We start from the raw sequence: 144,179 nt of genomic DNA, 5'->3' as shown, positions 1-144,179 counted from the left end.
CCGCTTCACATGTAGATCCCGCTACAACGCTTTTTTAGAACTGCACCAACTGACAGCTCCACCGTTTAATGTAAACACGTATCAGGTTTGCGATTTAGAATCGTCCGGATCAGTGTCAAAGCTTGCATCAACGTAACCTTTTACGATGAGCTCTTTGTCACCTCCATATATGAGAAACATATCCTTAGTCCTTTTCAGGTATTTCAGGATGTTCTTGACCGCTGTCCAGTGATCCACTCCTGGATTACTTTGGTACCTCCCTGCTAGACTTATAGCAAGGCACACATCAGGTCTGGTACACAGCATTGCATACATGATAGAGCCTATGGCTGAAGCATAGGGAACGTCTTTCATTTTCTCTCTATCTTCTACAGTGGTCGGGCATTGAGTCTTACTCAACTTCACACCTTGTAACACAGGCAAGAACCCTTTCTTTGCTTGATCCATTTTGAACTTCTTCAAAACTTTGTCAAGGTATGTGCTTTGTGAAAGTCCAATTAAGCGTCTTGATCTATCTCTATAGATCTTAATGCCTAATATGTAAGCAGCTTCACCGAGGTCTTTCATTGAAAAACTCTTATTCAAGTATCCCTTTATGCTATCCAGAAATTCTACATCATTTCCAATTAGTAATATGTCATCTACATATAATATCAGAAATGCTACAGAGCTCCCACTCACTTTCTTGTAAATACAGGCTTCTCCAAAAGTCTGTATAAAACCAAATGCTTTGATCACACTATCAAAACGTTTATTCCAAATCCAAGAGGCTTGCACCAGTCTATAAATGGATCGCTGGAGCTTGCACACTTTGTTAGCTCCCTTTGGATCGACAAAACCTTCTGGTTGCATCATATACAACTCTTCTTCCAGAAATCCATTCAGGAATGCAGTTTTGACATCCATCTGCCAAATTTCATAATCATAAAACGCGGCAATTGCTAACATGATTCGGACAGACTTAAGCATCGCTACGGGTGAGAAGGTCTCATCGTAGTCAATCCCTTGAACTTGCCGAAAACCTTTTGCGACAAGTCGAGCTTTGTAGACAGTAATATTACCGTCAGCGTCAGTCTTCTTCTTGAAGATCCATTTATTCTCAATTGCTTGCCGATCATCGGGCAAGTCAACCAAAGTCCATACTTTGTTCTCATACATGGATCCCATCTCAGATTTCATGGCTTCAAGCCACTTTGCGGAATCTGGGCTCACCATCGCTTCTTCAGAGTTCGTAGGTTCATCATGATCTAGTAGCATGACTTCCAGAACGGGATTATCGTACCACTCTGGCACGGATCTTACTCTGGTTGATCTACGAGGTTCAGTAGTATCTTGTTCTGAAGTTTCATGATCATCATCATTAGCTTCCTCACTAACTGGTGTAGGTGTCACAGAAATAGTTTTCTGTGATGTACTACTATCCAATAAGGGAGCAGGTACAGTTACCTCGTCAAGTTCTACTTTCCTCCCACTCACTTCTTTCGAGAGAAACTCCTTCTCCAGAAAGTTTCCGAATTTAGCAACAAAAGTTTTGCCTTCGGATCTGTGATAGAAGGTGTATCCAATAGTCTCCTTTGGATATCCTATGAAGACACATTTCTCCGATTTGGGTTCGAGCTTATCAGGTTGAAGTTTTTTCACATAAGCATCGCAGCCCCAAACTTTCAGAAACGACAACTTTGGTTTCTTGCCAAACCACAGTTCATAAGGCGTCGTCTCAACGGATTTTGATGGTGCCCTATTTAACGTGAATGCGGCCGTCTCTAGGGCGTATCCCCAAAACGATAGCGGTAAATCAGTAAGAGACATCATAGATCGCACCATATCTAGTAAAGTACGATTACGACGTTCGGACACACCATTACGCTGTGGTGTTCTGGGTGGCGTGAGTTGCGAAACTATTCCACAATTTTTCAAATGTACACCAAACTCATAACTCAAATATTCTCCTCCACGATCAGATCGTAGAAACTTTATTTTCTTGTTACGATGATTTTCAACTTCACTCTGAAATTCTTTGAACTTTTCAAACGTTTCAGACTTATGTTTCATTAAGTAGATATACCCATATCTGCTTAAGTCATCTGTGAAGGTGAGAAAATAACGATATCCGCCACGAGCCTCAATATTCATCGGACCACATACATCTGTATGTATGATTTCCAACAAATCTGTTGCTCTCTCCATAGTACCGGAGAACGGTGTTTTGGTCATCTTGCCCATGAGGCACGGTTCGCAAGTACCAAGTGATTCATAATCAAGTGGTTCCAAAAGTCCATCAGTATGGAGTTTCTTCATGCGCTTTACACCGATATGACCTAAACAGCAGTGCCACAAATATGTTGCACTATCATTATCAACTATGCATCTTTTGGCTTCAACATTATGAATATGTGTGTTACTACTATCGAGATTCAACAAGAATAGACCACTCTTCTAGGGTGCATGACAATAAAAGATATTACTCATATAAATAGAACAACCATTATTCTCTGATTTAAATGAATAACCGTCTCGCATCAAACAAGATCCAGATATAATGTTCATGCTTAACGCTGGCACCAAATAACAATTTTTAGGTCTAATATTAATCCCGAAGGTAGATGTAGAGGTAGCGTGCCGACTGCGATCACATTGACTTTGGAACCGTTTCCCACGCGCATCGTCACCTCGTCCTTAGCCAATCTTCGCTTAATCCGTAGTCCCTGTTTCGAGTTGCAAATATTAGCAACAGAACCAGTATCAAATACCCAGGTGCTACTGCGAGCATTAGTAAGGTACACATCAATAACATGTATATCACATATACCTTTGTTCACCTTGCCATCCTTCTTATCCGCCAAATACTTGGGGCAGTTCCGCTTCCAGTGACCAGTCTTCTTGCAATAGAAGCACTCAGTTTCAGGCTTAGGTCCAGGTTTGGGTTTCTTCTCTTGAGTAGCAACTTGCTTGCCGTTCTTTTTGAAGTTCCCCTTCTTCTTCCCTTTGCCCTTTTTCTTGAAACTAGTGGTCTTGTTGACCATCAACACTTGATTCTCCTTCTTGATTTCTACCTCCGCAGCTTTCAGCATTGCGAAGAGCTCGGGAATAGTCTTATTCATCCCTTGCATATTATAGTTCATCACGAAGCTCTTGTAGCTTGGTGGCAGTGATTGGAGAATTCTGTCAATGACGCAATCATCTGGAAGATTAACTCCCAATTGAATCAAGTGATTACTATACCCAGACATTTTGAGTATATGCTCACTGACAGAACTATTCTCCTCCATCTTGCAGCTATAGAACTTATTGGAGACTTCATATCTCTCAATCCGGGCATTTGCTTGAAATATTAACTTCAACTCCTGGAACATCTCATATGCTCCATGATGTTCAAAACGTCGTTGAAGTCCCGATTCTAAGCCGTAAAGCATGGCACACTGAACTATTGAGTAGTCATCAGCTTTGCTCTGCCAGACGTTCATAACATCCGGCGTCGCTCCTGCAGCAGGCCTGGCACTCAGTGGTGCTTCCAGGACGTAATTCTTCTGTGCAGCAATGAGGATAATCCTCAAGTTACGGACCCAGTCCGTGTAATTGCTACCATCATCTTTCAACTTTGCTTTCTCAAGGAACGCATTAAAATTTAACGGAACAACAGCACGAGCCATCTATCTACAATCAAACATAAACAAGCAAGATACTTATCATGTACTAAGTTTCATGATAAATTTAAGTTCAGTTAATTTTCTTAAAGAACTCCCACTTAGATAGATATCCCTCTAATCCTCTAAGTGATTACGTGATCCAAATCAACTAAACCATGTTCGATCATCACGTGAGATGGAGTAGTTTCATTGGTGAACATCACTATGTTGATCATATTTGCTATATGATTCACGCTCGACCTTTCGGTCTCCGTGTTCTGAGGCCATATCTGTATATGCTTGGCTCGTCAAGTATAACCTGAGTATTCCGCGTGTGCAACTGTTTTGCACCCATTGTATTGGAACATAGAGCCTATCACACCCGATCATCACGTGGTGTCTCAGCACGAAGAACTTTCACAACGGTGCATACTCAGGGAGAACACTACTTGATAATTAGTGAGAGATCATCTTATAATGCTACCGTCAATCAAAGCAAGATAAGATGCATAAAGATAAACATCACATGCAATCAATATAAGTGATATGATATGGCCATCATCATCTTGTGCTTGTGATCTCCATCTTCGAAGCACCGTCGTGATCACCATCGTCACCGGCGCGACACCTTGATCTCCATCGTAGCATCGTCGTCGTCTCGCCAAGCTTGTGCTTCCACGACTATCGCTACCTTTTAGTGATAAAGTAAAGCATTACAGCGCGATTGCATTGCATACAATAAAGCGACAACCATATGGCTCCTGCCAGTTGCCGATAACTCGGTTACAAAACATGATCATCTCATACAATAAAATTTAGCATCATATCTTGACCATATCACATCACAACATGCCCTGCAAAAACAAGTTAGACGTCCTCTACTTTGTTGTTGCAAGTTTTACGTGGCTGCTACGGGCTTAAGCAAGAACCAATCTTACCTACGCATCAAAACCACAACGATAGTTTGTCAAGTTGGTGCTGTTTTAACCTTCGCAAGGACCGGGCGTAGCCACACTCGATTCAACTAAAGTTGGAGAAACTGTCACCCGCAAGCCACCTATGTGCAAAGCACGTCGGGAGAACCGGTCTCGCGTAAGCGTACGCGTAATGTCGGTCCGGGCCGCTTCGTCCAACAATACCTCCGAACCAAAGTATGACATGCTGGTAAGCAGTATGACTTATATCACCCACAACTCACTTGTGTTCTACTCGTGCATATAACATCAACATATAAAACCTAGGCTCGGATGCCACTGAAGGGGAACGTAGTAATTTCAAAAAAAATTCCTACGCACACGCAAGATCATGATGATGCATAGCAACGAGGGGAGAGTGTGATCTACGTACCCTTGTAGATCGACAACAGAAGTGTTTGGTTGATGTAGTCGTACGTCTTCACGGCCCGACCGATCAAGCACCGAAACTACGGCACCTCCGAGTTTTAGCACACGTTCAGCTCGATGATGATCCCCGGACTCTGATCCAGCAAAGTGTCGGGGAATAGTTCTGTCAGCACGATGGCGTGGTGACGATCTTGATGTACTACTGCCGCAGGGCTTCGCCTAAGCACCGCTACAATATTATCGAGGACTATGGTGGCTGGGGGCGCCGCACACGGCGAAGAGTAAGATCACGTGGATCAACTTGTGTGTTTCTGGGGTGCCCCTGCCTCCGTATATAAAGGACTAGAGGGGGGTGTGGCCGGCCTAGGAGAGGCGCGCCAGGAGAGTCCTACTCCCTCTGGGAGTAGGATTCCCCCCCCCCAATCCTAGTTGGAATAGGATTCGCGGAGGGGGGAAAAGAGAGAGGGTGGCCGGCCCCCTCTCCTTGTCCTATTCGGACCAAGGGAGGGGAGGGGCGCGCGGCCCATCTTGGGCTGCCTCTTCTCTTTTCAACTAAGGCCCACTATGGCCCATATAGCTCCCGGGGGGTTCCGGTAACCTCCCGGTACTCCGGTAAAATCCCGAATTCATCCGGAACACTTCTGATATCCAAACATAGGCTTCCAATATATCAATCTTTACGTCTCGACCATTTCGAGACTCCTCGTCATGTCCGTGATCACATCCGGGACTCCGAACAAACTTCGGTACATCAAAATGCATAAACTCATAATATAACTGTCATCGTAACCTTAAGCGTGCGGACCCTACGGGTTCGAGAACAATGTAGACATGACCGAGACATGTCTCCGGTCAATAACCAATAGCGGAATCTGGATGCTCATATTGGCTCCTACATATTCTACGAAGATCTTTATCGGTCAAACCGCATAACATTATTATGTTTCCGGTTAATACAATTCTAGCATGAATAATAAACATTTATCATGATATAAGGAAATAAATAATAACTTTATTATTGCCTCTAGGGCATATTTCCTTCAGTCCTCTAGTTTCTCGCTCACGCTTTGCCTCCTCTTCTCGCTCTCTCTTGCGAACGGGATAGCCACCATATTTGCTAGTCGCTTGCTGCAGCTCCACATATTTACCTTGCCTTACCTATAAGCTTAAATAGTCTTGATCGTGAGAGTACGAGATTGCTGAGTCCCTATGGCTCACAGATTACTATTACACCAGATGCAGGGCCCGATGATTCCACTCCAGGTGACGTGATTGAGCTCAAGTGGGAGTCCAACGAAGACTCTCAACGTTACTATGTTTCCTTTCCTGATGATCAGTAGTGGTGCCCAGTTGGAGGTGATCGGGACCGTGTCGCATGTTGGGTTCTCTTTTATTTTGGCGCCGTAGTCAGGCCATGAGTGTTTGGTTGATGTAATGTGGTTTATGTACTTGATTGACGTGGCGAGTGTAAGCCAACTATGTTATCTCCCCTTTTATTATCATATTACATGGGATGTTGTGAAGATTGCCTAACTTGCGATATATACCTTCAATGCGATTATGCCTATAAGTCGTGCCTCGACACGTGGGAGATATAGTCGCATCGAGGGTGTTACATATCACGTGGTGAATGAAAATATAGCCTGAAGTAAAGTTACCGATAGACGAAGACGAAAGAGGAAATGCCTTCCGGGGCATCCCCAAGCTTAGGCTTTTGGTTGTCCTTGAATTTTACCTTGGGGTACCTTGGGCATTCACAATCTTAGGCTCTTTCCACTCCTTTTTCCAAAATCCATCAAATCTTTACCCAAAAACTTGAAAAATTCACAACACAAAACTTCAACAGAAAATCTCATGAGCTCTGTTAGTATAAAAAAATAAACCACCACTTTAAGGTACTGTGATGAACTCATTATTTATTTATAATGGTGTTAAACATACTGTAATACAACTTCTCTATGGTTCATACCCCCCCCCCCCCCGATACTACTCATAGATCCAGCAAAATAAGCAAACAACACAGGAAAAACAGAATCTGTCAAAAACAGAACAGTCTGTAGCAATCTGGAGGTTTCGAATACTTCTATAACTCCAAAAATTCTGAAAAATTAGGAAGACCAGGATAAAAAGTATATTGATCTACTGCAGTTGGAATTGGTATTTTATCGCTCTCCGGTAAAAAATTATAATTATTTTCGTGAGCGCATACTTTCTGTTTTTATCAGCAAGATCAAACAACAATCACCCAAGAAGATCCTAAAGGCTTTACTTGGCACAAGCACTAATTAAAACATAAAAAACACAATCATAACATAAGATATATGAATTATTTATTACTAAACAGGAACAAAAAGCAAAGAACAAAAATAAAATTGGGTTGCCTCCCAACAAGCGCTATCGTTTAACGCCCCTAGCTAGGCATCTATAATTTTAATGATGCTCACATGAAAGATAGCAATTGAAACACGAAGGGAGCATCATAAAACACGTGACAAACACATCTAAGTCTAACATACTTCCTATTCATAGGCATTTTATAAGCAAAAAAATTATCAAGACAAGCAAAAACTAGCATATGCATGGAAGAAGAAACAATGGCAATCTCAACATGACGAGAGGTAATTTAGTAACATGAAAATTTCTACAACCATATCTCCTCTCTCATAATAATTGCATGTAGGATCGTATTCAAATTCAACAATATAGCTATCACATAAAATTTTCTCTACATGATCCACATGTATGCAAAGTTGACACTCTTCCAAAATAGTGGGAATATCATTAACTAAAGTCATGACCTCTCCAAACCCACTTTTATCAAAAACTGCATAAGATTGAACATTATCCAAATATGTGGGATCTAAAATTGAAACTCTTCCAAACCAACTTTCAGTATTATTGCAAACATTATTATCAACCTCATATTCATCATGGGGCTTAAATAAATTTTCGAGATCATAAGAAGAATCACCCCAATCATGATCATTGCAACAAGTAGTGGACATAGCAAAACTAGCATCCCCAAGCTTAGGGTTTTTCATATCATTAACACAATTGACATTAATATAATTTATAATAACATCATTGCAATCATGATTTTCATTCAAGGGGCTATCACGAATCAGTTTATAATTTTCTTCTTTCAACACTTCATCAAAGTTCTCAGATTCACGAATTTGAAGCAAAACCTCATAAAGATAATCTAGTGCACTCAACTCACTACAAATTGGTTCATCATAATTTGATCTTTTAAAAAGATTAGCAAGTGGGTGAGGATCCATATCAATAGATTTTAGCAAGTGAGGATGCAAGAAAATATAAGGCACATGGTAATTCCAGCAAACAGAAGGACGAACGGAACAAGGGCGAAGAAAAGGGCAAATATTTTTGAAAATTGTTTTAGAAGTGGGGGAGAGGAAAACGAGAGGCGAATGGAAAATAATGTAATGCGAGGGAGAAGAGTTTATGATGGGTACTTGGTATGTATTGACTTTGCGTAGATCTCCCCGGCAACGGCGCCAGAAATCCTTCTTGCTACCTCTTGAGCATGCGTTGGTTTTCCCTTGAAGAGGAAAGGGTGATGCAGCAAAGTAGAGTAAGTATTTCCCTCAGTTTTGAGAACCAAGGTATCAATCAAGTAGGAGATAATGCACAAGTAACCTAGTGCCTGCACAAATAATCAAGAACCTTGCAACCAACGTGATAAAGGGGTTGTCAATCCCTTCACGGTCACTCGCAAAAGTGAGATCTAATAAAGATAGTAAAGTAAACATTTTTGGTATTTTTTTGATTAGATTGGAAAGTAAAGATTGCAAAATAGTAAACAAGATGTGATGTAAATAAAAGAGATGCAATATAATAAGAAAGAGACCCGGGGGCCATAGGTTTCACTAGTGGCTTCTCTCAAGATAGCATGTATTACGGTGGGTGAACAAATTACTGCCGACCAATTGATAGAAAAGCGCATAGTTATGAAGATATCTAAGGCAATGATCATGAATATAGGCATCACGTCCGTATCACATAGATCGAAACGATTTTGCATCTACTACTATTACTCCACACATTGACCGCTATCCAGAATGCATCTAGAGTATTAAGTTCATAAGAACATAGTAACACATTAAGCAAGATGACATGATGTAGAGGGATAAAATCAAACAATATGATATAACCCCCATCTTTTTATCCTTGATGTCAACAATTCAATACGTGCCTTGCTACCCCTACTGTCACTAGGAAAGGACACTGCAAGATTGAACCCAAAGCTAAACACTGCAAGATTGAACCCAAAGCTAAGCACTTCTCCCATTGCAAGAAAGATCAATCTAGTAGGCCAAACTAAACCAATAATTCGAAGAGACTTGCAAAGATATCAAATCATGCATATAAGAATTCAGAGAAGAAGCAAATAATATTCATAGATAATCTTGTTCATAAACCCATGATTCATCGAATCTCGGCAAACACACGTCAAGAGAGTATTACATCGAATAGATCTCCAAGAACATCGAGGAGAACTTTGTATTGAGAATCAAAGAGAGAGAAGAAGCCATCTAGCTAATAACTATGGACCCGAAGGTCTGTGGTAAACTACTCATGCTTTATCGGAGAGGCCATGGTGTTGATGTAGAAGCCCTCCATGATTGATTCCCCCTCCGGCAGATCGCCGGAAGAGGCCCCAAGATGGGATCCCACGGGTACAGAAGGTTGCGGCAGTGGAAAAGTGGTTTCGTGGATCTCTATGATCGGTCTAGGGTATAAGAGTATATATAGGCAAAAGAAGTACGTCGGTGGAGCTACGAGGGGCCCACGAGGGTGGGGCCACGCCTATCCCCCTAGGCGCACCCTCCTGCCTTGTGGCCGCCTCGTGGAGTTCCAGACTTTGACTCCAAGTCTTCTGGATTGGTTTCGGTCCAAGAAAGATCATCACAAAGGTTTCATTCTGTTTGGACTCCGTATGGTATTCCTTTTCTACGAAATTCTAAAATAGACAAAAAAACAAAAACTGGCACTAGGCCTTTGGTTAATAGGTTAGTCCCAAAGATAATATAAAAGAGCATACTAAAGCCCATTAAACATCCAAAACAGATAATATAATAGCATGAAAAAATAAAAAATTATAGATACGTTGGAGACGTATCACAAAGCACGGGCCAAAATGGTCTCTTATAATAAGCAAAGCGTTCTTGAGGGTACACGGGAATTTCATCGAGTCACTTTCATCATGTTGGTTTGATTCGTGTTCGCTACTTTGATAATTTGATATGTGGTTGGACCAGTGCTTAGGTGATGTTCTTACTTGAACAAACCTCCTACTTATGATTACCCCCCTCGCAAGCATCCACAACTATGAGAAAATTATTAAGATAAAATCTAACCATAGCATTAAACTTTTGGATCCAAATCAGTCCCTTACAAAGTAGCGCATAAACTAGGGTTTAAGCTTTTGTCACTCTAGCAACCCATCATCTAATAACTACTCCACAACGCATTCCCTTAGGCCCAAATATGGTGAAGTGCCATGTAGCTAAAGTTCACATGACACCACTAAGGGAATCAGAACATACATATCATCAATGTATCAAACACATATAAAGTTCACATGGTTACTTGCAACAAGATTTCTCCCGTGGCCTCAAGAACAAAAGTAACTACTCACAAATGATAATCATGCTCAAGATAGAGGGGTATTAAATAGCATAATTGATCTGAACATATAATCTTCCACCAAATAAACCATATAGTAATCAACTACAGGATGTAATCAACACTACTAGTCACCCACAGGTACCAATCTGACATTCCAGTACAAAGATTGAACACAAGAGATGAACTAGGGTTTGAGAGGAGATGGTGTTGTCGAAGATGTTGATGAATATTGGCCTCCCAAAGATGAGAGGGTGGTTGGTGATGACGATGGCGATGATTTCCCCCTCTGGGAGGGAAGTTCCCCCGACGGAATCACTCCGCCGGAGGGCAAAAGTGTTCATGCCCAAGTTCTGCCTCGAGACAGCGGTGCTCCATCCCGAAAGTCCTCTCGTGATTTTTTTCTAGGTCAAAATAACTTATATACTAGAGCACAACCCACCAGGGCGTGCCTGGGGCCCTGGCACGCCCTGGTGTCTTGTGCTCCCCAGTTGGGCCCCCTCCGGTAGTTATTTGCTCCAGTATTGTTTATATATTCCAAAAAAAATCTCCGTAAATTTTTTGCTCATTTGGAGATGTGCAGAATAGGTAAATCTGGCATAGCTTTTTTAGGTCTAGTATTCCAGCTGCCTGCATTCTCCCTCTTTGTGTAAACCTTGCATATTATGAGAGAAAAGGCATTAGAATTATTCCATATATCATTATTATGCATTAAAACATTATAAATATCAGTAAGAAAACATGATGCAAAATGGACGTATCATTATGGACAACAAGATGGGATCTATTCCTAGATGCATAGATCGTGTCTACATCATGTCATCATCTATTCCTAAACTTTGAAGACTTTACAAAGCGGTTCCTTTTGGAGAACTTCTAGAACTTCCTCACGAGCATGGCCAGTTCTCTGCCAATTTTCTCAGCATCATCTGTACTGCATTCAGATACTTCTTCTGACGAAGAAATTGAAGGAAATATTCCCTAGAGGCAATAATAAAGTTATTATTTATTTCCTTATATCATGAAAAATGTTTATTATTCATGCTAGAATTGTATTAACTGGAAACATGATACATGTGTGAATACATAGACAAACAGAGTGTCACTAGTATGCCTCTACTTGACTAGCTCATTAATCAAAGATTGTTATGTTTCCTAGCCATAGACAAAGAGCTGTCATTTGATTAACGGGATCACATCATTAGGAGAATGATGTGATTGACTTGACCCATTCCGTTAGCATAGCACTTGATCGTTTAGTTTATTGCTATTGCTTTCTTCATGACTTATACATGTTCCTATGACTATGAGATTATGCAACTCTCGTTTACCGGAGGAACACTTTGTGTGCCACCAAACGTCACAATGTAACTGGGTGATTATAAAGGTGCTCTACAGGTGTCTCCAAAGGTATTTGTTGGGTTGGCGTATTTCGAGATTAGGATTTGTCACTCCGATTGTCGGAGAGGTATCTCTGGGCCCACTCAGTAATGCACATCACTATAAGCCTTGCAAGCATTGCAACTAATGAGTTAGTTGCGGGATGATGTATTACGGAACGAGTAAAGAGACTTGCCGGTAACGAGATTGAACTAGGTATTGAGATACCGACGATCGAATCTCGGGCAAGTAACATACCGATGACAAAGGGAACAATGTATGTTGTTATGCGGTCTGACTGATAAAGATCTTCGTAGAATATGTAGGAGCCAATATGAGCATCCAGGTTCCGCTGTTGGTTATTGACCGGAGACGTGTCTCAGTCATGTCTACATAGTTCTCGAACCCGTAGGGTCCGCACGCTTAACGCTACGATGACAGTTATATTATGAGTTTATATGTTTTGATGTACCGAAGGAGTTCGGAGTCTCGGATGAGATCGGGGACATGACGAGGAGTCTCGAAATGGTCGAGACATAAAGATCGATATATTGGACGACTATATTCGGACTTCGGAAAGGTTCTGAGTGATTCGGGTATTTTTCGGAGTACCGAAGAGTTACCGGAATTCGCCGGGGAGTATATGGGCCTTATTGGGCCATACGGGAATAGAGGAGAGAGACCAAAAGGAAGGAGGCATGTGCCCCCCCTCTGGTCCGAATTGGACAAGGGGTGCAGCCCCCTTTTCCTTCTCCCTCTCCTCCTATTTCCTTCTCTCCTACTCCAACAAGGAAAGGAGGAGTCCTACTCCCGGTAGGAGTAGGACTCCCCCCTTGGCGCACCCTCCTCCTAGGCCGGCCGCCTCCCCCCTTGCTCCTTTATATACAGGGGCAGGGGGGCACCTCTAGACACACAAGTTGATCAAGTTGATCGTCTCTTAGCCATGTGCGGTGCCCCCCTCCACCATAGTCCACCTCGATAATACTGTAGCGGTGCTTAGGCGAAGCCCTGCGTCGGTAGAACATCAACATCGTCACCATGCCGTCGTGCTGACGAAACTCTCCCTCAACACTCGGCTGGATCGGAGTTCGAGGGACATCATCGGGCTGAACGTGTGCTGAACTCGGAGGTGCCGTACGTTCGGTACTTGATCGGTTGGATCGTGAAGACGTACGACTACATCAACCGCGTTGTGCTAATGCTTCCGCTTACGGTCTACGAGGGTACGTGGACAACACTCTCCCCTCTCGTTGCTATGCATCACCATGATCTTGCGTGTGCGTAGGAAATTTTTAAAATTACTACGTTCCCCAATAGTGGTATCAGAGCCTAGGTTTTATGCGTTGATATTGTGCACGAGTAGAACACAAGTGAGTTGTGGGTGATATAAGTCATACTTCTTACCAGCATGTCATACATTGGTTCGGCGGTATTGTTGGATGAAGCGGCCCGGACCGACATTACGCGTACGCTTACGCGAGGCTGGTTCTACTGACGTGCTTTGCACACAGGTGGCTGGCGAGTGTCAGTTTCTCCAACTTTAGTTCAACCAAGTGTGGCTACGCCCGGTCCTTGCGAAGGTTAAAATAGCACCAACTTGACAAACTATCATTGTGGTTTTGATGCGTAGGTAAGAACGGTTCTTGCTAAAGCCCGTAGCAGCCACGTAAAACTTGCAACAACAAAGTAGAGGACGTCTAACTTGTTTTTGCAGGGCATGTTGTGATGTGATATGGTCAAGACGTGATGAGATATAAGTTGTTGTATAAGATGATCATGTTTTGTTAAAGTTATCGGCAACTGGCAGAAGCCTTATGGTTGTCTCTTTATTGCATAAGATGCAAGCGCCAAATAATTGCTTTACTTTATCGCTATGCGATAGCAATAGTTGCAAGAGCAATAGTTGGCGAGACGACCATGTGACGACACATTGATATAGATCAAGATGATGGAGATCATGGTGTCATGCCGGTGATGATGGAAATCATGACGATGTTTTGGAGATGGAGATCAAAGGCACAAGATGATGATGGCCATATCATGTCACATATTTTTTGATTGCATGTGATGTTTATCTTTTATACATCTTATTTTGCTTAGTTCGACGGTAGCTTCATAAGATGATCTCTCACTAATTATCATGGTACAAGTGTTCTCCCTGAGTATGCACCATTGCGAAAGTTCTTCGTGCTGAGACACCACGTGATGATCGGGTGTGATAGGCTCTACGTTCAAATACAACGGGTGCAAAACAGTTGCACACACGGAATACTCAGGTTAAACTTGACGAGCCTAGCATATAACAGATATGGCCTCGGAACACGGAGACCTAAAGGTCGAGCGTGAATCATATAGTAGATATGATCAACATAGTGATGTTCACCATTGAAACTACTCAATCTCACGTGATGATCAGACATGGTTTAGTTGATTTGGATCACGTGATCACTTAGAGGATTAGAGGGATGTCTATCTAAGTGGGAGTTCTTAAGTAATATGATTAATTGAAATTTAATTTATCATGAACTTAGTCCTGGTAGTATTAGCATATCTATGTTATAGATCAATAGCTCGGGTTGTTGCTTCCCTATGTTTTATATATGTTCCTAGAGAAAACTAAGTTGAAAGATGTCAGTAGCAAAGATGCGGATTGGATCCGTGATCTGAGGTTTATCCTCATTGCTGCACAGAAGAATTATGTCCTTGATGCACCGCTAGGTGACAGACCTAATGCAGGAGCAAATGCAGGCGTTATGAACGTTTGGCTAGCTCAATATGATGACTACTTGATAGTTTAGTGCACCATGCTTAATGGCTTAGAATCGGGACTTCAAAGACGTTTTGAACGTCATGGACCATATGAGATGTTCCAGGAGTTGAAGTTAATATTTCAAGCAAATACCCGAGTTGAGAGATATGAAGTCTCCAACAAGTTCTATAGCTAAAAGATGGAGGAGAATTGCTCAAGCAGTAAGCATGTGCTTAGATTGTCTGGGTACTACAATCGCTTGAATCAAGTGGGAGTTAATCTTCCAGATAAGATAGTGATTGACAGAATTCTCTAGTCACCATCACCAAGTTAGTAGAACTTCGTGATGAACTATAATATGCAAGGGATAACGGATACAATTCCCAAGATCTTTGTGATGCTAAAATCGACGAAGGTAGAAATCAAGAAAAACATCAAGTGTTGATGGTTGACGAGACCACTAGTTTCAAGAAAATGGCAAAGGGAAGAAGGGGAACTTCAAGAAGAACGGCAAGCAAGTTGCTGCTCAAGTGAAGAAGCCCAAGTCTGGTCCTAAGCCTGAGACTAAGTGCCTCTACTACAAAGGGACTGGTCACTGGAAGCGGAACTACCCCAAGTAATTGGCGGATAAGAAGGATGGCAAAGTGAACATAGGTATATTTAATATACATGTTATTGATGTGTACTTTACTAGTGTTTATAGCAACCCCTCAGTATTTGATACTAGTTCAGTTGCTAAGAGTAGTAACTCGAAACGGGAGTTGTAGAATGAACAGAGACTAGTTAAGGGTGAAGTAACGATGTGTGTTGGAAGTGGTTCCAAGATTAATATGATCATCATCGCACACTCCCTATACTTTCGGGATTAGTGTTGAACCTAAATAAGTGTTATTTGGTGTTTGCGTTGAGCATAAATATGATTGGATCATGTTTATTGCAATACAATTATTCATGTAAGTTAGAGAATAATTGCTGTTCTGTTTACATGAATAAAACCTTCTATGGTCATACACCCAATGAAAATGGTTTGTTGGATCTCGATCGTGGTGATACACATATTCACAATATTGAAGTCAAAAGATGCAAAGTTAATAATGATGGTGCAACTTATTTGTGGCACTGTCGTTTATGTCATATTGGTGTAAAGCACATGAAGAAAATCCATGCTGATGGGTTTTTGGAATCACTTGATTATGAATCAGTTGATGCTTGCGAACCATGCCTCATGGGAAAGATGACTAAGACTCCGTTCTCCGGAACAATGGAGCGAGCAACAGATTTGTTAGAAATCATACATACTGATGTATGTGGTCCGATGAATATTGAGGCTTGTGGCAGGTATCATTATTTTCTGATATTCACAGATGATTTGAGCAGATATGAGTATATCTACTTGATGAAACACAAGTCTGAAACATTTGAAAAGTTTGAAGAATTTCAGAGTGATGTGGAGAATCATCGTAACAAAAAATAAAAGTTTCTACGATATGATCACAGAAGTAAAATATTTGAGTTACAAGTTTGGCCTTCAGTTAAAACAATGTAAAATAGTTTCACTACTCATGCCACCTGGAACACCACAGTGTAATGGTGTGTCCGAACGTCATAACCGTACTTTATTAGATATAGTGCGATCTATGATGTCTCTTACCGATCTACCACTATCGTTTGGGGGTTATGCATTAGAGACAGCTACATTCACGTTAAAAAGGGCACCATCTAAATCCGTTGAGACGACACCGTATGAACTATGGTTTGGCAAGAAACCTAAGCTGTCGTTTCTTAAAGTTTGGGACTGCAATGCTTATGTGAAAAAGTTTCAACATGATAAGCTCGAACCCAAATTGGAGAAGTAAATCTTCATAGGATACCCAAAAGAAAATGTTGGGTACACCTTCTATCACAGATCCGAAGGCAAGTTATTCATTGCTGAGAATGGATCCTTTCTAGAGAAGGAGTTTCTCTCGAAAGAAGTGAGTGGGAGGAAAGTAGAACTTGATGAGGTAACTGTACCTGCTCCCTTATTGGAAAGTAGTTCATCACAGAAATCTGTTCCTGTGACTACTACACCAATTAGTGAGGAAGCTAATGATGATGATCATGTAACTTCAGATCAAGTTACTACCGAACCTCGTAGGTAAAGCAAAGTGAGATCCGCACCAAAGTGGTACGGTAATCCTGTTCTAGAGGTCATGTTACTTGACCATGACGAGCCTACAAACTATGAGGAAGCGATGATGAGCCCAGATTCCGCGAAATGGCTTGAGGTCATGAAATCTGAGATGAGATCCATGTATGAGAACAAAGTATGGACTTTGATTGAATTGCCCATTGATCGGTGAGCCATTGAGATTAAATGGATCTTCAAGAGGAAGACGGACGCTGATAGTAGTGTTACTATCTACAAAGCTAGAATTGTCGCAAAAAGGTTTTCGACAAGTTCAAGGTGTTGACTACGATGAGAGTTTCTCACTCATATCTATGTTTAAGTCTGTCCGAATCATGTTAGCAATTGCCGCATTTTATGAAATCTGGCAAATGGATAAACAAAACTGCATTCCTTAATGGATTTATTAAAGAAGAGTTGTATATGATGCAACCAGAAGGTTTTGTCAATCCAAAGGGAGCTAACAAAGTGTGCAAGCTCCAGCGATCCATTTATGGACTGGTGCAAGCCTCTCGGAGTTGGAATAAGCGCTTTGATAGTGTGATCAAAGCATTTGGTTTTGTACAGACTTTTGGAGAAGCCTGTATTTACAAGAAAGTGAGTAGGAGCTTTGTAGCATTTCTGATATTATATGTGGATGACATATTATTGATTGGAAATGATATAGAATTTCTGGATAGCATAAATGGATACTTGAATAAGTGTTTTTCAATGAAAGACCTCGGTGAAGCTGCTTACATATTGAGCATCAAGATCTATAGAGATAGATCAAGACGCTTGATAAGTTTTTTCAATGAGTACATACCTTGACAAGATTTTGATGTAGTTCAAAATGGAACAGTCAAAGAAAGAGTTCTTGCCTGTGTTACAAGGTGTGAAGTTGAGTAAGACTCAAAACCCGACCACGGCAGAAGATAGAGAGAGAATGAAAGTCATTCCATATGCCTTGGCCATAGGTTCTATAAAATATGCCATGTTGTGTACCAGATCTATTATATACCCTACACTGTTTTTGGCAAGGGAGTATCATAGTGATCTAGGAGTAGATCACTAGACAGCGGTCAAATTATCCTTAGTGGAATAAGGATATGTTTCTCGATTATGGAGGTGACAAAAAGGTTCGTCATAAAGGGTTACGTGGATGCAAATTTTGACACTGGTCCAGATGACTCTAAATCTCAATCTGGATACATATTGAAAGTGGGAGCAATTAGCTAGAATAGCATCGTGCAGAGAATTGTTGACATAGAAATTTACAAAATACTTACGGATCTGAATGTGATAGACCCGTTGACTAAACTTCTCTCACAAGCAAAACATGATCACACCTTAGTACTCTTTGGGTGTTAATAACATAGCGATGTGAACTAGATTATTGACTCTAGTAAACCCTTTGAGTGTTGGTCACATGACGATGTGAACTATGGGTGTTAATCACATGGTGATGTGAACTATTGGTGTTAAATCACATGGCGATGTGAACTAGATTATTGACTCTAGTGCAAGTGGGAGACTAAAGGAAATATGCCCTAGAGGCAATAATAAAGTTATTATTTATTTCCTTATATCATGATAAATATTTATTATTCATGCTAGAATTGTATTAACCGAAAACATGATACATGTGTGAATACATAGACAAACAGAGTGTCACTAGTATGCCTCTACTTGACTAGCTCATCGATCAAAGATTGTTATGTTTCCTAGCCATAGACAAAGAGTTGTCATTTGATTAACGGGATCACATCATTAGGAGAATGATGTGATTGACTTTACCCATTCCGTTAGCATAGCACTTGATCGTTTAGTTTATTGCTATTGCTTTCTTCATGAATTATACATGTTCCTATGACTATGAGATTATGCAACTCCCATTTACCAGAGGAACACTTTGTGTGCCACCAAACGTCACAACGTAACTGGGTGATTATAAAGGTGCTCTACAGGTGTCTCCGAAGGTACTTGTTGGGTTGGCGTATTTCGAGATTAGGATTTGTCACTCCGATTGTCGAAGAGGTATCTCTGGGCCCACTCGGTAATGCACATCACTATAAGCCTTGCAAGCATTGCAACTAATGAGTTAGTTGCGGGATGATGTATTACGGAATGAGTAAAGAGGCTTGGCGGTAACGAGATTGAAATAGGTATTGAGATACCGACTATCGAATCTCGGGCAAGTAACATACCGATGACAAAGGGAACAACGTATGTTGTTATGCGGTCTGACCGATAAAGATCTTCGTAGAATATGTAGGAGCCAACATAAGCATCCAGGTTCCGCTATTGGTTATTGACTGGAGACGTGTCTCGGTCATGTCTACATAGTTCTCGAACCCGTAGGGTCCGCACGCTTAACGCTACGATGACAGTTATATTATGAGTTTATATGTTTTGATGTACCGAAGGAGTTCGGAGTCTCGGATGAGATCGGGGACATGACGAGGAGTCTCGAAATGGTCGAGACATAAAGATCGATATATTGGACGACTATATTCGGACTTCGGAAAGGTTCTGAGTGATTCGGGTATTTTTCGGAGTACCGGAGAGTTACCGGAATTCGCCGGGGAGTATATGGGCCTTATTGGGCCATACGGGAATAGAGGAGAGAGACCAAAAGGAAGGAGGCATGTGCCCCCCCTATGGTCCGAATTGGACAAGGGGTGCAGCCCCCTTTTCCTTCTCCCTCTCCTCCTATTTCCTTCTCTCCTACTCCAACAAGGAAAGGAGGAGTCCTACTCCCGGTAGGAGTAGGACTCCCCCCTTGGCGCACCCTCCTCCTAGGCCGGCCGCCTCCCCCCTTGCTCCTTTATATACAGGGGCAGGGGGGCACCTCTAGACACACAAGTTGATCAAGTTGATCGTCTCTTAGCCGTGTGCGGTGCCCCCCTCCACCATAGTCCACCTCGATAATACTGTAGTGGTGCTTAGGCGAAGCCCTGCGTCGGTAGAACATCAACATCGTCACCATGCCGTCGTGCTGACGAAACTCTCCCTTAACACTCGGCTGGATCGGAGTTCGAGGGACGTCATCGGGCTGAACGTGTGCTGAACTCGGAGGTGCCGTACGTTCGGTACTTGATCGGTTGGATCGTGAAGACGTACGACTACATCAACCGTGTTGTGCTAACACTTCCGCTTACGGTCTACGAGGGTACGTGGACAACACTCTCCCCTCTCGTTGCTATGCATCACCATGATCTTGCGTGTGCATAGGAATTTTTTTGAAATTACTACGTTCCCCAACAGAAATTGCCTTTGATTTAGCCTTAGCCTTCAGGGCACAAGGCCGACCATAGCTGGGACCATGCATGTCTCTGTTTTCCGCTTGTAGAAATTCGTGAGTATTGAGCCTCTCAAGAATATCAGCGGGATCAAGTGACTTGTAATCAGGACGCTCTTGTATCATCAGGGCCAAGGTATTAAAGGAGCTATCAAGAGACCTAAGCAATTTCTTGACAACCTCGTGGTCAGTGATGTCACCAGCACCTAGTGCTTGTAGCTTATTGGAAATATCTATGCGCAGATCGAAAGTTTGCTGAACATTTTCATTATCAAGCCTCTTGAAGCAATTGAAGAGATTGCAAAGCACATCAACTCGAGAGTGACGCTATGTTGAAACTCCCACATTGACCTTGGAAAGCCAATCCAAAATCAGCTTTGATGTTTCCAGTGCACTCACACGACCATAATACCATTTGTTGAGATGTCCACATATGATGTTCTTCGCTTGAGAGTCAAGTTGATTGAATATCCTCACATCAGTAACATTGATGCTCAGGGTAACAGTGGGGACACCATTCTCAACGATGAACTAGAGGTCATTGTCAATTGCCTCAAGATGCATGTGTGACACCCTAGATTTTGGCCCTTTCTTTTTCATTTGAATTTCTTTGGGATTTTATTTGAAATTGCTTTTATGTGCCTCTGTGGACTTGAAACCTGAGGAGATCACCTTTGATTCCTCTCCCAAGTGGCTTCTCATCCTCAAAACCATCTCAACATCATGTCATTTCCCATCATGGACCAATCTCAATATTCTTTTATTTGGAATATTCTTTTTTCTATTAAAGGAATAATCCTTTTTGCCCTAGGCTGTGAAGCAACCTACCTTTCTTTCATCCAAAAAATTCCCATATAATTATTATAATTTTTTTGGATCATATATGCCCCAAATATGTCCAAACTCTCCTTGCCTGGCCCAAAAATAATCCACCAATATTCATTCTTCATTTCTATCCAGAGTGGCCTTTTGTGAAGGAAGTGCCACCTATCTTTTCTTGATTGCTTCCAAAAATTTTGGGCACTCTTTCCTATCCATATCATTGACACATGACAAAACTAAACTCGATTTTTCTAGTGAATCTTCCTCAGCAAATTTCCAAAGTTTCTGTCAGATGGAAGCCTTTGTGAAGGAAGTACTAGCTAGGGCAATCCAAATGAGTTGAAATTTTGCATGGTCCTTAGTATACTCATATCATGACTCTCCACCAATTTTCATCTCTATATAATAATCTATGTGAGCACACCATCCAATATTGGTTTCTGGTCAGATTTTTAGGTTGTGACGCAACTATATTTTATATTGTTTCATTTTTTGTAAAACATTATCAGGAAATTATACTATCCATATAAACCTCTCTAAACAATTTGAGCTCATTTCATTCATCCATTATTTTCCTAGAAGTTTTCTTAGTTTCTGTTCAGAAAAGACCACTTTGAAGGAAGTATCATTTTGCCATATCCAAATGGTATGAAATTTTTATGGCACCCTCATATGACCAAATCATCATGCCATGCCAATTTTCAGCCCCAGGCAACACTCTATATGAGTGCCACTTCATGATTCATTTTCTGGACCATATTTCGCAGTTGCAAACCAACTATATTAAATATTGGTCCAAATCACCTCAGAATTAACAGGACGGTAGTACTTCCTACCATAAGAACCATCTTTTATATCTAACGGCCATGTCTTATTGCCCCAGCATCTGTCCCATGTTTGCAACAGCAAACTTAACTTGATCCCTCCTATCAACTCTTGGCTTCTTATGTTGAATCATCACCTCAGACATAACCTATCTTGGATGGACTACACGGATGACAACTTGTGGCATGACAGAGTGCACTGTGTGCATGATTTCACGCGGTGACTGCGTAGCCTGGCATGCCATGGACGCGAGCTGAGTGTTGTTTTGCTTCGGGTCCCTCCTCCCCGGCCGTTTCCCTCGCGCCCTCGACACCTAGCCATGTCTAGAAGCTTCCCCTTGTTGTCGCCTTCGCCCTGAACCCCTCTCCCCCTCCGAATTCTTCCCCAGCGAGTTGTCCCCGTCGATGCACAGTGAGTGCCCGTGACCGCGTTGTCTTCCTTTCCCGTAGCCTCTTCCTCCCGAGCTGTCGCATCCCTCTGCTCCTAGTCGGGTCGGCCGCGTCGCGAAGCCGAGCTAGCTGCCACCCCTTCGAGTCCTTCCCACACTAGAGCTCTAACGACGCATCACTTCGGTCACGCCCAAGCACCGCGTCACCCCGGCTATTTAAGCCGCTCCCGAAGCCTCCCGAGCTCACCACCAGCCTCACCTTCCTCCCAGCTCCCTCCTCAACCACTCCACCGCGCCGGAGAAGCCCTCCCCGCCTTCCTCTGCCTCCATGTTCGGTGCCCTCTCCCGCTCAAATTCGAGCGCCCCGGCTCCTGCCACTCCATCTAACCATCTCCAGTATCCTCCACCACCACCCTAGTCCCTTCCTAGAAGCTCTCCGCCTCCTCCCCGTGGCCGTGGCGTCGTGCCCGGATTTGCCCGTGGTCGCAGTCCGCCGCGGCCGAGGCCCCTCCCTCTCCTGCAGTTTCCGGCCGGTGTGCTACCTCCAGGCGGGTGCGCCACGCAACTCTGGTCATTTCGGTGGCCGGAGCGGCGCCTAGGGTGGACCGAGCCGCCGGGACGGTCGCCGGCGCCGGGCCACGCCTCTGTTCTGCGGGCACGGACGAGGTAGAAGACGGAGGACCAGAGGAGATAGGAGTCAACGCGGGACCCACCGTCAGCCACTCAGCCACCGGGCCCGCGTGAGTAAGTAGAAGCGCATTCGCTGAAATGTGTTTACCCTTCCGGAAAGCGTGTGTCTTCTACTGCTTCGGTCTGGAAGACGTTTTCATATGTAGAAAGCGTACTCTGGTTCTACTACGGCTGAAAGTGCGTTTTATTTTTCAGAAAGCGTGTCTCCAAAGAAGGCGCTCTCTGTTTTAACCACCAGGGACTTGTTTGTGGATATTTATTTTACAGATTAGTCCCTCGCATTCATTCATCTATATCGTCCATAACTTTGAATCAGGTGATTCCAAAGCCCACGTTCTTGCCTCATCGAGCCCATTTTGTTGGTGTCGTTTTCACTATGTGCTCACATACTGTAAATGATGATATTGCCCTTGTCCTTATCTATCCCCTTTTAAGAGAGAACCATTTCGGTCAAATCGTTCCACGACCTCACCGCACTCCTTCTCAGTGTATCTTTCACCTTCAGGCAAGCCACGACAACCACTTGCATGATGGGCCTGTAGTAGCCATGGTTCCCACTTGAATATTAATACTGTTTGCGCATGTTAATATTTTCTGAATGTTATATATATATTTGGCCAATGTTTTCATTATATTTGTGAAATACGTATATATTTGTATATAAAAAGAGTATACTCTACTTAAAAATAGTATATATACTACCTAAACATTCTTATGTACTGCACACTACGGGTACATACTCTCTGATTTGATAGATACTACATACAACATATGAAACTCATGTGGCGGTAACTACCACTGATGGTAGGAAAAAAAATGTCAAATTTTATCTACCACCAGTGATATTTACCATCACCTGAGATTTGTATGTTGTATGTAGTATTTATCAGATCGAAGAGTATGCATGTGTAGTATGTAGTATATAAGAATGTTTAGGTAGTATATGTAGTACTTTTTAGGTACTATGCATTGTATTTTTAGTACGCACCATTTTAGTACAAATATATACGTATTTTCACAAATATAATAAAAACTATCGGCCAACTTGCAATTTTTTTATGTTACTCACCTTGGATTATCTTATATATAATATATAAACATACTTATAATGATAAAGTAGTATATAGAATATCATATGATAGTATATGAGATATGTGGAGTAACTACCCCTGGGTGATAGGATAGATATAGGGAAAATTCATCCTACCATTCAGTGGTAGTTACCCCACATGTCCCATATACTACCATATGATAGTATAAATATTACTTTATCATTGTAAGTATGTTCATATACTATATATAAAATATTCCAAATCTCACATGAAAAAATTACAAGTTGGCGCATGGTTTTCATTATATTTGTGAAATACATATATATTTGTATATAAAAAGAGTATACTCAAAATATGATACACATGTAACGCCCCAAGACCGATGTGCCAGGTGTCCTCCAGTTATTCGTTGTTGTTGTCATGTCATTTGCTTGCGTGTTGCATCTTGCCATGTCATCATCTGCATTGCATCATCATGTTTTAAAACTTGCATTCGTTCGCGTCTCCCAGTTCCGTCGGTTGTCCGTTCAGAGCCCAGACACACTTGCACGCGCCCGCGGCATGTCCGAAATAATATTTTATAAGTGGCCGGAAAATGTTCTCGGAATGGGATGAGAGTTGGTGTGTGGTCTTATTATAGTGTAGGTAGGACGCCTGCCAAGTTTCATCGCATTCGGAGTTTGTTTGATAGCCCAACCGTTAAACTATAGTGGTATTATAGCCGGGCACACGTCGGACGTTTTCGGTCTCCGAAAATTGTGGCCGGGCCTCTCTCTCCCCTCTTCTCAGCCCATCTCTATCTAGCACAGCCCACTAGCCCACCTATCTAACCTTCCTCCGCTCCGGGTCGTCTGATCGAGATCGAACGGCTCCGAAACGGCCTCAAACCCCCTAACCCTAGCCCCCTTGCCTTATATATACCCTCTCCATGCCATTTTTGGCATCCCTAGCCCTCCACCTACCTCTAGCCCCCCTCCCCTCAATTTCAGCGCCGAACCCCTCCCTGGCCTCCACTTGTCACCGCCACCCTTGGCCTCTTCCCGCACCGCCACCTCGCCGGCGCCACATGGCGCGCTCCTAGTGGCCAGCCGCCACCGCGTGGTCATCCGCAGCCAACGGAACGATGCCACGTCGCCCCTGGCCTCCTCCGCTCAGCCGCTGGCCCGCCAGGCCCGAGAGGGGCCCGCGGAGCCCATCTGTTGCCGCCGTCGCAGCCCACGAGCGCCCACGCGAGCCCGGCCTCCCGCTTCCTCCTCGATCCCGACCTGGATCGAGGGACTCTACCCCGCTGCGCCATCTCCTCGCCGCCGACAAGCTCGCCGGAGCTGCTCGTGGCGGTCACCTCGGCAGCAGGCCAGTGTCGCCCTCGCCTCCCTTTTTCCCTTCCCGTTCTCCTTCCTCCCCTCACCGGATCTCTCTCTCCCTCGCAGCTAGCCTCCACCGCCAGGGACGCCGGCCTCGAGCTCGCCTTCGCCGCCAGGAATGGAGAAGGGGCCACCAGTTCGTTCGTTCCCGTTCTAGATCCGGCGCCCCGAGGTTCCCTCGCCAGGATCTGCTCGTTCCCGATCTCGCCGACCGCGCCCATCGTCGTTTTCCCGCGCGCCGCGCTCGCCGTAGTTCGGCCGCCGCCGCCGTGGTTCTTCGCTGACCGCGCCTGCGTCGACCGCACGCACCTGGGCTGCCTCCCTTTCAACCGTTGACCGCGGCCCAGCTCCAACGCCAGCATGCCTCCCCAGATGCGCTCAACTTCTCCACAAGCCGACCCAGGAGGCCCAATGTGAGCAGCCCAGTCCCAGCAGATTCGGCCCGTCTCTATTTTTTTTCCTGTCCAGCGGATTTAGCTATTTTCCCAGAGAGTGCCAGTTTTGCAGAAAAGTCCCTCTAGATCATGCATTTAATATCTCCACAACCGTGCATCGGATTAAAACAAGTTATATATGAAAGTTGCTTAGAATTTTGTGTAGATTAATAATATCGAACTTTCATCTATGTTTAAAATGTTTAAAATGTTGTTTGAGTAAATTTGCTCCTATGTCATGTTAAAATGCTTTAATTCATAACTATTTAACCGTAACTCGGAATTTAATAAACTTTATATGTAAATGGGGTAGAATTTTGCCTAGTTTATCATGGTGACATTGTTTTGCATGTTAAACAACTCTAAAATATGGTTTAGGGCATAACAGGACCTAACCTAATATATGCACATGAGGAGTTTCCGGATTTGTTGTTCGTTGCTTCCGGCCTCATTTAACCTTGACTAGATGTGTAGTTTCTTTATGCTTCATCTCTTGCCATGCTAACAACATTTAATCTTGTTGGGTACATAAACGAGAGAGAACGAAATAAGTCATGTGGTGTTTTCTTCAATATGCAACTCCGTTGCATAATGAGTTCCACTTAATTTGTAGTGTTGTTTGTGCACTTTGCCATGCCATGCTCCATTAAACCGGACATGCATCATAATTGTTTGTGCATCATGCCATGTCTATGTGTTGGTTGTTTACTATGTTGTTTGCTTCTTTCCGGTGTTGCTTCTTTGGGTTGGTTCCGATAACGTCATGTTGTGAGGATTCGTTCGACTTCGTCCGTTTATCTTCTTCATGGACTCGTTCTTCTTCCTTGTGGGATCTCAGGCAAGATGACCATACCCTTGAAATCACTTCTATCTTTGCTTGCTAGTTGCTCACTCTTTCGCTATGCCTATGTTGCGATACCTACCACTTGCTTATCATGCCTCCCATATTGTTGAACCAAGCCTCTAACCCACCTTGTCCTAGCAAACCGTTGTTTGGCTATGTTACTGCTTTGCTCAGCCCCTCTTGTAGCGTTGTTAGTTGCAGGTGAAGATTGAAGTTTGTTCTTTGTTGGAACATGGAGATGTTGTTCCTTTTTGGAACATGTTTACTTGTTGGGATATCACAATATCTCTTATCTAATTAATGCATCTATATACTTGGTAAAGGGTGGAAGGCTCGGCCTTATGCCTGGTGTTTCATTCCACTCTTGCCGCCCTAGTTTCCGTCATATCGGTGTTATGTTCCCGGATTTTGCGTTCCTTATGCGGTTGGGTTATAATGGGAACCCCTTGACAGTTTGCCTTGAATAAAACTCCTCCAGCAAGGCCCAACATTGGTTTTACCATTCGCCATCTAGCCTTTTCTTTCCCTTGGGTTAGGCCAGCCCAAGGGTCATCTTTATTTTAACCCCCCCCCCCCCCCCCGGGCCAGTGCTCCTCTGAGTGTTGGTCCAACTGAGCGATGTCCGGAGCTACCAGGGGCAACTCTGGGCTGGCCCACCCGACGTCTGGCTCATCCGGTGTGCCCTGAGAGCGAGATATGTGCAGCTCCTATCAGGATTTGTCGGCACATCTGGGTGGCTTTGTTAGTCTTGTTTTACCATTGCCGAAATGTCTTGTAACCGGGATTCCGAGTCTGATCGGGTCTTCCCGCTAGAAGGAATATCCTTCGTTGACCGTGGGAGCTTGTGATGGGCTAAGTTGGGACACCCCTGCAGGGATTTGAACTTTCGAAGGCCATGCCCGCGGTTATGGGCAGATGGGAATTTGTTAACGTACGGTTGTAGAAAACCTGAAGTTGACCTTAATTAAAATGCATCAACCGCGTGTGTAACTGTGATGGTCTCTTTCCGGCGGGGTCCGGGAAGTGAACACGGTGTTGGAGTTATGCTTGACGTAGGTTGTTCTAGGATCACTTCTTGATCATAATTTTATCGACCATGCTTTGCCTGCTCTTCTCGCTCTCATTTGCGTAAGTTAGCCACCATATATGATAGTCGCTTGCTGCAGCTCCACCTCATACCTTTTACCTTACCCATAAGCTTAAATAGTCTTGATCGCGAGGGTGTGAGATTGCTGAGTCCCCGTGACTCATAGATACTTCCAAAACCAGTTTGCAGGTGCCGATGTTACCGAGCAGGTGACGCAACTGAGCTCCGGAGGAGCTCGATGAAGACTTTGTCCATTGTGTTGTTTCGTTCCAGTTGCTCAGTAGTGGAGCCTGTAGGATCAGGCCCAGGATCAACAAACACACGCGAGGTGGACACTCACACGATACGAACTGAAGGAGAAAGAAGAACTACACGAACGCAATGAACGGAGAGATTTTTGCGACGCACTTAACCTGCGTCTTTTTGTTTCCTTCCTCTTATTCTCAAGCATAACAAACTCGCAGCATGCATTGCCCATGATCCGTTTTACCCGCGCCATCACACGGACAGAGTCGTGGCCAGTACACCCACGATTACAGCAACAAAGAAAACTATGACAAGTCTGAAGAAAAGACTAGCCTGACACTAACTGTCTAAACTGAACCTGACCATGTACACTGCACGTTTCAGGATTATTCAGAGAACTAACTTATTGAAAATAGAACAGGTGCAACTAGATTACCATAACATTTCACCTCCTTAAGATTGTTGCACCAGCTAAAAATTTTGTAACCCAATCTTCTCCTTCATTTCCTGAAACCGCACCCTTGCTAATGGTTTGGTCAATATGTCAGCAAGTTGCGCCTCTGTTCTGACATGTTCCACTGAGATTTGCTCTTCTTCGACACAAATTCTCACATAATGATATCAAATGTCTATATGCTTGCTTCTCTCATGGAACACTGGGTTTTTGCACAATGCAATTGCTGATTGGTTATCAACCTTCAGCAATACTCTGTCCGGCTCCCTGTTCAACAATTCTCCAAGGAGCCGAGCTAGCCACACTGCTTGGCATGTAGCTGATGCGGCTGCTACATATTCGGCTTCACAAGACGATAGAGCCACAACTCTCTGCTTTTGCGTTGCCCATGTAATTGGACTCCCACCTAGGAAGAAGATCATGCCTGTAGTGCTCTTGCGGTCATCCACATCCCCAGCTAAATCACTGTTACAATATCCGAGAAGTTGTGGATTCTCTCCAGCTCCTTTCTCATAAAAACATCCAAGGTTCAGAGTTCCTTTCACATACCTCGGGATGTGCCTGATTGCTGCCATGTGATCAGTCGTGGGCCTCTCCATAAACCGACTGACATAACCAACAACATAGCATATGTCTGGTCGAGTGTGGACCAAATAGCGAAGGCTCCCAACCACGCTACGGTACTGAGTATGATCAACCTATGGTGCTTTACTGGACTTAGTCAACCTTAACCTCGCCTCCATGGGAGTGTGAATTGGATTGCAGTCCTGCATCCCCATCTTGTTTAGAATTCTATCTGCATATGCTGACTGACATAGGGAAATTCCCCGAGCTGATTGCTTCACTTCTATCCCAAGATAGTAACTAAGAAGCCCGAGATCGCTCATACTGAATCTTGTTTTCATTTGCCTTTTGAAAACTGCTATATCAGTGTCAGTTGCCTCCTGTAATTATCAAGTCGTCAACATACACCCCAACAATCAGAGTGTGCTTGCCATTTGTTCTCTTGTACACCCCTGAATCTGACGGACACTTCTCGAACCCCATCTCTGTTAAAGTGCAGTCTAGTTTGGAATTCCATGCACGCGGTGCTTGACGCAAACCATACAATGCCTTCCGCAGTCTGCACACCTTGCTGTCCTGACCCACAACTTCGAAGCCTGGAGGTTGGCATACATACACCTCCTCAATCAGATCCCCATTAAGAAAGGCTGATTTAACGTCCATATGATGCATCTTCCAACCAAATTGAGCTGCCAGTGCAACTAGAAGTCTGACAGCGCGTGACAGGGGCAAAAACTTCTTCAAAGTCAATTCCCTGTCTCTGTACATAACCCTTTGCAACCAACCTCGCTTTGTGTTTGATTACTGCTCCAGTGGGGTCTTTCTTCAGCTTGTAAACCCACTTCAGCCCAATTGGTTTGTGCCCTTTCGGGAGATCGCACAACTCCCATATGTTGTTCTCATGGATGGAGCTTAGTTCCTATTTCATTGCCTTCTGCCAACAGGTCTCTTTTAGAGCTTCATCATGATTCCTAGGCTCCTCAAGGCCGAACAGGCATAGCTTGGCATCTATTTCTTTGATCTCTGTTTCCTCATAGATCTCATTGAGGAGTCGCTTCCCTTGTGGCCCCTGCGAAGGCTCGGTGTACGGGGTGTTAGGAGAACCAGGAGCATAAGCAGGGGACACCGGAGAGGCTTCTAGGTCCAGCGGGATTGCAGCCCCGTCGTTGGCACGTCTTGTTCTATGACTCTGCCGAGGCGCTGCTATGGTAGGAGTTCTGCTTGGTGAATCTTCTGCCACGGCAACGTCTTCTGCTACCTCTTCTCCATCACAAACTAGCTGTTCTGGGTAGCTGACAACAAATGAACTTCCATCGTTGATCCACTGATCCCGAGAGGCTCCAATCCCAACACCTGTCTTCCTCAAACACTGCATCTCGTGATACAACAAGTTTCTTACTTTCCGGGTCATACATGCGCTAAGCCTTGGAGCCAGTTTCATAACCAATGAAGACCATTTGTGAGCTTCTGTCAGAGAGCTTTGACATGCCGGGCCCAACCTTTTTCACATGAGCAACACAACCAAAAGTGCGAAGATGTTGGACTGACGGCTTTCTCTCATACCATGCCTCATACGGTGTTTTTCCCTTGACACTCTTTGTCAACGATCTGTTCAGCAAATACACGGCAGTGGTCACTGCTTCACCCCAAAACCGAGCTGGCACCCCGATACTTTTCAGCCAACTGCGCGCCATGCCCACGACGGTTTGGTTTCTCCTTTCGACCACACCATTCTGTTGTGGGCTATATGGTGACGTGCAAAAATGCTTGATTCCGTGCTGCTCACAGTGCTCTATAAATTCTCTTGAGGTAAACTCACCCCCTCGGTCTGTTCTAATTGCCTTCAACTGATGCCCACTTTCAACTTCAGCTGCCTTCTGAATTTTCTATAGTACATTGAGAGCCTCATCTTTGCTCCGCAACAGAGTAATCCACATAAACCGAGAGTGGTCATCCACTACCAGAAGAAAGTATCTCTTTCCACCAGGCGTTTCAGGCGTTATAGGCCCACATAAGTCTGCATGAATGAGCTGAAGTTGCTCCGTTGCACGGTAAGTGGCCTGAACCGGGAACGGGAGGCGTCTCTGCTTAGCAATCATACACCCATCACAGATCTTATCTACCTGATCTAGGTACGGCATACCATCTACCATACCCTCTGTTGCAAGTGCTCAGAGTGACCTAAAGTTCACATGTCCATACCTCATATGCCACAGCCATGATTGCTCCTTAGCATGCGCCAACAGACACACAGGTTCAGTTGGTTGGATGTTTAAGATATACATCCGGTTCTTAGTCCTCTTTAATCTAGCTAGGACATTTCTCTAGCGATCCCATACTGTCATCAGCCCATCTTCACTAGAATATTTGCACCCATTTTCATCTAGCTGCCCCAGACTGATGATATTACTCTTGAGCCGAGGAATGAAGTATACATCGGTAAGAACACGATGCTCACCTGTGAGACATTGTATGAGAACCGATCCACGTCCACAAATGTCTACTGCAGAACCATCACCAAATTTCACCTTTCCCTTCACTGTTTCATCCAATTTAGAAAACTTATGTGCATCTCCAGTCATGTGGTTACTTGCCCCTGTATCTAGGTACCAAGCGACGTCGTGGCTACCCGTCAGTTTAGGCGCCACTTTCTCTTCATTCAACAGTACTTGTTCAGAGGTGATGGGGTCTGAAGGCATCATCTCATATGTCTCCAGCATAAGGAGTGCAGCATCTTCAACCTCTTCTGCCTGCGCAAAGTTCGCCTGCTCGCGCTTTGGCTCCGGGCAGTCAGACTGAAAGTGGCCCATTTCATTACAATTGAAACACCTAACCTTTGTGATGTCAAATTTGCGGTGCTTCTTCTGCTTCCCGGCATCCTTTCTCTCACCGCGCCCGGCTTGTCCACGGTCACCACGGCCTCCGCGGCCAGCGCCGCGACCTCGACCTCCTCCACGTCCACGATCGGTGTTACTGCTGCCGGCTCCGGGTGACCCCTTTTTGCCCTTCATCAGCTGTTCAAGTGCCTGTGTCATGAACATCAGTTGGTCCTCCTTCACACCGGAGTGACGCCGCCGCCCGCGTTGGCTCTCTTCGAACGCGGCGAGGCGACCGACTGCCTCCGACACGGTCATGGTAGTGAGGTCACCCCACTGCTCAATGGTGTTCACGATGTCCCCAAACCGGCTCGGGACGGCGTTGAAGAGGACCTCAATGATCGACTCATCTGACACCGTCTCGCCCAGCGATCGGATTTCTCCAACGAGCGTCATCAATTTCTGCGCAAACACACTGACAGACTCACCGTCATCCATCTCCATGCGGTCGAGCTGCCGCTTCAACTGCTTGACCCGCGCCTTCTTGACACGGTCCTCGCCGACGCGCATGCGCCGGATCGCCTCCCAGGCCTCGTGGGCGGTAGTGCATTCAGCCACCGCCATCATCACCGAGTCGGGAACCGACTGAGAGAGTGCGGCAAACGCTTCGTCGTCCCTGCTTTGGTTAAACTCGCCCGTGCCCTCGAGCGCCGGCCACACGCTGTATGGACGCAGCAGGATCTTCATCTTCACCGCCCACAGACCATAGTTCGAGTCTGTGAGCATTGGGTACTGGATCGGGATGCCGCCGGTCCTCGACGGTGCACGCGGCACGATCGCCACCTCTGCGCCCGTGTCGTCATCCCTGGTCCTCTTCGCCGGCGGCGTGTACTTTCCGCCGCCGCTGCTCTTCGGTGAAGTATCGCCCATCACTGCTCGCCGCCGCCAGAACTCCTCCTATCTCCGCCGCCGTGCTCCGCCTCCATGAACCAACGCTCTGAATACCAAATGTAGGATCAGGCCCAGGATCAACAAACACACACGAGGTGGACACTCACACGATACGAACTGAAGGAGAAAGAAGAACTGCACGAACGCAATGAACGGAGAGATTTTTGCGACGCGCTTAACCTGCGTCTTTTTGTTTCCTTCCTCTTATTCTCAAGTATAACAAACTCGCAGCATGCACTGCCCATGATCCGTTTTACCCGCGCCGTCCCACGGACAGAGTCGTGGCCAGTACACCCACGATTACAGCAACAAAGAAAACTACAACAAGTCTGAAGAAAATACTAGCCTGACACTAACTGTCTAAACTGAACCTGACCGTGTACACTGCATGTTTCAGGATTATTCAGAGAACTAACTTACTGAAAATAGAACAGGTGCAACTAGATTACCATAACAGAGCCCAGTTGGGACGATCGGGGATCTGTGTAGCTTTTGGGGTAGTCTTCTTTTATTTTGATTCCGTAGTCGGACCTTGATTGTATCTGGTTGATGTAATGCTTTATTCATGTAATTGTGTGAAGTGGCGATTGTAAGCCAACTATGTATCTCTTTCCCTTTATGTATTACATGGGTTGTTTGCGAAGATTACCTCACTTGCGACATTGCTTTCAATGCGGTTATGCCTCTAAGTCGTGCTTCGACACGTGGGAGATATAGCCGCATTGAGGGCGTTACAACATAGTACCTAAAAAGTAGTATATATACTACCTAAACATTCTTATGTACTGCACACTACAAGTACATACTCTCCGATTTGATAGATACTACATACAACATATGAAACTCAAGTGGTGGTAACTAACACTCGTGGTAGGAAAAAATGTCATATATATATATAGGATCGCGCTATTCGTCACCCTAGGTGAGGAATAGTTATTCTTCACCCCCTCTATTTTACCATCAATGCACCGTAATTTTACGTTCCGTAAGTTTTGTCTTATTTCCGACGCAAAAAGGGAGCGTAAGAAAATATATAATCGACGTAAAAAATATTTTATGTTATGCCAAATTACAAACGTAAAAATATAGTCTAAAATACACATAAACTGCAAATTTTCTTATTTTATGACCTATATTTTTATTTTCTTATGTCAAACTTTACGTAGTGAATCAATAGGAATGTAACTATTTGAATTACAAACGTAATTTAATTATAAAATGATCGTAAGATTATCTCGGGTGAAGAAAACTTATTATGCACCCTGGGTGATGAATAGTAACACTATATATATATATATATATATATATATATATATATAAGGATTGACTATTCGTCACCCTGGGTGAGAAATAGTTATTATTCACCCCCCTCTATTTTATCATCAATGCACGGTAATTTTACGTTCTGTAAGTTTTGTCTTATTTCTGACGTAAAAAGATACCATAAGAAAATATATAATTGTCGTAAAATATATTATATGTTATGTAAAATTACAAACGTAAAAACATAATGTAAAATACATGTAAACTACAAATTTTCTTGTCTTATGACCTATATTTTTATTTTTTCTTATGCCAAATTTTACGTAGTGAATCAATAGGGATGTAACTATTTGAATTCGAAACGTAATTTATTTATGAAATGATCGTAAGATTACCTTGGGTGAAGAATAACTTATTCTACACCCTGGGTGATGAATAGTATCACTATATATATGCTCGTGAATCCATGCTTATCTTTGTTAAATGATTACCTGCTAGTATTATTATCATGTTATACTCTAGTAAGTCTTTTTCCGATGCTAGTAGTCGTGCTATGTTCATATGAGGGTTATACTTGAGTTATTCATGCTCATTGGTATGCCATGCTTAGTTGCATTTGGAGAATGATTTATTGTTGTTGATATGTTAAGTAGTGATGTTGCTCATCCATGCTCATGTTGATATCATGCTCATATGCATTGCTATTTCATCATGTTATTGTAACTCAGATCATTACATTCAAGTTAAACAGGACTTAAATTAAACTTGAACGCCTATTGGCTGAGTCATAGTGCCATCGAGACGAACTGACCAGTGCAACCACATTTGTCTTTATGGGAAGACCTTAATGCGGTCTATTGTCATGCCTCTCGCCGGTGCCTCCAACTAGGGAAGGTTATGGGTGCGCACTACCCTGATCAGGTAGGCGGACATAAGCCTTGTGTGCTCATGGTTGGTATTGAGCTCATGTCCCCATTTAGGACCATTTTAGTTTTGCCACGATGGTGGCCATTGGATGTCCAGAGTGGCATCGGGGCCACCCATGACTTAACCCAAAGGGGAATTTGTCAGAGTGGCCAGGAGAGTTTCATGCAATAGGTCGGTTTTGTCGGAACATCGTTTGTCCATCAGAATGGGAGTACGAGGCCTTAGGTTTTGTAGTATGGGTACAGTGTACTAATCTCTGCAGAGTGTATAATCTATCGATAGCCATGCCCGCGGATATGGCCCCAGTTCGGAGTAGGTCACTCTATGAGACAATAGTAGTAATAACCTGCTTAATAATAACCCTAGTTCAATAAGGAAAAATGTTGGTTGATCTTTATGTGATCGTGAGAGGATCACGGTGGTATCATGGATACCGAAGGTGGTGGATATTTTTGGTGTCATGTGATGATCCCGGATAAAGATCAAGCTCCTTGTAGTCTTGTGGTCACTACGGTATTGTTAATACCAAGCTTGGTTGAACCTGAGATGATTGTGTGATGTCTGCGATGGTAAGTTGATGCACGTGGTGGTTACGTGGTAACCCCCGAGCAGAGTATGTTGAATCATGATAGTTTAAACATGTTGCATGCTAGTATCGTCTTGCTTATACTTATGCCATGCTCATCTCATATGGTTTTAGTTGTGCTATGGTTAAAATTCTCATGGCATGCTCATATTGCTCTAGTGGTATCATGTTCATCCTTGCTAAGTAACCTGTAAATGCCATACTGTTGTTTGTCTTGATTGCTTTTGGTTGCTGCGAGCTTGCAAGTACATTCAAAGTACTTACATGGCGTGTCATGACAATTTGCAAGTCATGTCGTGTTTGCTTGCTTGCCGCGGATCCCGAGTTTGCGAGCTAGGATAAGCGTTCCAGCTAGAGTCCCTATGGAGTTGAGTCCATCATTATTGTCTTTATTCCGTTGCTACGAGTTGTTCTGCTGTTAGCATAGAGAAACCTTGGTAGGCATAGTGTCGCTGTGCCAATGTAATTTCCTGTTATATCGGAACCCCTGTATCTGTATCATTTGTAATAAAGAGTTGATTTGTTCTATGCCAAGCAGTGTCGTATTCCAGAAGACTTGATCTCTGGGTTGGAATACTGGGTGTTCCGGTCTCTCTGAGCTGGGGTGCCACATCATGCACATCTTGTTCTTCCAGTAAGGATAGTCTGTGCCATCGAAGGTAGGGCACACGGCAGAAACCTTGATCATACCTGGGGTCGACATAACTAAAACTCCAGGTGGTTAAACCAAAACCACACAAAACAAGGGAGTACCTTGCTTTTCTACCAATTGAAAGCGCATGTTTACTCCAAGAGGGGGTGAATGGGAGATTTTTACAAATTTGTCAAACTCTGAGGAATTTGACAAAGATCAGAGTGAAGAAATAGAAACACAAGGGAAACTAAGTCATCATAGAATCAGAGTACATGCAATCAGGATACATAAGATTGAAGAACATGCGAACATACAATCATTCACGCATGAAGAAAATGAACTAAGGAAATGGAGGATAGTAAGATGAAATTCTTTACTTCAAAATCATCAGAGCACAGATCACAAATTCATCAGCAACGGAATAAAGTAAGAGAGGGTTGAGGAATTTGAAACCAGGTAGGCTTGGTGAAGACAATGGAATTTGGTAGACCAGTTCCAGTTCTTGCATCAACCGTACGTCTGGTTGAGGTGGCTGAATTGCAACTTAGAGGACACACAATCCTCTCCGTAGTCCTCTTGAGCTAAGGTCACTTAGTCCTCGCCCAATCACTCATGGTAAGTCTTCAAGGTAGACTTCCAAAGCCTTCACAGACTTGTTCATCGGCACACCATAATGAGTCTTGGTGTACTCAGAACTTGACGCCTAACCGTCTAGAAGAATGACACTCTTCAAAGGTAACATGCGTCGGATCACGTAGATCAATCTCTTCAGTGATGCTCAATCACTTTGGCTCCAGGTTTTTCCTCACTTAGGATTCTCTCAAAGTCTTCGGAGGATGGGTTGCTCTCTGACGACAAGTGTCAAGTTCTCTTGGAGCAGCCAACCAACAAGTGGTTGTGGGGGCGGCTATTTATAGCTAGGGGTAACACGACATGAATTTTCATCAATGCCCTTCTCTGGTTCAACCGTTGTCAGGATAAGGATCCACTTGACAACTGGCACGCGGCGCAGCAACGGTCGGAATTTGAACTCTCAAATTCGCCGGGGCGCTCAATTTCCTCACTTTTTGGCAGTACGCACTAGTGAACTCCTAACTCCTTAGTGTGACCAAATTTGTCAGCGAATACATGAACCTCATCACTGTCGCTACCAATTGCATCAACTGTACTGGAGATTTACAAAGGCTTCACTCGAAGCGGCTTTTGTGTATAGGTTTGAATGGGTTTGAGCATCACTTTGGAAATGTGAAAAATGTTTCACCTAGACCCTCTTTAACAGTATGATTTTTCCTATGACTCAAGAAGAAGAAAAGAAACTATGAAAATAAAGTCTTAAAACTTCAAAGTCTTCACAACAATTTCTTCAAAGGCCGTACCAATTTCATCACTGATTTCTTCACTTCAAGAAATACATTTTTAGGGGTTGTCTTCCATGTGGTAAACCAAATCTTCTAGGACTCTGTCTGCTGTGTATACTCACAAACTCATTAGTTCCTCAACCTATTTGTCATGAATAATCCAAAACCACTAAGGGGGCACTTGATGCACTTACATCTTCCAATGTTCTTGTTGATGATCGAAGTACCACAGACATGCTTTGGGATTGCATTGACATGGTCATCAGGTAAAGGTCAGACTTTGGATACACAAAGGATCCATCAGGAACAACTTATAAAATAAGTCATACAATTTCCTCATGGAGGAATGGCTGATCATGTCGAACTAGATACTATAATAATGGGTCCTCCGGCCAAGTGTGCTAGACATGAAATCACCTTACTGGGTTACATAAAGACCAATGTTATAATTCTAGGAAAATGTTCCAACCATCATATTGTTCTGATCTACTTGTTCCAACCATCATATATGCCTGAGATTCAGATCTGATTGGTGTCAGGATACCTCAGACTCAAGATGTCTGAGAAGAAAAGGTTGCAACACAAAATTGATGAGATGACATTGCAAGGTTCTCGGGAAATGAACTATGGAAGCAAGTTCCGAAACATGCGCTAGATTGCAAGACACACATGAGCACACTGTCCAAGACAACCATGACCACATGGAAGTCTTATAGCGAAAAGGCAACCGAGTTCTAATTAGGAACCATCATCGAGATATCAAAGTCCATGTGTAAGTCCGGATTAGCTCTTACGAATGAACTCCTTTTCCTCGAATAAATCAATCAGTGGCTTGGTGTGCTAGGAAATACATATGGAGTGAAGGTAGCAAATATATCAAACCATAGAATACTTTGCACATGCATGAATGAATTGGGACGATTCTAGAGGAAGCGAAACAACTCTTCTCATATTCACGGCAGTAACTTGCATCCAATGCACACGCACTTAGAGAAGATACTTCTTGCATCAAACATATACTTCATGAGCTAGGCTCAATGACAATGCCTTCAGAAGTTTCCAACATTAGCTTATATGCTCATCATGAACCACAGAGAAGATGAGGGTGTGCCTGATGGGTTGCAACAATTCATCGAGATTTCCTTAAATACAGATTTCCATTATTAGGTGAACAAGGTGATAGCATTGGTCAGACCAAATGATATAATGATGTATGCCCGAGGGAAAAATCCATAATTAAAAATTGTTCTTAAAGTGCACTTGAAAATATGGATTAGGTAGCATGATCATTGTAGAATGCTAGTTCAGCAACCAACACACTAAGATTGAAATTATTGTTCATTAATTTCAAGGCAATAGGATGAAGTATTGAAGTCACACATCAGAGTTCATTTTTCAATATTTCGGTTAGAAACAACATGGGGACCAAGAAATGAATGGTGATGGAGGAAAACATCACTGCATTAAGAATGCATAAGAGGTGGTGCAATTCTCATGACATTCTTGACATAAGATATGGTAATACGCCAAGGTAGAACAAAACATAAGCTAGATAGCAAGGAACTCAAGGTATAACACAAAACATGAACAAGTTTCTATTGGAGGGAAGGCAAGAATGTTGCCGATGGTAACACAAATCATCGAGGGGCAAGGATGGTATTTCTCATCATGAATTCAATTGACCTTTTGGAGGAAGTCAAAATGTTGATGATGATCACGACACATTTTGTCGAGAGGTTTCATGAAGGTGTAATCGATCAGTGAGATGATCAGAGCGGATGGAATGGTTAAGATAAAGGTCAATGGAAGCACAGATATGACACAATCTCATATTCCATCATGTATTGTAAGCAAAATGATACAATGATGAAAGTTTGACACGGGCTTAGCTCATTGTCACAAATGTGCATCGGGAAGAAGGGCCAGGTTGCACAGTTAAAATTAGCATGATAAAGATGTAGCCAGTCAGTCTAGGAATGATATGAGGGATTATTAAACTCATAAGCAACGAAAATTACTTAGAGTTATTGAATCACAGTGCATAATCAATTCACTTATCAGTGGTCTCGACTCTCGAGTGACTAACAACTAAAAAACTAGTGGAAAACTGAAATCAGTGAGAAGCAATACTTGATCAAGACTCAACAGAAGCAACACGGTTCTTTGATATTCTCGAGATACCAGAGGGTAATACTTGAAGGAAGATCAGAATATAGGTTGGACATGCATATTGATCTACATAAGACAGATAACCCACAAGTATAGGGGATCATAACAATTTTCGAGGGTAGATTATTGAACCCAAATTTATTGATTCAACACAAGGGGAGCCAAAGAACATTCACAAGTATTAGAAATTGAGTTGTCAATTCAACCACACATGGAAGACTTAATATCTATAGCAAGGTGATCACTAGCAAAGTAGTATGGTAGTTTGATAGTAACGATAACCGCAGAAACAGAAACAATAGCAGAAACAGTAGCAATTGTGTAGTGATTGTAACAGCAACAACGATGAAAGGAACTTAGCAAAGATCAATATATGAAAAGCGTAGGCATTGGATCATTGATGGATAATTGCGTTGGATGGCATTCATCATGTAACAGTTATAACCTAGAGCGACAGAGAACTAGCTCCAATTCATCAATATAATGTAGGCATGTATTCTGTATATAGTCATACGTGCTTATGGAAAAGAACTTGCATGACATCTTTTGTCCTACCCTCCCATGGCAGTGGGGTGCTTAAGGAAACTAAGGGATATTAAGGCCTCCTTCTAATAGAGAACCGAAACAAAGCATTAGCACTTAGTGAATACATGAACTCCTCAAACTATGGTAATCACCGAAAAGAATCCCAATTGTTGTCACCTTGGGGTATGTGGATCATAACACATAGTAGGTGCATATAACTTGCAAGATAGGATCAAGAACACACATATATTCATGAAAACATAATGGGTCCAGATCTGAATTCATGGCACTCGTGGCCTAGTGACAACCATTAAGCATAGCAAAGTCATAGAAAGATCAATCTTAGAACATAGTGGATACTAGGGATCAAGCCCTGACAAAACTAACACGATTACATGATAAATCACATCCAACCCATTACCATCTAGCAAGCCTACGAAGGAATTACTCACTCCCGGCAGTGAGTGAGGGAGTCCAGGATTATGGGGTCCTCGGGCGTCCGGGCTATGTGATATGGGCCGGACTAATGGGCCGTGGAGATACAAGACAGAAGACTTTCCTCCGTGTCCGGATGGGACTCTCCTTGGCGTGGAAGGCAAGCTTGGCGTATGGATATGAAGATTCCTTTTCTGTAAACTGACTCTGCACAAACCCTAGTCCCCTCCGTTGTCAATATAAACCGGAGGGTTTAGTCCGTAGAGGCAATCACAATCATAATCATACAGGCTAGACATCTAGGGTTTAGCCATTACGATCTCGTGGTAGATCAACTCTTGTAACCCCTATACTCATCAAAGTCAATCAAGTAGGAAGTAGGGTATTACCTCCATTGAGAGGGCCCGAACCTGGGTAAACATTGTGTCCCCTGTCTCTTGTTACCTTCGATCCTTAGACACACAGTTTGGGGCCCCCTACCCGAGAACTTCCGGTTTTGACACTGACATCGGTGCTTTCATTGAGAGTTCCACTGTGCCATCGTCGAAAGGCTCGATGGCTCCATCAATCATCTACAGCAATGCTGCCGCAAAGGAGATTTTTCTCCCTGGCCAGATCTTTGTATTCGGTGGCTTCACACTGCGTGCCAACTCGATTGGCCACCTGGCGTAGATCGACAGCTACGCCCTTGGTCACGAGACCAATTTTGGAAATCTAAACTATGTTGCTGAGACCCGAGGAGACTTGATCTTCCAAGGGTTCATGGTCCCAACCACCACTCCGGCCTTAGATCCGGAGCGTGTCATCAGGTCCGAAGACAGGAGTCTAGAGCCTACCGGACTCTCTGTGGCCTTAGAGCTCAACACCGGAAAACAAGAGAGGATAGCGACTCCGGCAATTGTTGCAAAGCTGGGCTCTTCTGAACCCTGGAGGCCCGCGTCATGCGAGCTCGGCCTAGAAACTCCCGACCCCGTTTGAGCCCCGCTCTTAAACGAGGCTCTGGACTTAATGCGATCCGTTGTCATCACAGAGGAACCGCTTCGGAATCACGCCCAACCCGGACTAGGGGCTGGAAATAGGGAATTTTACTTCCCACCCACCACCCATTTAATAGCCACTGTCGAGGACCTAACGCCGACATGCTTGATTACGCCTCCGAAGACATCAATGGTATGGACAATGATGCTGGAGAGGAGCAGGCCCAAAACCCACCGGCCAACGGACGTTGGACGGCCACCTCCTCGTACGACGTATACATGGTGGATACACCTAAAAACAGTGACAACGATGATCAGAAAAACCCAGTCGAGGACGAACCTCCTGAGATACCGCCGAAACATCGACGTCAGCGGCGCCGCTCTAAATCGCGTCGCAATAAGAACAACAATACCAGCACCGAAGACAATGATACTCTGGAGAACGCCGAAGACCAAGAAGACCCCATCGAACCAACATCTGAATAGGATGATAGGGAGGACGGGCAAGTTGACCCTGACGAACAAACATGGAACAACGACTCAGAGGACAGCAACTATCTGCCACTCTCCGAGGATGACGTAAGCCTCGGCGACGAAGATTTTATCGTGCCAGAGGAACCCCTCGAACAAGAGCGCTTTAAGCGCAAGCTAATACCTACGGCTAGAAGCCTAAAAAAGAAACAACAACTTCATGCTGACCAAGATCTGCTCAACGATAGATGGACTAATGTCCCGGCGGTCGAAGAGTACGGACTCGAACGCCCAACAAAGAGTTACCCGAAGCGTAAGCTGCTACCCAAATTCGATGACAAGGTGCTAGAGCCGATACCGCCCTCACGTAATGTGGCTGCTGGACCCAACCGACCACCACGTGGCCAGGACAGAACCGCAACTCAAGCGGAACACCAACCCGCTCCACCTTGCCGTAAAAGCAGAGAAACAACAGCTCGAGGATACACATATGACCTACGACAAGACCTGGAGAATAGAGTAGGTCAGACAAAATCAATCTATGGATTGCGGGGGCACGCCCGACGCAAGAGGACGGTTACCAATCCCAGCGCGGCAAGAACAACCACGCCCTGGCCAAAAACCGCATACAGACCTCATTCGAACTGCGTCGTGACATGGCCCAATATAGGGGCGCCGCACACCCCCTATGCTTCACCGATGAAGTAATGGAGCACCAATTCCCAGAAGGGTTCAAACCCATGAACATCGAATCATATGACGGCACGACAGATCCTGTAGTATGGATTGAAGACTTTCTTCTCCACATTCATATGGCTCGCGGTGACATCTACACGCCATCAAATACCTTCCCCTCAAACTTAAGGGACCAACACGACACTGGCTGAACAGTCTACCAGAAAATTCTATTGGTAGCTGGGAGGACCTGGAGGATGCATTCAGAGACAACTTCCAGGGTACCTATGTTCGGCCCCCAGATGCCGATGACCTTAGCCACATAATCCAGCAACCCGGGGAATCGGCACGATAGCTTTGGACAAGGTTCCTAATCAAAAAGAACCAGATTGTGGATTGTCCGGACGCAGAAGCCCTCGCATCCTTCAAACATAGTGTCTGCGACGAGTGGCTTGCCCGACACCTCGGCCAAGAAAAGTCAAAGTCCATGGCAGCCCTCACTGCACTTATGACCCGTTTTTGCGCGGGAGAAAACAGCTGGCTTGCTCGCAGAAGCAATAGCACCGGCGACCTTGGTACCTCCGAAACCAAGGATGGTAATGGCAAGCCACGACAGACAAGCATAAGCATCAAAACAAGAATGAAGGAACGCAAGACATGGCGGTTAACACCAGATTCAGCGGCTCCAAACCTGGTCAACGGAAAAAGCCATTCAAGGCAAATAGAGATGGCCCATCCAGTCTAGACAGAATACTTGATCGTACTTTCCAGATTCATGGTACCCCCGATAAACCCTCCAATCATACCAACAGAAATTGTTGGGTCTTCAAACAAGTCAGCAAGCTTAATGCCGAACAGAAGGGAAAAGGGTCGCCAAGCGACTACGATGACCAAGAGCCCCGTCAACCGAACACAGGGGGATAGTAGCAATTTCCCCCTGAGGTAAAAACGGTGAATATGATATATGCCACACATATCCCTAGGAGGGAGCGCAAAAGCGCACCACGGGACGTCTATGCCATAGCGCCGGTCCCCCCCCCAAATTTAACCCATGGTTGGCTTGTCCGATCACCTTCGATCGAAAGGACCACCCAACCAGTATCCGTCATGGAGGTTCGGTAGCTCTGGTCCTCGATCCAATGATCAGCGGATTCCACCTTACGCGAGTCCTCAAGGATGGCGGCAACAGTCTCAATCTACTTTATCAAGACACTATCTACAAAATGGGCATGAATCCATCAAGAATCAAGCCCACTAGAACTACCTTCAAAGGAGTAATACCTAGCAAAGAGGCCCGTTGTATGGGCTCAATCACGCTGGAAGTAGTCTTCGGCTTGCCGGACAACTTCCGAAGCGAAGACTTGATCTTCAACATCGTCCCCTTCCGCAGCGGCTATCACGCACTGCTCGGGCGAACCGCTTTTGCCCGCATCAATGCGGTCCCGCATTATGCCTATTTGAAGCTCAAGATGCCCGGTCCACATGGCGTCATTACAATCAATGGAAACATGGAACGCTCCTTCTGTGCTGAGGAGCATACAGCGGCCATTGTGGCCGAAGTACAAAGCGGCCCTATCAAGACGCACAGCTCCTTGGCTATTAGGCCACCGAACTTCTCCACGTAGGACCGATCAGTTCTACATGCCGACAGCCCGGAAACTACAGGGTTGGATTAGCAGCCCATCTGTGATGCCCCCAATTTGACCGTACACTAATCATACACGCAAACGTGTACGATCAAGATCAGGGACTCATGGGAAGATATCACAACACAACTCTACAAATAAAATAAGTCATACAAGCATCATATTACAAGCCAGGGGCCTCGAGGGCTTGAATACAAGAGCTCGATCATAGACGAGTCAGCGGAAGCAACAATATCTGAGTACAGACATAAGTTAAACAAGTTTGCCTTAACAAGGCTAGCACAAACTGGGATACAAATCGAAAGAGGTGCAGGCCTCCTGCCTGGGATCCACCTAAACTACTCATGGTCGTCGTCAGCGGGCTGCACGTAGTAGTAGGCACCTCCCGAGTAGTAGTAGTCGTCATCAACGGTGGCGTCCGGCTTCTGGACTCCAACGTCTGGTTGCAGCAATTGGATATAGGAAAGGGGAAAAGGGAGAGAAAAGCAACCATGAGTACTCATCCAAATTACTCGCAAGCAAGGAGCTACACTACATATGTATGCATTGGTATCAAAAGGAAAAGGCTACCATATGTGGACTGAACTGCAGAATGCCGGAATAAGAGGGGTAGCTAGTCCTGTCGAAGACTACGCTTCTGGCAGCCTCCGTCTTGCAGCATGTAGAAGAGAGTAGACTGAAGTCCTCCAAGTAGCATCGCATAGCATAATCCTACCCAGCGATCCTCTCCTCGTCGCCCTGTTAGAGAGCGATCACCGGTTGTATCTGGCACTTGGAAGGGTGTGTTTTATTAAGTATCCAGTTCTAGTTGTCGTAAGGCCAAGGTACAACTCCAAGTCGTCCTATTACCGAAGATCACGACTATTCGAATAGATTAACTTCCCTGCAGGGGTGCACCACATTTCCCAACACGCTCGATCCCCTTTGTCCGAACACACTTTCCTGGGTCATGCCCGGCCTCGGAAGATCAACACGTCGCAGCCCTACCTAGGCACAACAGAGAGGTCAGCACGCGAGTCTAAATCCTATGGCGCAGGGGTCTGGGCCCATCGCCCATTGCACACCTGCACGTTGCGTACGCGGCCGGTGAGCAGACCTAGCAACCTCCATTACAAAGGAAGTTTCGTTACGCGGTCCAACCCGGCGCGCGCTGCTCAGTCGCTGACGTCATGAAGGATTCGGCTGATACCATGACGTCGAGTGCCCATAACTGTCCCCGCATAGATGGTTAGTGCGTATAAGCCAGTGGCCAGACTCAGATCAAATACCAAGATCTCGTTAAGCGTGTTTAAGTATCCGCGAACGCCGACCAGGGCCAGGCCCACCTCTCTCCTAGGTGGTCTCAAACTGCCCTATCGCTCCGCCTTAAAGTAACAGTCGGGGGCCGTCTGGAACTCAGGCCCACCACTACCTGGATGGAGCCACCTGCCCCTTCAGCCCCCATCTCCGAACAGTATCATAAGTAATGTAACAGTATAAGTATATATCATATGCCCGTGATCACCTCCCGAAGTGATCACGGCCCAGTAGTATAGCATGGCAGACGGACAAGAGTGTAGGGCCACTGATGGAACACTAGCATCCTATACTAAGCATTAGGATAGCAGGTAAAGGTAACAACAGTAGTAGCAAGGACATGCTATGCATCAGAATAGGATTAACGGAAAGCAGTAACATGCTACACTACTCTAATACAAGTAGTAGAGAGAAGAATAGGCGATATCTAGTGATGAAGGGGGGGGGCTTGCCTGGTTGCTCTGGCAAGAAGGAGGGGTCATCTTCGATGTAGTCGAACACACGAACATCGGCAGCGGTCTCAGAGTCTACCGGAAAGGAGTAACAGAGGGGGAACAATAAATAACATAGCAATCAAATGTAACACAAAGCAAGACGCGGCAACACATTGTGCTAGGGGTGACCTAGCATAGGGATATGCGATACCGGTGAAGGGGGGAAACATCCGGGAAGGTATTCCCGGTGTTTCGCGTTTTCGGACAGACGGAATGGAGGGGGATTGTTGCATGTTCGCAATGCCAGGGACGTGTGGCGGACGAACCGACTGCGTATCCGGATTCGTCTCGTCGTTCTGAGCAACTTTGATGTACAAAGTATTTTCATCCGAGTTACGGATTATTTTATATGATTTTTCAAAGTTTAAAACAAATTTTGTAAATATTTTAAAAATTAAAATAAAGTTATTGCATCAGCATGACATCATCGTGACATCGGTCAGGGTCAACAGTTAGCTCTAACCGGGTTGACTGGTCAAAGGGGCAGTGGGGCCCAATCATCATTGTCTATTTAATTAATTAACAGTTAAATAGCTAACTAATCAGACTAATTAAATTAGGTTAATTAACAGGATTCATTAAATTAATTAATTACTAATTAATTATTTAAGTAATTATGTTTTTAATTATATTTTTTTAGAAAAGAGGGCGTGGGGCCCCGCTGTCATAGGCCCAACTAAAACTAAGCCTAATATAAACTAGTCTAACAAAAGGGCTTGTTTTAACTGGGGATTAGTCCCTAAGCTAGCAAAGGGCTGGCCACACATGGCTGTGGCAAAAGCCAGCCATACACACAACTCACGCACACACACATTGCGCTCTCACACACCATGGCCATGGCCTTTGCCGTGGCTAGCAGCAAGCAGAACAGAGGCAGGGCAGCGCAGAAGCACGCAAGGAGCATCAGCAGTGCGGCGCCAGCTACGCGGCAGTAGCGGCCAGCAACAAACGGAGCAGCAGCGCAGGCACGCACACGAAGTAGGGGCGGGCGAGCACGGGACAGCAGCAGCGACAACAGGAAGCACCGGCAACAACGACAGCAGAAGAAGTAACAGGCGGCAGCGAGCGCATGCACGTATGCGTACACGGGGGTTCGAGCTCGACGGAGATGACGGCCTACGGCGTCCAAATTGAAGGGCTAAAAGGGGACCCGAGGGAGAAGCTCACCCCAGTTCTCGTGGACGAGGTTAGAAGGTCGGAGGCGCCCCGGAGCAGTGGCAACAACGACGAGTTGGTGACGTCCGCAGCGGAGAAGGGCTCGATGGCGAGCACACGGACCGTCCCGGCTTGAGGTGATCCCCGGAGCGGACGGATCCGGCCGCGACGGACCTCCTGGACGTGCTCCCGCACGCTGGAGACGATGGTGGCCGCGGATGACGGCGAGGAGGTCGGCGGGGCAGAGGCGGACCGGTCAGGGCGCCGCGACGTCGGCGGGCGCAGAAGGAGGGGGCGCGAGGGGGGAAGGACTGCGAGGGGGCTAGGGTTTCAGGGGCGTTAACGGAGCCTTGTAGGTGGGGCAGGGGTCGCCGATGGCCGCCACCGCGGCCAAGGCACCGTGGATGGCTGCCACAGCCCCCTCCGTCTCCTGTAGCGACGGGAAGGGAATGGCAGGGGTGGGCTGGGCCGTTTTTCTTGGGCTAATGGGCCACGTGGCCCAGTAGATTAGTTTTTGTTTTTTACTTTTCTTTTGTATTTTTCCTTTTGTTTTCTATTTCTTTTAATTAGCTTCTGTTTTCCATTTAAAACTTGAACCAAATGACTTTTGTAAAAAGTGGAGCCTTGACATATAAATAGTATGCAATAAGCTACACTGCCACCAAAAGTCTAGTCCTCAAATAATTTAGTTTGATATTTTATTAATTAGTAAAGGCATTTCAATAATTATGTTTGCTACTATTTTATTTATATTAGAGAATTTAAACACTTTATAAAAATGTGGTTTCCTCACCATAATTACCTATGCATTATTTGTCACCGGTTGTACTTTTTACTTTTGACATTTGATTTTTTTTCTAGTTTGACTTTATTTTAAAATTTGAATTTCGAATCGATTTTGAACTACGCAAGAGTAACAACAGTAATTGAGGTGACATGGCATCATCAGGCGAGGGTTACTGTAGCTTAATTATCCAGGCATCACAATTCTCCTCGACTACAAGAAATCTCGTCCCGAGATTTAGGAGGCGGAGTAAGGGGGAAAGATCTGGTTACGAAATTCTAACGAGTCTTCTTGGTCTTGTTTACTCTTCTCGAAACGGTCAATCCACTTCATCGATGTCTTCATTTGTCTACTTCAGGTCATCATGATGAATTAGGCATCATTTCTTCGAGATCTTCATTGTACTTACGAAAAGGATAAGGGGTAGCTTTGGAAGGACGGACCTCTACAAGGTTGCTTATCTGGTAGATAATATCAGGGAAGGTGGCGGAAAGTAACTCTCAAATTAAAACTGAAGAAATTATCGAGAGCAAAGTAAGGAGATGCTAACTAGAAGTTTCAAGCACATAGGCAATCGTTTGTTGCCTGAAATGAAGTGTGAAAGGGGTTCAGAACAATGGGATTAAGTATTGCGTCTGATATCAGATTATATCACTAGGCAGGTGGCCCGTGAATTACACACGAAGTCAAGCTCGAGGAATAACTTTGGCAACAAGTTGTATAGGAGAGTCAGGTTTTGATCCTGTGGAACTGTGGGTTATGGGCCCACCATGTGGGTTAAAGTAGAAGGAACGGTGACATCTTGCATAGTGATGGTGGCAAGGCACGTCAGAGGGTAGCCTGTCAGTTATGTTGGCAACAACATTGGTACCAAGGGCGAGGGACGAAGAGAACCATTTTCCTGCTCGTCGAAATGAGGCAGACCAATAGGCAAAGTTCTCGTCCATCGGTGGTGACCGGAATATCATCAACAATAGTAACAGGGTCTAACTAACACGGTTGTTCACCAAGGTGTTTACATAAGCAGGAGAATAATACTGCTTAGATCATATAGATCACAAGGAAGGTTAAACCAAACAATGCAAAGGAAAATAGGATTATCAGATTAAACCGAACAATGGAAAGGAAAATGTGTTTAAACACATATTTCAAGGGTGTATCCTTCCCAAGGACAAGTAGAGCATGATATCCATGACATGATATAAAGTTGAAAACCCTTTAGGTAAAGGGAGAGAAATTTCATGCCATTACCCATACAACGGTGTTTGGATAATTGATAAGAAAATTTAGCATTGTGCTTCAAATGTTTTTATTGAAATTCGAAGTACCACAGACATGCTTCGAGATAGCATTGACATGGTCTTCAGGTGAAGATCAGACTTTGGAAACACAAAGGATCCATCAGGAATAACTTGTAGAATAAGTCTTACAATTTCTTCATGGAAGAATGGATAACCTTGCTAAAAAGAAAACTATAACAATAGTGCCTTCGGCCAGGTGTGCTAGGCATGACATCACCTTACCAAGTCATATAAAGACCAATGTTATAACTCTTGGAAATATGTTCCAACCATCATGTCTGACCGAGATTCAGATCTGGTCGGTGTTAGGATACATCAGACTCAAGGTGCCTGAGAAGAAAAGGTGTAACACACATTGACAAGATGACATTGTAAGATTCTTGGAAATGAACTATGGAAGCAAGTTTCAAAACAAGAGTTCATCATTAAACCAAGGAGAGGATGGGGTGGCTGATGGACTCAGCGAGAATTCCTCGAGATTTCCAAAAAGTTGGATTTCCACAGTTATGTGAACAAGGAGATAACATTTGTCAGATCAAATGATATAATGAGGTATGCTGGAGGAAAACATACACAGTTAAACATTGGTTGAAAGGTGCCCAAAGTATGGCCTTAGGTAGCATGATCAAATGTTAGAATGGTGATTCAGTGATCAATAGTCTAAGAATGAACGTTCGACCATTAACTTCAAAGCAATAGGGTTGCTAGAAGGGCAGAATCCAAACAGCACCGTTCACCTGTTGGTATCCCGGTTAGAACCAACACGGGGAGCAAGAAAGAAAGGTGATGGTGAGAAGTATTACCTGTATCAAGAATCCTTAAGAGGTGGTGAAATTCTCACGACTTTCTTGACATTAAAGATGGTAATACTCCAAGGTAAAGAAGAACAAATGCTGGATAGCAAGGAACTCAAGGTATAACACAAAACACGAACAAGTTTGTGTTGGAGGGCAAGTATGGTATTTCTCATCATGAACTCAATTGATATCTTGGAAGAGCTCGGAATGCTGATGATGATCACGACACATTTGTCGAGAGATTTCATGAAGATGTAATCAATCGGTGATGACATCTAGTCAAACGAATGATAAGCGGAAGGTTATTGGAACCATGGTTACGACACAAACTCGAAATCAAGCTTGCGGTTCAATCCGAAATGATATGATGAGGAAAATCGACGTAAGCTTAGCTCATCGTCGAGAATTGTGCTCCGTGAAGAAGGACCAGGTACCACAATTAAAATTTAGCACGATAATGATATAGCCGATCGGGCTAGGAATGACTTGAAGGATTATTAAACTCATAAGAAATGGAAATTACTTAGAGTTAATGAATCGGATTTCAGACTCGATTCACTATCGGTGTCCCTGAGTGCCTAACAACTCAGAACCCAGGGAAAAATTGAAATCAGTGAGAAATAATACTTGAAGAACTCACAAGAAGTAATATGGTTCTGTGATTTTATCAAGATACCATGGGGTAATACTCGAAGGTAGAACATAATAGAGGTTGCAGGGGTGCATTGATCTACAGAAGACATGTGCTTTAACTAGTCCGAGAAATGGAATCAAGGAGAAAATATGATCGGAAGCACGATTGCAAAGGACCAATTCACAGATATCAAATGATATTAAATGAAGGAAATAGTTATTATTACAAGAGGCTTCCATGATAGGATATACATCGTGTCCATGGGCATGAACACAAAGGTTCAAGGTTGACTCCCATTTCCTCAATGCATAACCTTCCATTCACCTCTCGCTTTTCGAAAATGACATTAGTCGTTGACAGTTTTACCTGGTGCAATACCAGATAAGTATGACATGTGAAATTTTTCAGGATCACATAGATTAAGGAAGGCATAGGTTCAACCCATCGGGCCATCATAGAAACATATACCACAAACTTCAGGAGCGAATAACTCAAGCTCGGGAGCAGAGCCTGGTTGACAAAAGCAGGGGTTATAATTTTACCAAAGGCATTATATACCCATGGAAAGGCTCACAAGGTTATTGAATATGAAGGAGACTGTCGGATAATAATCCAACAAGGGGTCTTGGGGTCTACAACGGAGCTGATGCGAGTATCGATACTCAATCAGAGGAAGAAAGAATGCATGGGCATCATATTATAGAATATCGGAAAGTATCTTTGGATTCTTCTGGTACAGCAGACGATCATCTGTAATAAGGGGTTTTCCGGGAGAAAGTATTATCGAGAACCTAGAGTCAGAGTTAGTAAAATCCTTTAACCCGAATAGAAGAGATGTCAGAGTCCCAGAGTATAGGTCGAGGAATAAAAGATCCTACTACCACCAAATGGCGCCGTGTGCCCGTAAGACACACATCCATGTTAGTAAAAGTTTTGCAATGTCTAGACTCGACTTCGGCCAAGGAGTTGGAAAGGGGGATTCCTACAGGCAGTCGGCTCTGATACCAACTTGTGATGCCCCCAATTTGACCGTACACTAATCATACACGCAAACGTGTACGATCAAGATCGGGGACTCACGGGAAGATATCACAACACAACTCTACAAATAAAATAAGTCATACAAGCATCATATTACAAGCCAGGGGCCTCGAGGGCTCGAATACAAGAGCTCGATCATAGACGAGTCAGCGGAAGCAACAATATCTGAGTACAGACATAAGTTAAACAAGTTTGCCTTAAGAAGGCTAGCACAAACTGGGATACAGATCGAAAGAGGCGCAGGCCTCCTGCCTGGGATCCACCTAAACTACTCATGGTCGTCGTCAGCGGGCTGCACGTAGTAGTAGGCACCTCCCGAGTAGTAGTAGTCGTCATCAACGGTGGCGTCTGGCTTCTGGACTCCAACGTCTGGTTGCAGCAATCGGATATAGGAAAGGGGAAAAGGGAGAGAAAAGCAACCGTGAGTACTCGTCCAAAGTACTCGCAAGCAAGGAGCTACATTACATATGTATGCATTGGTATCAAAAGGAAAAGGCTACCATATGTGGACTGAACTGCAGAATGCCAGAATAAGAGGGGGATAGCTAGTCCTGTTGAAGACTACGCTTCTGGCAGCCTCCGTCTTGCAGCATGTAGAAGAGAGTAGACTGAAGTCCTCCAAGTAGCATCGCATCGCATAATCCTACCCAGCGATCCTCTCCTCGTCGCCCTGTTAGAGAGCGATCACCGGTTGTATCTGGCACTTGGAAGGGCGTGTTTTATTAAGTATCCAGTTCTAGTTGTCATAAGGTCAAGGTACAACTCCAAGTCGTCCTGTTACCAATGATCACGGCTATTCGAATAGATTAACTTCCCTGCAGGGGTGCACCACATTTCCCAACACGCTCGATCCCCTTTGTCCGGACACACTTTCCTGGGTCATGCCCGGCCTCGGAAGATCAACACGTCGCCGCCCTACCTAGGCACAACAGAGAGGTCAAAACACCAGCCTAAATCCTATGACGCAGGGGTCTGGGCCCATCGCCCATTGCACACCTGCACGTTGCGTACGCGGCCGGTGAGCAGACCTAGCAACCTCCATTACAAAGGAAGTTTCGTTACGCGGTCCAACCCGGCGCGCGCCGCTCAGTCACTGACGTCACGAAGGCTTCGGCTGATACCATGACGTCGAGTGCCCATAACTGTCCCCGCGTAGATGGTTAGTGCGTATAAGCCAGTGGCCAGACTCAGATCAAATACCAAGATCTCGTTAAGCGTGTTTAAGTATCCGCGAACGCCGACCAGGGCCAGGCCCACCTCTCTCCTAGGTGGTCTCAACCTTCCCTGTCGCTCCGCCTTAAAGTAACAGTCGGGGGCCGTCAGGAACTCAGGCCCACCACTACCTGGATGGAGCCACCTGCCCCTTCAGCCCCCATCTACGAACAGTATCATAAGTAATGTAACAGTATAAGTATATATCATATGCCCGTGATCACCTCCCGAAGTGATCACGGCCCAGTAGTATAGCATGGCAGACGGACAAGAGTGTAGGGCCACTGATGGAACACTAGCATCCTATACTAAGCATTAGGATAGCAGGTAAAGGTAACAACAGTAGTAGCAAGGACAGGCTATGCATCAGAATAGGATTAACAGAAAGCAGTAACATGCTACACTACTCTAATGCAAGCAGTAGAGAGAAGAATAGGCGATATTTGATGATCAGGGGGGGGGCTTGCCTGGTTGCTCTGGCAAGGAGGGGTCATCTTCGATATAGTCGAACACACGAACATCGGCAGCGGTCTCGGAGTCTACCGGAAAGGAGTAACGGAGGGGGAACACAATAAGTAACATAGCAATCAAATGTAACACAAAGCAAGACGCAGCAACACGTTGTGCTAGGGGTGACCTAGCGTAGGGATAGGCGATACCGGCGAAGGGGGGAAACATCCGGGAAGGTATTCCCGGTGTTTCAAATTTTCAGACAGACGGAATGGAGGGGGATTGTTGCATGTTCGCGATTCTAGGGACGTGTGGCGGACGAACCGACTGCGTATCCGGATTCGTCTCGTCGTTCTGAGCAACTTTGATGTACAAAGTATTTTCATCCGAGTTACGGATTATTTTATATGATTTTCAAAGTTTAAAACAAATTCTGTAATTATTTTAAAAATTAAAATAAAGTTATTGCATCAGCATGACGTCATCATGACATCGGCAGTGTCAACAGTTAACTCTAACCGGGTTGACTGGTCAAAGGGGCAGTGGGGCCCAATCATCATTGTCTATTTAATTAATTAACAGTTAAATAGCTAACTAATCAGACTAATTAAATTAGGTTAATTACAGGATTCATTAAATTAATTAATTACTAATTAATTATTTAAGTAATTATGTTTTTAATTATATTTTTTTTAGAAAAGAGGGCGTGGGGCCCCGCTGTCATAGGCCCAACTAAAACTAAGCCTAATATAAACTAGTCTAACAAAAGGGTTTGTTTTAACTGGGGATTAGTCCCTAAGCTAGCAAAGGGCCGGCCACACAGGGCTATGGCAAAAGCTAGCCATACACACAACTCACGCACACACACATTGAGCTCTCACACACCACGGCCATGGCCTTTGCCATGGCTAGCAGCAAGCAGAACAGAGGCAGGGCAGCGCAGAAGCACGCAAGGAGCATCAGCAGTGCGGCGCCAGCGGTACGCGGCAGCAGCGGCCAGCAGCAAACCGAGCAGCAGCGCAGGAACACACACGAAGTAGGGGCGGGCGAGCACGGGACAGCAGCATCGACAACCGGCAGCACCGGCAACAACGACAGCAGAAGAAGTAACAGGCAGCAGCGAGCGCACGCACGTACGCGTACACGGGGGTTTGAGCTCGACGGAGATGACGGCCTACGACGTCCAAATTGAAGGGCTAAAAGGGGACCCGAGGGAGAAGCTCACCCTGGTTCTCATGGACGAGGTTAGAAGGTCGGAGGCGGCCCGGAGCTGTGGCAACGACGACGAGTTGGTGACGTCCGCGGCGGAGAAGGGCTCGATGGCGAGCACACGGACCGTCCCGGCTTGAGGTGATCCCCGGAGCGGACGGATCCGGCCGCGACGGACCTCCTGGACGTGCTCCCGCACGCCGGAGACGACGGTGGCCGCGGATGACGGCGAGGAGGTCGGCGGGGCAGAGGCGGACCGGTTAGGGCGCCGCGACATCGGCGGGCATAGAAGGAGGGGGCGCGAGGGGGGAAGGACTGCGAGGGGGCTAGGGTTTCAAGGGCGTCGACGGAGCCTTGTAGGCGGGGCAGGGGTCGCCGATGGTCGCCACCGCGGCCAAGGCGCCGTGGATGGCTGCCACGACCCCCTCCATCTCCTGTAGCGACGGGAAGGGAATGGCAGGGGTGGGCTGGGCCGTTTTTCTTGGGCTAATGGGCCCCGTGGCCCAGTAGATTAGTTTTTCTTTTTTACTTTTCTTTTGTCTTTTTCCTTTTGTTTTCTATTTCTTTTAATTAGCTTCTGTTTTCCATTTAAAACTTGAACCAAATGACTTTTGTAAAAAGTGGAGCCTTGACATATAAATACTACACAATAAGCTGCACTGCCACCAAAAGTCTAGTCCTCAAATAATTTAGTTTGATATTTTATTAATTAGTAAAGGCATTTCAATAATTATGTTTGCTACTATTTTATTTATATTAGAGCATTTAAACACTTTATAAAAAAGTGGTTTCCTCACCATAATTACCTATGCATTATTTGTCACCGGTTGTACTTTTTAGTTTTGACATTTGATTTTTTTCTAGTTTGACTTTATTTTAAAATTTGAATTTCGAATTGATTTTGAACTACGCAAGAGTAACAACAGTAATTGAGGTGACATGGCATCATCAGGCAAGGGTTACTGTAGCTTAATTATCCGGGTGTCACACCATCCTCCGTCTACCGCCACGTACATCAACGGGATTCATACCGCGCGTGCACAATTATGCACTCAAAATACCTTGGGTATCGGCGGAGGCAATATATGGACAGCCCTATAAAAAGGTTCGGCCTTATACGGCCTTCCCCTTTATTTAACCATCTTTTCTTTTTTACCACAGGTGAATCAAAACCCACTCATTCTTTGGACCCATCAGGACTCTTTCCAAGCCCGCTTCCGTATACACGGCCGAAGGCCTTTCCTTCAAAGGAATCTTTCTTATTTGGGGCAAAAAGCAGCGCAGACGTGCGGCAGGAAGACCACAACTTTGCTTAGGAACCTGCATAGAGCTTTTCCCTTAGCCCTAGACCCCTGGCATGTAAAATGGCCTTGGTGATTATGGTACCTTCTGTAAGATTATGTTTTGACGTATCAATTAGATTTTAGTGAACCAAAACTCTTATTTGGTATCGTTTTTTATTCCACCTGTTAAGTGGTCCCACATACACACCTCGGCATAAAATTGCCAGGGGCTCTATAAGGCAACATATGTGTTGCCAAACAGAAGTCCGTACAGCTTAACAGCACAATTCGGCGTCCCGAGCATGGCATTATATGCATCGGCTCCGAATCATGTCTTTGGGCAATAGTTGGGTTGCCCGGCTCCTGTGCTTGCTACCTTACGTTCCGTCTGGTCGGCTAGGGTAGTAAAGGGAGAACTACTGCGATTGTGTTTCTGGTTTGTCCTGTTAAGCACCTCAGTAGAGCAAGCCGAAAACTGACTGTAATGATGCGGCGAGAGCTGGTCAGCCACTCGGCGATTCAGTACAATCCTTAGTGATTTTTCCGTATTACACAAAGGACCATTTCCCGGTCAAATATGTAATGCATCCGCATCAGGGTAGCGGCGTACATACTAGGGGATATCTAATAGACCCATTGTCAAACTCCTATTGCTAAGTGAGAGCAATAAAACCGAATAGTCTGATTGCCTGGTTCGCCGCACTAACACCTCCTTCAAGGACCAAGACGTTGGGTCAAGTGTAGTTATGTGCAATCCCGAACACCCCAGTAGCATCTACATGGGGGCTGAAGCTGACGACTGGGAACTCTCAGATATAATAAACGGCCACATAGGAGGATAAAAACTTTTCATCAAGGAATGAATATATTACAAAACATTTAGTTTATAACATCCCCGAACAGTTCGGACCCTTTTATTCGAACACTACGTCCTTAGAGCATTGGCCCTCTATAAGGCGAGCAACTTTAGCACATCCTCAAAATAGCGCTCTGGTGTGCGGTGGGCCTTTCTTTTGGGAGGACCCTCAACTGCCACCTTTTTGGCATTTATTTTCACCCAGTGCATCTTAACACGGGCGGAAGCCATACGTGCTCCTTCCATACAGGATCACCTCTTGATGGAGTCAATTCGGGGCAGCACATCGACGAGACGCCACACGAGGCCGAAGTAGCTGTCCGGAATGAATTCAGTTGGCCACATCCGGACTATGACGTCCTTCATGGCCGTGCCAGACATCTTATGCAGCTCTGCGCATTGCGCCATCTGGTCATTTAACAGTAGGGGACGCTCTTGCCCCACAAACTTCGACCAAAAGAGCTTCTCCGACTCATACCCCTCCTGAGCCTGGAAGAATTGGGCGGCGTCCGCAGCACTCATCGGCAGATCCACATATGCGTCTGGAGAACTCCACAGTCGATTAAGCAAGGCATACTTCCAGTCCCTAAACTTAGCCTATAAAAGAAAAGGCTTACCGGCCGCTATCTGACCGGCTTGACAGATTTCTTCGCACGCTGAGCGGGATTCAGACTGTGCTTCCGAAGCATCTTGAAGGGACTTGGTGAGTTCGATTCCCTTCGCCTTATTTTCTGTTTCCAAGGACTCACACTTGGCGGCGGTGTCCTTGAGTTTTTGATCCATCTTGGTCACCTGTTCCTGAAAACGGCGCCGAGCGGCCTGTTCGGCTGTCAAGTCCGCAGCCGCCTTATTGGCGGCTGCCTTGGTTACCCTTGCTTGCTCCTTGGCTCGAGCAAGCTCTCTTCTAAGGGCTTCCACTGCGGTGGCACCATCTGTACAAGCACGCACATTGCAGATTTTGACTTTCCACAGAAAACACAGACATAAAAAGGCATACAGGAAGATGTATCTGCTACCATGCACCTGGTCAAGCCGCGTGTTAACAAGGACTAGGTCCTCCTCGGCTCACTCCAGTTTCCGCTTGAGTTCGGTAACTTCTGCAGATTGGGCAGTCACTGTTAACAGTGAAGCCTGTTTTAATCCAAATAAAACAGTGTGTTACCACCTGATAATTGATTATTGATCCTCTGCTCGCTTTTCTTTTAAAAACGGAATAGAGTCCCAAGGGCTACCATCTGTGTACATGCATGTAGTTCACAAAAATGATCAAAAACATTACATTGTGTACCTCAAAACCTGCTAGCAGGCTGGAGAAGGCTTCATTCAGCCCGCTCTTGGCGGACTGAATCTTCTCAGACACCATGCCCATCAGGGTGCGGTGCTCCTCTAGGACGAATGCACTTTGAAGTGCACCCGCAATTGTATTCGACGCCTCCGGATTAGTAGAGGTCACCGCTCCCTCTTCGCATGTAGGAGGTTGTTCACCAGACCCCGGGGCCATATGGGTCTCCGGAGTAGTCTGTGGCTGGGGGACGGATTGACCGGGGCCGTCTTCGCCGGTCTTCATGAAGACTGTCCCCCCCGGCCCTCCGGTAGCCAAGGTATTACCCTCTGGAGCCGTTAAATCGCCCCCCGCATCTCTTCAAGGCTCAGGGAGGGCCTATGAGACGTCACCTCAGTGTTATCCGCCCTAGGCGGTGGGGAGGCTAATGGAGGCGACCCGCTCTCCATCATCTCTGATGGCAGATCCCCCGAGACGAAGATAGTGGGGGAAGATCACGGGCCGGACTAAAAGACCGAACTTAGAGTTACCATCACAGTTCATTAATTGAATAAGTGCGAAAAATCCCGGACCACTTACGAGTCGGCTTGGGGCTTAGTCCGGCACCGATGCTTCGGGACAACCTCGGCGTCTGACTTCGAGTCATCGGGGAGGGTAATTTTGTCCCTCTTGGACGCTTCGGCTTCCAGGTCTTCAGAGGCTGCCCTCTTTTTTCCCTTGCAAGGAGGATCTTCTTCTTCCTCCTCCTCGTGATCATCATCACCCTCGTGTGAGGACTAGGCATTAGCGTCTCTGGACACTGCGTCCGAAGTGGCCCCCTCTTTTTTCTTCTTCTTGTCCTTCTTTGTCGGTGCTTGGTATGGCGCTGGGACCAGCATCCTCATTAGAAGGGGGTTGGCTGGGTCTTCAGGGAGGGGAGCCGGACACCGGATCTGCTCTACCTTCTTAATACAGACTTGTTTGGGGATGGATTACTTAGCGCCTCAGGTTAACAAAGCTTATTGGTGTTCGGAGTTTTTAGAATTTACCTCGGAGGACGGATGGTTACAGTCAAGGCCGGTGTCGTCTGAGGACCTTGGCCATGATTTCTTCTTCTTAAAAAGCAGTTTCCAGACCCCTTATGCGATGTGCCGTAGAACCATTGTAGGGTCCGCGGCCCTTCCGGATTGAACTCCCACATCTTGAGGGGCCGCCTCTGGCAGGGAAGTGCTCAGCGGATCAGCATCACTTGGATTACGTCGGCAAGGGTGACGTCCTTCGCTGTCATGCTCTTGATGTGTTTCTGCAGTAGCAGCACCTCAAGGACCGACCCCCAGTCTGGACCCTTGTCGGTCCAGGATGTAAGCCTCAGCGGGGGTCTGGATCTAAAGGCTGGTGCAGCTGCCCACTTGGAGCCATGGGGTTCTGTGATATAGAACCATTTGTGCTGCCATATTTTGACAGTGTCCACAAAGACTCCCTTTGGCCAATTGACTTTGGGGAGCTTGCTCACCATGGCACCACCACAGTCCACGTGTTGCCCATTGACCACCTTCAGTTTCACATTAAAATTCTTGAGCCAAAAGCCGAAGTGTGGAGGGACACGGAGGAAGGCTTCACACACGACGATAAACGCCGAGATGTGAAGGAACGAATTTGGGGCCAGATCGTGAAAATCCAGCCCGTAGTAGAACATGAGACCCCTTACAATGGGGTGAAGGGCGAATCTGAGTCCACGGAGGAAGTGGGGGATAAACACCACCCTCTCACTGAGCTTTGGAGTGGGGGGTTGACCTCCGCCGGATCGGGAAGCCTGTGCTTGATTTCCGCAGTCAAATACCGCGCTTCCCGCAACTCCTTGATGTTTTCCTCCGTGACGGAGGAGGACACCAACTTGCCTTGAGAGCCGGCCATGGTCGGAGGAGTTTGGGCATTTGAGCTCGGGGACGGAGAGGCAGAGAGAATGAGGCGTGGGGTGGAACAGATGGGTTCTATCCACTTATATGGACTGCGAATATCAAGCGTCCCCCCTTCAAGCCTTAAAACTCGCATGTTCCCAAGGGGTCATGCGAACCGCACGGTTAGGTTACCAAAACTCGTATTGATGGGAATCCCGTAATAAGGGGGCACAATCTCTGCTTTGACAAGACGTGTTGCTAGAGGTTGCGTCTCGAAACGCGAAACTGGAGGCCGAAAAGCGGTTTGAAATAATAAAATGGCCGGACGTAACGTCTCACAAGTGAAATCTTCAGAAGACAGAACTTATCTGTATCCCACCCTTGTGATTCACAGGTATGACTATTGTACAGAGCCGGATATAGTACTGATGATCAACTACTTCGAAATATTTGGAGGAGGAACCCACCTTGCCATGCCGAAGACAATCTGCACGCCGGACACATTGTCATTGAAGACTGGTTCAGGGGCTACTGAGGGAGTCCAGGATTATGGGATCCTCGGGTGTCCGGGCTATGTGATATGGGCCAGACTAATGGGCCATGGAGATACAAGACAGACAACTTTCCCCCATGTCCGTATGGGACTCTCCTTGGCATGGAAGGCAAGCTTGGCATACAAATATGAAGATTCCTTTTCTGTAAACCGACTCTGTACAAACCCTATTCCCCTCCGGTGTCTATATAAATCAGAGGGTTTAGTCCGTAGAGGCAATCACAATCATAATCATACAGGCTAGACATCTAAGGTTTAGCCATTACGATCTCGTGGTAGATCAACTCTTGTAATCCCTATACTCATCAAAGTCAATCAAGCAGGAAGTAGGGTATTACCTCCATCTAAAGGGCCCGAACCTGGGTAAACATCGTGTCCCCTATCTCCTGTTACCTTTGATCCTTAGATGCACAGTTCGGGAACTGATAACCCGCAAGTATAGGGGATCACAACAGTTTTTGAGGGTAGAGTATTCAACCCAATTTTTTTGATTCGACACAAGGGGAGCCCAAGAATATTCTCAATTATTATCAGTTGAGTTGTCAATTCAACCACACCCGAAAGACTTAATATCTGCATCAAGTAATATGGAAGTAACGATAACGGTGGCAAAAGTAATAGTAGTAGGTTTTGTAGCAAGCGTAAGAGTGGCAACGAAAAAGTATCTAAGCAAAGATCAATATGTGAAAAGCTCGTAGGCAATGGATCAATGATGGATAATTATGTCGGATGCGATAACTCATGCGACAGTTGTGACATAGGGTGACACAGAACTAGCTCTAGTTCATCAATGTAATGTAGGCATGTATTCCGAATATAGTCATACATGCTTATGGAAAAGAACTTGCATGACATCTTTTGTCCTACCCTCCCGTGGCAGCGGGGTACTATTGGAAACTAAGGGATATTAAGGCCTCCTTTTAATAGAGTACCGGACCAAAGCATTAACACTTAGTGAATACATGAACTCCTCAAACTACGGTCATCACCGAGAGTGGTCCCGATTATTTTCACTTCGGGGTTGCCGGATCATAACACATAGTAGGTGACTATTCCCTCGCAAGCTAGGATCAAGAACTCACATATATTCATGAAAACATAATAGTTCAGATCTGAAATCATGGCACTCGGGCCCTAGTGACAAGCATTAAGCATAGCAAACTCATAACAACATCAATCTTAGAACATAATGGATACTAGGGATCAAACCCTAACAAAACTAACTCGATTACATGGTAAATCTCATCCAACCAATCACCATCCAGCAAGCCTACGATGGGATTACTCACGCACGACGGTGAGCATCATGAAATTGGTGATGGAGGAAGGTTGATGCTGATGATGGCGAAGGATTCCCCTCTCCGAAGCCCCGAACGGACTCCAAATCAACCCCCCGGTGAAGATTAGGGCTTGGCGGTAGCTCAGTATTGTAAAACGCGATGAATCCTTCTCTCTGATTTTTTCTCCCCGAAAGTGAATATATGGAGTTGGGGTTGGGGTTGGTGGAGTCTCAGGGGGCCCACGAGCACCCTCGTGGACAGGGTGTGTGCCCCCTGATGCTAATTCCGTCGCCAATATTTTTTATTAATTCCAAAACGTGTCTCCGTGGATTTTCATGTGATTCTGAGAACTTTTATTTCTGCTCAAAAATAACACCACGGCAATTCTGCTAAAAACAGTATCAGTCCGGGTTAGTTCCATTCAAATCATGCAAGTTAGAGTCCAAAACAAGGGCAAAAGTGTTTGGAAAAGTAGATACATTGGAGACGTATCAACTCCCCAAGCTTAAACCTTTGCTTGTCCTCAAGCAATTCAGTTGACAAACTGAAAGTGATAAAGAAAAACTTTTACAAACTCTATTTGATCTTGTTGTTGTAAATATGTAAAGCCAGCATTCAAGTTTTCAACAAAGATTATGAACTAACCATATTCACAATAACATTTAGGTCTCATGTTTACTCATATCAATGGCATAATCAACTAGCGAGCAATAATAATAAATCTCGGATGACAACACTTTCTCAAAACAATCATAACATGATATAACAAGATGGTATCTCGCTAGCCCTTTCTGAGACCGCAAAACATAAATGCAGAGCACCCCTAAAGATCAAGGACTGACTAGACATTGTAATTCATGGTAAAAGAGATCTAGTCATAGTCATACTCAATGTAAATTAATAGCAATGAATGCGAATGACAGCGATGCTCTCCAACTGATGCTTTTTAATAAGAGGAAGATGACTCAACATAAAATTAAATAGATAGGCCCTTCATAGAGGGAAGTAGGGATTTGCACAGGTGCCAGAGCTCGAGTTTTGAAACAGAGATAAATAATATTTTGAGTGGCATACTTTCATTGTCAACATAACAACCAAGAGATCTCGATATCTTCCATGATACACATATTATAGGCGGTTCCCAAACAGAATGGTAAAGTTTATACTCCCCCACCACCAACAAACATCAATCCATGGCTTGTCCGAAACAACGGGTGCCTCCAACTAACAACAATCCTGGGGGAGTTTTGTTTGCAATTATTTTGATTTGAGCACGGACTGGGCATCCCGGTTACCAGCCATTTTCTTGTGAGTTATGAGCGGAGTCCACTCATCATGAGAATAAACCCACCTAGCATGGAAGATATAGACAACCCTAGTTGATACATGAGTTATTTGAGCATACAACACAAAATTTCATTTGAAGGTTTAGAGTTTGGCACATACAAATTTACTTGGAACGACAGGTAAATACCACTTATAGGAAGGTATGGTGGACTCATATGGAATAACTTTGGGGTTTATGGAAGTGGATGCACAAGCAGTATTCCCGCTTAGTACAAGTGAAGGCTAGAAAGAGTCTGGGAAGCGACCAACTAGAGAGCGACAACAGTCATGAACATGCATTAAGATTAATCAACAATGAATGCAAGCATGAGTAGGATATAAATTACCATGAACATAAATATCGTGGAGGCTATGTTGATTTTGTTTCAACTACATGCGTGAACATGTGCCAAGTCAAGCCACTCGAATTGTTCAAAGGAGGATACCAGCCTATCATACCATATTACAACCATTTTAATAGCATGTTGGCACGCAAGGTAAACTATTATAAACTCCTAGCTAATTAAGCTTGGCACGGGAAACTATAATCTCTAATTGTCATTGCAAACATGTTTCATTCATAATAGGCTGAATCAGGAATGATGAACTAATCATATTTACAAAAGCAAGATAGGTCGAGTTCATACCAGCTTCTCTCATCTCCATCAGTCCATCATATATCATCATTATTTCCTTTCACTCGCATGACCGAACGGTGTGGATAATAATAATAGTGCATGTGCATTGGACTAAGGTGGAATCTGCAAGCATTTAATACAGGGGAGAAGACATGGTAATATGGGCTCTTGGTTAAATCAACAATAATGCATATGAGAGCGACTCAACATTTTCATCATGGTCTTCTCCTCTCGATCCCCAAAGAATAAGAAAAGAAATAAAAGTATTTACACGGGAAAGCTCCCAACAAGCAAAAGAAGAACGAGAAATGTTTTTGGGTTTTCTTTTAATTACTACTACTACAGGGATGGAAAGTAAACTAGCTAAAAGCTACAACTAATTTTTTTTTCTTTTTTTCTTAAGGTTTTTCAAACACACAAGAAGAATGCTTAGAAGAGAAAATAAACTAGCATGGATAGTACAATCAAAAAGTATGAGCACCGACAACTGGCATGAGTGTGTGAACATGAATGTAATGTCGGTGAGAAATACGTACTCCCCCAAGCTTAGGATTTTGGCCTAAGTTGGTCTATGGCCACTGCTGGCCTGGTGGATATCCAAAGTCGTAGCTGGGGTTGTACTGAGATGCATCAGCTAGTACCTGAAGAGCTGCAGCTTGGAGGCGAGCTTCCTACGTCGTCCTCTCGTACTCGTTCGCCTCCTCCCTGGTTATAACATATCTCCTTTTTGCCTGGAAGTTAAAGAAAGTAGGAGCAGGGAGGGCAACATGGACAATGCGATGTCTGTCAAAGATTAGTCGATACTGGAGGAACTGTTTGTTCCTCTCAAGAAACTGATGGCGGACAATAGCATTATAATCTAGATAAGCAGGAGGCGACTCTATATCATTTCCATGTATGGGTATACCAAGATAATTAGCTACACGAGTTGCATAAATCCCACCAAACAAATCTCCACTGATACCGTTAAGATGCAACCTTCATGCTACAATGCCCCCCAAGTAATATTGTTTATCGCCTAATACCCCACTCATGAGGACACAAAGATCTGGAACGCACATGTGACAAGCCTCATCTTTACCATTAATGCATCTACCAATAAAGAGAGCAAAATAATGTATGGAAGGGAAATGAATGCTCCCTATGGTAGCTTGTGTGATTTCTCTAGATTCCCCCAAAGTGATACTAGCAAAAAAGTCTTTAAATTCAGATTTGCGAGGTTCACTAACATTGCCTCACCGCGGGAGTTTACAAGAAGTATTAAAATCTTCCAGGTCCATGGTATATGATTTATCATAAAGATCAAATAAAACAGTGTGAGAATTGCGCGATGATGTAAATTTAAACCTACTCACAAAGGAATCAGTTAGGTAGTGGTAATGTAGGCACTTATCTGAGACGAAGTTCTCAAGATCAGCATTACACACATATGCGTCAAATTCATCCTTGATGCCTGCCTGGACCATAAACTCCTCTGATGGCCATTCACAAGGCCTCACTTGAGCTTCCCTCGGTGGTTCATCGTCCGGCTCATGTATCGTGAGCCTTGGTCCTTGCTTCCTTGAGGAACCACCTTCGTACATTTTCCTATGCATTTTTATTTCTCTGAAAAATTTCTGAAATTTTTAGTGACTCAAAATAAAAGTGAACCAAACTCAAGAAAATTGATAGCAACTACTCCCACAAGTGCCTAGAGGCTATATCGTGCATTAAAACTACTTTTGACCATATAAATTTGACATCCAAGCTCAGGAACAGGCTCACCTTAGCAGCAAAAAATTGCAATAAATAAAGCACTAGAACAAAAACTAATTGGACCATTGGAGGAGTCACATACCGAAGAACAATCTCCCCAGATAGTTTTGTGAATGGAACTTTGAGCAATGAGATCGAAAATGGTTGCAAGATGAGATAGAACACGGGTTTGAGCTATGGGAGGATTTTTTCTGGAGGAAGACGAAGTGAGTGGGTGCTGGAATAAGTGGAGGGGGTCCACGAGGCAGGGAGCGCGCCCCAGGAGGGTGGGCGCACCCTGTACCCTTGTGGACAAATGGTGGGCCCCCCTGGTGTGTTCTCAGTGCGAGGAATTCTTAAATATTATACAAGAATGATATATCATTTTCAAGACATTTGGAGAACTTTTATTTTCGGGGTATTTTTATTGCAAGGATAATTCAGAAAATAGACAGAAAATACTATTTTTGCTTTATTTAGTATAAATAATAGAAATTAAAGGGAGGGTACAGAGACATCCATCTCATGCTCATCAAAAGGAATCCACTAACAAGGTTGATCAAGTCTTGTTAACAAACTCTTTCTGAATAACATGAAACTGGAGAATTTTCGAATAACACAGGTTACCTCAACGGGGATATGCATGTCCCCAACAATAAGAATATCATATTTCTTGTTGATAGTAGGAAGAGGGAATTCAAAACCTCCAATAGTAATTGTTGAAAATTTTCCAATAGAATTGATACTGTGGACTTGAGGTTGTTTCCTCGGAAAGTGTACCGTATGCTCGTTACCATTAACATGAAAAGTGACATTGCCTTTGTTGCAATCAATAACAACCGCTGCAGTATTCAAAAAGGGTCTACCAAGGATAATAGACATACTATCGTCCTTGGGAATATCAAGAATAACAAAGTCCGTTAAAATAGTAACGTTTGCAACCACAACAGGCACATCCTCACAGATACCGATAGGTATAGTAGTTGATTTATCGGCCATTTGCAAAGATATTTTAGTAGGTGTCAACTTATTCAAATCAAGTCTACGATATAAAGAGAGAGGCATAACACTAACGCCGGCTCTAGGATCACATAAAGCAGTTTTAACATAGTTTCTTTTAATGGAGCATGGTATAGTTGGTACTACTAGATCTCCTAGTTTCTTAGGTATTCCACCTTTAAAAGTATAATTGGCAAGCATGGTGGAAATTTCAGCTTCTGGTATCTTTCTTTTATTTGTAACAATATCTTTCATATACTTAGCATAAGGATTCATTTTAAGCATATCAGTCAAACACATACACAAAAAGATAGGTCTAATCATTTCAGCAAAGCGCTCAAAATCCTCATCATCCTTTTTCTTGGATGGTTTAGGAGGAAAAGGCATGTGTTTCTGAACCCATGGTTTTCTTTCTTTACCATGCTTCCTAGCAATGAAGTCTCTCTTATGATAACATTAATTCTTTGATTGTGGGTTATCAAGATCAACAACAGGTTCAATCTCTACATCATTGTTATTGCTAGGTTGAGCATCAACATGAACATCATCGTTAACATTATCATTAGGTTCATGTTCATTACTAGATTGTGTTTCAGCATCAGAAATAGAAATGTTATTGGGATTCTCAGGTGTATCAACAACAAGTTCACTAGAAGCATGCAAAGTCCTATCATTTTTCTTTTTCTTCTTCTTAGAAGGACTAGGTGTATCAACATTAGTTCTCTAAGAATCTTGCTCAACTCTCTTAGGGTGGCCCTCAGTATACAAAGGTTCCTGAGTCATTTTACCCCCTCTAGTCATAACTCTAACAACATTATCATTTTTCTTATTATTTAATTCACTGAGCAAATCATCTTGAGCCTTAAGCACTTGTTCTACCTGTGTGGTAACCATAGAAGCATGTTTACTAATAAGTTTAAGGTCACCTTTAACTCTAGACATATAATCACTCAAGTGTTCAATCATATAAGCATTACGCTTCAATTGTCTACCAACATAAGCATTGAAGTTTTCTTGTTTAATAATAAAATTATCAAACTCATCTAAGCATTGGCTAGCAGACTTATTACGAGGAATATCACCTTCATCAAATATCTAGAGAGAATTTACCTTCACTACCTATGTCGGGTTATTAAGACCATGTATTTCTTCAATAGGTGGTAAATTCTTAACATCTTCAGCTTTAATACCCTTTTCTTTCATAGATTTCTTTGCCTCTTGCATATCTTCCGGACTGAGAAATAGAATACCCCTTTTTTTTGGAGTTGGCTTAGGAGTTGGTTCAAGAAGTGTCCAATCATTATCATTACACAACATATTATTCAATAGCAATTCAGCTTGATCAACAATTCTTTCCCTGAAAACACAACCAGCACAACTATCCAGGTGGTCTCTGGAAGCATCGGTTAGTCCATTATAAAAGATATCAAGTATTTCATTTTTCTTGAGAGCATGATTAGGCGAAGCATTAAGTAATCGGAGAAGCCTCCCCCAAGCTTGTGGGAGATTCTCTTCTTCAATTTGCACGAAATTATATATTTCCCTTAAGGAAGCTTGTTTCTTATGAGAGGGGAAATATTTAGAAGAGAAGTAATAAATCATATCTTCGGGACTATGCACACAACCAGGAGCAAGAGAATTAAACCATGTTTTAGCATCACTCTTTAATGAGAATGGAAATAACTTAAGGATATAGTAGTAACGAATTTTTCCTCATGAGTGAATAGGGTGGCTATATCATTCAATTTAGTAAGATGTGCCACAACAGTTTCATATTCATAGCCATAAAAGGATTAGATTCAACCAAAGTAATTAACTCGGCATCGAGAGAGAAATCATAATCCTTATCAGAAATACAGATAGGTGAAGTAGCAAAAGCTGGGTCGTAGTTCATTCTAGCATCCAAAGACTATTCTTTCAGCTTAGCTAACAGTTTCTTAAGATCATATATATCTTTGCAAGCAAAAAGGTCTCTAGCAGTTTCTTCATCCATAACATAACTCTCAGGCACATCAGGCTATTCATATCTAGGGGGAGAATCTTCATCATCACTTTCATCAATATTATCTGTTTCAATAATTTCATTCTCTCTAACCCTAGCAAGTTGTTTATCAAGAAATTCACCCTTCACCTAATTGCACATTATTATCAAGCATAGAAGTAGTTTCATCATAAGCATCATGCATTGCAGAAGTGGCATCATCAATAACATGTGACATATCAGAATCAATAATAGATGTAGGTGTCGCAAATTAACTCATAACAGAAGGAGAATCAAGTGCAGAGCTAGATGGCAGTTCCTTACCTCCCCTCGTAGTTGAGGGAAAAATCTTGGTTCTTCCATCTTTCAAGTTCCTCATAGTGATCAACAGATATGAATCCCAAGTGACTCAAAGAATAGAGCTATGCTCCCCGGCAACGGTGCCAGAAATGGTCTTGATAACCCACAAGTATAGGGGATCGCAACAGTTTTCGAGGGTACGGTATTCAACCCAAATTTATTGATTCGACACAATGGGATCCAAAGAATATTCTCAAGGATTAGCAGTTGACTTGTCAATTCAACCACACCTGAAAGACTTAATATCTGCAGCAAAGTATTTAGTAGCAAAGTAATATGGAAGTAACGGTAACGGTGGCAAAAGTAACATTAGTAGGTTTTGTAGCAATCGTAATAGTGGCAACGGAAAAGTAACTAAGCAAAGATAAATATGTGAAAAGCCTGTAGGCAATGGATCAATGATGGATAATTATGTCGGATGCGATTCCTCATGCAACAGTTATAACATAGGGTGAAACAGAACTAGCTCCAGTTCATCAATGTAATGTAGGCATGTATTTCGAATATAGTCATACATGCTTATGGAAAAGAACTTGCATGACATCTTTTGTCCTACCCTCCCATGGTAGCGGGGTCCTATTGGAAACTAAGGGATATTAAGGCCTCCTTTTAATAGAGTACCGGACCAATGCATTAACACTTAGTGAATACATGAACTCCTCAAACTACGGTCATCACCGGGAGTGGTCCCGATTATTGTCACTTCGGGGTTGCTGGATCATAACATAGTAGGTGACTATTGACTTGCAAGATAGGATCAAGAACTCACATATATTCATGAAAACATAATAGGTTCAGATATGAAATCATGGCACTCGGGCCCTAGTGATAAGCATTAAGCATAGCAAAGTCATAGAAACATCAATCTTAGAACATAATGGATACTAGGGATCAAACCCTAACAAAACTAACTCGATTACATGGTAAATCTCATCCAACCCATCACCGTCCAGCAAGCCTACAATGGGATTACTCACGCATGGCGGTGAGCATCATGAAATTGGTGATGGAGGAAGGTTGATGATGACGATGGCGACGAATTCCCCTCTTTGGAGCCCCGAACGGACTCCAGATCATCCCTTCCGATGAAGATTAGGGCTTGGCGGCGGCTCCGTATCGTAAAACCCGATGAATCCTTCTCCCTGATTTTTCTCTCCAAAAGTGAATATATGGAGATGGGGTTGAGGTCGGTGGAGTCTCAGGGGGGCCACGAGGTAGGGGGGCGCGCCCAAGGGGGGGTGCCCTGCACCCTTGTGGACAGGGTGTGGGCCCCCTGATGCTGATTCTTTCGCCAATATTTTTTTATTAATTCCGAAACGTGTCTCTGTGGATTTTTCAGGTCATTCTGAGAACTTTTATTTCTGCACAAAAATAACACCATGGAAATTCTGCCGAAACAGCGCCAGTCCGAGTTAGTTCCATTCAAATCATGCAAGTTAGAGTCCGGAACAAGGGCAGAAGTGTTTGGAGAAGTAGATACGATGGAGACGTATCAGGACCCCCTACCCGAGATCTGCTGGTTTTGACACCGACAATGAGCATCATTAAATTGGTGATGGGGGTAGGTTGATGATGACAACGACGTCGAATTCCACCCTGCGGAGCCCCGAACGGAGTCCAGATCAGCCCTCCCGATGGAGAACAGGAGGTGACGGTGGCTCCATATCGTAAAACGTGATGAATCCTTCTCCGTGATTTTTTCTTGGTGAATAGGTATATATGGAGTTGGAGTTAGATTCTCGAATATCTTTCTGCCAGTATTTTTTATATATTCCATCAAAATTCTTCGTAAATTTTTAGGACAACCCGAGAACTTTGATTTCTGCACAAAAACAACACCATGGCAATTCTGCTGAAAACAACATCATACCGTGTTAGTTTCCTTCAAATCATGCAAATTGGAGTCCAAAATGAGAGAAAAAGTGTTTGGAAAAGTAGATACGACGGAGACGTATCAACTCCCTCAAGCTTAACTCATTGCTTGTCCTCAAGCAATTCAGTTGACAAACTGACAGTGACAAAGAAAAACTTTTACAAACTTTGTTTGATCTTGTTGTTTCAAATACGCCTAACCAATGTTTAGGTTTTCAACAAATATTATGAACTAATTAACCATATTCACGATAACATTTAGGTATAAAATTTACTCATATCAATGACATAACAAACTAGCGGGCGATAATAAGATATCTCGGATGACAACACTTTTTTTCAAAATAATCATGACATAGTGGTATCTCACTAGCCCTTTCTGAGACTGCAAAACATAAATGCGGAGCACCTCTGAAGTTCAAGCACTAACTAGACATTGTAATTCATGGTAAAAGAGACCCAGTGACACTCACACTCAATATCCACTAAACACAAAGCATAAAAATGACAATAGTGCTCTCCAACTGGTGCTTTAATGAGAAGATGATGACTCAACAATAAAGTAAATAGATAGGCCCTTCGCAAAGGGAAGCAGGTATTTGCAGAGGTGCCAGATCTCGAAGCTTTTAAAACAGAGATGACTATAATTTTGGGGGGTATGCTTTAATTGTCAATGTAGCAACCGAGAATTTTCAACATCTTCCATGCTAGACACATTATAGGTGGTTCCAACACAGAAACATAAAGTTTTACTCCCCTTCCACCGACAAAGACAAGCTATGGCTAGCCGAGTCCTCGGGTGCCCTCCATACCAACAACAATTTGAGGGAGTTTTATTTCATTATTATATTTTGATTTTGATCATAGGACTGGGCATCCCAATTACCAGCCACTTTCTCGTGAATGACAAGCGAATAAACACTCACCATGAGAATAACCTACCTAGCATGGAAGATACTGACCGCCCCCTGTCACTTCATGAGCGATTTGGGCATACAAAACAAATAATTATTTGAAGATTTAGAGTTTGGCACATGAAAATTTACTTGGAACGGCAGGTAATTACCCCATATAGGTAGGCATGGCGGACTCATATGGAATAAGTTTGGGTTTAAGGAAGTGGATGCACAAGCAGTATCCCCGCTTAGTACAGGTGAAGGCTAGCAAAAGATCCTAAGAAAGCACAGGTGAAGGCTATCAAATAGATTGAGGAGCGACCAACCAGAGAGAGACAACAGTCATAAACATGCATTGAGATTAATCAACATTGAATAAAAGCATGAGTAGGATATAAAACACCATGAAGATAAATGTCATGGAGGCTTTGTTGGTTTTGATTCAACTACATGCGTGAACATGTGCCAAGTCAAGCCACTTGAATGATTCAGAGGAGGATACCATCCTATCATACTACATCAGAACCATTTTAAATGCATGTTGACACACAAGATATACCATTATCCAATCCTAGCTATTTAAGCATGGCATGAGTAACTATGATCTCTAATTGTCATTGCAAATATGTTAATTCATAATAGGCTGAATCAAGAATGACGAGCTAAACATATTTACAAAAGCAAAACAAGTTGAGTTCATACCAGCTTTTCTTCACCTCAATCAATTCATCAAATTTCGTCATTATTGCCTTTCACTTGCACGACAGAACGATGTGAATAATAATAATAGTGCACATCATGTGGACTATGCTAGAATCTGCAAACATTTATCCAAAGGAGAAGACAAGGTAATATGGGCTCTTTGTCAGATGAACAGTAATGCATATGAGAGCCACTCAACATTTTCATCGTGTTGTTCTCCTTACAGTGGCACAAAGAAAAGAATTTCAAAGAAACACAGTAAAATATTTTTTTGGAGTTTTTTTTGTGAAGAAAGCAAAACGAAAGAAAGACGAAAACGAGAAAAACTATATACACGGGAAAGCTCACAACAAGCAAAAAGAAGAACGAGAAATATTTTGGGTTTTCTTTTAATATTACGAACTATGAAACAAATAAACCAGAAAGAAAATAAAAAAAGAAACGAGAAACATTTGTGGATTTCCGCAATTTTTTTCAGACACACAAGAAGAAAGAAAAATGAAAAATAGCAAGGATTATACAATGAAAAAGGATGAACACCAACAACTGGAATGAATGTGCGATGGATGAATAAAATATCGGTGAGAAATACGTACTCCCCCAAGCTTAGGCTTTTGTCCTAAGTTGGTCTATGGCCATGGATCATAGTAGCCTTTCCCTGGGTAGTGCGGGGGCTCCTGAGGGTTCCACTGGTGGGAGAGCTCCTGTGGGTCCCACTCATGAACATGCTCCAGATATGGCTCAGGTACTGGTGCTAGCTCAGGTACTAGGGGTTGTGTCAGACCCTAGTATGCATAGATGTCTGATACATCTCCAACGTATCTATAATTTTTGATTGTTCCATGCTATTATATTATCAACCTTGGATGTTTTATATGCATTTATATGCTATTTTACATGATTTTTGGGACTAACCTTAACCTAGAGCCCAGTGCCAGTGCCAGTGCCAGTTTCTGTTTTTTCCTTGTTTTTGAGTTTTACAGAAAAGGAAAATCAAACGGAGTCCAATTGACCTGAAACTTCACGAAACTTATTTTTGGACCAGAAGAAGGCCGTGGAGTAAAAGAGTTGGGCCAGAAGAGTCCCAGGCTTCCCAAGAGGGTGGGGGGCGCGCTCACCCCCTGGGCGTGTCTCCCTACCTCATGGACAGCCCGGAGACCCCCTGACTTGTTCTCGACGCCAAAACCTCTTATATATACTGAAACTTCCAGAAAGAAACCTAGATCGGGAGTTCCGCCGCTGCAAGCCTCTGTAGCCACCGAAAACCAATCTAGACCCGTTCCGGCACCCTGCCGGAGGGGGGAATCCCTCTCCGGTGACCATCTTCATCATCCCGGCGTTCTCCATGACGAGGAGGGAGTATTTCACCCTCGGGGCTGAGGGTATGTACCAGTAGCTATGTGTTTGATCTCTCTCTCTCTCTCTCTCTCTCGTGTTCTTGATTCAAAACGATCTTGATGAATCGCGAGCTTTGCTATTATAGTTGGATCTTATGATGTTTCTCCCCCTCTACTCTCTTGTGTTGAATTGAGTTTTCCCTTTGAAGTTATCTTATCGGATTGAGTATTTAAGGATTTGAGAACACTTGATGTATGTCTTGCATGTGCTTATCTGTGGTGACAATGGGATATCACGTGATCCACTTGACGTATGTTTTGGTGATCAACTTGCGAGTTCTGTGACCTGGTGAACTTATGCATAGGGGTTGGCACATGTTTTCATCTTGACTCTCCGGTAGAGACTTTGGAGCACTCTTTGAAGTACTTTGTGTTGGTTGAATAGATGAATCTGAGATTGTGTGATGCATATCATATAATCATACCGACGGATACTTGAGGTGACATTGGAGTATCTAGGTGACATTAGGGTTTCAATTGATTTGTGTCTTAAGGTGTTATTCTAAGGAACTCTAGGATAGATTGAATGGAAAGAATAGCTTCATGTTATTTTACTACGGACTCTTGAATAGATCGATCAGAAAGGATAACTTTGAGGTGGTTTCATACCCTACAATAATCTCTTCGTTTGTTCTTCGCTATTAGTGACTTTGGAGTGACTCTTTGTTGCATGTTGAGGGATAGTTATATGATCCAATTATGTTATTATTTTTGAGAGAACTTGCACTAGTGAAAGTATGCACCCTATGCCTTGTTTCAACGCATTGCAATACCATTTGTGCTCACTTTTATTATTAGTTACGTTGCTGTTTTTATATTTTCAGATTACAAAAACCTATATCTACCATCCATATTGCACTTGTATCATCATCTCTTCTCCGAACTAGTGCACCTATACAATTTACAATTGTATTGGGTGTGTTGGGGACACAAGAGACTCTTTGTTATTTGGTTGCAGGGTTGCTTGAGAGAGACCATCTTCATCCTACGCCTCCCACGGATTGATAAACCTTAGGTCATCCACTTGAGGGAAATTTTCTACTGTCCTACAAACCTCTACACTTGGAGGCCCAACAACGTCTACAAGAAGAAGGTTGTGTAGTAGACATCAAGCTCTTTTCTGGCGCCGTTGCCGGGGAGGTTAGCACTTGAAGGTATATCTTTAGATCTTGCAAACGAATCTTTTTGTTTCTTGTTTTATCACCAGTTTAGTCTATAAAAGAAAACTACAAAAAATGGAATTAAGGTTGCCTCATATGCTTCATCTTTTTAATGTCTTTCATGAGAATAAGGATTCCGATAATTGTGCTCAAGTGCTAGAAGAAGAAATCTATAAAATGTTTGGCACTAAATCTTTGTATGATGAGCATGATTGCAATGTTGTTAGTATGAATTCTTTGAATATCCATAGTACTAATGATGATTGCACTTGTCATGATGAAAATGTCTCTTATAAGCATGTCAATTTTTGTGGAGTGCATAGAGTTTGCAAGTACACACCAAATAGGGAAGATAGATTTTGCAAGAGGCATAAGTATTTAGAAACTAAATGGTTGCAAGAAAGGCTAGATGCTTGTGCTGAAGATTTAAAATTTCTTTGCCATCCTTGTGAACTTTGCAATGAACACGATCATTTAAATATCCAATGCAAATTGTTTCATGATCGAATCGTGTCCAAAAATTGTGATGACTTGATTTCCCTTACGCATCATAATGAACTTAGTTTGCTTCTGGGTTATGAAGAAATAAAACGTATAACTAAGGATATTCCAGAATTTTCCCTTGATAAAGTTCTTGATTTTGATCTAGAGGAAAGTTATACGTATTGTGCGGTGAATTGCATTGAAAATCCTTATATTGCCAATTACATAAAGACAAGAAAAAAAGAAGATGAAGAGAATACTAATGAAAGGGAAGAGATTTCCCAATATCATCCTATTATTTCTTATGGAGAAACAAAGGTAAAAAGTTATCTCTCCCAAATGATGTTGCTCCTATTACTCATTGTGATGATGATAATTGTTATACTATTGGTGCTATCCATACAATTAATGATGAGAGTGATTATGCTTATGATATGAAAAGGCCCAAGCTTGGGGATGCTATGTTTGATGAGAATGACATGTTTGAGAACTTATTTGCTGCAATTAATGTTTGTCCCAAGCTTGGGGATGCTACGTTTCATGAACATGATATATTTAACCTCCCAAGTTTTGATATGCAAATTTATTATGATGATAGCATGCCTCCTATTTATGATGATTATATTGATGAAAGTGGGTTTGGATAAGTGTCAACTTTAGGAAGTGACGATCCCACTATTTTGGAGGATGTTGAATCATATTGTGATAATTGTGAAAGTGGATTTGGAGAGGTCATGACTTTATTTAGTAATGATTCCACTATCTTGGAAGAGGTTTCAATTGATTATGATGAGAACAAGATTGCTACTTATGATGATTATTGTGATGACACTTATGCTATAAAAAGTAGTGATGATTATATTAATAAAACTTGTCATGATTATGATTACCATCTTTTTGAACATTACTCTTTTAATGTGGAAACAATTTATAGTATTCGAGTTTCTTATGATACTCCCACTATTCCGAATGAGGAGAATTTTGCTTATGAGGAGAATAGTAAATTTTCTGTGCTTGTAGATCATGAAAAGAATGATTTATGTGATGGTGATATTTTTGAATTCATTCATGATGCTATTGAAAATTATTATGAGGGAGGAATATATGCTTGTAGGGATTGCAATAATATCAAGTTTCCTCTCTATGTGCATAAAGTTTTAAAGTTATGCTTGTTTTGCCTTCCTATGCTAGTTGATTATTGGTCCCATAAGTTGTTTGTTCACAAAATACCTATGCATATGAAGTGGGTTAGACTTAAATGTGCTAGTCATATACGTCATGATGCTCTCTTTATGTTACATTCTCATCTTTTATGTGAGCATCATTGAAATCATCATGCCTAGCTAGGCCGGGCGTCAAACGATAGCGCTTGTTGGGAGGCAACCCAGTCTTTATTTTTGTTCTTTGCATTTTTCTCCTGTTTAGTAATAAATAATTCATCTAGCCTCTGTTCAGATGTGGTTTTGTGTTTTTAATTAGTGTTTGTGCCAAGTAGAACCTTTGGGAAGACTTGGGGAAAGTCTTTGCGAGCTTGCTGTAAAAAACAAAAACTTTAGCGCTCACGAGATTGACTGCTATTTTTACTGGAGAGTGCTATTTAGTTGATTCTTTCTGCAGATGATTACTAGACATATTACTCACGTCCAGAAATTTATTTCACAATTTTTGGGGTTCCAGAAGTATACGTTTGATACAGATTGCTACAGACTGTTCTGTTTTTGACAGATTCTGTTTTCATTGTGTTGTTTGCTTATTTTGATGAATCTATGAGTAGTATAGTAGGGTATGAACCATGGAGAAGTTGGAATACAGTAGATATTACAACAATATGAATTTAGAATGAGTTCATTGCAGTACCTTAAGTGGTGGTTTGTTTTCTTATACTAACGGAGCTTACGAGTTTTCTGTTAAGTTTTGTGTTGTGAAGTTTTCAAGTTTTGAGTAAAGATTCGATGGACTATGTAATAAGGAGTGGCAAGATCCTAAGCTTGGGGATGCCCAAGGCACCACAAGGGAATATTCAAGGACAACCAAGATCCTAAGCTTGGGGATGCCCCGGATGGCATCCCCTCTTTTGTCTTCGTTCATCGGTAACTTTACTTGGAGCTATATTTTTATTCACCACATGATATGTGTTTTGCTTGGAGCGTCATTTTATTTTATTTTTATTTACTTGCTGTTTTAATAAAATACCAAGATCTGAAATTCTTAAATTTTAGAGAGTCTTCACATAGTTACATAATTATTCAACTACTCATTGATCTTCACTTATATCTTTCGGAGTAGTTTGTTGTTTGCTCTAGTGCTTCACTTATATTATTTTGAGAGTCTTTAGAACAGAATGGTAGTTTGCTTTGGTTATTAAATTAGTCCTAATATGATGGGAATCCAAGATGGGTATAATAAAAACTTCCATATAGAGTGCATTGAATACTATGTGAAGTTTGATACTTGATGATTCTTTTGAGATATGAAGATGGTGATATTAGATTCATGCTAGTTGAGTAGTTGTGAATTTGAGAGATACTTGTGTTAAAGTTTGTGATTCCTGTAGCATGCACGTATGGTGAACTGTTATGTGATGAAGTCGGAGCATGATTTATTTATTGATTGTCTTCCTTATGATTGGCGGTCAGGGACGAGCGATGGTCTTTTCCTACCAATCTATCCCCCTAGGAGCATGCGTGTAGTACTTCGTTTCGATAACTAATAGATTTTTGCAATAAGTATGTGAGTTCTTTATGACTAATGTTGAGTCCATGTATTATACGCACTCTCACCCTTCCACCATTGCTAGCCTCTCTTGTGCCGTGCAACTTTCGCTGATACCATACACCCACCATTACCTTCCTCAAAACAGCCACCATGCCTACCTATTATGGCATTTCCATAGCCATTCCGAGATATATTGCCATGCAACTTTCCACCGTTCCATTTATTATGACATGCTCCATCATTGTCATATTGCTTTGCATGATCATGTAGTTGACATCATATTTGTGGCAAAGCCACCGTTCATAATTCTTTCATACATGTCACTCTTGATTCACTTCACATCCCGGTACACCGCCGGAGGCATTCATATAGAGTCATATTTTTGTTCTAAGTATTGAGTTGTAATTCTTGAGTTGTAAGTAAATAAAAGTGTGATGATCATCATTATTAGAGCATTGTCCCAGTGAGGAAAGGATAATGGAGACTATGATTCCCCCACAAGTCGGGATGAGACTCCAGCCAAAAAAAAGAAAAAAAAGAGAAAGGCCAAAAAAAGAGAAGGCCGAAAAAACAAAAAAAATGAGAGAAAATGAGAGAAGGGGCAATGCTACTATCCTTTTACCACACTTGTGCTTTAAAGTAGCACCATGATCTTCATGATAGAGAGTCTCCTATGTTATTACTTCCTTATACTAGTGGGCATCTTTCATTATAGAACTTGGCTTATATATTCCAATGATGGGCTTCCTCAAAATGCCCTAGGTCTTCGTGAGCAAGCGAGGTGGATGCACACCCACTTAGTTTCTTTTTGAGCTTTCATACACTTATAGCTCTAGTGCATCCGTTGCATGGCAATGCCTACTCACTCACATTGATATCTATTGATGGGCATCTCCATAGCCCGTTGATACGCCTAGTTGATGTGAGACTATCTTCTCCTTTTTGTCTTCTCCACAACCACCATTCTATTGCACCTTTAGTGCTATGTCCACGGCTCACGCTCATGTATTGCGTGAAGATTTAAAAAGTTTGAGAACATCAAAAGTATGAAAAAATTGCTTGGCTTGTCATCGGGGTTGTGCATGATTTAAATATTTTGTGTGATGAAGATAGAGCATAGCCAGACTATATGATTTTGTAGGGATAGATTTCTTTGCCATGTTATTTTGAGAAGACATAATTGCTTTGTTAGTATGCTTGAAGTATTACTATTTTTATGTCAATATTAAACGTTTTTCTTGAATCTTTCGGATCTGAATATTCATGCCAAAATAAAGAAAGTTACATTGAGAAATATGTTAGGTAGCATTCCACATCAAAAAATATGTTTTTATCATTTACCTACTCGAGGACGAGCATGAATTAAGCTTGGGGATGCTTGATACGTCTCCAACGTATCTATAATTTTTGATTGTTCCATCTTTATATTATCAACCTTGGATATTTTATATGCATTTATATGCTATTTTATATGATTTTTGGGACTAATCTATTAACCTAGAACCAAGTGCCAGTTTCTATTTTTTCCTTGTTTTTGAGTTTTTACAGAAATTGAAAATCAAACGGAGTCCAATTGACCTGAAACTTCACGGAACTTATTTTTGGACCAGAAGAAGGCCATGGAGTAAAAGAGTTGGGCCAGAAGAGTCCCGGGCTGCCTGTCAGTGTCAAAACCGGAGGATCTCGGGTAGGGGGTCCCGAACTGTGCGTCTAAGGTGGATGGTAACAGGAGGCAGGGGACACGATGTTTACCCAGGTTCGGGCCCTCTCTATGGAGGTAATACCCTACTTCCTGCTTGATTGATCTTGATGAACATGAGTATTACAAGAGTTGATATACCACGAGATCGTAATGGCTAAACCCTAAAAGCCTAGCCTGTATGACTATGATAATGAATCTCCCCTCTGGACTAAGTCCTCCGGTTTATATAAACACTGGGAGGATCTAGGGTTATACAAGGTTGGTTACAAAGAAAGGAATCTACATATTTGATCGCCAAGCTTGCCTTCCACGCCAAGGAGAGTCCCGTACATACACGGGTGCAGTCTTCGGTCTTCGTATCTTCACAACCCATCAGTCCGGCCCATGGCTAACAGGCCAGACGTCCGAGGACCCCTTAGTCCAGGACTCCCTCAGTAGCCCCCAAACCAGTCTTTAATGACAAGGTGTTCGACGCATAGATTGTCTTCGGCACTGCAAGGCGGGTTCCTCCACCGATAACTTCCAAGTAGTGTGTTCGGCCTTCCATTTAATGTTTTACCCCTCGGCTTCTGTGTATCAACAACTTCAGTTTCCACATGTCAAGCGAATGCGAGAGGTCTGGGTATTTTTGCGCATAACACCCCAACCACGTGAGGGACAACGTCTATTTAACGAGATTGGATCCCAGATCCATTTAACATCTCCTGGAGAAAATCCTCAAAGGTTGCTAGGAAAGAACACTCCAACATGTCTAGCGTCCCCAGCTCCTCCTCCCATCCCCGCGGCCCAGAAAGAGGAGAATGGGAGAAGTGCTCCATATCCCACCATCAGCTGGTTAAGATGCAAACGCAGGGGTTTCTCCCCCTGCGGATCTAGTCCCTGTTCGATCAGGGTTGGCCTCCTTCAATGGCAAAACCTAGGCGGAGGATTTCCCCAACCCATTCATGGGGGAACAAGTGTGTTTCGTCCCCTTTCTGCTAAGGGGCGTGGGATGTCCAATTCATCCCACTACAAAAAAATACACTTCCGTGATGATACATGTTTGTCACAGTAGGTCGCGTTTTTTGTCATGCATGTACATCCATGGCAAATTTATGACAGCATCAAGATAGTCATACCTGTGTTGTCGTAGAAGTGTTCCATGACATTACCAAAATTATCATCACGAAAGTGTCCACTTCCATGACGATAAATCGCGCCTCACAGAAGTGCTTTCGTCAAGGGTGACCGACACGTGGCATCCACCGTAACGGAACACCGTTAAGCTATTGGGTCGGGTTTTGGATCCGATAACCCGTTAACAGCCCCGACCAATGGGGATTTCCACGTGTAAAATCATCATTGGCTGGAGGAAACACGTGTCGGCTCATTGTTGGGACATATGTCATCCGCTCATTGGACAGAAGGCGCCTATGATACGGCGACACGTGGCATGGCCCAACAGAGGCCCATTCCTGTGAAAAGGCCGGCCCGTTTGACTTGGTTAAAAGGTGGCGGGCCGGCCCACGGAAAGCCTGTTAACGGCCTGTTCGCATATAGCCCATTTACAGCCCGCTAACCCAGGGCCCGTTATGCCCTATCCGAATTAGGCCCAGTAGCGTCATCTGGACCGTCCAATATGATTCAGCCCGTTTTAACTTCCAGCCCATGTGTGGCCCATGACTTCTTTCGGCCCTTTTGAGGACCTTTGTAACTCTTGGCCCATTAACGGCCCGTGGTGAAACTGGCCCGTAATGAACAGTGTATCACTTTATACCCATTAACGGCCCGTTATTCCATTGGGCCGTTTCCAGCCCAAGTTATCTTTGAGCCTTCTCAGGGCCCATTGATTCTTGGGCTCATTTGCAGCATTCGGTTACATATGGTCCGTTACTGTCATTTTCTGCTTGTGGGGCAAATTCAGCCCATCGTTACAGTCGGCCCGTTTGCGGACCGTTAATACGTTGGGTCATTTTCATGTAAAAAAAACCCGTTGGGCTGTTTTCATAGAGTTATCAAATACGGCCTATTAACGGCCCGTTATGGTCCATGAATAGTATGGCCCATGATTGGCGAAATGATGATACACCCCATAGAAGGCCCATGGATCCTATGGCCCGTATGACGCCCATGGATCGTACGACCCATAGAAGGCCCATGGACCCTACGGCCCGTAGAAGGCCGATGGATCCTACGGCCGGACGAAGGCCCATGGATCATACGGCCTGCAGGAGGCCCATGGTTACAATAGTCCGTGTGTTGCCATGATTATTTTGGCCTAGTTACCAAAAATAGGCTATTGTGGCCACTAGAAAAAAAAACAGAAAAAGAACTACAGTGACTACAAGCAAACAACTAAACAAGACAATAAGGAAATAAATAAGCAAGCAATTAACGCTAGCCTATTACCGCTATTACACATATTACATCCATTGGGCATCAAAGTTCGCCACCAGTGCAAATATAGGGAACAAAGCAGCACATTACATACACTGACAGTCAAAATTGGCCACCAATGCAAATAAACGCGGCAGCAAAACAAGAGCATAACTGAAACAACTTCAGAAGAGCTCAAGAAATGTTATCCTGGGTATCCACCATGCTGGCAATAAGCTTAGCAAGCTGATTAGCTTTGTCCTGTTTGGCGCTAAAATCCTCCAACGATTGCTGTTGCCCCAGAAAGTATGCATCTGAATGCTCCAGGGACTTCCGCAGTCCTTCCGCTTCTTGTCGCATCACAGATGATCGATGTCTTTCAGCTTGTAGTTGAGACTCAAGAAACCGAACTGATTCAGACAGTGAGTTTGAATAGCTTGTGCAAGCGGTAGTGGCCAGTAACTCGAACAATAAACCAAGACACGACTTTGGGGTTGTCTCACTGTCTTCAAGATAGTCTTCCTTAGCTGTTTTATCAGCTTTGTTGGAGACCAACAAGGATGTGTCACTATCCTGAACCTTATCTGCATTACTTCCTTTAACATTGCTTAATAAGGCACTCTTCCCCAATATTCTGTCAGCATTCTAAAAGAAGAAACAAGAAGACACATAACAAGTTTAGCATGTACTAGTATATGAAACTCATTTTGGTGAACCAGTTCATTAGTAAGGTGGACATGATTAAACTACCAAGTCTTCTATTGCCAAGTACTAGTACATAATAAAAGCATCAAACAAACATATATCTAAGTCCTATGGTCACTGCATTGTCTTGCCAAATCAAAATAGAGATATGGTTCAAATCATATCAGTTCAAGACAAAGCAGAAGTGAAAGAATACAAAGCATGGGAAACTACACGACACAACAAGATTTCAGATGGGTACCACGGGTCTACATGTACAACAACACTATTGGCTCTGTTGTGATGCTAGTAATGTCCACGATGTGAAAGTCAACTGTATACACAATTGAAATTGAAATCAACAGAGCTATTGATAAGAGCAAACCTTTTAAAGAAACATGCGTGAACATACCTGCTGTGCCATTGGAGTTTCGATTGGATCCTTCAATTTAAAAATAAGTTCGTATGAGTAAATACAGTGATACAAGAGCAAATCAATCATAGTTAAAAAAGGCGTGCCTAAGCGAGCGCTTAAGCGCGCCTAGGCTCTAGGCGTTGGCAATACGCATTGCGCATAACTACGCATAATCTGTGCATAACTGCGCATAAGCATGCACTTTGGTCAGTAAAGCGCAAGGCGGTGGAAAAACGCACAATTAACGCCTAGCGCTTTTTTGAACTATGATAGCAATGGAATCTTAAATTAGAACAGTTGTTCTTCAGGTTTAGGCACTTGTTCTACATGAACAGAGTACAGTAAGACACAAGAATATAATACTTAAAAATATAAAATGAGCTCATAGACCTTACCACATTCTTGGTTCGGGACCAGTACAGAACAAGGCGTTCCCCAGTCATCGTCCAGTAAATGAGTTTCTTTGCCGGTGAAGTACGTTTTCTTCAGGTAATTCCGATACTGCCACCAAGCATTCTTGAAGATAGCAGAGGTATTAGCACAGGTTACCTCATCCTGAGTTTCCAAATCGGTCCTTCTCTATAGAGAAAAATGGGAAAATTTGCTGTATTATAACCATCATGGAGGTAGGATGTATGGGACGAAGCAAAGTAATTGCCATGAATAACATTACTTACACATAACTCCTGGACAAACACCTGCAAATGGCATTTTCCTTCATCTTCAGTATAATATTTCCAAGATGGGAAGATACGCACATACGATTTAACAACATCAAATGCGATAGATGCTAAACTACGACTAGCTGGTTGTGCTTCCTCCATAGGAATAGGCGTACTAACTGGTGGAGTTGGGGTTCGCCGTGATAGTACTGGCCCTTTGGGCACTGGAGCTGCCTTACTAACTACTCTTGTTTGGGAGCTCTGTGGTGGAGATGGTGCTGTGTCAACAGGAACTAGGTTACTATCGGCTGGGGTTAGGGTTAGATTGGGTGAAGCTGGTTCTCTGTCCATTGCAGTAGGGGTACAATCTGCGAGAGTTTGGGTTATGTGTGGTAGGGCTGGTTCTTGTGCATGTACAACCGGGGTGCTATCTCCACCAAGAGGTAGCACTGTTTTATTTGAAGACCGTGTTGTTAGTCCGTTAGATACTGGCATCACCCGCTCCAATTCAAATGCTTGATAAATAGTTAACATAGTTGAAGGTACAGACATTGTACGAGAGACAGATGCAATAGATAGTGTGGAAAAAAGAGGGCATGAAATAGTTGACATGTATATTGTTTAACTAAAACGGATAGCATGACATAATTTCACATATATGATGTCTATCTAAACTGGATAGCATAGCATAACATAATTCAAAGATATGATGAATAACTAAACAAGATCGCATGACATAATTCACCTACATGTTATCTAAGTAATCAGGATTGCATCATTTAATTCACATATGTGATTTATATGTTAAACAGAGGGCATTCGATATGATGTTTGAACTAAGAACATGGTGTTGAATATTGTGTATATGATGTCTAAACTATGCAATGCAAGACACCGTATGCATGATATGAGCAGTATAACCGTGCCAAGTTAGAGCATACACCTCAATGGGGGAATAGGATTGGTCATCTGTCTCTGGATCCATCTCTGAGGAGCTATCGAGAACCAACAAGAGATCTGCTTTGACAGGTAGCACTGTCTGCTCTGAAGGCCTTGTTTTCACTCCAGAATCTTCCATCTCCCACCCAAATGGCTGATTCACAGGAAGAGTAGTTTAATATACAAACATTGTCGACAAATGGAAATGTAATGAAGAAAAGGATGGGCAAGATATCATTCAAATATATGATGCTTAGTTAAACAGGATGGCATTGCACATTTCACATATATTATGGCTGGCTAAAAGACATGAGACTGCATAATTCCCATATATGCTATAGAAACTAAACAGGTGACATTACAGAACATGTCTAAACTAAGCGGATGACATATATGATGTCAAAAGTAGGCACTGCAAGGCAACATATTCATGATATGACTAACATCATCATGCCAAGGTAGAGCAAACACCTTGGGGGGTAAATAGGAGTGGTCAACGGCATATGAATCCGCCTCAAAACAAATATCTTCCTCTGGATTACAATCTGGAGGGGGGTGGGGAGGGTTTGCCATTGAACCCACCATGGAGCGATGTCTGCATGACATTGTATTGCCGCGCAAAACTCTTCTCTTTTTCTCTACATGTTCAGCATGACTGTGTACAATATCTGACATGCATACGAAAAAAATATGGTGAGATTATGTAAGGAGAGCATGTAGAAATTTAGAGTGATGGTAACAACCAGTGGATCGACGTTTTTCCGTTGAACCAAAATAGCCCTAATGGATCGACGTGAATGTATAGTAATAAGTGATGCAACAAGTGTACAACCTCTTTGCCGTAGCCGTGTCGACCTCAGCATCATTGGGTTGGTCGCTGAAGCAGTTGAGGCAGAGGTGGCTGTCGGAGGTGTGGAGGAAGATCTGAGGAATCTGTAGACGGCGTCTAGGGCACTGCTCTATTGTGATGGATCGTTCTGTCGTTGGAGCAGCTCCGGTGAGCCAAGGCTGAAGCAGCAAAAGACAGACATCGTCAATCTCAAGTGGGATTCTAATAACATCTCCAATAGATGATGTAAAATGGATGTAAAATTAACATCACCAAAAACCACCTCACTACAACAAATGAGGTAAAAACTGTTGAATCTGAACTTAACCGTCGAAACTAAAATTTACTATGGAATCTGAATGCTACTGTCGAAACTGAACGCAATGGTAGCAGAGAGGCACTTGACATGTAGTTTAGGGAGGGCCTGCAGTTCATCTTCAACCTGCACCCCCCTGAGCCGCCAGCCACCACCGGCCGAATCGCCGGCCCCAACGCCGCCTCACAGCCCCGAAACAACTCGCCACCGCCGCCCCGGCCAGCCCTCTAGACCCCTGCCCCCACCCTGAACCCTAAGATAGATAGTGGGGTACCTCTCCGGCGAGCCCCCGTCCCTGCTACGGGTGGTTCTTCCTTAACTCTGGTGAGCCCCCAACCCCTGAAAATCGACTGACCCAAAAGTTGATTCAGTCGACTGAAGTGTGGCTTAATCGGAGCAGAGCAGCAGCACGAGCGAGGGGGAGAGCAGCAACAGCAGCTGGGCGAGCGAGCGATCGAGCGAGCCGGAGCAGCAGCAGCAGCAGCGCGAGCGAGCGAGCGAGAGCCGGAGCAGCAACAGCAGACCCGGCTGGTATGGATGCCGCCGCTGAAGGGGCCTCGCACTGGGGGAGAGCCACCGTGGAGATGTCGCCTGCGGCGCCGGCTTCAAGGTAGCCGCTCCATGGGGGTGCAGGATGGAGCACCGTCGGCGCCGGGAGGTCGAGTTAAGGAGAAGGTGTGATGCGATGAGTGTACAACCTCTTTGGTGGTGCCGAGTAGGCCTCGACTTCATTCGAGGAGTCGGTGAGGATGCTACGGTTCCGGTGGAGCAGGTTAAGGCGGCGCTGTGGGGATGGAGCAGCCGTGATAGATGAGGCGATCGTCAGAGCAGCTCCTTGGAGGTGGAGGACGGGGCGGCTGAACCGGCGGGATAGCGAGCGGAGAGGTTATGGCGGCCTGGGATTTCGAATGGCGAAAAGGGGGCGATGGGAGGGGGCAAAGCATGACTTAGGGACGCGCTTGTCCAAAATGTAGGGTGTCTTACAAAAGTACCCCCCACCGATTTGAACTAGCGGCCCTTCCGGCTCAGGGTTAGAAGGGGGATTTCGCGTGTCGGGATTTGGTACCTGGAGGGAGTTTTCGCGCGCGTTGTAATTTCGGGATAGCAAGGCGCGGGTTGTGAAGGCGCCAATTTTGGGAGCACGATATCTGAATTTTCAGGATATAACAAGACGCGGGTTGAATTTTAGGGACAAGCCTAATGTGTAGTAATATTGTACTTGTACGTACCAAATCAATTCACACTTCCCTCAACCAAAAAGAAAACGAAAAAAATAAAACTATTCACACCACACAAAGAGAGAGTCTTGCCCCGTTTTACTATACAAATGCTATTCAAAGCTACTCCCTCCTTCCATCTATATAGGGCCTAATGCGTTTTTTGATGCTAACTTTGACCAAATATTAGAGCAATGATATATGACATGCAACTTACACAAAGCACACCGTTAAATTTGTCAGTGAAAGGTTCTTTCAATGATATAATTTTCACATTGTGCATGTCATGTACTATTAATCTTGTCAATAGTCAAAGGCGGTCTTAAAAATCTCATTACGCCCTATATAGATGGATGGAGGGAGTATGAATCCATGTTATGTCCGATTAAATTTTTCGCTTGCTGTATAATGCATGTAACCTACTCATACCAACATTTGAGTGCATTCCAAATGTCTATACTACCGCTGCAATTCGAACTAAATTTGAATTCATTTCTCTATTTCAATAAGAATCTACAATCATGATTGTTGCCAACTTCAACCATCATAGTTTCCTTGCTATCAGCCAGATATAAATCAGACGACCTATAATGTAGGATGGTAGCCACACCATCATCAACAACTCCGTTTTTTATAAGAGTAGAGATAAAATATATTAAATGTAGTATAACATGTTCATAACCACACCATGTGTATCACCGTTATATATATTCACACATGCGTCGGTTTGAAACACTATGATAAATTCTTAAAATATCCGAATTCGCTTTTTATAATGAAGTATATATGATCTCTATTCATCTTTTACACCCACACAACCCTCTTATCTTTGTAGCTAGCGCTAACTTTCTCTTGTGCATGCACACGCCTGCATCCCTCTCACCCTCCCTCAGCATTCTCTAGCTCCATCGCGCAAATTCGTCTTTTCACTTTAGGTCGTTCACCCATGGTGTGTGTAGGCCCCCCAGCTCCTTCTTTACGGCACACATCGATCGATATGCATCTCTAGCTAGGTGTGCCTAGCACAAACACAAGCTTCCCCTCTTCTCTTGTCACCGTCCATGCCTCACTCCACCACTCTTTTCATCGTTCTCGTACTCGCACACTCCTCCCCCCTCGATATAGTATGCCTTTCGTACCACCTCCTACATGCATCCCTCTCTCTCTATCCTTCTCCTCGTGCCTCATTTGCTTCTAGCACACACATGCATGTATACCGATCGATCTCCCAACATATACCTAGATCGACTTTAACTAACCCCCATCGATCGACATACCTCACAAGTTATGTCTCTCCTTTCTCTAACAAAGGGCGATTGATCTTCCTATGTAGTTACGTCTGCTTACCACAGCCACATCGTCCCCCCTCATCATTCGTGCATGCCTCCTGACCCGTCTCTCACACGCACGTGCACAGACAACAAGCAGCCATCTCCTCTCTTATTGATATTGCGGGCGTGCCCTCCGTTTGTCTAGCAAGCCTATCCCACCATTTGTTAGAAGCAACTCCACTACCACCCCCTCCAACACTCTAGCTCTGTCTCTCTCCCAACCTTATTCCTCTCCTGCACATATGCATGGATGCCGATCGATCTCCCTTAATACATGAGGCAAATCGATCTCCTTAATACATGAGGTAGGCCTCTCTCCTCCTCCACACATATACCAGCCATTGTACCTCTATAGTTAATTGGGCCTCCCTCTTCCCCCACCACACACCGATAGTCGAGCGCTGCAGGTAGGTATCCATGCCACAGAGACAAACTACACATGTCCCATCTCACGTTCTAGTAGGCCAGCCACTCTATATCTTTGACGTGGGAACACACAAATTCGATGGCACTCTTTATCGATCGCGCGCGCGCACACACACATCATCCCTCTCTTTGATTCTATGGACACCTCAAGATGCATTTGTATGAGTAGTTTATCTTGTGAGAGAAAAGGTTGAACGAGGGAAGGCCTTATTTGCGAACGTGGAGAGACGTGTGGGTATATTTTTGCAAAATTGCCATAGTTTCTTTCCTATCCGTTAGATATAAATCCGACAACCTATATTGCAGGATGGCACGCACACCATCATCACCAGCTCTGTTTTCTACTCCCTCCGTCCGAAAATACTTGTCATCAAAATGGATAAAAAGAGATGTATCTAAAACTAAAATACATCTATATACATTTCCTTTTATCCATTTTGATGACAAGTATTTCCGGACGGAGGGAGTATTTGTCTTTTTAGAGATTTCAACAAATGACTATGACCGGACCTTACCAACATACTGAAAAAATTAGTCCATAATTTTGATGTTACCCTCTTTTCTTGGCGGTGCAGTACCATCTGGATACCTCATAAATAAATAAAGTACTACATGATACTAATATATGATACATGGCGCAGGAGTACTAAGTATTTTTAATACAGTTTTGCTAGAACTCATCTAGATGAGATATAATTTGGTCTCATTCATCATTTATAGCCATTGGATGTGATGCTATATAAGATGCGTGTGTGCTGACATGGGTTGTATTTATTCTTGTGCAACGAACTGACCACTGCATGTCATGTTTGATAGTCTCAAGTCAGTAAAAGCATACAAGCCCCACATCTCTTCTTGGTTGATTCCTCTATTTATGTCAAAAAATAAGAAACAACATGAGAGTTAATGCACCATGCCTATGTGTTTACTATTTGGTTTTCATAAGATGACTTAATACTCACCTAGACGGAGGGAGTATTCGATTTGACAGCAGGCGGTGCAGTTCCTGATACGGCTTTAATGCAGACGAGGGAGGGAGTAGCGGTTCCTGATATGTTGAACGGCCAATGCATCCTCCTTCAATTAATGCATGAGGGAAGTAATGGGAGGAGGTCCGGGAAAAGAGGCTGCATGATGTGAATGCAACGCAGTTTGCCCTCATTGCCCTCATATAAAGGTGCCCCTCCATTCCAATGCACCTACCACATCATACACACCTAAGCATTTTCCTAAGCACCTACACTAAGCGCAAAAGAGCTCACTCTAGACCCATGGCGGGATGCGCGTGAGCGGCCAGCGGCTATGCCAGATGGTCCACGACACCGGCCTGCGGCATGGCGCCGAGGATCGTCTCTAGACGGTGTTGGAGATCGGCTGGTGGATGGCCGCCGTCGACGCCAACTACGACTCTCAGTTGGGCCAGATGATCGTTGCCACCAGCAACAAGTTCACCGTCCTCAAGAAGCTCGCGGACGACATCGCCGTACTCCTCCAGCCCGTGCGCCCGGGCTCGTCATTGCCTGCCACCCTAATCGGCCCTCCATGGCCGGAACCTCTTTCAAGCATTGGTGGCCCTGCGACTGCCCGCCGACGCCACGAAGAATGTCCACCTGGAGGTCACGCTCGCCGCGAGGCACCTCGCCCTGCAAGAATTCGTCGACGTACACATCCACATGTACAAGGAAATCATGTACATAGGTATCTACAAGGCTAGTGAGGACGCTATGATGTTGGCCTTCCTCAACCGGCTGGAAGCCTTGGATGCCTTTGCTGAGAAGCACCTCGACCTCGCCACAAAAGCCGCCGCTCCTTAGCCGCCAGTCGGTGGCCCGGCGCACTAAGTTGAGGAGGAGGAGGTCGTACGTTTGTGTATCCATCTTTCTTCTTGCCTTCTGTAACCACCACTGCGATCGCATCATCGTGGCCTTAATTCTTATTGTGTTGTTGCATTCTTGTTCCAGTCAATACCGACATGTGCGATCCCTTTGCTTAATTATATGCATCACTGTAACTAGTACTCCATCCGTCAATTTATAAGTTGTGCTTACCTTTTCCATCAACTTCGTGCAACGCGCAAGCATCTTGCTAGAAACACTAGAATATGTCTATATAATCCGTATGTGATAGTCCATTTGAAATCTCAAAAAAGACAAATATTTAGGTACGGAGGGAGTAATATATTAGGAGTATATCAAAACAATAGTGATTTCTTTCAAGGTTGTGAACAAATACTACTGTTCTACTACTTTGGATCCATCGCAATGCACGGGCACATTGCTGGTAAAAGGAAAAGGCCTGCCACGTTCACGTCGCACCCCCACACGCCCGGGAATCGAGAGTACAACACGGCCCGTCCGGCACGACACATAGCTTAGGGAAGGCGTGTTGCCTAGCATTTTCACTTTCATGTGGGACCGCCATTGAGCAAAATGACACCCCGCCCGCATTTTCACTTTCATGTGGGACCGCCACTGTAGCACGGAAGCCAAGAAATTTGGTGTCAGACGGGGCTCGTTGATAAAGTAAGAGCATTCCGTACTAGTACTACTCCTACTAGTACCAAGTTTGTACTCCTAATACTATATCACTAGTAATACCACTATACAACTAGTAGGTACATGCACGGCACAACATCATCGTAGGAACAAAAAACGGGAAGATCTTGTTTTGGGTGATTTATCTTTTTTTCAATCAACGTAGTATGAATAATATGATGTGGGGGGCACCCATGAAGCTTATGTGGCTTGGTTGCATGGCTACGGAAGGTTAGAGAAAAATAAATAGATAATGTGTTTAGAGTGCACTCTACTAAATATATATACTTTGGATCCATTGCAACGGACAGGCACATCTATATCTATACCCCCTATATAGTGTGTGAAAAACTTTGAAAGTTGGTCATTGGATGAAGCCAATCCGATGGTACAAAGATGGCAAATCCGAGTACTACTGGCCGTTGGATATCATCCACCAGATTCTGCCACATGTATAATCTAGAAGACTCCATGGTTGAACTTAATTCATGACTAACTTTGCCACAACTAAGCTTAGGCAAAGGCAAAGTTATTAGTTCTTCAAAATGAGAGCCACAAGTTGGCAAGCCTAAGGGAATCTTGCCACATTTTGTGCGTGTATGTCATGTGGGGCCTTAGTGTGGCTTGCCTAAGGTGTGGCTTGAACCAAACACTCACCTAAGTTAATCAAACTTGCCTAACCTTACATTGCACCAGATTTTGCCACATGTTAGAATCCAGAAAGCTCCACATGTAGAAGCATAATGCACAAACCACCAGAATCTCATGCGTGCAATGCACGTGTAACTTACTAGTACTAGTTGGTAGTAGTAAGAAACAAATTCCAGTTTTGGCATGAGCTCGTACTGCGGGAGCACCACAAGGCCTGCCGCAGGAGTTACATTTCCCTCTCGGGGCCCACGGGACCGAACTTCAATGGCTTAGTGCCCGACCTATGAGTCAATGACATGCGGACCTTAAATGCGTCTGGCCCACATGTCATTCTCATGGTGGTGGCATGGTTTGTGACTCACTTGTTCGAGATGAACCGACCGGTGGTGGCGTGGCCGTGGCGAGGGTGCCACAGCTGGGCGTCGGGGCGTTACGAGGCGTAGATGGCCACACCAGCGTAGTACATAAGTACTCCAGCTGAGGATTGATGCCCGGGACGAAATGTGTCACAACCGCTGGATGAAAATTCGATGGTGCGGGAGTACGGATCGGAGCACAGCAGCGGAGCAGGCAAACCGCGTCCAATCGGGTGTGTCTGTGGTAGAAAGTTGATGGTCGCCGCAGTTCAGCTGGCCCGCATGTCATGCACACAAAGGCATAGGAGCGGTGGGGCCGAGAGGGATGAGGGGCACGTCGGGGGGATGAGGATCCCTTGACGCGAACAATCCTACCATTCTGTCACTGACATGTGGGACCCATAAGCATGGGTCCCACCTGTCAGTGAAGGAAAGGCAGGGCAAGGCAGTTATAGGATTAGATGGCTAGTCTAACTGAAGTAGAATATGATTATTTAAAGAGGTTTGGAGAATTAGGATTAGATGGCTAGTCGAACTAAAGTAGTAGATGATTATTTAAAGAGGTTAAAACAATGTGAACGCAGTGGGGTTTGGATGCAAATGATGACGAAGGGGAGGTGAAGAAGCCGAGGAGAATCGGTTCCCGATGGAGAAGTAAATGGGAGAAGTGGCGTGCAGGCAGTTGATTAGACGGCTAGGTAGACTAAACGAAAAGGCTATGCGGGTAGACTGATGAGTCGTACCTGTTCATGTACGTGCCCATCCTTCCTGATAGGTGGGACCTATGCAAACAGATAAAAAATGTGGCGGAGTTTTTTTTTGAGCACGTGAGTGGGAGACACAACATTCTTTGGTTAAGGAATACTCCCTCCGTTTAGGTGAGTATAAGTCACCTTATGAAAATAAGGTTTTCCCAAAACCTTTAGGCGTGGAGCATTAACTTCCTGCTCGATCCCCTCCCAGCCTCGTTAGCCAGCGTTCTCTTCCTCTGCTGCCGTGTTCTACCTTTCCATTTTTCCTCTTCTCAAGTGTGGAACGATCTGCATGCCATCCTTGATGCACCAGAACGACCACTGCATGCATCTCGGCAGGGCGTTGATTGGGCATGCACGGGAATTTGGTTCTGCTCGCAATATGGATGATACCTGAACGATGAACTGAACATGCATGCTAGCACGAGAGACCTATTTCTGCTATACAATACTGGAGTACTCATGTTCCTACTACTACTACTACTACTACTACTACTACTACTACTAGTAGTAGTAGTAGTAGTACAACTGTGGTACACTTGATGGTCAAAATACTATTCATCTGGTCCTCACAGTGAAGTGACAACACCCTGCGCCTAACACTAGTCCAGGCGGCGTGTTCGAGTTACCAAACTCAGCCTCACCCTGTGCACTGTGCAGTCTGTCACCGCCGCTATACAACACATTGGCGCCTCGCCTCGTCTCCCTCTCCGCTCCCATAGCATCACTCCATCTCCATCTCCTTCTCCTTCTCCGTCTCCGTCTCCATCTCACTGTGCCCCCGTGTACCGTCACCTCACTCGCCTCCCCCAGTACCACTATTCCCTCGCTAGCCGCTCCAGCACTGACATCCCGATCCCCCGTAAATCAAGCCCCCTTCCAAACTCCACCATGGCCAAACGCGAACCGCGCAGCATCCATATGAGCCGCGATTGGAGCAATCTCCCCAGTGACATCCTCGACCTCTGTTGTTCGTGTATGGATATGTTGAGCGCCCTGCGGCTGGCTGCATGCTCGAGGAACATGCACACGGCCATCGTCGAAGCGAGGCCTAAGCTTTTCAAGACACCCTGCTTGCTGCTATCTGGTCTTGCGAGATTGGCTCACCATGATACAGAGGCGTGCATGATGCCCCTCGACTTCAATCCGATCTCCATTAGCCGAAACTTCTTTGCAGGTATGTAGTGGGTCGCCGTAAATCATTTCCCTCAACATCGATCCGATCACCATCTCCCGAAACTTCTTGGCAGGTATGTACTGGGTCGGCATGAACTCCCACTGGATGGCTGCCTTCAGAGAAGACGGTAAAAAGTTGGTGCTCGTGAACTTCCAGACCTCCCATGAGATTATCCTTCCTCCGTTGGATTATATAGAGTATTACCATCGTGGTCCAAGTCATCTAGATTACTACTTCAGTTGGACGGACCTTGTTTTGCAGAAGATTGTAGAAACATTCACCACACTGTTGGTTTCATCTAACCATACATTAGGGAAGTAAATGTGCATATGGAGAACTCTATATTTGGAAGTAGTGAAATCCTGCAATGCTTACCATGTGTACATACCTATATTCGCCCTTCAGCAATCAATGGCTAGAATAATATCCTGACAAAAGTTTTGCCCACAGAACATGAGTATATAACAATGCATGGTCTGTTAGTTACCTTGAAGAATTTGTTTGTGAGGACAAAACATGATTACATAACATGCATGACATGGTAGTTTCCTGTGAAGAATCGATTGCGAGATAACATGAGTATAACCATGCATGGCACTTCTATATTTTCGAACCCAGTATACATTTCCCTGTATTTTCCTCCCAGTTCCAACAGGGACATATCAATGCTGTTTCTTGCATTATCCTACTCATACTCTGAACAATGTTGATCTTACATTAACAATGCCTGTCCTTTTTGATATGATGAAGTGTCCCTACAGTTACTGCCCTTTGTAATCACACCACCTTTGCCAAAAATAGGGAAGCACAACTGGTTCCTCGCTCGATCAGACGATGGCAAAAGACTGATGATCATTCGGACACATGAGCCGGAAAAGTTATATTGCAAAAACCCCACTGTATACAAGCACCGTGTAATACGTGAGTATCCGGATAGTGGACGTTACGTCTACGAGCAGGATACTAGCTTGTTGGGGCCTTTAGGATTTTTTAGTTGGAGGCGGGTAAACAGCCTTGGTTCACACTCTCTGTTTCTCGGACTCAATTATCCGATTAACCAGGAGATCACCGTTGGCAAGGACCTTGATGGCAGAGAGGCTCTGTTTGCTATGGAAAACTATGTCTACACGGCGAGCCCTAGGAGTTCGGGAGCAAACTCCCCTGATTGTCAACGATACAGCCTGCAGCCAAAAGAAGGTGAGAATGACAAAGGCATCCGGATTAACTTTTATCCTTGGATGTCTCAATTACGATAGGCAGTGATGTGGTTCAAGCCTTTAGGTTGATAGGTAATTGGGCTGTTGCATCGGAAGGGTGGAGTACTGGTGTCTCCGGATCACTGGTCGCTGAAGCGGGGCTGCAAATTATGATGGTGTTGGATCATCTCTTCAAATGACTTTGTTGTCTTTGCTGCTGGTTCTGGATGGGTAGTTCTTTCTTTTGTTATGCATATTCCTTGTCATTTGGTCATCCTCATCTATGTCACTCTTACTATGTAATAGTTGCTTCTGTTTAGAATGTCATTCTCGTCTAGATCACGAGAGTCTGAGCGCTGCAGATGGGTGCGTTTTGGTGGTGTAGCAAGACTTCTTATGAACTATCATGGCTTGATGTTTATGTCAGTAGTAGTCACTAGTCAGTGTTTGAATGTTGTATATATCGTTGTTTCGAACTGTTTATTGTCTTGAACTACTGGTGGGATAAATGAGGGCATCACCATTCTCCAGTGTTCAGAGTATATCTCCTTTTTTCAAGTTATATAATTTGAGCTCAGTGTCTTTTCGATGATGTACACTTGTTTGGGCCAGTAAGGTGTCGTTGAATATGGGCCGAGTAGTAACACAATGCCAAACATGTCAATTATGACTCTCAGGCCGGGCTCTCTAAAGATCCTGAAAAAAGGCCGGGCTCTCCAAAAAAGAAAGAATAAGGACTCTTAGGCCGACATGTGGGCGCCACCGGCGTTTTCGTGCGCTTGCGCGCCGAGAGCATATTGGCGTGTGCTCGAAATTCATGCTACCTTTCCATCCCCAGTATCTCGCCCCTCCCCCACCTCTGGAATCTCGATTCCTACTCCAGTTCCCCCAAATCCCCCTCCTGTACTCCCTGTACTCAAGCACACTATCATGTCACCGGTCAACGCGGATATCCGAGCCGGAGATCCTGAGGTCCGTCCTGCCTTCGGTCGCTGCGTGCTGTCGCTCAACAGTGGCATGGTGGCGCTTGACGACCAGTTTACCGACAAAGTGCTGATGGTAACCATCAATGGAGACCGGCCTCCCGTCTCGCCGGATGACCTTGTCAAAGCTCTTGGCATTGCGCACGACATCCAAATAAGTGACTTGCTCGTCGAAGTCTGTCCGCCACCGGCTGATTTCTTTGTCAGGTTCCGGACAACTTTCGACTGCAGTCATGTATTCGAATCTTCCCGGCGTTTGTTCTGCAATGGCGCGCTGGTGAGCTTTGATCGGTGGCACCCAGGATGGGGCTCGGTGCCCTCTGAGCTTGAGTTTTTAACAAAGCTTACCTTCCACGGCATGCCTCGACGTGCTTGGAACAGTGAGTCCATGAACGAGCTTATCAACGACCTTGGAGGTGAGCTCGTAAGTATGTTTGTTCCTCCAGACAGCTGGGCTCTGACGGTTATGGCATGGATGAAGAAGTCGTCCACCATACCGAAAGTGATTGGTGTTGAGATACCGGTGCAGGAACCGGGGTTGTACTATTCATCGCCACCAAGGCTGCCGCGGACCACATTAGGGATGTACCTGTATCGAGTGTTCGTGCATGTCGAAGAAGTGGTCAATCCATCAATCGAAGTCCTGCCACCGCCGCTGGTGCCAGGTTCAGTCAACGACGTCCATTGCAGGATTCAACGTCAGACTTTCCCTGTGTTGCTCTGAACGATGGATGGCACAGGGCCTAATCCATCGCGCGGCAGAGGCCACTTCTTCTTTGGGAGAAGAGGCAGGGCTGGCTGCCTGGATGTGCTCTAATTTGAGGTAACAACTGAATCTTCTCAGATACTAGTTAAATCCGAGCTATGGGTGTGAAGCACTGATATGCCAGCACATTTGATTGTGACATGTTCTAATTTTGTACCTAAACTTTTTTTAGAAAGGGCTGTACGTCAACTTAATGTGCTAGCAGAACTTATTGTGTTGTCTGTCTGTTTTCTTTGCACAACATTCAAGATATTTCCCCATCATTGATAAAGACGATGAACCATTATGTATGACTTTGCTGGTTTCAACATAGCCCTTCCCGTAGCGATCCACTGCTTCCATCCTGATTGTGCCGCCTGCGTGAAATTTTTGTAAGCATCAGCAATGCATATGGCTGAAAGATGTATTTACGAGCATCGACCGATGGGTCTCTCTCTCTCTCCCTCTCTCTCTCTCCCTCACACACAAACGCACACACATGCGCACACGCACAAGTGGGACCCGTTGAATTATTTATTTGCTCGTGACAGCTTTTAATTAGGTTCCACTGTAATCTAACTTTTTTCTTAAGTTATTAATTGAGCTGAGTGACTTCAAAAAGTTGTACAGAAGCCTTGTTTGGGCCTTTCCGGTGTCGCTGAATGTGGGCTGAGTAACCATGTTAGGTTGTACTGTACTACACAGGCCTTTTTTTCAACATCCGCAATGCAACTGGCCCAACAATTGTACACAATATCCGGGTCAACTTGTTATTCTCCGCCCCGCTGGGCTGCAAACTTTCCTAGGAGGTATGCATTAGGCTTAATAAGAAAATTGACTTTAAGAAATAATAAATGGGATGTAATTATAATAACTAGACAATTACTATGCACCAAACACGTAATTAGTTTGAAATATATATTATTTTTGGAATTTGAAAATTTTAATTTCATTACTTGTTGCGCGCGCAATATTTCATTGGATTTTAACGTAATATAACTTTATTTTCAAATTATATTTAACCTGACTAGAAATTTTAGATAAAAATATTTTGGATCCCATCAAAATGTGGGAATTTGTTTTGAATTCTGTTTGAAATTATTAATTGTTGTCCTAGCTAGAAGTTGGGCTGTACTTTTAACAAACTATAAATGGGCTGTAGTAAATTCCATTAGAATTAAAAAATGGGCTGTACATTCTTACAAATCGCAAATGGGCTATATGTTCTCTGCTAAATCCGAGCTGTGGGCCTACTAAGTTGACGCGTACCAAGGGCTTTGTCAACTTAGTCAATATAAACGATTCTAGCTGCAGTGATCGTACGATGTCCATCCAACGGCCGTAGTGCTTCTTCAACCTCTGGTCTTCTAGCTCCAGTCGCCCAAAGAAGCGCTAGTCGTGTCGCGTGCTCCTGCCTCGCATGGCCGGCTGTGATGCCGCGGAGGCCTCACCGCCCCGTACTACTCCCACCGCTGGCTAGGCCATCCCTCTACTCACCCACACCCCCTATTATTCTGCGGCGACGGCAGCCTCACACCGCAGCCGAACCAGTGAACCCTCGTACTCCTCTCTGCGCGCGCTTCCGCTGCCGTGTCTTCCCCGGCTCCACGTCGTCCCCTTCCCAGGCCTCGCCGTCGTCCAGACCACCGCCCTAGTGCTCTCGGCACGGCGTGGTCAACGTGGTCAACGACCGACTTCCATCAGAAGAGTACTGTACGTGGAGAGGCTGACAGCTGGGTCCAGGAGGCCGCAAGGAAGTGCCTCCTTATTGAGTGAAAAATAATTATTCCTCCACCTGACAGCAGGGACCCACCCAACGGGCCACCTTATTTCACGAAAAAATGTTTCCCCCTGACTGCTGGGACCCACCGGACGGGCCAACGTCTTTCACGAAAAAAACGTTCCCCCCGCTGTCAGCTCGGACCCACCGGAAGTGCCTCCTTATTACGCACAAAAAAATGAATACTCCCCCTGCTAGCTAGGACCCACCATGGTGGGAGGCTGACTTGTGGGCCTACTAAGTTGACTGGGATGGGGGCCTTTGTCAACTTTAGTCAATATGAACAATTCTAGCTCCAGTGACCGTACGATGTCCATGCAACGACCGTAGTGCTTCTTCAACCTCTGGTCTTCTTGCTCCAGCCGCCCAAAGCAGCGCCGGTCGTGCCGCATGCTCCTGCCTCTCGTGGCCGGCTGTGCCGCTGCGGAGGCCTCACCGCCCCTACTATTCCCACCGCTGGCCAGGCCCTGCGGCGATGGCAGCCTCACACCGCAGCCGAACCAGTGAACCCTCGTACTCCTCTCCGCGCGGGCTTCCGCTGCTGCGTCTTCCCCGGCTCCCCATCGTCCCCTTCCTAGGCCTCGCTGTCGTCCACCGCCCTGGTGCTCTTGGCGCGGCATGGTCAACGTGGTCAAGGAACGACTTCCATCGGACGTGGACTGTACGTGGAGAGGCTGGCAGCTGGGTCCACGGCTGCAGCAAGGAAGTGCCTCCTTATTACATGGAAAATAATGATTCCTCCACCTGACAGCTGGGGCCCACCGGACAGGCCATTGTATTTCGTGAAAAAATGTTTCCCCATGATTGCTGGGACCCACCAGCTACATCTTCGCACGCAAGGAAGTGCGTTCGGGTAAAAAATGATTCGCCCCTGACTACTGGGACCCACCAGCTACATCTTCATAGGCAAGGAAGTGCCTGACAGTCGGGACCCACCTGGTCGAAGCGTATGTAGCGTTGTCATTCTGGTAGCGAATGTGTACGTACATATATACTGGTGGATGTAGAGGCGCGCACGTGTCGTAGTAGAGGCGCGTACGTGTCGTAGTAGAGGCGCACACGTAGCATGTACACGTACATACAACGGCTAGGGTGCAAGAAAGAAAATATGGCCACGTATGTGTACATACGGGCAGGGTCTCGAACGCCTAATCGCGCATACGTACGGCCAGGGATTGTGTACATGGCTGGGTCGGAATGGAGAAACAGTGTCGTCGTCATGTTCATGGGGAGGCAACGGAATGCGTCGTGTTCGTGGGGAGGCAACAGAATGCGTCGTGTTCATCGGGAGGCAACGGAACGCGTGGGAGCCAACCGGCTGCGTCAGAACGGAATGCGTGGTCGTGTTCATCGGGAGGGCTTGGATGGAACAGGCAATGGAAACGAGGCCTAGCGTACTGCACAATGGAGGAAACGGACCTTCTACGTTCAGAACGGGGTCCTGTTGATCGGGAGGGGTCTAGCATACCGCAAAACGGAGGAAACAGACCTCCTACGGTCGAAACGGGGGCCCTGTTGATCGGGAGGGGTGTGGCGTACCGCAAAACGGACGAAACGGACCTCCTACGGTCAAAACGGGGTCCTGTTGATCGGGAGGGGTGTAGCGTACCAAAAAACGGACGAAACCTACTTGTGTTGGAGCACTACGGTCGAAACGGGGGTACTGTTCATTGGGAGGGGTGTGGCGTACCGCAAAACGGGACTCCACGGGATACTATTCATCTCCACCGTCGACCTCCTCCAGCCTCCACGGGCTACCGTTGACCTCCTCCAGCCTCCACGGGCTCCTATTCATCCAGCCTCCACCGCGCACTACTCCACCAGCTACTGTTCAACCACCCCTCCACGGGCACCCCTCCACTGTCTACTGTTCATCCAGCCCTCCACACCACGTGGTCCTGTTCAACCACCCCTCCACGGGCACCCCTCCATCGTCTATTGTTCATCCAGCCCTCCACCACACCACGGGGTCCTGTTCATCCAGAGGCAACACCACCGCTCACTGTTCATCCACCCCCCCGCAAGGCTCACTATTCATCTAATCGATTGGCTTCAGTTAGCAGCAGTAGCAAAGGAATCGCTCGACCGGGTTCAGTTAACAGCCATCGATCGATCGCTCGGGTTTAGTAACGCGTAGCCTGTAGTGCAATCACTCGGGTTCAGTTAGAGCCCAACGCCTCGCTCGGGTTCAGTTAGAGCCAACGCCTCGCACACACGCGCGTATGTGTACGAGAGAAACGCGCATCGCTCGGCCCCCGACCTCCCACCGTAACCGGGAACTCCCCGAAATTTTCCTCCCCCTCGCTTCTAGCACGGTTTTTCCGTCATGGACGGCCCAAAGAATGTCATGCCGCTGCGTCTCTGGCCCGCCCAGGACGAGAAGCCCATTTTCTGTCATGATTTTTTGTCATAGAAGTAGGAGCCCACACATCTATGATGATACCGGGTTTTGTCACAATTATCATCATAGAAGTGTCATATGTATGATAGCAAAAAAATTTCGTTCGGCCCAAAATGTCACGGATGTGTCTTTTTTTGTAGTGTCCATTCCTCCGAGGGCTTCTGGAATAATATGGCCTCCAGCTACACAACTTTACTCTAGCCTCCATCCTGCACATTGCGGGTTACGTCGCTTGATGCGAACTATTCCTGGGTTGTGAGGCCCATTTTGAACTGTGGAGAAGGTTATTCTGCCTTGTCCCATGTAACCACGAGGGATCAATATTTAAAGTGGGCGGAGCCAAAATATGGCGCATTGCCGAGATCGGATACCTATCCGGTACACTGAAGAAAGCTTCTGAAGAGTGGACTTCTGAGTGGTTCTACATCGAGGACGTCGTACTTCTAGACCCAGTTTGGAGGGGTCTTCCTGAGTTCACAAGTGCTCCTTTAAAGAAACACCACAGCTGGCGCCCTCGGAGCCTCGAGGAAGAAGATAGTGCGGAGGTTCGCCAACTCCTGAGCAAGATAAGGACGCTCGCCCAGTCGGGATACATGATAGTCGAAGTAATGGCGTCCTCCATAGTGCGGGGGGTCCAGCCACTCCAATACAGAGGACTTCCCATGTTGCACTACAATGGGGAAGATGACGCCTCCCGCTGCGGCAGGAAAGGTCCAGACACCCCTTCCGCCCTGGCCAAAATACTGGTCGAACTGTTCAAAGGGGAGGAAGAGGAGTTCTTGCGCATCAAGCACAGGGAAAGATACTCTATGTATAATCCTCCTAGTTGGGTAATCGCCCAACTCCTCTGCTCTACTCATTCTACTCCCTGAGCTATGTTCAACGAACATTAACCCATCCATTTATAACAGCACCGGTGAAAGACTTCCGAGGGGCTTTACAGCCCCACCCCGCAGCCCGAGGGCCACAATCGGGACCTTGACCCCGGATCCGAGGAGGATCCGGATATATTCGTGGTGCTCGATAATGGGGTGTTTTACCAAACGAGCTATGACAACACATAAGTGGCCATCATCGCTGATTATCCTGGTCTTCTCCCCGCTTCACATGTAAGTAATCCGGAGATACCTTGTCCAAGAGAGTTTTCTCATTCTTCCTCACCCACCACACTGTCATGTGCTCAAAAGGGGAGGTGTTCGACGTGCCATGCTGCCCTAGGGGCATCTCCAAAGGGAGCAGCCCCCATGCCAGGCAGGCCTTCGAAGAGGAAGGCAAACAAAGATACGGTCGAGCTTTCATCGAATAGGTATGGGTTCACTACTATGTTCTTTAGCAGTCGCGTCCAACTGTGACTCCTATGTTCGTGTTGTATCAGAAAAAAGGTTCGACGGACTGTGTCCGGGGACCCGGCCAGCCGTATTCCCAATAGCCAAGATTCGGTCCCAGCCGAGGAGACGGGGCCCAACATGGGAGTGGAGCCAGACTGTCCTTTTGCTGAGGGCTCGGAAGATATGTCCGTCACCAACTCGGAAGTGGAGAGCGCCATGAATCATCAGCGCCAGAGGGACATTCTATGAAATCCCCGCTTCTCAAAAGAGGCGTTCGGCGCCTTCAGCTCGGCTGATGCATACATCCGGGCTGCTCGAGATGGTCTTAATAGAGCCTCAGAGCAGCATTTAAAAGATGTGCATGTATGTTTACCTTGTCCGAATTTGATAACCATGTGCCAGCAGCCCCCGAGATTGAAGTAGTTGGTACAAATGATTTAAGGGATCGTTGTATAACCAAGTTCTTATGGAGATGAATGACCTGCTAGCCCAAAAGCTGGAAAAGTTCCAGACGCAGCTAACTGCTGCTAGCACCGAACTGGAAAAGTTCAACAAGGCGTCCTCTGGTAATATTTCCCTCCATCAAGAAACAATAATTATATGCCAGCTGTGCTGATACTGTTGCTTGTCTCATAACAGGGTCGTCGGACCAACTGGAAGAGAAACTGAAGGCCGCTCAAACGGGCGAGAAAGAGGCAAAAAGACTACATGCCGCGGGCGAGCGCATTTTGACCTGAGTCAGAGAGGAGAAAAACAAACTCCAGGATTCCAACACCCGGCTGGGCGAGGAACTGAAAGATGTGCGGGCCCACCTGGCCGACTCCGTGAAGGAGAATAAAAGGCTGCGAGGCGGCATATTCAGTATGTGGCCGAACTTACCTTATAATAGTTCGGAGATGAAAGGAACTGATATAGTTATGTTTGTAGGTATGCTGACATGCCGTCCCAAAGAGGAAATGTCTGGATTGTCGAACGATCTGCTGCAAGGGCTATCGCAAATGCACGAGCAAGCTCGGCAGGCAATGCGGAGTGTTGCCTAGGCCTTATGGCCATCCGTCTCCCCTCCAGGAAGTATGGAGGAGCTTGTGGAGCTATTCAAGGGAGCGCGACGACGTATCCGATTATGGAAAATATCGACCTGCCGGGAGGGTGCATGTGAGGCCTGGGCCATGGTGAAAACACGGTATACTAAGCTTGATCCGAATTACATGCCCCAGGTCAGACCTTTAGGGTCAGATGGGAAGGAAGTGCCCATTAATTTGGTATATGACCAAGTAGCAGTAGCTGCCAAATATTCCGAACAGGATTGTAAGTTAGACAACCTGTTGGATGGTATAGAGGAGGAAATTTGCAAGTCTGAGTGACTATGTACTTTCCTTGATATATGTAACTCCTAGCTGAATTGTAAAACGATTGTCATGGCAGACCTTTTCGCTTCAACATCGGGACCCGAGGGTGCGGAGTGTTTCCGAATACCAGTGCGGCCGAATTGACCGAGGTATGCATGGAAACCAGGCATTGGGGTCATAGTTGCTTGAACAGACAAGTTGTATCCGGCTAGTTATGTTATATTACATTAAAGTTTTAAGAAACATCTTCCAGAGAGAATAGTTTCGTTAAGGGTTCCTTTCCCTGGGTGTGCATGCGTTAATGTGCATGTACGAATTGTGATTGAAAAATCGCAGTATGTGTAACTTCTGGGGGTTCACAATGGAGTGAATGCGAAAAAACATCTTTAACCCACTGACCAAATATTCCCTTAAGAACGCTAGCTTTCGGCTTCACCCAGTCTGAGGTACACATCCGGATGACCCGACAGTAACATTCGCAGAGGTGCTCCCTTTATGCCCTAGCCGAACTAACATGAACGTAGGGCATAAGCATAGGAGCCAGGTAACCCAGCTTGGCCAAAACTTAAGTCATATCGATGCATATGATGGTGAAGAAAGGTACATATGGGAAAACCCATATGTAATGGGCATGATGCTCGGGGAATAATAGCAAGCTTCGGTACAAGAAGCCCCCAGGTATAATGGATGTACATATTTGAAGATGTGTGCGTCAGGGGTGCGCGGTCTAACTGCACGAAAGCTTTAACACTAAAGAGAAAAAACGAAAAGAGAGAAAAGGTGAAGGAGGCAGCAGGGGGAAGGGGACGAACAAAGAGTTCGGCTCTAGGCGTAGAACCTTCGGAGTCTGGCTGCGTTCCAGGGATTCGGCTCCAGGCGATTGTCTGACGCATTACGCAGGCGGTACGCTCTTCAGGTAAGAACTTCATCGATGATGAAGGGACCCTCCCACTTGGGCTTGAGTTTGTCCTTTTTCTTCTCCGACAGGCATAGAACAAGTTCGCCAATGTTATAAGTCTTGGCCCGCACTTCTCTACTTTGATACCTGCGAGCCTGCCATTGATAAAATGCGGAATGCGCTTTTGCGACGTCGCGCTCTTCCTCCAGGACATCTAAGCTGTCCTGCCGATCAAGCTCGGCCTCTCTCTCTCTCTCTCTCTCTCTCTCTTCGTACATGCGCACTTGTAACACCCCGGATGTAACTTTCCCTATTTGTACTCCAACTCTTGCCGTTTCCGGCGTTAAGTTATATTTATTTCCTCGGGTTCGGGTTTTCGTCTCCGTGTGTTGTTGTCGTTGTCATGCATCTCATATCATGTCATCATGTGCATTGCATCTGCATACGTGTTCGTCTCATGCATTCGAGCTTTTTCCCCGTTGTCTGTTTTGCAGTCCGGCGCTTCGTTCTCCTCCGGTGGTCATTTCTAGATTTCTTTCGTGTGTGGGAATTAAACATTTCTGGATTGGACCGAGACTTGCCAAGCGGCCTTGGTTTACTACCGGTAGACCGCCTGTCAAGTTTCGTACCATTTGGACTTCGTTTGATACTCCAATGGTTAACCGAGGGACCGAAAAGGCCTCGTGTGTGTTGCAGCCCAACACCCCTCCAATTTGGCCCAAAACCCACATAACTCTGCTCCATCATCTAGAGCGTTCGATCACGATCGCGTGGCCAAAAACCACACCTTATTTGGACTCTCCTAGCTACCTCTATGCCTATATATAGACCCCCTCCTTCAAATTCGCGGTTCCACTCTTCCCCCTAACCCTAGATTCATCCACCGCCGCCGCCGGACATGTCCGTAGCGGACTGGCCAGCGTCCGCCCCGCTGCCGCCACGTGGCGCGTTGCCATTCGCCGTGCCGCCCGCCCCACTTCGCCAGCCGCCACCGGCCCGGGAGGCCCAGGAGGGGCCCGCAAGGCCCGTTGACCCGCGCCGCCGCCCGGGGCCTTCGTCCCCGCTGTCGGCCGCCCGCCGGAACTCTAGCTTCCGCCCGCCCGGAACTCCTCGCCGGCGGCCGCCGCTCCGCCGCGCCGGCGCCGCCTCGACCCGGCTCGTCCGCCCCGCGCGCCATCGCCGGCGCCGCCGCATTCGGCCGCCGCGCCCGCCACGGCCGACCCCAGAGTCCGCCGCCTCCTCCTCTCCCTCGGGTCCGGCCGGCGAGCCCCCCTCCTCCAGCGAGTTTATCCTCCGGCTGATGAACCTCGTGCTCCGTGCGATCCAGATCTGGATCGGGGTGAACAGTAAACCCTAGGTCGTTTTTTTTGTCAGTCCCGAAATTGCAGATCCATGTTGCCATGTTCGTCAGGCTGTAACTTTGCATCCGTAGCTCCGATTCATGCATATAGTATATAAAAATGTTCATCTCAGAGAGTACATCATTTCATTCCATTGCATCATTTTCATTTGAGCTCATCTTGGTGCCCGAAATGCTGTTAGAAGAGGGCTACTTGAGTTAATTGTCAGATCTGCTACTCCGTTTAGCACTTTTGTCATTTTTGCCATGATTATTGTGTGCACGATATGCCCATGTGCTCTACATATGTTTTCTTAAGGGTTTTGTCATCTTTCCGAAGGTGCAACCCATGTAATTTTAGGATGTGTGTGGTGACTTGTGAAAGCTTGCAAAGTGGTGCACTTGCTAATTCTGTTTTCAGGGACTTTGTAATTTCACTAAGTCCTGGAGCTGTTTATCTCATGATGCCTTATGTTCTTGTTGTTTCCTAGTGATCCGTGCCCCTTTTGAGGATGATCAGTAAGGGAGTTTTGTTAATATTGTAGTGCTCTACCCATCCATGTATTTGTTTGCAATTATGGAGCAACCTAGCTTGAGTCAATCGAGCTCTACTTTTGCTACTTTGTGAATCTGGGCAGATTGTCAACTTGTTTGCAATTTTGCCGATGTTGTTGTAGTTGATCCGTGCATGCTATGCTATTTTTCTTGCCATGTATAGCTTGAATTTTGTGCCTTCTTCATGGGTGTGTTCTTGTCTTGCAATGACTTGCACCGTAGTGAGTGCATCGAGCTCGTGAACATGCCTACTTGAGTTATATTTCAGCATGTGTCAGCGTGCTTGTCTGAAAGCTGATTATGTTTTTGCTATGTTCACATGCTTGCAATTGTATTTTCTGATCCCTTTTGGCTCAAGGTCACTAAGGGACTTTTGTTAAGTTCTTTGAGTAGCTCTATGCCATGCTTTACTTTGCCATGTTCAGGTCCTGTAGCATGTAGTTTTGTTGCTCCGAAGAGGGCTACCTGATCTGAAATTCCAGACAAGTGTTAATTTCACTAAGTCTGAGATATGTTTGCCATATGCATTTTTGCCATGCTTGTTTGAACCTGTTAATGGATGAATTGGCCATAGCTCAGTGCTAGACTTTTGTTAAGCATCTTGTGTGCATCCCTGCCATGTATTTTGTTGTCATGTTTGGCTGCTGTATCATGTTCATTTCGTTGCATTTAGATGCCTACTTGCTGTAAATCGCAGACCGGTGTCATTTTTGAATCGCTTGCCATTTCCAAACCGTAACTCCGATTCCGGCGTTCTTTATATTGTTTTCAAGCGATTTCATCTCATCTTTCCAGTGGAACACTTGGTTTTCCAAGTTGAGGCCAGGTTCATGCATTTCCTGTCATATCTTGCATTTTGCATCCCGCATCGCATCCCGCATAGCATATCATCATCGCATCGTCTTGTTTGGGTTCTTGCAAGTGGTTGATTGTATCCTTGTTGCTTCTTTGTCTTGTTTGGGTAGAGCCGGGAGACAAGTTCGCTAACGAGGAGCCCATTGAGTTTGCTTTTGAGGATCCAGTCAACTCTGACAACTGTGCAGGCAAGATGATCATACCCTCGAAATCACTACTATCTTTGCTATGCTAGTTTGCTCGCTCTTTTGCTATGCCATTGCTACGATGCCTACCACTTGCTTGCAAGCCTCCCAAATTGCCATGTCAAACCTCTAACCCTGCATTGTCCTAGCAAACCGTTGATTGGCTATGTTACCGCTTTGCTCAGCCCCTCTTATAGCGTTACTAGTTGCAGGTGAAGATTGGAGGCCGTTCCTTATTGGAATATTTATTTACTTGTTGGGATATCATTATATTTCCATGTTATCTTAATGCATCTATATACTTGGTAAAGGGTGGAAGGCTCGGCCTCTCGCCTAGTGTTTTGTTCCACTCTTGCCGCCCTAGTTTCCGTCATATCGGTGTTATGTTCCCGGATTTTGCGTTCCTTACGCGGTTGGGTTATAATGGGAACCCCTTGATATTTCGCCTTCATTAAAGCTTTTCCAGCAATGCACAACCTTGGTTTTACCATTCGCCACCTAGCCTTTTCTTTCCCTTGGGTTCTGCAGACTCAAGGGTCATCATTATTTTAACCCCCCCGGGCCAGTGCTCCTCTGAGTGTTGGTCCAAACTATCAGCCGCCGGTGGCTACCAGGGGCAACTCTAGGCTGGCCTACCGGAAGTTTAGACAATCTGAGTGTGCCTTGAGAAAGAGATATGTGCAGCTCCTATCGGGATTTGTCGGCATATTCGGGCGGTGTTGCTGGTCTTGTTTTAACCTGTCGAAGTGTCTTGAGTTACCGAGATACCGAGTCTGATCGGAACGTCTTGGGAGGAGGTCTATTCCTTCGTTGACCGTGAGAGCTTGTCATGGGCTAAGTTGGGACTCCCCTGCATGGATTGAACTTTCGAAAGCCGTGCCCGTGGTTATGGGCAGATGGGAATTTGTTAATGTCCGGTTGTAGATAACTTGAACCTTAATTAATTAAAATGAATCAACTGAGTGTGTTACCGTGACGGCCTCTTCTCGGCGGAGTCCGGGAAGTGGACACGGTGTTGGAGTAATGTTTGCGCAGGTTGCTCTCTAGTTTCACGCTCGCGCTTTGCCTCCTCTTCTCGCCCTCCTTTGCGGATAAGTTGGCCACCATATATGCTAGTCGCTTGCTGCAGCTCCACATATATTTACCTTGCCTTACCTATAAGCTTAAATAGTCTTGATCGCGAGGGTGCGATATTGCTGAGTCCCTGTGGCTCACAGATTACTATTACACCAGATGCAGGGCCTGATGATTCCGCTCCAGGAGACGCGTTTGAGCTCAAGTGGGAGTTCGACGAAGACTCTCAACGTTACTATGTTTCCTTTCCCGGTGATCAGTAGTGGTGCCCAGTTGGGGGTGATCGGGACAGTGTCGCATGTTGGGTTCTCTTTTATTTTGGCGCCGTAGTCGGGCCATGAGTGTTTGGATGATGTAATGTTATTAATGTACTTGATTGACGTGGCGAGTGTAAGCCAACTATGTTATCTCCCCTTTATTATTCATATTACATGGGATGTTGTGAAGATTGCCTAACTTGCGACATATGCCTTCAATGCGATTATGCCTCTAAGTCGTGGCTCGACACGTGGGAGATATAGTCGCATTGAGGGTGTTAAAAGTTGGTAATCAGAGCCTTCCCCGACCTTAGGAGCCCCATTGCTTGATCGTTTTTAGCGGCCGAGTTGTGTCTAGAAAAATGTTTTGAGTCATTTAGGAATTATATATCGAAGAGATTAGGTATTCTTTTTTACTTCCCAGTCTCCTCATCACTCTGGTAAGGCATCCTGACATAGAGTTTTGACTCTTCTCTTCTCAAATTTCACTAAAATTTTTTTTAGGATCACGCGGGTATCTTGGAATCGTTCTGATGGTTTTATGATGAGATCATTGTCTTGGTGCCTCCTGTCAGGGGCTTAGTGGAAGTGTCCCGGGGAGTTGAGCTCTGAGGTGTTGTCATCATAATTTTATCGTTGCAGTTCTGGAATACCTGAGTCTAGTACGCCGACATCGAAAATCTCTTTTATGCAGTTCGTTGGTGAGATAACCTCGACGCCACCCAGTACTGGGGCGGGAGTTCGGGAGTATCGCCATAACTTGTATAACGGATGCTTTTCGAAGGTTGAGGTAGATGGTTTCCGAAGGTTTCTTGGTTATGTGTTGAATGATGGATACAGCTGGATGTAGGATTTGCTAGATTTGGGTGAGATATTATGCTTCCCCTGTATCCCCAACACCTGATTGCATAACCGGAAAGGTTCGGAAGTTTCATAGGTGGGAATTCTTGTAGCTCTAGTTCTTCTTCCATGGATATTGGTTTGAGATTGGGATTTCTTACCGATTACTCGTTCTTGATCCGTACCTTGTTGATTTATTTCTCTACCTTAATTCTACGTGGCTTCTCAATTTATGGATATGTGACCATTTCAAAGAGGAATGCATTCGTTCATTTTGTTCGGATGTGAAGACTATATGTTGCAATTTTCATTCCGTTGGATTCAGCTTCAATAATTGTCTGTCAATGTGCTAATGGTGGGCAACCTCTTCAGGATGGCTCCTCCAACGCGCACGACTCCGAATCCTGATCCTCCACCACCTTCACCTCCTCCGGAGGCATGGCAAGCTGTGATGGCCGCAACCAATGCAAACACACAGTTGATCATGCAAATTCTTCAAGAGCGCAATCAAGGCAACCAAGGGAATCAAGGCAGCAATCAGAGTCACTTTGCTACACTCAACCAGTTCCTTGCTAACGGGCCAAAGACTTTCAGCAATTGTGTTGAGGCAACCGATGCTGACGATTGGCTTGTGGATCTGTGTAAGCATTTCGAGTGCAGTAACGTCAGGCCTGAGGAGTTTGTCAAGTTCGCTTCCTTCCAACTCAAAGGTCAAGCTGCAGAATGGTTCCAGCAGTACAAGGATTCCAGAGGTGGACGTGTTATCACTTGGGATGATTTCCGTCGAGATTTCCGAGCTCATCATATTCCCCACAGCGTGGTTAAAAGCAAGCGTGAGGAATTCCGCAATCTGAAGCAAGGCTCTTTGTCTGTCTATGACTACAACAAGTTGTTCCAGAAGCTCGCCCGCTTTGCCAAGCAGGACGTCCCTGATGAGAAGAGCATGATATACCAGTTCAGGGGTGGTCTCAGAGAAGAAATTCAGCTAGCTCTTGTTCTCTTCGAGCCCTTGAGATACGATGAGTTCTACAACATGGCACTGAAGCAAGAGGCTGCTCAGTTGAGGTGTGATGCTTCCAAGAAGCAAGTCAGAGATGTTACTCCTTCCTCTACTCAAGTGGCCAAGCAGCAGAAGTATTGGCTTCCTCCTCCTCCGTTCCGTCAGCCGTATCAGCAGAAGAGCAAAGGTGGCAGTGGTTCTTCCCACCCACACAACCCTGGCTTTCAGAACAAGACTTCGTCTCAAGCTCCTAGATCGAGTGCTTCGTATCACCATCCGGTTTCAGAGGTCACGCGCAACAAGTGCCAACAGAAGGGTCACGATGCCAACAAGTGTTTCAACCAGAGGCGTCTTCCTCCTCCTCCTCCTGTCAGATCGGCAAGTACAGCGGTGGTCAAGCATAACCCCAAGTACGCCAAGGTCAATATGGTGAATGCAGCTCAGGCAGAGGACTCGTCAGATGTGATCATGGGTAACCTTCCTGTTAATGATGTTCCTGCAAAATTTCTTTTTGACACGGGTGCATCGCATTTCTTTATCTCGAGACCTTTTGCATCTAAGCATGGGTGGTTTTCTCAAGTTATGCATAAGCCATTAGCAGTCGTCTCTCCGGGTAGATGCTTGCTTGCTAACTACGAAGTTCCGGATATTTCCATCTCGATGGGTGATTTCAAGTTTCTGGCTTCCCCAATGATCCTTGGTAACTCGGATATTGATCTTATTCTTGGAATGGATTGGCTTTCTAAGCACAGGGCTCAGCTTGATTGTGCAGCCAGGCAGATTCAATTGACTCATTCGTTTGAGGATGTAATTGTCTTTGCCGCTCGGGATAATACCATCCGTCTGTTTTCTCTTAATGAGAAGGGTGAACTCGATGCCATCTCGCAAATTCCAGTCATTTGCGAATATCAAGACGTCTTTCCAGAAGAGCTTCCAGGAATGCCTCCGCATCAGCTAGTTGAATTCGTTATTGATCTTGAGCCTGGCACGGAACCGGTGTGCAAACCTCCTTACAAGCTCGGACCTGAAGAGTTGAAGGAGCTGAAGAAGCAACTCGATATTCAAGAGAAAATGGGTCTTATCTGGCCTAGTTCTTCTCCGTGGGGTTGTGGTGTTCTTTTTGTGAAGAAGAAGGATGGAATGGACCGACTTTGTGTTGATTACCGTCCAGTGAATAAGAAGACCATCAAGAACAAATACCCACTTCCCAACATCAACGAGCTGTTCGAATAACTCAAAGGTGCCCAAGTATTCTCCAAGCTTGATCTCCGTATGGGTTATCATCAGATTCGAATCCGTGAGCAAGATATTCCCAAGACAGCTTTTAGAACAAGTTTTGGTTCATATGAATACACTGTCATGTCTTTTGGTCTCGTCAATGCTCCTCCGACGTTCTCTCACATGATGAACTTCATCTTCAACGCCTACACCAATGACTTCGTTTTGGTCTATCTCAACGACATTCTGGTTTTCTCCAAGAACAAGGAAGATCATGCCAAGCACTTGCGTTTGATTCTCGATAAGCTCAGGGAACACAAGTTCTACGCCAAGTTCTCCAAGTGTGAATTTTGGGTCGATGAGGTTCTTTATCTTGGTCATATCATCTCTGCCATGGGCATTGCCGTGAATCCTGAGAAGGTATCTGCAATTGTGAATTGGGAACCTCCTCAAAACGTGAAGCAACTCCGCAGCTTTCTTGGTCTCGCAAGCTATTGTCGAAGATTCGTTGAAAACTTTTCTAAGATCGCGAAGCCTCTCTCTAATCTACTTCAAAAGCACGTCAAGTACGTTTGGTCTCCGGAGTGTGATATTGCTTTCAACACTTTGAAAGAAAAATTGATCACTGCTCCAGTTCTGACTCCGCCTGATGAATCCAAGCCGTACGAGGTCTTTTGTGATGCCTCTCTCCAAGGTCTTGGCGCAGTATTGATGCAAGAGAAGAAAGTTGTTGCTTATACCTCTCGCCAGTTGAAGCCTAATGAGAATAACTACCCCACTCATGATCTCGAGTTGGCGGCAGTTGTGCATGCTCTTTTGACTTGGAGACATCTTCTATTGGGTAGAAAAGTGGACATTTTCACTGATCACAAGAGTCTCAAGTACATCTTCACTCAGCCTAATATCAACCTCAGGCAAACTCGATGGGTCAAAATGATTCAAGAGTATAATCCAAGTATCGAGTATACTCCAGGCAAGGCCAATGTGATTGCTGACGCTTTGAGCAGGAAAGCTTACTGCAACAGTCTAATTCTCAAGCCTTATCAACCCGAGCTTTGTGAAGCTTTCCGCAAACTTAATCTGCAAGTTGTTCCTCAAGGTTTCCTCGCCAACCTTCTAGTCTCTCCTACCTTGGACGACCAGATTTGCCAAGCCTAGCTTCTTGATGCTATGGTGAAAAAGGTGAAGATTGGGATTGCCAAGAGTCAGTCCAAGTACAAGTGCTTCCGCCTTGATGACAAGGACACTCTTTTCTTCGAGGATCGTATTGTTGTACCCAAAGGTGACCTTCATAAAGTGATCTTGAACGAGGCTCATAATTCTCTCCTCTCCATCCACCCTGGGAGCACGAAGATGGATCTGGACCTCAAGCAAGCTTATTGGTGGACTCGAATGAAGCGCGAGATTGCTCAATTCGTGAATGAATATGATGTCTGCAGAAGAGTGAAGGCAGAACACCAAAGGTCAGCTGGTCTCCTCCAACCTCTTGCGATTCCAGAATCGAAGTTTGACCACATTGAAATGGACTTCGTGACTGGGTTTCCAAAGTCCAAGCGTGGCAATGATGCTATATTCGTTGTCATCGATAAACTCACCAAAGTGGCTCATTTTCTGCCTATCAAAGAGTCGATCACTGCAGCTCAATTGGCGGAACTCTATACCTCTCGTATTGTCTCTCTGCACGGTATTCCACAAGTGATCTCTTCAGACCGTGGCAGCATCTTTACCTCGAAGTTTTGGGATTCTTTTTTCAGAAGGCCATGGGCACGAACATCCGCTTCAGCACAGCTTTCCATCCTCACACTAGCGGTCAAGTCGAGCGTGTGAACCAGATTCTTGAAGATATGCTCAGGGCTTGTGTGATCTCCTTCGGCATGAAGTGGGAGGATTGTCTTCCTTATGCTGAATTCTCCTACAACAACAGTTTTCAAGCAAGTTCGGGCAAGGCCCCATTTGAAATTCTGTATGGCAGGAAGTGTCGTACCCCTCTCAACTGGTCTGAAACCGGTGAACGTCAGCTTTTGGGTAATGACTTAATCAAAGAAGCAGAAGAAATGTGCAAAGTCATTCGTGATAACCTTAAAGCAGCCCAATCCCGCCAGAAGAGCTACTATGATAGTAAGCACCGTGATTTGGCTTTCGAGATCGGAGATCATGTTTACCTCCGCGTCTCTCCTATGAAAGGTACTCATCGCTTCGGTATCAAAGGGAAGCTTGCCCCTAGATACCTGGGACCTTTCAAGATTGTCAGCAAGAGAGGCAACCTCGCCTATCAACTCGAGCTTCCTTCAAATTTTGCAAATGTTCATGACGTGTTCCATGTCTCTCAGCTTCGAAAGTGCTTCAAGACTCCTGACCGCACCGTCAACTTCGAGGACATTGAGCTCCAAGAAGATCTCTCTTATCGTGAGCACCCAGTTGCTATTCTTGAAGAGACTGAACGCAAGACTCGCAACAAGTCAATCAAATTTCTCAAAGTAAAGTGGTCACACCATTCCGACCATGAAGCTACCTAGGAACGCGAGGATCACCTCCGTTCTGAGTACCCGGCGTTCTTTCAGTCCTAGATCTCGGGACGAGATCCTTTCATAGTGGTGGAGTGTTGAACACCCCGGATGTAACTTTCCCTATTTGTACTCCAACTCTTGCCGTTTCCGGCATTAAGTTATATTTATTTCCTCGAGTTCGGGTTTTCGTCTCCGTGTGTTGTTGTCGTCGTCATGCATCTCATATCATGTCATCATGTGCATTGCATCTGCATACATGTTCGTCTCACGCATTCGAGCTTTTTCCCCGTTGTCCGTTTTGCATTCCGGCGCTTCGTTCTCCTCCGGTGGTCATTTCTAGCTTTCTTTCGTGTGTGGGGATTAAACATTTCCGGATTGGACCGAGACTTGCCAAGCGGCCTTGCTTTACTACCGGTAGACCGCCTGTCAAGTTTCGTACCATTTGGACTTCGTTTGATACTCCAACGGTTAACCGAGGGACCGAAAAGGCCTCGTGTGTGTTGCAGCCCATCACCCCTCCAATTTGGCCCAAAACCCACCTAACTCTGCTCCATCATCTAGAGCATTCGATCACGATCGCATGGCTGAAAACCGCACCTCATTTGGACTCTCCTAGCTCCCTCTATGCCTATATATAGACCCCCTCCTTCAAATTCGCGGTTCCACTCTACCCCCTAACCCTAGATCCATCCACCGCTGCCGCCGGACGTGTCCGGAGCGGACCGGACAGCGTCCGCCCCGCCGCCGCCACATGGCGCGTTGCCATTCGCCGCGCCGCCCGCCCCACTTCGCCAGCCGCCGCCGGCCCGGGAGGCCCAGGAGGGGCCCCCGAGGCCCGTTGACCCGCGTCGCCGCCCGGGGCCTTCGTCCCCGCTGCAGGCCGCCCGCCGGAACTCCAGCCGCCGCCCTCCCGGAGCTCCTCGCCGGCGGCCGCCGCTCCGCCGCGCCGGCGCCGCCTTGACCCGGCCCGGCCGCCCCGCACGCCATCGCCGGCGCCGCCGCATCCGGCCGCCGCGCCCGCCACCGCCGACCCCGGAGTCCGCCGCCTCCTCCTCTCCCTCGGGTTCGGCCGGCGAGCCCCCCCTCCTTCGGCGAGTTTCTCCTCCGGCCGACGAACCTTGTGCTCCGTGCGATCCAGATCTGGATTGGGGTGAACAGTAAACCCTAGGTCGTTTTTTTGTCTGTCCCGAAATTGCAGATCCATGTTGCCATGTTCGTCAGGCTGTAACTTTGCATCCGTAGCTCCACTTCATGCATATAGCATATAAAAATGTTCATCTCAGAGAGTACATCATTTCATTCTATTGCATCATTTTCATTTGAGCTCATCTTGATGCCCAAAATGCTGTTAGAAGAGGGCTACTTGAGTTAATTGTCAGATCTGCTACTCCGTTTAGCACTTTTGTCATTTTTGCCATGATTATTGTGTGCATGATATGCCCGTGTGCTCTACATATGTTTTGTTAAGGGTTTTGTCATCTTTCCAAAGGTGCAACCCATGTATTTTTAGGATGTGTGTGGTAACTTGTGCAAGCTTGCAAAGTGATGCACTTGCTAATTCTGTTTTCAGGGACTTAGTAATTTCACTAAGTCTTGGAGCTGTTTATCTCATGATGCCTTATGTTCTTGTTGTTTCCTAGTGATCCGTGCCTCTTTTGAGGATGATCAGTAAGGGAGTTTTGTTAATATTGTAGTGCTATACCCATCCATGTCTTTGTTTGCAATTATGGAGCAACCTAGCTTGAGTCAATCGAGCTCTACTTTTGCTACTTTGTGAATCTGGGCAGATTGTCAACTTGTTTGCAATTTTGCCGATGTTGTTGTAGTTGATCCGTGCATGCTATGCTATTGTTATTGCGATGTATAGCTTGAATTTTGTGCCTTCTTCATGGGTGTGTGCTTGTCTTGCCATGACTTGCACCGTAGTGAGTGCATCGAGCTCGTGAACATGCCTACTTGAGTTATATTTCAGCATGTGTCAGTTTTCACCAAGTCAGAAAGCTGATTATGTTTTTGCTATGTTCACATGCTTGCAATTGTATTTTCTGATCCCTTTTGGCTGAAGGTCACTAAGGGACTTTTGCTAATCTCTTTAAGTAGCTCCATTCCATGCTTTTCTTTGCTATGTTAAGGTCTTGTAGCATGTAGTTTTGTTGCTCCGAAGAGAGCTACCTGATCTGAAATTCCAGACAAGTGTTATTTTCACTAAGTCTGAGATATGTTTGCCATATGCATATTTGCCATGCTTGTTTTAACCTGTTAATGGATGAATTGGCCATAGCTCAGTGCTAGACTTTTGTTAAGCATCTTGTGTGCATCCCTGACATGTATTTTGTTGTCATGTTTGGTTGCTGTATCATGTTCATTTCGTTGCATTTAGATGCCTACTTGCTGTAAATCGCAGACCGGTGTCATTTTTGAATCGCTTGCCATTTCCAAACCGTAACTCCGATTCCGGCGTTCTTTATATCATTTCCAAGCGATTTCATCTCATCTTTCCAGTGGAACACTTGGTTTTCCAATTTGAGGCCAGGTTCGTGCATTTCCTGTCATATCTTGCATTTTGCATCCCGCATCGCATCCCACATAGCATATCATCATCGCATCGTCTTGTTTGGGTTCTTGCACGTGGTTGATTGTATCCTTGTTGCTTGTTTGTCTTGTTTGGGTAGAGCCGGGAGACAAGTTCGCTAACGAGGAGCCCGTTGAGTTTGGTTTTGAGGATCCAGTCAACTCTGACAACTGTGCAGGCAAGATGATCATACCCTCGAAATCACTACTATCTTTGCTATGCTAGTTTGCTCGCTCTTTTGCTATGCCATTGCTACGATGCCTACCACTTGCTTGCAAGCCTCCCAAATTGCCATGTCAAACCTCTAACCCTGCATTGTCCTAGCAAACCGTTGATTGGCTATGTTACCGCTTTGCTCAGCCCCTCTTATAGCGTTACTAGTTGCAGGTGAAGATTGGAGGCCGTTCCTTATTGGAATATTTATTTACTTGTTGGGATATCATTATATTTCCATGTTATCTTAATGCATCTATATACTTGGTAAAGGGTGTAAGGCTCGGCCTCTCGCCTAGTGTTTTGTTCCACTCTTGCCGCCCTAGTTTCCGTCATATCGGTGTTATGTTCCCGGATTTTGCATTCCTTACGCGGTTGGGTTATAATGGGAACCCCTTGATATTTCGCCTTCATTAAAGCTTTTCCAGCAATGCCCAACCTTGGTTTTACCATTCGCCACCTAGCCTTTTCTTTCCCATGGGTTCTGCAGACTCAAGGGTCATCATTATTTTAACCCCCCCGGGCCAGTGCTCCTCTGAGTGTTGGTCCAAACTATCAGCCGCCGGTGGCTACCAGGGGCAACTCTAGGCTGGCCTACCGGAAGTTTAGACAATCTGAGTGTGCCTTGAGAAAGAGATATGTGCAGCTCCTATCGGGATTTGTCGGCATATTCGGGCGGTGTTGCTGGTCTTGTTTTAACCTGTCGAAGTGTCTTGAGTTACCGAGATACCGAGTCTGATCGGAACGTCTTGGGAGGAGGTCTATTCCTTCGTTGACCGTGAGAGCTTGTCATGGGCTAAGTTGGGACTCCCCTACAGAGATTGAACTTTCGAAAGCCGTGCCCGTGGTTATGGGCAGATGGGAATTTGTTAATGTCCGGTTGTAGATAACTTGAACCTTAATTAATTAAAATGAATCAACTGAGTGTGTTACCGTGACGGCCTCTTCTCGGCGGAGTCCGGGAAGTGGACACGGTGTTGGAGTAATGTTTGCGCAGGTTGCTCTCTAGTTTCACGCTCGTGCTTTGCCTCCTCTTCTCGCCCTCCTTTGCAGATAAGTTAGCCACCATATATGCTAGTCGCTTGCTGCAGCTCCACATATATTTACCTTGCCTTACCTATAAGCTTAAATAGTCTTGATCGCGAGGGTGCGAGATTGCTGAGTCCCTGTGGCTCACAGATTACTATTACACCAGATGCAGGGCCTGATGATTCCGCTCCAGGAGACGCGTTTGAGCTCAAGTGGGAGTTCAATGAAGACTCTCAACGTTACTATGTTTCCTTTCCCGATGATCAGTAGTGGTGCCCAGTTGGGGGTGATCGGGACAGTGTCGCATGTTGGGTTCTCTTTTATTTTGGCGCCGTAGTCGGGCCATGAGTGTTTGGATGATGTAATGTTATTAATGTACTTGATTGACGTGGCGAGTGCAAGCCAACTATGTTATCTCCCCTTTATTATTCATATTACATGGGATGTTGTGAAGATTGCCTAACTTGCGACATATGCCTTCAATGCGATTATGCCTCTAAGTCGTGCCTCGACACGTGGGAGATATAGTCGCATTGAGGGTGTTACAGCACTCGAGGTGAGTCATGAATAATGTCACAGGGTAACACTGCCTCTGCGTCGTACACCTTGAAGAAAGGTGTGTATCTGGTAGTGTGATTGGGCGTAGTCCGGAGCCCCCAGAGTACAGAGTCGAGCTCCTCAACCCAGTCCTTGTCTAATTCTTTCAAAGACCGCACTAGTCTAGGCTTGATGCTGCTCATAGTAAGACCATTGGCTCGTTTGACTTGACCATTTGTCTGCGGATGATAGACAAAGGCGTAATTGAGCTTGATGCCCAGATTAATGCACCAGGTTTTCACTTTGTCGGCTGTGAAGTTGGAGCCGTTATCAGTGATGATGCTGTGTGGAACACCATAACGGTGGACGACGCCGGATACGAATTCTATCACCGGCCCCGACTCGGCCGTTTTAACTGGTTTGGCCTCTATCCATTTAGTGAATTTATCCATCATAACCAGCAAATATTTTTTCTTATGGCTTCCTCCTTTAAGGGCTCCAACCATGTCTAGTCCCCAGACCACAAAAGGCCAAGTGATGGGGAATTTTTGTAGGGTGGTGGAGGGCATATGGCTTTGGTTGGCGAAGAGTTGGCATCCGAAGCGACGTTGGACAAGGTCCTATGCATCTGCTCGGGCGGTCGGCCAATAAAACCCTGTACGGAAGGCCTTGCTAACAAGGGCCCGAGCTACGACGTGGTGCCTGCCGAGACCTGCGTGAATCTCAGCCAGGAGCTGCCATCCCTCCTCCTCAACCGCGACCTGCAAGACTTGAAGCAGCAGGACGGAACGGAGGAGGAACCTAGCGCGGTTGGAGACGTACATGGCGAGGTAGGGCGCGCGACAAAGCTGGGGCATGGCGCTCGGTGCTCAGGGAGGTAGCGGCCAGCTGGATCGAGGAAGAGCCTGGCTAGCTCTCGGGATGAACAGGGATCGAGCCCCTGGCTCTCTTCTACGGGTATTGTTGCTGCTATTTGGTGGATCGAGGTGATCCAGAGGAGACCGCTGGTTGGGCGGCGTTGAAAACGAGGAGGAGCGACATGGCCGTGGTTGGTAGTTTGGATCGGGAGGGGATCCCAAGGAGGAGGAGATAGTGGCTGGCGGCGGCGGAGGATGGGACAAGACCCCTAGTTTTTAGGGTTTGGTCTAGATTTAGACTAGGAGTCCTTTATATATGGAAAGAGGGGGAAGTTTAGGGTAGATTCGGACCCTTCGATCTAAATTGGGCGGTTGAGAAAAAAAAGACTAGGTGAGAGCAAAACTAAACCGAAGATGATTGGATATCTAGGTGTAGCGCGATTTGGTCCCTCCGATCAGAATCGGACGGGCCGAGATAACTAGGCTGGGAAGTCCAATTAATAAAACGGAGACGTTTTGTAGACGTTTGGGGATGATCCGGACACAACGGTGATGACTCCCCGGGTCGGGTCCGGGGAAGTTTCGGACGCGCACGTGAGGAGGGCCGCGGGCTGACGAGAGAGGTTAGGTTGGGCCTGGCGGTAAGTAGTGGGCTGTGTAGACTGTCTTGAGCTGAGAAAAGAGAAGAGAAAGAGAGAGAGACCCGGCGACTGTTTCCGGAGATCGAAAACTTCCGACGTTAGACCGGCTATAATGCCACTATAGTTTAACGGTTGGGCTATCAAACGAACTCCGAATGCGATGAAACTTGGCGGGAAACCTACTAACAACATAACAACACCGCACGCCAACTTTCAACCCATTGCGAGAACATTTTCCGGCCACTTATAAAATAATATTTCGGACATGCCGCGGGCGCGTGTGAGTGTGGTTGGGCTCAGAACGGACAACAGACGAAACTGGGGAAACCCGGACGGATGCAAGTTTTGAAAACATGATGATGCAATGCACATGATTACATGACAAGATGCAACACGCAAGCGAATGACAATGCAACAACAGCGAATAACTGGAGGACACCTGTCACATCGGTCTCGGGGCATCACAATTAGCTTCGCTAGTTCCTGTCCCATGGCTTGACATTTGGGTTCGGAAAAGCGCCGCAGTGTTTATTTGACCGATTTGTATCCCTTTAATATGTTGAAGCTGTGTTCGGCTAGCTTGCGTGGAATTCCTGGCATGTAAGAAGGGTGCCAGGAGAATATATCATAGTTTTCGCAAAGAAAATCCCATAGCACGGCGTCGACCGTTGGGTCTAGCTGTGCCCCAATAGATGCTGTCTTCTTGGGGTCTGTTGGATGGACCTGGAATTTGACTATTTCTTCTGCTGGCTTGAAGGAGGTGGATTTGGGGTGTTTGTCTAAGATCACATCATCCCTGTCCACCGTGGAGCGCAGTGCGGTTAATTCTTCGGCCGCGAGGGCTTTAGATAATGCCTCAAGGGGCAGGGATGTGGTTTTGTTTTTGGCGTGGAGTGCTATGTCCGGATCACTGGCGTGGGTGATTATGCCGTTGGGCCCAAGCATCTTAAGCTTCATGTATCTGTAATGAGGTACAGCTTGGAAGCATGTAAATGCCTCTCGCCCCAAGAGGGCATGATATCCGCTGTTGAAAGGGGCCACTTGGAAGGTTATTTCTTCGGACTGATAATTCTCCGGCGTGTCGAATACCAAGTCGAGCGTTGTTTTTCCCGCACACCGCGCCTCCCGACTGGGAATGATTCCTCGGAAGGTCGTGCTGCTTTGCTCGTGCGACTCTTGTCTATTTCCATTTTGTGGAGTGTATTTTCATAGATGAGGTTTAGTCCTCTGCCGCCGTCCATGAGAACCTTGGGGAGCCGAAAGCCGTCCACGATTGGACTGAGGACCAAGGCGGCGGGTGCTCAGACTATCCTGTATTTTGGTTCGTCAATGGCATTAAAAGTTATAGCCGTGTCGTTCCATGGATTTAGTGCTGCTATTTAACAGACTTCGGCGAGTCCTCGGAGTGCCCGTTTGCGCCTATTGTTTGAGGCGAATGTCTCGAAGACCTTCAGTACTTTGGGGTTGTCGTCTTCTGGGGGAGTTGTTCTGGGGTATTCTTGGTGACGATATCCTCGCCGCTCTTGGCCACTTGCTGGAGTATCCAACATGCTCTAAGGTTATGTGTTAGTATGTTATCCGGTGTTGCGGTATTTTGCATGGCCCATCGAGCCATCCTTCCAGAATGGTTCCGCGCCTCGTACTTGACTTATATTTCTTTACTATTGGACCGGGCGTGTTACAAGGGTGCGCCCTTTTCGCCTGAATGAGGGGTTGAGTGGGGACCGATGGTTCCCAACGGGCTGCCTGAGTTTTCGAGGTGCTTTCCATTGCGCTATACTTCTGTATGATAGTTGCCAAATCAGCAAACTGTAGTATGCGACGTTGGTTGATAGCGATGAGGATTCCTTCATCCATGCAATTGTTGCAAAACGATAGGATCGCTTCCTCGTCGCGGCAATCTTTAATCTTGTCTTTGACAAGGAGAATCTGGCCCAGAAGTGGTGGACCGTTTCCTAAGACTGTTGTTGTATGCTCATAAGAGCGCTTATATTTGGGTGGGTGGGTGGTTTTAAATCTGAACCCTGACCCAATTTTCGATCCAGAGTCTGAAAGACTTCCGAACTTAATAGACCGGGCTCCGGGATATCCACTAATTTCTTAGGCCCGTCGTCTGATTCTATGTTTGGAGGGCTGGATGCATCTCCTCGCAGGTGGGTCTCCGGCTCTTCAAAGTTGGAGATCCGGACATAGTCTGTCCTTAGTATGGTGGAAGAGTTGTCGTCTCGCTCCTCGACTACCGCTATCTGGTGGGTGATCGGTGGAGATTTGATTTCTCTCTGATCGGGTTTAAGCCCAATTCGATCGTAGTCTGTAGCAAGACCCAGGGCAGCGATGCGATCTAGGAGCGCGTTTAAAGATGAAAGCTCCGCTGGATCCATATGCTTAGAGTGTTCGGAGTTGATACGAAGGGGATTTTCGATGACCTCGGAGGTCATCGTCGGTTTAACGACCGAACGAGCGGTCATGGTAAAGCCGCCTAGCTGGAGGGTTTGGCCTGGGGCCAGTGCTCCTCCGGCAGTGATATTGTCCTTGAGAACAAGGCGAGCCATCGATCCTGTTGTTGATGTCATAGTGGAACTCTCAATGAAAGCACCAATGTCGGTGTCAAAACCGTCGGATGTCGATTAGGGGGTCCCGAACTGTGCGTCTAAGGTCGATGGTAACATGAGGCAGGGGACACGATGTTTACCCAGGTTCGGGCCCTCTCTATGGAGGTAATACCCTACTTCCTGCTTGATTGATCTTGATGAATATGAGTATTACAAGAGTTGATCTACCATGAGATCGTAATGGCTAAACCCTAAAAGCCTAGCCTGTATGACTATGATAATGAATCTCCCCTCTGGACTAAGTCCTCCGGTTTATATAAACACCGGGAGGATCTAGGGTTATACAAGGTTGGTTACAAAGAAACGAATCTACATATTTGATCTCCAAGCTTGCCTTCCACGCCAAGGAGAGTCTCGTCCGGACACGGGTGCAGTCTTCGGTCTTCGTATCTTCACAGCCCATCAGTCTGGCCCATGGCTAATAGGCCGGACACCCGAGGACCCCTTAGTCCAGGACTCCCTCACTTCCCAAGAGGGTGGGGGGTGCGCCCACCCCCTGGGCGCGCCTCCCTACCTTGTGGACAGCCCAGAGACCCCCCTGACTTGTTCTCGATGCCAAAACCTCTTATATATATTGAACTTCGAGAAAGAAACCTAGATCGGGAGTTCCGCCGCCGCAAGCCTCTGTAGCCATGGAAAACTGATCTAGACCCGTTCTGGCACCCTACCGGAGGGGGGAATCCCTCTCCGGTGGCCATCTTCATCTTCCCGGCACTCTCCATGACGAGGAGGGAGTAGTTCACCCTCAGGGCTGAGGGTATGTACTAGTAGCTATGTGTTTGAGCTCTCTATCTCTCATGTTCTTGATTCAGAACGACCTTGATGTATCGCGAGCTTTGCTATTATAGTTGGATCTTATGATGTTTCTCCCCCTCTACTCTCTTGTGATGAATTGAGTTTTCCCTTTGGAGTTATCTTATCGTATTGAGTCTTTAAGGATTTGAGAACACTTGATGTATGTTTTGCATGTGCTTATCTGTGGTGACAATGGGATATCACATGATCCACTTGATGTATGTTTTGGTGATCAACTTGCGAGTTCCGTGACCTCGTGAACTTATCATAGGGGTTGGCACACGTTTTTGTCTTGACTCTCCAGTAGAGACTTTGGGGCACTCTTTGAAGTTCTTTGTGTTGGTTGAATAGATGAATCTGAGATTGTGTGATGCATACCGTATAATCATACCCACGGATACTTGAGGTGACATTGGAGTATCTATGTGACATTAGGGTTTTGGTTGATTTGTGTCTTAAGGTGTTATTCTAGTACGAACTCTAGGATAGATTGAATAGAAAGAATAGCTTCATGTTATTTTACTAGGGACCCTTGAATAGATTGATCAGAAAGGTGAACTTTGAGGTGGTTTCGTACCCTACAATAATCTCTTCGTTTGTTCTCCGCTATTAGTGACCTTGGGGTGACTCTTTGTTGCTTGTTGAGGGATACTTATATGATCCAATTATGTTATTATTGTTGAGAGAACTTGCAGTAGTGAAAGTATGAACCCTAGGCCTTGTTTCAACGCATTGCAATACCGTTTGTGTTCACTTTTATCATTAGTTACCTTGTTGTTTTTAAATTTTCAGATTACAAAAACCTATATCTACCATCCATATTGCACTTGTATCACCATCTCTTCGCCGAACTAGTGCACCTATACAATTTACCATTGTATTGGGTGTGTTGGGGACACAAGAGACTCTTTGTTATTTGGTTGTAGGGTGCTTGAGAGAGACCATCTTCATCCTACGCCTCCCACAGATTGATAAACCTTAGGTCATCCACTTGAGGGAACTTTGCTATTGTCCTACAAACCTCTACAGTTGGAGGCCCAACAACAGCTACAAGAAGAAGGTTGTGTAGTAGACATCAATGTCCTTCGGCATAACAGTGTACCTGCCTGAATAAAGATCGAACAAAGAAGGTGTAGGGAAAGTAATAATCTCACAAGTCCCCTAGCTAAATACGAAGTTGTAATGAAGACGCCTGTGCTTATCATTGTCAATAAAATGATGTGCCACCATACTAGCATAGTCTAAGTATTTAGTAGGTAGTAGCCTCTCCTCCGCCTCCTCATGTCTAATAGGAATCTGAAAATGTTTAGTGAGGCGGGAGGCATAGATACCACCATAAGTAACACCCTTCGAACGGTTTGTGTGTAACCGCCGAACAACCATAGCGCCCAAAATAAAAGTTCTTTCAGCATATAAATCATGGCGCAAAATAACAAGATCAGGCGCATAGAGCGCTCCACTCTCCCACCGATTAGTCAAACATCTCTCGGTAAATAATGCATAGTAATGTAAGAAGGGAAATTGGAAACTAGTCTGTCTCACGTCTGACACTCCCCTTGTGTCCCCCACAGTAATTTCAATGATGAAATCATCCATGTCTCTAGGACGTGGATCACAGTGACTGCCCTCATTAGGTATTTTGCAAACACTGAAAAAACATATAATGTCATTTCCTTAGGCACATCATAGAGGTTATATTCTATAGTGGGTGGTTCCTTCCTAGGATAAAAGTGAAAGCTTTGCACGAAAGTATTAGTGAGTAGGAGATATTGGTCACACTTATTTTTGAGGAAGGGAATAATGCCAGCATTGTTCACCAAATAATAGAAATCCTCATGAATTCATGCTTCCTTCAAAAATAGGTCGCTCAGCCACTCACACCGTCGAACCTCCGCTCCACGCGAAAGATGGTACTTGGGCTTCCTCTTCAGAGTTTCCTTCGACCGGATTGATGAGCCCCTTAACCACCTCTTCATGGTTTCTTTTTCTCTGATTTTTTTTGAAATTTTTAGTAATTGATGACCCACAAGTATAGGGGATCTATCGTAGTCCTTTGGATAAGTAAGAGGGTCGAACCCAACGAGGAGCAGAAGGAAATGATAAGCAATTTTCAACAAGGTATTCTCTGCAAGCACTGAAATAATAGGTAACAGAAAGTTTTGTGATAGGATAATTTGCAACGAGTAACAAGTAACAAAAGTAAATAAAGTGCAGCAAGGTGGCCCAATCCTTTTTGTAGCAAAGCACAAGCCTGGACAAACTCTTATATAGAGAAAAGCGCTCCCGAGGACACATGGGAATTATCGTCAAGCTAGGTTTCATCACGATCATATGATTCACGTTCGGTTCTTTGATAATCTGATATGTGGGTGGACCGGTGCTTGGGTGTTGTCCTTACCTGGACAAGAATCCCACTTATGATTAACCTCTATTGCAAGCATCCGCAAGTATAACAAAAGTATTAAGGTAAACCTAACCATAGCATGAAACATATGGATCCAAATCAGCCCCTTACGAAGCAACGCATAAACTAGGGTTTAAGCTTCTGTCACTCTAGCAACCCATCATCCACTTATTACTTCCCAATGCCTTCCTCTAGGCCCAAATAATGGTGAAGTGTCATGTAGTCGACGTTCGCATAACACCACTAGAGGAGAGACAACATACATCTCATCAAAATATCGAACGAATAGCAAATTCACATGACTACTAATAGCAAGACTTTTCCCATGTCCTCAGGAACAAACGTAATTACTCACAAAGCATATTCATGTTCATAATCAGAGGGGTATTAATATGCATAAAGGATCTTAACATATGATCTTCCACCAAATAAACCAACTAGCATCAACTACAAGGAGTAATTAACACTAGTAGCAACCCACAAGTACCAATCCCGGACTTGGAGACAAGAATTGTTAACAAGAGATGAACTAGGGTTTTGAGAGGAGATGGTGCTGGTGAAGATGTTGATGGAGATTGCCCTCTCCCGATGAGAGGAGCGTTGGTGATGACGATGGCGATGATTTCCCCCTCCCGGAGGGAAGTTTCCCCGGCAGAACAGCTCCGCCTGAGCCCTAGATTGGTTCCGCCAAGGTTCAGCCTCGTGGCGGCGGAGTCTTGTCCGAAAAGATGGCTTATGATTATTTCCTCATAGAAAGACTCCATATAGCTGAAGATGGACATCGGAGGGCCACCAAGGGGCCCACGAGGTACGGGGGTGCGCCTAGGGGTAGGGCGCGCCCCCCACCCTCGTGGGCAGGGTGTGGCCCCCCTGGTGAACTTCTTGCGCTCAGTATTTTTTATATATTCTGAAAATGACTTCCGTGAAGTTTCAGGACTTTTGGAGCTGTACAGAATAGGTCTCTAATATTTGCTCCTTTTCCAGCCCAGAATCCTAGCTGCTGGCATTCTCCCTCTTTATGTAAACCTTGTAAAATAAGAGAGAATATGCATAAGTATTGTGACATAATGTGTAATAACAGCCCATAATGCAATAAATATCGATATAAAAGCATGATGCAAAATGGACGTATCAACTCCACCAAGCTTAGACCTCGCTTGTCCGCAAGCGAAAGCCGAAATCGAAAAATATGTCCACATGTTTAGAGATAGAGGTGTCGATAAAAATAACATACAGACATGAGGGCATCATGATCATTCTTAGAACAACAACTTATATGATTGTTGTCATATGATCTCTTATGCCAAAGTAAGAATTCAATCACAATTTCAAGTATGAATCATAAACTTCATTCAAAACTAACAAACTATAATCTCAGTCATTGGAGCAATTGTAATTTATCATAACATAGGAAAGAGTCAATATATAAGAGCTTTTCAGCAAGTCCACATACTCAACTATCATATAGTCTTTCACAATTGCTAACACTCACGCAATACTTATGGGTATGGAGTTTTAATCGGACACAGAGAAAGATAGGGGCTTATAGTTTTGCCTCCCAATGTTTTACCTCAAGGGTAATGTGAACATTAATAGTTCATGAAAACTCACATCCAGTTAGCCATATATACCTGGATCTTTCCAACATGTTGTGCTTGCCAAAAGATAAAATGTAAAAAGGAAGGGTGAAGATCACCATGACTGTTATGTAAGGTAGGATATAAAAGTAAAAGATAGGCCCTTCGCATAGGGAAGTAGAGGTTGTCATGCGCTTTTATGATTGGATGCACAAAATCTTAATGCAAAAGAATGTCACTTTATATTGCCACTTGTGATATGGACCTTTATTATGCAGTCCGTCGCTTTTATTTCTTCCATATCACACGATCGTATAAAGCTTATTTTTCCCACACTAATAAGTCATACATATTTAGAGAGCAATTTTTATTGCTTGCACCGATGACAACTTACTTGGAGGATCTTACTCAATCCATAGGTAGGTATGGTGAACTCTCATGGAAAAACTGGTTTAAGGGTGTTTGGAAACACAAGTAGTATCTCTACTTAGTGCAAAGAATTTGGCTAGCATGAGGGGGAAAGGCAAGCTCAATCATGTTGGATGATCCAAGACAATATAATTTATCTCACATGCAAGAAAACATAACCCATTACGTTGTCTTCCTTGTCCAACGTCAACTCTTTTAGCATGTCATATTTTAATGAGTGCTCACAATCATAAAATATGTCCAAGATAGTGTATTTATATGTGAAGACCTCTCTTTCGTTATTACTTCCTATTAATTGCAACGATGACCAAAACTATGTTTGTCAACTCTCAACAACTTTTAATCATCATACTCTTTATATGTGAGCTCATTACTCTCCATAAGATCCATATGATCTCTTTTATTTCTTTTTATTCTTTCTCTTTTATTTTATTCACTCAAGATCATGGCAAAATAATCAAGCCCTTGACTCAACACTAATCTTTATTATATATAGACCACAGACTCAATTACATAGAAGGATCATAAAGCAAAACTCACAACTAGATCATACTAAGAACTTTTATTCTACTAGATCAAAATATAATCAAAAGGATCGAACTAAGAAAAGCGGTAAAGATAAAAGTGATGGTGATACGATACCAGGGCACTCCCCCAAGCTTGGCAGTTGCCAAGGGGAGTGCCCATACCCATGTGATTATGTCTCCTTTGTTGGTGAAGAAGTTGATGGTTTTGTTGATGGCGTAGGCTTGTCGTTCTTATTCCAAGGCATAGGCTCACCATCATAGAAGGATGATCGAGTATCTTGAAACCTCAAATCTGCAGCCAAACTCATCCTCTTGATTCTATATTCATACTCATAGTTTTGATTTTGCAAGTCATAGATCTGGGCTTGGAGGTGCTCGATTTTCTCATGAAGCTTGAAGATGGCCTCCCCAATGTCCTTGACGTCCAGCTTGTGGTTGTTGGTGAACTCCGTGATCATAATGTGATTGGAATCGAGTGCACGCTCCACCATCTCCTGACACATGAAAACTTCTTGCTCCAATGCCTCGAGCCTTGCCTCCGTGCTTCCGGTCTTCCTTGGTCCCTCAACATCGCGGATGTCCAACAACCCCTCACGCATCTCAATGGTTTGAGGGTGTTGCAGCACTTCCGCGAGGTAGGGGTTGATGACCTTCTCTAAGAAATGGTTCTTGGGGGCACTTGAAGATGACATGACGACCTGGATTTGTCAGAAAAACAGCTCGAAACAAAGACATGAGATTTTTGCATGATATGGTGGTCAAAACCTTCGGGAGGTTATATAATGAATTTTTACCGACCAAAATACGTGACGTGTAAGAAAACGGAGTCCGGAGAGCACACGAGGTGCCCACGAGGTAGGGGGCGCGCCCAGGGGGTAGGGCGCGCCCTCCACCCTCATGGAGCCCTCGTGTCCTTCCCGGACTGCTTCTTATTTTTCTATTTTTCTAAATATTCCAAAACGGAAGAAATTTGCCATTAGAACTGTTTTGGAGTCGATTTACTTACCGTACCACATACCTATTCCTTTTCGAAGTCTGAAACCTTCCGGAAAGTGTCCCTTATGTATTCCTCCGGGGTTACGGTTTCAATAACATTGGTTTCAACATTTATAGGATTACCTGAGATATAATGTTTAATTCTTTGACCGTTCACCACCTTCAGGTTTGTGCCCTCGAAGTTGTTGATTTTTATGGCACCGGAACGATAGACCTCCTCGATAACGTAAGGACCTTCCCATTTAGAGAGAATTTTTCCTGCAAAAAATCTTAAACGAGAGTTGTATAGCAATACATAATCACCTACATTAAACTCACGCTTTTGTATCCTTTTGTCATGCCATCTTTTAACTTTTTAAATAATTTGGCATTCTCATAGGCTTGGGTTCTCCATTCATCGAGTGAGATAATGTCAAATAACCTCTTCTCACCGGCAAGTTTGAAACCATAGTTGAGCTCTTTAGTAGCCCAATATGCCTTATGTTCTAGTTCTAGAGGTAAGTGACATGCTTTTCCATAAACCATTTTATACGGAGACATACCCATAGGATTTTTATATGCAGTTCTATAGGCCCATAATGCATCATCAAGTTTCTTGGACCAATTCTTTCTAGATCTATTAAAAGTCTTTTGCAAAATTAATTTGAGTTTTCTATTACTCAATTCTACTTGACCACTAGACTGTGGGTGATAAGGAGATGCAATTCTATGATTAATATCGTACTTAGCCAGCATTTTACGGAAAGCACCATGAATAAAATGTGAACCACCATCAGTCATTAAGTATCTAGGGACTCCAAACCTTGGAAAAATAACTTCTTTAAGCATCTTAATAGAGGTGTTATGATCAGCACTACTAGTTGGAATAGCTTCTACCCACTTAGTAACGTAATCAACAGCAACTAAAATATGTGTATTTCCATTAGAAGCAGGAAAAGGTCCCATATAATCAAAGCCCCAAACATCAAATGGTTCAATAACATGTGAATAATTCATAGGAATTTCTTGACGTCTACTAATATTACCAATTCTTTGACATTTATCACAGGAAAAGACAAACTTACGGGCATCCTTGAAGAGAGTAGGCCAATAAAAACCGGATTGCAATACCTTATGCGCAGTTCTATCTCCAGCGTGATGTCCTCCATAAGCCTCGGAATGACACTTGCATAGGATCTGTTCCTGTTCGTGCTTAGGTACACAACGTCTAATAACACCATCTACTCCTTCTTTATAAAGATGTGTGTCATCCCAAAAGTAATGCCTCAAATCATAGAAAAACTTTTTCTTTTGTTGGTATGTGAAACTAGGTGGTATAAATTTAGCAACAATATAATTAGCATAATCAGCATACCATGGAGTAGTACGAGAAGCATTCATGACATTTAATTGTTCATCAGGAAAGCTATCATCAATAGGTAGTGGGTCATCAAGCACATTTTCTAACCTAGACAAGTTGTCTGCAACGGGGTTGTCAGCTCCCTTTCTATCAACAATATGCAAATCAAATTCTTGTAGAAGGAGAACCCATCTAATAAGTCTAGGTTTAGCATCTTTCTTTTCCATAAGGTATTTAATAGCAGCATGATCCGTGTGAATAGTTGCTTTAGAATCAACAATATATGGTCTAAACTTATCACAAGCAAATACAACTGCTAAGAATTCCTTTTCAATAGTAGCATAATTTCTCTAAGAATTTTCTAGAGTCTTAGTAGCATATTGAATAACATTTAATTTCTTATCAACTCTTTGCCCTAGAACAACATAATCACTAGCATCACACATAATTTCAAAGGGTAAATTCCAATCAGGTGGCTGAACAATCGGTGCAAAGATCAATGCTTTCTTAAGTATTTCAAATGCTTCCACACAATCATCATCAAAGACAAATGTTATATCTTTTTGTAATAAATTAGTCAGAGGCCGAGAAATTTTTGAGAAGTCCTTAATGAACCTCCTATAAAAACCGGCATAACCAAGGAAACTTCTTATACCTTTGATGTCCTTGGGACATGGAATCCTTTCAATATCATCAACCTTGGCTTTATCAACCTCAATACCTCTTTCAGAAACTTTATGCCCCAAGACAATACCTTCATTAACCATAAAGTGGAACTTTTCCCAATTCAAGACAAGATTAGTTTCTTCACATCTCTGCAAAACTCGGTCAAGGTTGCTTAAGCAATCATCAAAAGAGGATCCATAGAAGGAAAAATCATCCATGAAAACCTCACAAATCTTTTCACAAAAGTCAGAGAATATAGCCATCATGCATCTTTGAAAGGTAGCTGGTGCATTACATAAACCAAAAGGCATACGTCTATAAGCAAAAGTACCAAAAGGGCAAGTAAAAGTAGTCTTTGATTGATCATTGGCTGACATAGGTATTTGAGAGAAACCAGAATAACCGTCTAGAAAGCAAAAGTGTGTATGTTTGGATAATCTTTCTAGCATTTGATCAATAAAAGGTAAGGGGTAATGATCCTTTTTAGTAGCTTTATTTAATTTGCGGAAATCAATTACCATCCTATAACATGTAATAATTCTTTGCGGGATCAACTCATCTTTATCATTAGGAACGACAGTAATACCTCCCTTCTTAGGGACACAATGGACAGGACTTACCCGCTGACTATCAGCAATGGGATAAATTAGACCTGCCTCAAGAAGCTTTAGTATTTCCTTTCTTACCACTTCCTTCATCTTAGGATTCATCCGTCGTTGATGATCATGAACTGGTTTGGCATCTTCCTCCAAATTTATTTTGTGTTGACACAGAGTGGGACTAATGCCCTTAAGATCATCGAGAGTATATCCAATAGCAGAATGGTGCTTCTTCAGAGTTTTCAATAATATCTCTTCTTCATGCTCTGAAAGGTTAGCACTAATAATAACAGGATATATCTTTTTCTCATCAAGATAAGCATATTTAAGAGTATCAGGTAACAGTTTAAGCTCAAACATGGGATCACCCTTGGGTGGAGGAGGATCCCCTAGGATTTCAATAGGCAAATTGTGTTTCAGGATGGGTTCCTGTTTAAAGAATACTTTATCTATTTCCCTTCTCTCATTCATAAACATATCATTTTCATGGCCTAGCAAATATTGTTCTAAAGGATCACTAGGAGGCACAGAAATAGAAGCAAGACCAATAATTTCATCTTTACTAGGCAATTCCTCTTCACGGTGTTGTCTACAAAATTTAGAGAAATTAAATTCATGAGACATATCACCTAAACCAATAGTAACAACATCCTTTTTGCAATCTATCTTAGCATTAACTGTGTTCAAGAAGGGTCTACCAAAAACAATGGGACAAAAGCTATCTTGTGGGCAGCCAAGAACAAGAAAATCAGCAGGATATTTAGTTTTCCCACACAAGACTTCAACATCTCTAACAATTCCCATTGGTGAAATAGTATCTCTATTGGCAAGTTTAATTGTGACATCAATATCTTCTAATTCAGCAGGTGCAATATCATGCATAATTTCTTTGTATAAGTCAATAGGTATTGCACTAGCACTAGCAGCCATATCACATAAGCCATGATAGCAATGATCTCCTATTTTAATAGAAATAACAGGCATGCCTACCACAGGTCTATGTTTATATTTAGCACAAGGTTTAGCAATTCTAGAGGTCTCATCACAGAAATGAATAACGTGCCCATCAATATTATCAGACAAGAGATCCTTAAAAATAGCAATATTAGGTTCAACTTTAACTTGCTCAGGAGGTGTATAAGTTCTAATATTGCTTTTACGAACCACAGTTGAATCTTTAGCATGATCCTTTATCCTAATAGGGAAAGGTGGTTTCTCAACATAAGAAGTAGGAACAATAGGATCATTATAAGTGATAGTCTTTTCTTCAACTTTAATACATGCAGCTACTTTTACTTCTATGGGAGGATGATATTTAAACCACTTCTCCTTAGGGAGATCGATATGAGAAGCAAAAGATTCACAGAAAGAGGCTACTATCTGAGAGTCAAGTCCATATTTAGTGCTAAATTTATGGAAAACCTCGGTATCCAAAAAAGATTTAACACAATCATACTTAGGTGTCATACCTGACTCCTTACCTTCGTCGAGGTCCCAATCTTCAGAGTTGCATTTAATTATTTCCAATAAATCCCATTTGAATTCAATAGTCTTTATCATAAAATAGCCAGCACAAGAAGTATCGAGCATGGTGCGATTGTTATCAGAAAGCTGAGCATAATTTTTTTGAATAATCATTTATCTTGAGAGCTCATGATTGGGACATGAATATAACATTGATTTAAGCCTCCCCCAAGCTTGAGCGATGCTTTCTCCTTCGCGAGGCCAGAAATTATATATATAATGGCGATCACAATGAACAATATGCATAGGGTAAAACTTCCGATGAAATTCCAATTTCAACCGTTTGTAGTTCCATGACCCCGTATCATCACATAGCCTATACCATGTCAATGCATCTCCCTTCAAAGATAAAGGGAAGACCTTCTTCTTAATAACATCTCCGGGTACACCTGAAAGCTTAAATAATCCACAAACTTCATCAACATATATTAGGTGCTCATCAGGATGCTTTGTTCCATCTCATGCAAAAGGATTAGCTAGCAGTTTTTCTAACATACTCGAAGGAATTTCAAAGCAGACATTTTAATTTTCAGTGGGTTCAGTAGGTTGAGGAGAAACTCTTTGCTCTACTGGTCGGGGTGAAGATACCCCGAACAAACCCTCAGAGGATTACTTTCCATATTAACAAGTGACAGTAAATTTCAGCACACTATATAAATTTTTCCTTACCAAATTCTACCTACCAAAGGTGCTTCACTCCCCGGCAACGGCACCAGAAAAGAGTCTTGATGACCCACAAGTATAGGGGATCTATCGTAGTCCTTTCAATAAGTAAAAGTGTTGAACCCAACGAGGAGGAGAAGGAAATGATAAGCGGTTTTCAGCAAGGTATTCTCTGCAAGCACTGAAATAATAGGTAACAAATAGTTTTGTGATAGGATAATTTGTAACGAGTAACAAGTAAAAAAAGTAAATAAAGTGCAGCAAGGTGGCCCAATCCTTTTTGTAGCAAAGCACAAGCCTGGACAAACTCTTATATAGAGAAAAGCGCTCCCGAGGACACATGGGAATTATCGTCAAGCTAGGTTTCATCACGATCATATGATTCACGTTCGGTACTTTGATAATCTGATATGTGGGTGGACCGGTGCTTGGGTGTTGTCCTTACTTGGACAAGCATCCCACTTATGATTAACCTCTATTGCAAGCATCCGAAACTACAACAAAAGTATTAAGGTAAACCTAACTATAGCATGAAAGATATGGATCCAAATCAGCCTCTTACGAAGCAACGCATAAACTAGGGTTTAAGCTTCTGTCACTCTAGCAACCCATCATCTACTTATTACTTCCCAATACCTTCCTCTAGGCCCAAATAATGGTGAAGTGTCATGTAGTCGATGTTCAAATAACACCACTAGAGGAGAGACAACATACATCTCATCAAAATATCAAACGAATACCAAATTCACATGACTACTAATAGCAAGACTTCTCCCATGTCCTCAGGAACAAACGTAACTACTCACAAAGCATATTCATGTTCATAATCAGAGGGGTATTAATATGCATAAAGGATCTGAACATATGATCTTCCACCAAATAAAACAACTAGCATCAACTACAAGGAGTAATTAACACTACTAGCAACCCACAGGAACCAATCCCGGACTTGGAGACAAGAATTGGATACAAGAGATGAACTAGGGTTTTGAGAGGAGATGCTTCTGGTGAAAATGTTGATGGAGATTGCCCTCTCCCGATGAGAGGAGCGCTGGTGATGATGATGGCGATGATTTCCCCCTCCCGGAGGGAATTTTCCCCGGCAGAACAGCTCCGCCGGAGCCCTAGATTGGTTCCGCCAAGGTTCCTCCTCGTGGCGGCGGAGTCTCGTCCGGAAAGTTGGCTTATGATTATTTCCTAATCGAAAGAGTCCATATAGCAGAAGATGGACATCAGAGGGCCACCAGGGGGCCCACGAGGTACGGGGGCGTGCCTAGGAGGGTATGGAGGAAGAGTTGTCGTCTCGCTCTTTGACTACCGCTATCTGGTGGGTGACCGGTGGAGATTAGATTTCTCTCTGATCGGGTTTAAGCCCAATTCGATCATAGTCTGTAGCGAGCCCCAGGGCAGCGATGCGATCTAGGAGCTCGTTTAAAGATGAAAGCTCCACTGGATCCATCTGCTTGGAGTGTTCGGAGTCGATACGAAGGGGATTTTCGATGACCTGGGAGGTCATCGTCGGTTTAACGACCGAACGAGCGGTCATGGTAAAGCCACCCAGTCGTAGGGTTTGGCCTGGGGCTAGTGCTCCTCCGGCAGTGATATTGTTCTTGAGAACAAGGCGAGCCATCGATCCTGTCGTTGACGTCACAGTGGAACTCTCAATGAAAGCACCAATGTCGGTGTCAAAACCGGCGGATGTCGGGTAGGGGGTCCCGAACTGTACGTCTAAGGTCGATGGTAACATGAGGCAGGGGACACGATGTTTACCCAGGTTCGGGCCATCTCTATGGAGGTAATACCCTACTTCCTGCTTGATTGATCTTGATGAATATGAGCATTACAAGAGTTGATATACCATGAGATCGTAATGGCTAAACCCTAAAAGCCTAGCCTGTATGACTATGATAATGAATCTCCCCTCTGGACTAAGTCCTCCGGTTTATATAAACACCGGGAGGATCTAGGGTTATACAAGCTTGGTTACAAAAAACAAATCTACATATTTGATCGCCAAGCTTCCCTTCCACGCCAAGGAGAGTCCCGTCCGGACACGGTTGCAGTCTTCGGTCCTCGTATCTTCACATCCCATCAGTCCGGCCCATGGCTAACAGGCCGGACACCCGAGGACCCCTTAGTCCAGGACTCCCTCACTTCCCACGAGGGTGGGGGGCGCGCCCACCCCCTGGGTGCGCCTCCCTGATACGTCTCCAATGTATCTATAATTTTTGATTGTTCCATGCTATTATATTATCAACCTTGGATGTTTTATATGCATTTATATGCTATTTTATATGATTTTTGGGACTAACCTATTAACCTAGAGCCTAGTGCCAGTTTCTGTTTTTTCCTTGTTTTAGAATATCACAGAAAAAGGAAAATCAAACGGAGTCCAATTGACCTGAAACTTCACGGAACCTATTGTTGGAAGGTAAGCAACCCGGGAGACTTGGAGTCCACGTAAGGGAAGCTTCGAGGAGGCCACGAGGTAGGGGGCGCGCCCACCCCCCTGGGCGTGCCCTCCACCCTCATGGCGAGAGCGTGTGTGAAGAAGTACACCCCTGCAGGGTTATCATTATTTATTCAAATAGCCGGATACCTCGGATGTGGAAACTTGGACCCCTTGCATAGTTCATAGACAAGTGAAAGTGGATACTCTAAAATGCGCAAGATAAGCATGAGTGCTATGGATGGCGTTCTTGTAGGGAGACGGGAGCAGATCCATAGTGGAGTATTGATATGGTGAATATGTGGACTCGTGTGCGCCACCTCAACAGAGTTACTTGCAGTCGTAGTTCGGGATAGCCACCAAGTCAAAGCTGGCTTGCTGCAGTCAAACTCCACCACCTCTTTGTTGATATTGATGCATATGTAGCTAGTTCTGATGTAAGTCTTGCTGGGTACATTTGTACTCACATTTGCTTAATTTATGTTTTGCAGAGAGACGTCAGTCTCACTAGTAGTTCCGCTTGGACTTCGACGTTTATCTTGTTACCCCAGCTACGATCTTGTGCCCTCGGCAGGGTCTTGTAGATAGTCAGGCTTCTCAGCCTTCTTCATTTGTAGTTGTCTGTACTCAGACAAGTTAAGCTTCCGCATGTGCTTGTTGCTTGTATGCTCTGTATGTTGGGTCATGAGACCCATGTTTGTAATACTTGGCTCCTCGGAGCCTAATTAATAAATACTTTGAGTCGTAGAGTTTTGTTGTGATACCATGTTGTATTTACACATATCGAGCATATTGTGTGTATGATTGAAATGCTTGGTATGTGTGGGATCCGACAACCTAGTTGTTTATCCTTGGTAGCCTCTCTTATGGGGAAATGTAGTCTTGTGCTTCCATGAGCCATAGTAGTCCACTACAGCCCGGTTCACCGGTGTCCTGCTAGCCTAGCACTACTGCTCTGGAACACTTGACTGGCCGGCATGTGATTCACTTCGTTCCTGTGTCTGTCCCTTCGGGGAAATGTCACACGGTGACATCCGGAGTCCTGCCTAGCCTGCTACAGCCAGGTTCACCGGAGTCCTATTAGCCCAGTGCTACAGCCTGGATTCGCACGCTGCTGACCGACATGCTCGATGTTGATTCATGTATGCCTGTCCCCGTAAGTTAGTGCCACTTTGGGTTCACGACTAGTCATGTCAGCCTGGGTTCTCTGTCATATAGATGCTAGCAACACTATCATATACGTGAGCCAAAAGGCGCAAACGGTCCCGGGCCATGGTAAGGCGACACCCGTGGGAATACCGTGCATGAGGCCTCAAAGTGATATGAGGTGTTACAGGATAGATCGGTGTGACTTAGAATCAGGGTCCTGACAGCTTTGGTATCAGAGCCTGACTGCCTGTAGGATTACCAAGCCAAGCTGGTTGAAGTTGAGTCTAGAAATGCTTTAGTTATATAAGGGAATTAATTGTGGATGGGAACGTAAGGCTCTTTTTACTCCTTTACCTTATGCCCTTCTGCTCTGAGTCAACCTCTTCTTTTCTACGAGGGTTAAGAACTAGGCTTCTCTTCTATCTCTCAGGATGACGTGTTATTAAACCATAGTTGCCTAGGATTGTTGAGTTCAAGCCTCAGTTCAGTTCCTACTACGTCCATATGTTCATAGCTGGCCTCAGAACCTTGATATTGTGATGTTGAGTGGTTATGCCACCATTTTGCAGGTTGTCTCAAATCTTTTTGAGCAATTACAACCGTTATGCTGTCCGAGTCTTCCCAGGTTTCTAAACAGTCTGATGCACTTGCAAATCTTTCCTCCATATTCCCATTGTATTTTGGGCCAGATTAAGCACACTAATCGTTGTGTTGAGGTACTCCGTTGCCTTGACGTGTATGTTGGAGTTAGTATTATGACCCTAGGTGTCCTCAAGAATTTAGCAATGCTTTTGTATCCCCAGTGTGATGATTCTGGCCATCATTCTTGAAAGCATCCCGTGATGCCATTTAGTAGTAGGTATTCTACTCCTGTGCTCTTGACCCAAGAATCACTCTGTTCACTTCGTGTTGATATTGTTGCTAGTTCCTTAAGGATATTAGTAACCTTTGCGATAGTCCTCGAGGTCCGTGGTATTTCCTTCTTCCAAATACCATGAACCATTAAGGCAGAAGTTCTTTGAACCAAAAGATCACCATTAGAGTACTCCTAAGGAGTTCTCCATTCATAATTGTGATTCTGCCAATTCTACCTTTCTGCATGGGTTATCCGGAAGAAAAATGTTGAACTCATTCGACATACTAACCCATGAATCCACAACTCAAAATGTTATATGCTCCTTGAGTTGTCCATTCTCAGCTGTATTCCGACCATCATCCATAAATTGATAGTCAGGAATAGTTGTGCATTCGTGTTCATCGATGCCTATTATTCTTGTGGTCCGTCAAGCCATTCTATTCCGGAATGACTAGGAGAAACAAACTCCAGTACCTCATCCACTTCTAGGATTGGGTAAAAGTAGTTCTATTTCGCGGATCAAAATGCCAATCCAGCTGTTGCTCTGTTCTAGCTTGGAGTGTTACCATCTTTATGCCAGGAATGTCATGAGAATTGCACCGCCTCTTATGAACTCTTGACGCAGTGATACTTCTCACCATCATCATTCATTCCTCGGTCCTCGTGTTGTTGTAACCGGAATGCCGACAAGTGAATTGTGATGTGTGAAATCAATACTCCGAGCAACTCGTTGCTTGGTAGTAATGGACAATATTCTCATTCTTAGCGTGTTGGTTATTGAACTACCATTCTAAGATTGATCTTGCTACCTAGTCCATATTTCCTGGTGCACTCTTCGATCAATGAGTTAGGATTGTGTCAATCCCTCGCTCCCTTGATCATATCGTCTTGCCCTGAAAAGCAAGATTGATCTTGAGCTTAGTAACATATCGGTGGTTCGTGATTTTCCGAATATCTTCTCGGAGGTATCACCAGGCTGTCACCTGATCGCTATGTTGAGTTTGTGATCAAGTTGGTTTTTTTATAAACCACCCCTTCTCCAAGAATCTGTGTTGGATACCCCTGAGCTAGTTGGTTGAGCTAAACAATAACTTGGAGAGTTGGAAGATAAAAGCTTAATCCACTTAGTTCATCACTAAGGGATATCCTTGTGTGTGTGTGCGTGTTGAACAAAGATGATATCTTCATCGATTGTTCCTCATGATCAGCTGTTGAATCTATTGTCTTGTCCAGACTTTGAGTTGAGTATGGGATATCACCAAATCAAATCAGTACCAACGATGTCATAATGTTGTCTTACTTGTGGTTGATCCCTCGAGCATACATCATTACATCTTTTGGCCTGATCAATGCTATCGTATTTTTCACATAACCATGTAACCCCATCTTATGGAAATCTTGGTAAATTGTTGTTGAGCCCATCGACAACGTCTTTATCTCCTCCATGATTCATGTTGAACATTAAGCTAGTGTTGGAAACTTTTGAAAGCATTTCTTCATGCTAGCTCATGAAGCATATGTTTGGATGAAAGAAGTGACTTCCTCTAATTCATGTGCATTCGATGCAAGTTGCCGCCGTGAATTCGAGAGAGTTTATATTTGCCTCCTCTAGAATCATCCCAAGTTAGTCATGCACGTGCGAAGTGCTCTATGGTTTGATAGGTTGGCTGCCTCCACTCCATATGTGTTCCTAGCACACCAAGCCACTGATTAATTTGTTCAAGAAAAAGGAGTTGATGTGTGAATACTAGTTCATGTACAAGATTCCAATATCCTCGATGATGGTTCCCAACTAGAACTCAGTAGTGTTTTATTATAAGACTACTACGTGATCATGCTTGTCTGGGATAGTGTGTTCACATGTTGTAGCAGAACTAGCTCATGTTCTGGAGCTTGTTATCATAGTTCATCTCCCGAGAATCTCGCAACATCATCTCGTCGATTTGTGTTGCAACTCTTCTTTTCAGACATGTTGAGTCTGAAGTATCCTGTTTCTAACCAGATCTGAATCTCAGGCAGATATGATGGTTGGAACATTCCCACCATTTGCATTTTGTTCCCAGCTTGCACCCCATTGTGCCAATCCTACCATGGGTTGCCCTCTCGGTAATTACTACTCAGGATTATCTTCAAAGTGGGCTTACCATGGGTCCATCCATTTCTGGTGATAAGCAAAAATCATCCATTGCGTTGTCTTCAACAAGGTAGTCTACATCATCCATTCTAGTGTGAGTATGCCATCCTTTTCCGACTCCTTCAAATGATCGATTGTGATTGCCTTAGGCTGGTATAAAGAGTTTCAATGATCTTTGTATCAAAAGTAATTCTTCTTGCCACTTAAGGGGATAATTCTAGGAGTCACCTTCCTTAAGGTATCACGTTACAAAATCATGGCAATTATCTCCTTGCTACTTTGAAAATTCATGCTCCATCTTATTCAAGTGTGGAATTGTAGCCTGCCAAATTGAAACCTCGTCGTCCGTTTCTTTCCTCCCCTCTCGATATGTGTTTTGTGTCTCAGCTCGAGAGATGTTCCTACATCTCACCCCATAAGTTGATCGTGAGTTGCTCGATCTTCAAGAAGATCGATTTCGGTAGAGTTTCTTTCCGTCATCATCATGTTGGATGAAGATCTCGAAAGCAAAGACGTCAAGATCAATTGGAGCAATGAATCAACATCTCCGAGAAGGGCAATTGGATCATGAAGATCGTGTCGGCCTTGTGCCCCTCTGTCTTCTTACCTCACGTCTTGAATCTCGAGACGAGATTCTTGTTTAGTGGGGGTGAGTTGTCACAGCCCTAGCTTAGCCTTTGCTTGTCCTTGGATTATCATCATATCATCATGTTTAATTTTCTTAGAAACTTGAAATGGGGATGACAGAAAACCCAGCACCACTCAAACCAACTAGGGTTACTAAAATACTTTTTCAATGAACCTGAAATGCCCTTCTAAAATGTTCATCATCTTTGTCTTGGTCTAGAACCACAGTCAAAAATGGTTCACATTTTTCTAGGACAACATTGGGTCACAGAATTAAATCATATTCTATTTGCATTTGGGCATTTAAATGCTATATAATGTTTTTAATGTCCAAATCATCATGAACTAAAATGTTAACTGTTGGAAATATTCCAAACAGTGGGCTTGAGAAGTTTCATGATTTTTGAGTTAGTTTTAGTATTTTAATTAAAGCCCTAAAATTACAGAAGAATTAGAAACCAGAAATAAAAAGAAAGGACATAAAACCTACCTAACTTACCTGCAGCCCATCTGGGGCCCCAGCTGGCCCAGCACTGTGCGGCCCACTGGCCCACAGTGCCAGTCATCACCAACCTCCCGCCAGAGCAGGCAGGCTGCTGCCTGTCACCCGCACGCCGCCCCTGGCCACCTCCTGCTTGCCACCGAGGTGCCCCTAACGCGTCTGGAGACGCCCCGCAGCCCCTCTGCCTCTCCCTTCGCTCTCTGCTCTTTCCCCGGCCTCTAGTCCCTCTCCCGAGTAGAACCGATCCCGCTCGTCGCCACCGACGCCGTTCACCGTAGCCACCGTGCCCCTCTGGGCGTCTCATCTTGCCCTAGAGCTCCGCCTCGCCGCCTGCTACGTCCTCAACGAGCCAGGCGACCTGGGAAGCTCTGCATCAACGCCATCTCCATCTTCTTCATCATCGGCCACTGAAGCTCGCCGGCGTGGATTCGCGAGCTCCAGACCCTCCCCGGCCTCGCCGTTGACTCTGCTGGATTCGCCGTGAGCCCCTGTCTCTTTCCCCTCTCTCCCCATGCTCGTCCGCGCCTTCTAGCCACCGTGGCCATCGGAGCCGATTGCTCCTCGCCGCCGACCATGTCGCCACCGCGGCTACGGCCGTGCAAGCACGCGTCCAAGCTTACCACTGAGCTCACCGCACCCCCACGAGTCCAACGCGCCTAACCGTGGCTCCTGCCATGCCCTGCACCGTCGACTCGTTCGACGCCTGAACGCCGACCGCCGCACTTGCCATCACCGCAGTCATTCTGGGCCATCTTCGGTGAAGCTGAGAGGACCACTGGATGCGCGCAAGCGCCAGCAACCCGTAGCCACAAACCGCTCGTTGAACGGTGGCCCGTAGAGCAAACCCGACGCGGGCACCACCACGGCTGTCGCCGCCGGCGGCTAAATGCCGGCAGCTGATGTGGCCGTCATTAGCGGTTAAACACCCCACTAACCAACCCCCCTACGCCACTGACACCTAGGCCCTGCTGCCTAACTAACCCTGGTTTAAACCCCTGTTTAGATTAAACTAACCCACGGGCCCCATAGGTCAGCTTGACCTGGCCACGTCATCGTTGACCGGACCCACCTGTCTGTGACACTAAGTGTCTCAGGGTCACTGACCAATGGGTCCCACTGGTCAGGTTTGACCTGGCTGACCCAGTTGACCTGCTGACGTCACAGCTATGTCATGCTGACGTAGTAAATCATTTTCTGGATTTTAAATAATTAGAAAATTCCAGAAAATGTCTAAAATTTCTAAAAATCATAGAAATTCAACCGTAGCTCAGAATGAAATAATTTATATATGAAAAATTATCAGAAAAATTCAAGGACTCCATCTATACCATTTTCATGCATGTTTGAACAATGTTTATTCTCTGTTTTGGACAAAACAAATAAAGGGCATTTAAATAATTATATATGGAGTTGGAACTTGAATCATGTATTCAAACCAACTTCATTTAAATCATAGCTAGAT

The 144,179-nt window shown here is 44.8% G+C and overlaps 1 long non-coding RNA gene and 1 pseudogene across 1 annotated transcript; one reads left to right on the top strand and one right to left on the bottom strand.

Moving 5' to 3' along the window:
• The first annotated feature begins 21,815 nt into the window (after positions 1-21,815).
• LOC125554112 (uncharacterized) lies at positions 21,816-23,208 on the top strand. Its single transcript, XR_007304322.2, has 2 exons — positions 21,816-22,973; positions 23,115-23,208. It is a non-coding gene; the product is annotated as an uncharacterized LOC125554112 (long non-coding RNA).
• Positions 23,209-59,401: 36,193 nt separating this feature from the next.
• LOC147990524 (uncharacterized) lies at positions 59,402-134,957 on the bottom strand (annotated as a pseudogene).
• Positions 134,958-144,179: the final 9,222 nt, after the last annotated feature.

The sequence above is a fragment of the Triticum urartu genome, chromosome 1A (assembly GCF_056163025.1).
Source record: "Triticum urartu cultivar PI428250 chromosome 1A, HENAU_Tu73, whole genome shotgun sequence".
Taxonomy (NCBI): domain Eukaryota; kingdom Viridiplantae; phylum Streptophyta; class Magnoliopsida; order Poales; family Poaceae; genus Triticum; species Triticum urartu.
This window is presented reverse-complemented; position numbering and strand designations above follow the sequence as displayed.